This window comes from Gymnodraco acuticeps, unplaced genomic scaffold (genome assembly GCF_902827175.1).
Source record: "Gymnodraco acuticeps unplaced genomic scaffold, fGymAcu1.1, whole genome shotgun sequence".
Lineage (NCBI taxonomy): Eukaryota > Metazoa > Chordata > Actinopteri > Perciformes > Bathydraconidae > Gymnodraco > Gymnodraco acuticeps.
The window spans coordinates 207,903-352,081 of record NW_022990361.1 but is presented as its reverse complement, the minus strand read 5'-3'; the positions used below and the strand labels follow the sequence as shown (position 1 = coordinate 352,081).

The window sequence follows — 144,179 nt, the reverse complement described above, 5'->3', positions numbered from 1 at the left end:
CTGAGCCAGTGGTAGCATGTAGATGTTAAAGAGAAGAGGCCCCAAGATGGAGCCTTGAGGAACCCCACATGTCATATTTGTCAACTCAGATGTGTATTTACCTATAGAAACAAAGTTGTTTCTGTCCTTTAAGTAGGATTCAAACCAATTCAGAACTGTTTCCGAAAGTCCCACCCAGTTCTCCAGTCGGTCTAGTAATATGCTGTGGTCAACAGTGTCAAACGCAGCACTGAGATCTAATAATACTAACACTGAAGTTCTGCCACTGTCTGTGTTTAAGTGGATGTCATTAAAGACCTTTACAAGAGCAGTCTCAGTGCTGTGGTTTGGACGAAAGCCTGACTGGAACACATCAAAACAGTCATTTAAATGCAAGAAATTACTCAACTGTTGAAAAACAACTTTTTCAATGATTTTACCTAGAAATGGGAGGTTTGATATGGGCCTGTAATTGTTCATTACTGAAGCATCTAGATTATTCTTTTTTAAGAGCGGTTTAATGACTGCAGTTTTCAGGGCCTGTGGAAAAATACCTGAGTGAAGAGATTTGTTTACTATATGAAGTAGATCTGAGGCCATGCAAGGCAAAACATCTTTGAAAAATCCTGTTGGAATAATATCAAGGCAGCAGGAGGAGGATTTCAGAAGTTGAATAATGTCCTCTAGGTTTTTATCATTAATCTGATGGAATTGTGTCATGATGTCTGAATTGATGTTAAGTGGAGATAGGGACAACACATTTGCTGTTCCTGATGCAGAGGCACTGACTGCTTGTCTGATTTTCTGAATTTTGTCAGTGAAAAAGGAGGCAAAATCATTGCACGCCCTGGTGGATAGAAATTCAGAGGCTACTGACACTGGGGGGTTAGTTAGTCTGTCGACGGTAGCAAACAAGGCACGTGCGTTGTTTTTGTTTTTGGTTTTTGTTTAAGCGTCCCTAAGCGTCCTCGCTCAGGCTTCGGGCTGCCTCGCTGGCCGTCCGAGGCCGTGGCGCATTTCCATTACAGTTTAGGACCTGGGGTAGCAACGCAGTGTAGGCGGGGCGATCGGCTTCACATTTCGAGTTGTTCCGTCGAGCTCCCGCTGGATTTTATCATCCCCAGTGAGATGTAGGAACGTCGTCACCTCCTCGGTCGACCACGGTGTGCTTTTCTTATTAGACGTAGCCATTTTTGTAGCTCCTCCGTTTACAAAATGCTGTTTATAAAAATGCTGCAAGCTTGCTTCTAAATATATATGCGACGCTAGGGATGAACTCGCGCGCGATCTTGTGACGATTCTCTCTGACCAATCAGCAGTCGAGAGTGTTGACGTCACTAGTTCAGCCCTGGCCCTGGTCTGATAGAACCACGATTTTATGGGGCCGGAAAAAGAGGGAAAAAGTACCCGCTAGCCGGTACTAGGCTATATGGAAAGGCCACCAAAAACTGGCCTGGCCGCTTGAGGACGGTTAAGGACGCTTAAACGGTTAAAACCGCTGCAGTGGAAATGCGCCATAAGTGCCTTACTCTTGAATAAAGCGTAATGAAGTAAATGTGAAGTAATGTTAAGATTGAGGACACTGTAACTTTACAGATTACAGATTGATCGATTCATCACTGTGAATTTATACCTTAACTGGGAATTTTAGCTGGATCTCTCATGATTCTGATTGTATACCTCAATTGGATTTCTTATAATCCTAAATTCTAATTGTGTTTTAATAAGTAATTGCCTTGAAGTAAATCTTTGAGATGTAAGCTGATTTTGAATTTGTGTTTGATGAATGAGATTAACTGAGTGATAAATGATAAAGGTCTTATTTTTGAAACATATATTCTGCTATTATATTTTTGTATTTCATGTGTGTTTTTTTTTTATTGTGCTTTTGACAAAAGAAGTCAAACACTGAAGAGAGATGATTTTTCTATTATGATTGACTGTGTTTAATTATGGTGATTGAAATGTTTTCAATCTTGTTTTACTTTTTGATGTAATTGATGTATGTGAGCCCACACAACTCTGAAGACACTTATTGATTTAAGGGACTGAAATATTCTTAGACTAATGTTAATTCAACCTGATCTCACCAGAATGCGTGACTCCACCACGCAACCTTAACACCGCATTGCGTGGTGGAGTCACGCATTCTGTTACATTTGCGTGTCGGCACCACGCAAAAAACCCCAATGTAAAGTGAATGAGGCTCTTTTGTCGTGGTGCACACACGCATTTCTACAACGTCCCGCAGTGAGCTTGTATTCTATAAAACGTTTTTAAAATCTACTTTATAGCTTGTAGTAACTCACGGGAGGCTTCTTTTATTTGATTTGTATTCATAATAATTTTTATTTTTCGTCAGAATGTATTATGGTGCATTATTTATCAATTTCTGTTCTCAAAAAACAGTGCATTGTGTGTAATACAACTGTGATTTTTATTAAATTACTTAGTTTTTAAGGAAGGCCAGAGCTTCAGCTGTGTCAAATAGATTGTTCCCTTTAGTTTACGTTATTTAAAAGACAATTATATTCCTATTTGATCAATAAAGGGGTATTGTAGGCCAATATTAGTCATTTAAAACATATACAATGATGATAATGATGGTGAAAACCACTCCCCCCACTGGCTACTGACTGTATTTGAAATGCTTTTTGTTTAATAGTAATAATAATCATTTTTATTATAACAACAATAAACCAGAAGAAGATTCCGTAGTTACCCCGGCAACGTTACGTCGCGCTTTACGTTAACGTGACCTAGCCACATTACCCACAATCACCTCACTTTCATTAATTTCATCTGATTTAATCTGACAACGGACAACAGTAAGTATCTAAAATCAAGGGGAGTTTATTTCTTTAAAACACGAAATAATATTGCTTTTATTTATTCCACTGTAGCACAGTCTCTATAGCGTTTCATTCCTGGATATTAGTTTGAGTTTTGTAGTGTGTTTAGCTTTTACAATAGGCCAACTAGCGGCCACGTTCAGCTAGCCTCCGGCCTTCCGGTCAACGTTTTGAGCTGGATAGCATTTATAGTTTATACAGCTAAATTACATTAGCTGTCACCGGCACAGTTGGATAGTGGAGGTGCGTGCTAGAAAAATATGTTTACATTTATGTATTTGCACATGTGTTGTAAAGACAGTGTTCAACACAGTTTTAATAGTGGCTAATGCATCGGCTATGGAGTGGAACAAAAATGTGGAACTGGAGTTTTTCCAGAGGATTTGACTGGCCACCCAATGTCCCACTCTGAATCAGAAATACTTCATTGATCTCCGGGGGAGATTGGGATTGTTACATTGTAGAATTTAAATATATAGTAGAAGATATAAGAAAAACAAGTGCATAATATAACAATATGCACAGTATAAATGCATAATGTATGCCAGAGTATTGCTCAGATGAATTATTATTGCATATAGAGTAATGCACAGATTAATTATTATTGCATAGAGTATTACACAGATGTTACTGTTATTCGAAATAATCCTAATCATGTTTTTCTTTTTTTCTGTTTTACAGCTTCATTACAACACTTAATATCACCAACACACACATATCCACACACACACACACACATATAAAACCAACGGCACTTTTAAGAGCCACTCTTTCTCTCACTGTCTCTCTTTCTATCACTCTCTCACTTTCTCTTTTAATCACTCTCTCACTTTCTCTGTTAATCACTCTCCTGTCTTTCTCTCACTCCTACAAATGGCTGGAGGGTCACAAAAAAAGACCTGCCCAAACTGTAGTGAACAAATTTACTGTGGAAATAAAATCTGTCCACTATGTGAACATCCACAGCCAAAAAATGTGAGACTCAAAAAGAAAATGGACAAATTCCAAAGCCAGCAGAAGCAGTGGTTGTCATCCATGACTAAAAACAGAATCAAGTCCCACGTTATTGATGACGCCGCCCTTCTGGTATGTAGTTTACAGAATTATCTCATTCACCAAAAGTGTGAAAAGTAGTTTTATTACTTTGACAGAGGATTATAAATTAACTGGTATTGCTTCACATCCACATTTTTAATTGTATCATTAATGAGAATATAATTCATGATTAATGATTTTCAAACAGAATGAACTATTATGTGTAGGAAGTTTAGGAAGTGTCTCATAAGTTAAAAATCCCAAATGTATCCAACAAAACATTATGAACAAATCATTGTTTTTATTGTGATGCCAGGATATTAGTGTAGATGATTTATTTTGATGCTACTTCAGGGCAAGCTTGCAGATAAATTCAAATGTAAACAACAGTTTTGTGTATTTATCTAATTAATCTCTCTACCTCTCAACAATTATTTTCCCAGCTGGAAAAGTGACATGCCCTTGGCTTGAAGCCCCTGCTGCTGCTGGCGTATCCCCCTACCAATTTGGTGCCACGGACATCTAAAACAAAGGTTTTGATGCCCATGCATGCCCAGCTTAGCACATCAGCCAAGACATGCCTCGACAATGTGGAGGCCATCTACAAGCTGATGGTTGCAGGTGAGATTGCATTTATTTAATAACCATCTGCACGAGTCACTCATGCATATATTGACTATCTGTTATACAATGTGTGGTGTTGATTTGTCCTGTTTATTTCAAAGCAACAAAGAGTCATTTTAAAAAGCTGGGGTCTCATTTATAACTGTTTTGTATGCACAAAACAGGGCTTGAAAGAGGTGTATGCCACTTCCCATGCAAAAGTTGTAATCTATATTTTGAAAAATGTTTACAGAAGATGATGGTGACAGTCTGTCTATGCAGATGGTGAGGTGGTGAATTGAAGCCAGATTGTACAAATACATGTTATAAGCATCATTATACATATAATAAAGCCTCTCTCATATTTCATTTCAGTTACTATCACACGTTTCTTAAAGATCCTACATTCAAACCATCAGTGTTATTTGTGCATATGCTTGTGAGCCATAACTAATTCCATAAGCATCTTTCAATTGTAAAAGAAGTAAGCCAACTCAAATCTCAAATCAAATCCACTTTGTATTTCATCAGCACTGTCTCGCCATCACATTCCCCATCGGAGCGCAGAGGAGATGGTTGAAACAGTATAGTACTGACACTCATGGTCAGTTGTGGAGCGCACCACAGCTGATGACAACAATCCAAGATAACATGAAATAGCAGTAAACAATAGCAGAACGGATGCAAGTACCAGACTGTGTCTCCAAAGCGTTCTGTGGTGCACAAAGAGCGCGCTGAAGACACTGCTGCCCCCACACACGTCTTCTCAAGTGACCTCACCCAGCACATCTTTCCCACCTACACATTTGGATAGCAAAGTCTAGAAGTAAAGCCAGTGACAGCTCTCGCACAATCTCACATATGAGTCCTAATTATATTGCTGGCCAAAAATTAAATAAATACATTTTGTTCACTTATCAAACTTCCATTTTCCAATGATAACCCAGTGTGGGGGATACCATTGACTTTTGCGATCATTGATTGCTGTAAACATTTAATTACTGTATGATACTCGTAATGCTGCATGGTGGACCACTGGCACTGCTAGGACGCCCTGAATGTAAGAATTAAGAGGGGACAAGTGTTCTGGGACCTCCTCCACCACAATCAGAGTCACAGTCACATAGTCAGAAAAAATTGTATCTTCTTCAAATAAATTGCGCTGAGCAGTGGCTCTGTGGACAACCCTCAGCTTCTCTGGCTCCTCTGCCCTGATGCCAAGCAGATACCTGTGGGTGACATCATACTCAATCAATCTTTTTTTTTACAGTTTAGGTTAGGGTTGCCTTTGTTTGCATGTTTTTTACATTGATAATGTATGTGTGTGTATTCCATGTTCCTGTTTTCGAACATTCAATGTTCAAAGGTGTTATTGTCATATGCACAGCTACAGCGTAGTTGTTGGCAATGACAATCTTAACTCCCAGGCTCCTCCAACAATGCAGCATACAAATAGTACAAGAAGAAATAAAATAGTGCAAGAAGAAACTAGTCCAACAACGTAGGTGCAAAACTTACATGCAGGAATAAGTCAAATATATACATATAAAATAGAATAAGATAAAACAGAAAGTAAAATGAAATACTAATATGGGGAGGCATGAATGAAAAGGTTGTATAAACAGATGTGGATATGTATATAAATATATTATATATGAACAGATAACTAACCAATGCAACATTTATGGTATTATACATAATAAATAAATAAATATGTGGGCTTTTAAACAGATTTGTACAACAAACTCTTTGTAGGTTGGACACGACTCAACCCAGACCAAGAGGAGCACCCTGACACACCAACACCACCCCAAGACCCACCCAACCAACTGCCCGATGGAAGCTACATCTTAAATTTGGTGCCATGTGATCCATCACCCATCACCCATAACCAGCAACCACAGGAAACAGCAGATCCACCACCAAACCAGGCTCCCAGCACCCACCCACCACCAAACCAGGCTCCCAGCACCCACCCACCACCAAACCAGGCTCCCAGCACCCACCCACCATCACACCAGGTTCAAATTATGCTGGAACCATCACACCAAATCCCACCAATGCGGCAGCCACGTAAAAGAACCAAAACAATTAAAAGTATGTTTAGCTTGTATTCTACTCACATTTAGATGCCACATAAGCATCAGTAAGTTAATGTTGCGATTTTTGTAGACGTTCCAAACATTGATTTATTAAAGGCCGGACTCATATTTGCCTTCAAATGTTATGCATGTATGCTATATTTATGTTTCGCACACATGCACATTTTGGAGTTAAAACAAAGACACAACAGAGTAACCTGTGTGTATGTTGTCTGATAAGCTGAAGTCACATTCATTAAAACCTTTCTATACTTTATAATTGAATAGAAAGCTTGCACATCCTTGCTTAATGTAATATAGTGCTACAGAGCCCAAGTACTAGTGTAATGAATATAAGACTAAAACATATCCACTCAGTAGCAAGCAATGTAAGATGTAATCAGTCCATTAGCAGACACAGCAACATCCCGAAGGAATGGCAGAGAAGCTAAGATTTAGAATGAAAGCATGTGTAGACTCTTAAACTTCTGTGATTGCTCAGGAGGAAACACTAAATGTGCTTCTGTCACACAGTGGAAATGTTTGTGCATTCTGAGATGAGCCCAATACAAAACGTACTTTACCTGTTCTGCACATTTGTGCAAATAATGTATTCCATACAATTACAGATTGCTCTCACAACCATCTGGAGGTGTTCCCTGTCCGCACCATAATAAAGACAAGGAACCGAAAGGTAGGATAATGATTACCTGGATGACAGTGTTTGCTGTTGGATAACTTTTCTGAATTTGTATAGCAATGACTTTATCTTACCTTGAAGGAATGCTGTTGTCCAATTCACAATATGAAGCTATTTGTGTAAACATCCTGTAAATCCCTCTAGTCGGTCAGATGTCTTTTTTCATGACTATTTTTTTAAATATATGCAAACTATTTGAACAATACATATATTATAAGTACTTGTGAAAGTACAACGTTCAAATAACATACAGATGTACAATGTCTTTGTCTGCCTACCACAGGGGGGGACGGAGCACCTTTATGACTGGGAGCCCTGCACCATTTGGTATGTTAATTGGCTTTTGTACAATTACATCTATGTGTACATTTGTGGTAATTGTTGGCATGCCATTATCTTAGGTGGCATTTGTTAAAGAAAAATGCAAAAAGTTCTGCTGTCTGTAGCACCAGCTATACACAAGTTATTTTAAATGTGCAAAGTCCACACTAAACGATACATTGAAACTAGGTAGTTTATTTAATTAAAGCTGTGTCAATATTTGATTACACCACAGAGACACCAGGTTCACGTTAGCTACTCTGGCGTTAAGTCCACACTTACTAAAGTATTAGTAAATAATCACCAAACAACAACAGAAATGTAAAGGAACTAGGTCAAAGAATTATGATTAGACATTCATCTACAGATAGTGCAAATTAACAACAGTGATGACAATCAAGTGGTGAAACCGTAAACTACAACAAAGGGAAATATATCGGTACCCTATTATTGGGCAGATAAAATTGTAACGTAACAAACGCATCATGATATAATTTCCCCAAGGGGATCTATAGACTGTTTGTTATCTATCAAATGCTATTTGATCCCTTATCTTAGAATACAATGTGCCTGTTGGAGGAGTTATTATTCACTTGAAATGTTGTGCTGTAAGGCTCTAGGGATGCAATGATTTTACATTTTGATGCTATGATAATAGTCTGAGGAAACATCACCTTTGGGTTTTACAATTATTACACTAAGGATGGATGAATGTGTTATAGGATTTTTCCACAACATTTTGGCATGTTCAGCTACTGTGCCTTTTTACCTTTGTTAACACGATTAACCCGTTTTCCATATTTCCCAATGAGCAACAGTTGCTGTAATGAACCTTAACATACCATAATGTAGTTTTTTAGAGAGTGAGAACAAAAACACTCAGTGTAGCTGAACTGTTAAAAGTGACATTGGTTAATCGCTGCATCCATACAGTGGAATACCAAATACTTCATACAACACTGCACTTGTCTTCAAACGTTTATAAAACAGTATAAAAATGTTACAGTAGCCTAATGAAAATCAATTTAATGTGTATTACTGCTCACTAATTCTTCTTCACCCTCCCTTTATTTTATTTCTTTCTCAGTGGTATGGGCTGGCCTCCATCCTGGCAAGCAGCCTGATTCCCACCCCATGCAAATCCCATTGCCAAACAAAACAATAAATGTTTTGGTGTTTGTATCGAATTAATAAAGTGCAACAGACTTAACATTTGTTTGACTTGAAGGATCCCTGTATGCATTGTTTTATGGCCACTGGCAATTAATTTCACAGGTGAATTGCATATTGATGTAAAATGAAGCTGAGCGCAAATTCTTTCAGGAAGACGGGGTATATATAATATATATATATATATATATATACTGTATATATACATTCACTCCGCAGCTGCATATAATCAGCTCATCACAGGCGTTCTCTTTAACATATTACATTCACCTCATTCTCCAGCAGCCAATCACTGTGCTGCAGCCAAACTTTAAAATGGCAGTCAGCTGTGATTTCAGGTGTTCATGCTTCCGCCCGCCTCCTCCTCATCCACCTCCTTTCATCACATCCAGTGCCAGGAGAGCTAATCCAAAGACCTCATCACACCCCCTCTTCATCCCATCTCCTCATCAAATCCAGATCTTCAGCATCACCACCAGTGACTAGACCCCGGAGGGGTTCCCTATATGCTCACAGCTGCATTTCCCCCTTTCGATATACCATTTCAGGATCGGGGTCTAATCGAGACTTAACATTTAACGTATGGCATGTGTCAATAAATGTTCTTTAAACAAAATGAAGTCTCTCCTGATTGAAATACACAGAAGCAGCCCACAAGCGGTCCTTGGGATGATAGTACATTATTGAAAACATTAATAACAGAATGCTTAATGCACAACATATCAAGAAATAAGTAGCCAATGCTTCAATCCTTTGAGAATACACTGTTTGTAGGCTATTTTAATTTAATAATACATTACATTTATAAAGTGCTTCTGGTCCTCAAAGCGCTTACAAGCAAGTAAAAACAAAAATAACTACAAAAGTAGAAAGTGCTAAGCTAGGTGGAATAAGAGAAAGGGTTAGTTGATTAGGAGTTGAAGGCAAGAGTGAAAAGGTGAGTTTTGAGAGATTGTTTGAATGATGTTGACGGATCTGACGTGGCTGGAGAGGGAGTGGGGGAGGCTGCTGCGAAGGCCCTGTCACCCTAGGTCTGGAGCTTTGTCCTGATGGGCTGCAGTAGGTTAGCTTCAGCTAACATCTGAGGCGACGGGGGGGGCAAGGTTGTTGAGGGCTTTGAAAGTGAAAAGTAATATTTTAAAGTCAATGCGGTGTTTGATGGGGAGCTCTTGATGGGAGGAATTTAGTGTTATTATTCTTTCTCCAGTTAATATGCTGAAGTGCCAGTAGATAACTTCTAAATATCGGTACAGGGGCTTCAAAGGTTTTTTACTCGTTTTTTTGTGGTCTTTTTGGACAGCGGAAGGCTAGATTACCCATGATCCTCAGCCACCGTTGCCGTGGAAACGGAGCCGGACCACTCTCCGCTACCTGCATAACCCTAATTTATTTCAGATACCAAACACACTTTTTCCGAAGATTTGTGTCACAAATATCAAAACAATATATGTGTCGATAACAAAATATATCCATCATAAACTAAACTGGAAACAGCAGTATAATTTGTCTTGTTAACACTTTAAAGTTGACAGTTTTTTTTTAACCCGTACCGCCTAGTGGTTAAAGCACGTTATTGAATTTGTTTGTTGAATTATGTTATATTTCATGAAACATACAAATATTAAGAGTACATACATAGGGGGAAAGTAGAAGGTCAATCATATAAATATAGATTAAAATATCAAGAAGATACTGTTGTGATCTCTACAATAAAACAGTTTAGTGCCGGACGTCCAAAGATATTAATAGGAGGATGTGCAAAACAGACAAACTAAATAGGCTTCTTTTTAACATTAAAGATTACTTTAAGTTAAGGTCTTCTTTTAAATAAGAAAAAAGCTTTGGGGGTATCTACAGACCAATATTAAGTCTGTCAAAGTGCTTAACGTTTAATATATTGCATAGTTTGTTTTGGAACTTGACAATCAACTTTCCTGCAATGTTAACTAAGTTGAAGCACTTATTTGAACTGATATTATACATATGTAGTATACTCTTATAAGATGTATCTAGATAGTATAAGAAATGTGCAGAATATGACAGTTTAATGGTGGAGGTATACACACATATCGATAGATGTCTTGTAATGCACTGTTGAGGAACCTGCGACCAACGTTTTTAATCTCTGACCTTTTTAATCTCCGACCTTGTCAGGTATTGAACATCCAATAAATGAGGAACAGAGAATTATTAAATATAAAACATAGAATTTGTGTGATTATACTAAATGATTTCTAAATAAACACCACTGCATATTTCCAACTGTTACACATGCTGCTGTAACGAAAAAATGGCCCCGCTTGTGATAAATAAAGTATATCTTATCTTAAGATGATCGATGGCTTCTGCCATATTTGCAAAATGTGCCTCTGAACCTTGACAATAGCATGTTTCAGGCTCATCAATGAACAACAGGAGGGGTCACAAACATAAGACCAGCTGTTAAATAAAGATCTTCTGACCTTAGCTGTCATGTGGGTAATGCTGCCCATTATGGACACAAGCAATTTTCACCCATTTATTAATTATATGTTTTAAATGTGAAACACATGTGTTTCGTATCCCCTAAACCTCCAGGGATGTACACAGTTTAATACTGACAACTTCTTATTATGGGAAATACGAAAACGTCTTTTAAAACTACAATTCCCAGTAGAGACGTGCCATAGAACATGCGAAACCTATGTGCGAAACACACAATAGCCAGCACGTGTAGTTCTGGTGACGGGGTGGGGGAGGGGGTCGACCCGTCCGACTCCAGTTTTGGATAGTCTGTCGTGGTTCCATTCCATTTCAAAGTGCTGTTGGACGCTCTGCGCACTGCCACTCCAATATCCAATCACAGAGCTTGAGGACTATCACGGGGTTTGTCAAGCAAAGAAGAGAGAATACTTACTTCCGGGTGTAAAATTCTCTAAAGCAACTACTATGAGCTGCTCCGACCCTCGGTCCTGATGGACTCCAAAAGTCCGACATTATACAATCAAACAAATAAACACAAGAATAATTGTGTGTTATTGTTGAGTAAATAACAGTGTGTGGTTTAGAAAATAATACAAAATTAGAAGTACGAGTTGGGAGTGAGAATGTGTTGGTATTTACCCTGCATTATGCACGTTACTAATAAAGAATTATGTTATTGTATTGTATGTATTTACAATGTATTCACATTGTAAATAGTTCATAATCAATGAATGACAAAATGCAGTGACAAGAAAACAACCATTGTATAGCACTTGTTTGAGTAATAAGAGGCAGTTTAATATAAAGGCAAGGCAATTTATTTTCATACACATCAGCAAGTCAAAGCGCTTTAAATAAACGGAAGTACAAAATATAAACACATTTTCACATTATTATGAACTCAGTCGGGCGAAACAAGTGCATAGTTTCATATTGTTCTCATATATAGTGTTTTAAAATGTCTTTATTTTGTAGGCCTTTATTATGGCGTGCGCCAGCGTGTGGACGTGACACTTCTCTTGTGAAAGAGCTCTCCAGTGCCTCTGTGTTGCTTGGCAGAAACCTTTACAGGTCTTCTTCCTCAGACTCAGGGCTAGTGTAGTCATTGTCATCCGACTCCTCAATGTCCTGCTGTAATTGAAGATCATGGCATTCCAAAGCGGCTACACCGCTGTACGCATGTACAGCCTGTTTGTGTTGGCTTTTGAGGAAGTGCCACCTCCGACTGAGGACACTCTTGAGCCCATGTGCAGCATCCTCTGTCAGGTCACCGAAATCTGTATATATAGGAATAACCACACAGAAAAAGGGCTCAATGTAAACAAACCATGACAATTGCAAATCTCTTTGCATTGTACAATGCTGCATATGTAAAAACACTACAAAGTAGGTAAATCCATCTTAAACTGAAGGATGTTAGTATATATTGGGTGCCAAATGGGATATGTTGATTAATGTTTGATATAGTGCTTGACAATTAGTCAATAGACAGAAAATAATCGATTATGATCTTGATGATGAATAGTTTCAGTAATTTACTATTTCACTTCGGCCTGACACAGTGACAGATGTGTTCTACTTATGTAAGACATGCAATGTGTTGAAGAGTGGATGAAAATATTCAAATGTTAAGATCTCAGACATACTGCTGGTTTTGATGCCCTCCAAAGTCTGTCCTCTCAGTGCTTCCACTTCTTGTACTTCCTTCAGAAGGAACATGATGTGCTGCGACATCTCTTTCACCAGGATGCTCTGCTCCTCCTCCAAACGTCTGACCAGCATTACCTGCTCAAAGACAGACCTCTTCAACCTGAAGGTGTTGCCTTTAGGTTGAGGAAAGGAATGGAGTAGTAGACAAGGAATATTTATTCATAAATTATATTATTACAGAATGATTTTCATTTCTGAGACACAAATCTTTGTAGCGATAGCATTGGTTCTCTATAATGTAAACTAATAACAAATATTATATATTTGCAGGTATCACCATTGCTTTTTCTGCCCCATGATAAACTGTAATATTTTGGTATGGACTAAAAAAACAACAAGCCAAACTAGCAATTACCCTACCATTTGCATGCCTCTCCCATGGTAGGGTGTAGCCCTCTGTCAGACTGCAAGCCAACTCCTCGTCAATCTGTTCTTCCTGCACTCCGGTGTTGTATTGTACAACTTTTTCGCGAAGCTTCTTTTTCAGCTCTCTCATTCTCTTCCTCTTTCTTTGCCTTGCCTGGTTGCTGTCTGCAAAGTGAAACGGAAACAAAACTGTGTCATGGTGCCAGAATGTTTTTGCTGTTTTTGAAGTGTAATTTCAATAACTACGTTTGACAACAAACCATGCTGACGATACAGATCTTGCTTCCTGCGCAAAAGAGTGACGGTGATGTTCTCAATATCCACCCTTAGTCCTTCAGTACACCCTGGGGCGTAAACTCTCTCTAAATAGTTGCAATAAAACAATTGGAGAAGAGATACAATCAGTGATCAACATATAGCCAACTTATATTGTATGTCTAAACTTACAGTAATTAACAGATGTATATATGGAAAACCTGTGGTATGTCTTACCTGTGACCGCCCATTGCCTGACATCATACACCCACTGCTGTATGGTCTCCTGATCAAGGTTGTGCTCCTTTTTGAAGTCGCTGAAGCTGGCAGCTTCCACCTTTGCCCTCTCTGTGATCTTTACAAAAAAAAGAAAATGTCAGAGCAAAAGCGCCATGCAACACCATAATGCAAAGAACACCAGTTTTCAGTACAAGACCTTCAGAAGAACAGTTGAAACATTCCATGACACCATCTGACTTGCAAGAGGAAGTGTGGATAAGGGAGAACATAATGTATATAGCCATGAGGTTACATTGCAGACATCCTTCATATGTAATGTCAGATGAGAAGACAATTGTAATTTGCCCTTACTTTGACATATCTGTGTGCTAAAACTTGATGAAGGTTGTCCCTCTTCCTTCTGTTCCATCCCATGGCCTGTTGAGTAAGCATGTTCACTCTTCCTAAAAAACACAAAAATATATCCACAAACAAAAAAGTAAGTATTCACATCAAAAAGGCAATACTGAGTGAGAAACCTGATAGACATGACTAAACCCAATCGTTAAAAGGTTGTTGAACTGGTAATACACCAATAATGTTTTTACGGAGGGAACTCTCTGTAAAATACTTATCAGGGCTGCCTTATCACAGTGTGTAGTGTTAATACCAACCTGATTTTGTCATGTATTTTGTGACCAGAGCTGCCCTGGAGAGAAAGCTGTTCACCTATAATGAATGTTACAATTAATGTTCGGTCACCATTACATAACAATATTACCTACACATCATAGATCTTGAACTGGATGGTTTAAGAGAAAACTTGTGTACTGACTTCCTACAATGTGCATGCATTTATTGTTGCTGAACATATGAGCTGCCTATCTTTCATTTGAACTCAGACATAAAGGATATGCTTTAAACTAATCAACAGGCTTGTCACTGAGATGACACATACATATTTGTACTGCTTTCTATTAAGACCTCTTGTATCCATACAGTTATAATAATGCCATTAATAACATACCTGCTCTACTTCCTCTCCCACTGTGTTTCCTGCCCCGTCCTGACTTCTGCCACCCATCTCACCTGCAACACAGCGCAAATAGTGTTATATAGCAACGTTTTTGATATCCAATAAGGCATGCCATGCACAACATTAAAAATCCTTTGCATTAAAGATGTTATGTACCTCGCATTTTGCTGTATGGGCTTTAGCATGCATCACGCTAAGAAATGGCCTCATTTCTGTCAACGGCAGAAGCTCTGGTAATCCCTCGGCTATTTTATTAAGGTATGGCCAGTACCTAAGAAGCAGGAGCAGCATTTTGTGATTGAGTGTTACAAAGATAAACTTTTAATTGACATGACAACAATATCAATATCATCTAAAATGACTGCTGAGGCATAGGCCATTTTAAACATTTTTGTGGATGTGCAATATGACAGTGAGGATTACCTGCATGTTACATCCATACAGAAGAAGTCAACATTTGCCTTCTTGGACATCTCTTTTTGGAGAAACATTGGGTACGCGTATATTTCTCCACGGAAGTGGTTCAGTCCTCGTAAGAGAAACCCATGTCTGATTAATCAGAAGAAAATCTAGTTGTTAATAATAAACTGACACAGCAAGGCCTGGCTCAAGCACTCATCTCTGTCATCTAGGTGGCTATAACAACAAATATCACTTGGATGCTACAAAGGATGGATCAATTCCGCTCCACAATCAAAAGTGTTTAATGCTTCCAATTCTTACAAAGACTTAGACTTGGATTGCTATTAAAACTGAAATAATGAGACCAGACTCAAGAACCAAACACATATACACACACAGACACACTTACAAATACATACCTGCAAACTGCCACTTGAATGCCCTCCTCGTCTATCTGGGCACCAGACTTTTTTGACATCTCTCTGCCAGCGGTGAATTTGGCAGTACCACAGACGGCACTGTCATTTCCCTATAAAGTCAGTTTATTACACACACGTTTTGACATATATAAAAAAGAACACCACAGGTGTAACTGCAACTATCATAATAAGAAAAAAAACGTACACTTTTCATGTTGCCTCTGACAAGGTCAACAAATGTTGCGACTTCCTCATCCTTGGCCAGGAACAAGCCCTCATAGATTGGCGGCTCCTCAGTCCTGTCCATGATAAGTTAACATACAAGTCAATAATAAAAATCACAAAGCACTACATTACTATGATTTGTTTTAATGTCTGTTATGGCTACTCAAACCCAACCCCAAGGGCAACTATTTGTATTAGCGGTGTGTTCTTTATCATTTTCAATAATACCTATACATACCCTTTGACTTGGAAAAGCGGTAATGCTTGCGGTTTCCATCACAGCAGACAGCCAACATGTCTGGAGAACATGCTGGACAAACAAAGTGATGGACCTGGCACATATCCTCTTGTTTGTACTGACAGAAGCTAAACTCGAAGAAGCTTCGCTGAAATGTATCAGCACAGATAATACCTGTCTGTATATTGATTTAAAAAAAGTGGATTAGTAATTGTTTTGAAAGCAATGCCAACAATTTATGATATGGTATACAGTAATATGATATTGTTTTTTGTATGTTTCCGTGTGATTCAGGCAGATTTACCCGTCCAGCTTGAACAGATCTGTGCTCCAACATTTTCAGAAATGCCTGCCTGGACATGGCTGGTGCTGTCACCTTCATGTGCTCGAATGAGGTGAACACATCATATTTGTAAAGCGTCTGGCAGCTGGTGCTAGCTGGCCAGTACCGATACAAAAGCAGGTCTTAAACCTCAGGAGTCCATTCTGCAGAGCAGGATGGACAGGATTTCCGAGACAAGCAGACATTGTATCGTCCTGTGAACAAATGGAAAAAGTAAAGGTATTTCGGTAATTAAACTGTGAGTTTGCCTTAAAATATTGGATTTTATACATAGATGTGCATATATGATATATTAGCTATTTGACATGGCATTTGGGTGTTGTCTGAAAATGACCAGGTGATACAAATCTTTGCATTGCACAAAGTGGTAAAACTCTGCCGTACAATACTACTTGTACAAAAAGAAGGGCTTTCAGAACAACATACCGTTGATGGTGACCACAGAAATATGCTTCCAAGGAGTCACTGTGACGTCATCAGAGCATTCACAGATTGACCTTGGAGTAGGAACAGGCAGTTGACATACTGCAATATAGAAAATAAATGAGGAAGGGTGTATTTACAGTTTTTCCTTAATTCTCCAGATTATAAAGATATTCAATAAAATGTTGCATAACTTCCACATATCTTGCAGCCCTAGTCAAAACCAATCATACTTTTTTCAATCAGCTATGTACACTTCCCATTCGTACTTAATTTTGGGAACTACATTATAATGGGACATTGTAATGTAATGTTAACCTTTACATACTTTGTTCACAAAACTGAGGCTGGCCATTTTCATCCACCACCACAGCAGTTGTAGGGGGAATGGGCTCCAGAAATCCATTGAACACAGCCTCTCTGTCATGGAAGATATTCCTCTTGTGGGCCTCCATGTCACAGGTTGCACAGAGGAACTCCATGTCCAGTGGAACACAGTCCAGGCACCTAATAGCCGCTTCTTCTGCACAGCATCTGTGGCACTTCTGAATGGCTATTCTCTCAGCTGAGAGTTTTGCATTAAAAAGCATTGGCCTAGCCGTTTTCATTCTCACATCTGTGAGAAGCTGCCTTTGTGCCCAGGCAGAAACCGTTCCGTCTGTTGCCTCCGGAACCTGTACTGCAGTTAGGGTGTCCCTTAACTCTTAAAGATGAGTTTCTAAAAAATAAAACAGCTGTTAAGCCGCCACCCTAAAACTGGTATGATGGATATTAAGGTAGTATACTGAACCACTTTTGAGTTGGAAAAATATATGCAGACTAATAATAGCAACATGCTATGAATCATCATATGCATCCAAAGCAATATTAGCAAGTGATACTTATACCAAATATGCAGTCACTTGTCATGAAACAGTCAATACTCAATACTTTATTATGATTAACTAGATGAGTATAAAAATGGAAACATTGGGAAAAACTGTAGTGCCAGTCAACTGCTGTTATAATCAATATACTCACCAAGACTACCAAACTCTTGATGTTCTAGCTGAAGGCCTTCCTCATGCACAGGATCGTCTCTTCTGGCTTGTGAAGCTGCAGAGACAGTCATTTTTGCTTAACCCTTCAATCAATCTAAAATGACACCAATTAATTGTAATATGAAAATGCTCTGTAAGGACTGTAGGTAATGAAACTAAGAACTTATTACCACAGCATCACAATGACAATTTACATTTGGCATACTTTTATCCAAATCGAGGTACACATTTAAAAAAATACAACACAGGCAAGGATTATCATCACAGGCTCTTAAAATATCTTGATTTCATTTGGAAATGTTTTAAACATTGCAACAGATTTGTCAAGAGGTATCTTTAAATTACATAATTTCATACTGTGTACACCAAAATAACTTTGTTATGAATTATCTTTATTCTTAGACTTAGAAATCATGATATAGTAAAGAACTAACCTGATGCGGGGCGTTGTGTTTCCCATTGTCTCTCACGTCTGCGTGTGACCACTGGATTAGAAAGAGGTCTCTTCCTGCTTTTTCTTTTCTTTTCCGGAGGGATGGCAGGGGTTTCCGTGGCCATGGCAGTCTATATTTTTTCAGAGGTTGAGATCAACAACAAAGTTGTAATACAACATAAGACAGCAGCACTTATATTTGAGCAATTATTTAACGGTTGCATAAAAAGGACTAACTGTCCCTTTACATTACATCAATAAAAAGCAATAGCAATGATTATATTACAGACTTGGGTATTTGCTTATCATGAAAAGCCTCACCCTGGCCTCAAGGAGATGAGCCTCGCTAATCAATGATGCCATGTGCACCGTGGCCTCATTGGGATCCTCAAAGACCCTCACTTCAGGGTTGAGGGACATGGCATACAAATAATACAAACAATACACAAAATGAAGAGTGAGAGAAAGACAGGAGAGTGATTAACAGAGAAAGTGAGAGAGTGATTAAAAGAGAAAGTGAGAGAGTGATAGAAAGAGAGACAGTGAGAGAAAGAGTGGCTCTTAAAAGTGCCGTTGGTTTTATATGTGTGTGTGTGTGGATATGTGTGTGTTGGTGATATTAAGTGTTGTAATGAAGCTGTAAAACAGAAAAAAAGAAAAACATGATTAGGATTATTTCGAATAACAGTAACATCTGTGTAATACTCTATGCAATAATAATTAATCTGTGCATTACTCTATATGCAATAATAATTCATCTGAGCAATACTCTGGCATACATTATGCATTTATACTGTGCATATTGTTATATTATGCACTTGTTTTTCTTATATCTTCTACTATATATTTAAATTCTACAATGTAACAATCCCAATTTCCCCCGGAGATCAATGAAGTATTTCTGATTCAGAGTGGGACATTGGGTGGCCAGTCAAATCCTCTGGAAAAACTCCAGTTCCACATTTTTGTTCCACTCCATAGCCGATGCATTAGCCACTATTAAAACTGTGTTGAACACTGTCTTTACAACACATGTGCAAATACATAAATGTAAACATATTTTTCTAGCACGCACCTCCACTATCCAACTGTGCCGGTGACAGCTAATGTAATTTAGCTGTATAAACTATAAATGCTATCCAGCTCAAAACGTTGACCGGAAGGCCGGAGGCTAGCTGAACGTGGCCGCTAGTTGGCCTATTGTAAAAGCTAAACACACTACAAAACTCAAACTAATATCCAGGAATGAAACGCTATAGAGACTGTGCTACAGTGGAATAAATAAAAGCAATATTATTTCGTGTTTTAAAGAAATAAACTCCCCTTGATTTTAGATACTTACAGTTGTCCGTTGTCAGATTAAATCGGATGAAATTAATGAAAGTGAGGTGATTGTGGGTAATGTGGCTACGTCACGTTAACGTAAAGCGCGACGTAACGTTGCCGGGGTAACTACGGAATCTTCTTCTGGTTTATTGTTGTTATAATAAAAATGATTATTATTACTATTAAACAAAAAGCATTTCAAATACAGTCAGTATCCAGTGGGGGGAGTGGTTTTCACCATCATTATCATCATTGTATATGTTTTAAATGACTAATATTGGCCTACAATACCCCTTTATTGATCAAATAGGAATATAATTGTCTTTTAAATAACGTAAACTAAAGGGAACAATCTATTTGACACAGCTGAAGCTTTGACCTTCCTTAAAAACTAAGTAATTTAATAAAAATCACAGTTGTATTACACACAATGCACTGTTTTTTGAGAACAGAAATTGATAAATAATGCACCATAATACATTCTGACGAAAAATAAAAATTATTATGAATACAAATCAAATAAAAGAAGCCTCACGTGAGTTACTACAAGCTATAAAGTAGATTTTAAAAACGTTTTATAGAATAAAAGCTCACTGCGGGACGTCGTAGAAATGCGTGTGTGCACCACGACAAAAGAGCCTCATTCACTTTACATTGGGGTTTTTTGCGTGGTGCCGACACGCAAATGTAACAGAATGCGTGACTCCACCACGCAATGCGGTGTTAAGGTTGCGTGGTGGAGTCACGCATTCTGGTGAGATCAGGTTGTGTTAATTGGATATCATAAATTGATAAAAAGAATGGACTGTAAGAGAATATTTTAATCCGATCTGTGTATTTAGAGTTTCTCAGTCTTTCTTGCATGTTCCTGCAAGTAATTTCAGGAAGACACAGCTCAAGAGGTCTTCTGCCTTTCCTGTGGGGGAGGGGTTTTGGCACATGAGAAGTTGCAATACAAACAGGCCTTTGTTCCGATGTCTGGTACTGATTAGTGAAAAGGCGGGAATATAGATCCCTCCTCTTTTAATGTATAGATCTGTGCTGTGGTCCTTTGTCTCCAGAGTTTGCTTGGTGTCTCATAAAGAAGTTGTGAATATACCTTGTGAATTCTCCGGCCGTATTATACTCTCAATAAATGCCAGTGTTTGACTAAGGCGAATCCAGCTTCCATTCCTTTCACGAGCATTGGCTCAGCATTGATAACAGAAGTTTTCTTCACAGTAACAAAGTAGTGTAATATATTACTTTTTTTTTAAAGTAATATGTAATATATTACATTTTTTTAGTACGACCCCATCTCTGGAGTTGGCGTTCTCTACTCTGATTTACATGAAGAACAACAGGAGGCCACGGCTCTCTGTTGAACAGGACTTGCGAGTGGCCCTCTCCTCAGTGCCACCAAGGATTACAAAATTATGCTCGCCCCGACAGGCACATGTATCTCACTAATTTGTAAATTGGCAAAATATTTACAATAGCACATGTTTCAATGCTGATTGCTGAAATGTTACATTTATAATTTGTAGTTCAGAACCATGGACAATGCAGCTTCCTTGCATTGACAGTTCTCTGTGCTGAATTTCTGCTGAGTTTCCTTTGCCTCATTTTTAATGTTGTGACCTGTCTGGTTTAAATGAATGTGTTGCTGCTTTGATGAAGCCTAATTTGATAAAGTTTCAAATTAATTTCTGAAATATTTCGTTAAAGGCCCTGTCACACTGTCCCGAAATTGACACCCGATGGACACACGAATATAGAATTGTGAATTTTGCACGATGATGGCCCCGAACCACACACGAAGGCAACATTTACATTACATTTAAGACATACAACTGCAATGAAAGTACCAAAAACAATTATGTTACAGTACTATGATACTGTACTGATATCTTCAGACTTTGTTCTTTACTTTATCCGTCGTTATATGTAGAAAATATTACGTTTTCTCCGTAATGTTGTTTCCATAACAACAACAACTTCCTGTCAACTGTCCTTCAAAATAATATATTATATCCTTTTTAGTTTCACAGAACACAAATTGGGTTATTTACATAATATATTTACATGATTTTGTTGTGCAATAAAACAACCCGATGGACACACAATAAAGGAAATGTTCAAATTCGGCTGTGATCGTAGCAACATCGGGCCATTCGTGAGGGCATCTTAAGCCATCGTATGACCGCCGGTGGAGTTTCTCAGGCTCTTTGGCATGCCAAAAAATTGCCGAAGGACCTTGCGAAGGTTCATTTTCATGTTGAATTCGTGTGTCAATTGTGCCCTTCGTAAGGCCATCGTGAGGGCATCTTGTTATCATCGGTGCCATCGGGCATTCGCCCCGATCAGAGTGAGGGTGAATGCACCGATGATAACACGAAGATGACACGATTTGACAAGATGCCCTCACGAGTGCCTTACGAAGTTGCCGCTCACTAAGTTGCTGCCGGAGCCTGAGAAACTCCACCGGCGGTCATACGATGGCTTAAGATGCCCTCACGAATGGCCCGATGTTGCTACGATCACAGCCGAATTTGAACATTTCCTTTATCGTGTGTCCATCGGGTGTCAATTTCGGGACAGTGTGACAGGGCCTTAATAAATATTTCATGAGTAACATAGTTGTCTTTGTCACATTTTATTTGGCATTAGTAAATAATTATGCACATTTACAGATATTTTACATGATATGAGTGATAACACGTGTTATAAGGGCTATTTTGCACAATAGGTGTGCCTTGAGATTTTTACTTGTCCTTTGGGAACCACTGACCTACATTGTCCGGGAGGAGATTGGAACGGAGGATGTTTTTCAGCTTGGGGAACACATTGAGGAGATGCAGTTTGGCATCGACAACCATTATTCCAACTTGTTGTCATTGGTTGTGTCTGTGTTTCTGAAAATAAGACTACACCACATTGCCAAACTCACCTCTGTTGACCTGCAGAAAGGGAGCACGAGAAAGAAGCTCTGCAAAACAGTCCTCTTTCAGGGCTTTTAGCTCATTTAAACTTTCATGAGCAACTTTGTGTAAATATGGTTTGGGGCGGGGTGGTGTCATGTTCTTGTGTTTAACTTGAAAATGTACATTTTTTATATAGATATAGATGTAGATTTTCATTTTTTCTGACATAGATATAGATATTCATTTTACTGATATATAACTTCTGTCTATGTATAATGTATTATTGTTTCTTCATTTTTCAACTTATTAAAATAGCTGAGTAGTAGGCCTACACAATCTGCTTCTGCTTCTCTATCATATAGACCAGGGCTGGCCAACCAGTCAGAGGTTAAGAGCCACATTTTTTCTATGTTTCTGCAAAGAGCCACATCAAACACACAGTCACTGATACCGCTTGTTTCAGTTTTTTGTTTTCTGGAGACAAGATTTCAACCACGTCACTGATGTGATCTTTGTGGCATTGGGATATATATTTTTTAAATCCTCTGGAGCAGAGAGAGGAGCTGTGGATTATTGTTATTGATTAATGCATCAGTGTTTCTTAGGGTCAAAAACACTAAACTCACAACTTAAAATGAAAGCGTTTAGTTTATTTAATAAAAGAGCACATGTTCAATGTGAAAAGTGACAGTAGTTATAGATTATTTGGAATTTGGTGCTATATATTTAAAAAAAAAATTATATATATTTTTTAAACACCTTGAATTTCAGGGGGGGGCGCGGGGCTCCGTTGGTGGGGCGCAGCGCCCCTCCAAGACAATGGTAGGGGAAACACTGGATAGTGTTTAATCAACGATAGGTTCCCCCCCCTCAAATTGGTTCACTGCATCGCAGGTATTATTGTGATTGGCTCTTGGGCCACATCAAAATTAGACGCGCTGTCATCCTCTCATACTGACACCTGACACCACACATACACAAGTAGGGAGAGCCGGGACGAAAGTAACACGGGACGAAAGTAACGGAGCGATTTTATCCGAGCCCAAACAACTTTGACCAGCCAAATTACGTCAGAATTATCAGCATTCAATACTTAACAGACCTACTAAATATCAGGTTTAACTGTCAGGAGTAGCTAGTGTTGTCACGATACCAACATTTTGGTTTCGATACCAAGTCAAGAATTGCGATTCCGATTCTTTTTCGATACTTTTCTTAAAAAAAGGGAAACAGTATTAAATGTAATTTATTGTGCTTTATTTCACACCAGAACCAGAACCATAACACAAACTTTTAAACAATGAGAACAATAAATAAAATAAATGACAATAATTTGTATTAAATACAATTAATACATTTCTTACAGACAGGCCTTGTGGTGTCCGTAGGCTTGCCCTCACTGTCAGAGATATAGCTCAAATACTTCCAAATTTCGCTTCTGGCGTCTTTTTTGTCAACAAGCCGAGGCGCAGCGGCAGTTGCACTCCCACTTGCAGCCATGCTTCTCGCTTTCTCACATGCTCTGGCAGCTAGCGCGTGCACGAGAGAGGGGAGGCACTTGAGTGTGCTTGAGAGGGGCGGGACTGCAGGCACGGCTGCAGTGCAGGGAGTGGAAGCAGAGCGCTGAACACACACGGCTCTTATTAAAACGGCGCTTTCTCACCGGAGTACTTTTCCCCTTCATTCTTAAAGTACCGATACTAATGAAACGGAGGAATCGTAACGTTTTTAACGGCAGGGTATCGCGGTACCTTTCAAGTATCGGTACACCGTGCAACACTAGTCAGGAGTCAGTGTCTCTCCCCCAAACTCACACATATACAATTCGATATGAACTGAAGAGCCGCATGAAACTAGGCAAAGAGCCGCATGCGGCTCGAGAGCCGCGGGTTGGCCACCCCTGATATAGACCATTAGTGTTTTTTTATATGTGTGTGTGTGTGTGTATATATAATTATATATCTTGTGTCTTTTGCAAAATACCTATCATACATAACATATAGGCTATCAAATACCAGAATATTCTATTGCTGTTAAGCCTACTATGAATATTAAAATACGCCGAATCATGTGTCCGGTATCACATGCCTACATATATGACGTTTGCAGAAAAACCCCCCCGTGAAAATCAGTTTTGTATTCAGCGAGTTATGATCAAGCGGCAAACTCTGGGGAAGAGCCGGGACGCTAATACGGAAGTGTCTCAAACTGCAGTTCATCTAGTGGCCAGTAGGAGCAGTCTGCAGAAGGGAGCAATTTCCATAGACCCCCATGTTACAATGCCCAACTTTACATGTTTACATCGTGGTTCAAAAAACCATATTCTCTGTATAGTTAGATTCCCCCCTCATGACTACTGTGTGGGGGGTGAATTTTTTCTCAACTCATCTGTTTAATTAATATTAAGCCTTAAAGCTTTTGCATAAATTAGGGCGTGGTCACTTTAATGGACATGTACATGCCTCACTGTCAGCTAACAGCAACTTGTCCACTCTGCTAGGCTACAACCATATAGGCTACAACGTTAGTTAGTTGTAGTTACTGTACTTGACCCTTTAGCTTTAGCCGTGTTTGTGGTGATTGTGCCTTTTAGGGAATATTGTTACAAATACCAGACAATTAAAAGGTTGTGCTGTGCGCTTGAATGTACTAACAGAACTTCCAAGAAGTCTAAAATTATAATATTATACATATTAACCCCGTTCGCAGGTGTTTGTGTGCTTGGTAGCTTAGCTTGCTACTTATTAGCCAGCTAAGGACGTAAACCTTTATACATACATATACATTTTAGTTTATGATTCAGCCTTGGGTAAGACTTTTATAGTCTATGGCTATGACGCCCATAATGCTAAACGGGAGCAAATGTTAATAGGGGACCCAGTTATCCCAGTGGTGGCCGCCGGAGCTAACGGAGTCGCAGGGGGCTATCTCCGGCCGGCGTCCCGGAGCTAGCCCACTGCGGCTCCGTTAGGTCCGGGCGGTGGAGTCCGTCTTTTCTCAACGTGTGAATGACAAGCATTAAGAATAACAAAATATAGCTAATTCTCTTGCAGATTGTCTCATTTGATTATGAATGTAACGTTTATATAGGGGAACTACACTGTTAGCAGTAACTTGGTATGCATTTATTTCATGTTAGCTTAGCTTCTTAGCCTGAGCTAGCTCTGTTTACTTCCAGTTCGGAGGCAGCAGGTCCCGCCTTGGCTCCGCCTCTTTGCCCTTATTTGGAGCAGGCGGCGGCGGGATTAGACTCTGACGTCACAGTCGAGCCGTTAGTGGCCGACTCCGCCTACTAAGGGCTTCTCGGCAACTCTGCAGAATCCTATGGGTGACGTCACGGACACTACGTCCATTTATATATACAGTCTATGGTTATGATTGATTAAATGCGCTGACACTTCATTGCGCCTGCGAGACAGATTACACTGAGTGGAGCGGGTGACCGGTCCAAGATGGCGGCCCCACGGCTCGTCAGCGCCAATAGGCAGCAGCGGTCGATGCGGTGTAGGTACTGTCATCCATGGACTCTTCACGCTAACGAAGGATCACTTCTTCTTCAGGGCAGGGAAGGCTACTACCCGATCCGTCCCCCTGCCCGATCGGTACTGCGCATGTGCGAGATGGTCCGCCATATTGGACAACTCCGGACGGCAACCCAAGATGGACACTTGACACAGTGGCTTTTAGCAAAGCTCAAAAAGAAAACTCTCGAGAGATGAGTTATTGTTATTACAACGTGACTTCACTATTATTTCGATCGGGCAGGGGGACGGATCGGGTAGTGACAGGCATAGATATATATAAACACTAGATGGCTCATGGGAGATTTTCCAGCGTAGCTGACCGGCCGCCATCTTGCTACAGTCAACAGTTACTCTGATTCGCGTTATGGTAGCTGTGGTAAGGTGAGTGATCTGCACAAAAATACTCTTAACTCTCTGAAATCTTGACTGATTTACAAACGGTTTGGTTTATTATAAACATTATTAGCATGGCTATGATACAGGATGCTTGGACAAGTTGAAATTGCAGCTTTTCTTTGTGTATGTGGTTGTATTTATTAGCTGGCTAATAACAAGAGGCTGTGAGTGAGACCTAGTATTACAAAGTTGACCCAGCAACTTTACACCAGTGGGAGAGGCAGAACTGCTCTTTCTTTTCAACATAACTTAAGTTACACATGATTTCTTCCAAGTGGTTTGGCTTGTTAAAAACATCTTGCATTATGATACAGGAATTTGCTGGCTTCGTGTTTACAGAAGTACCTGACTATGCCGGACTTTTGTGCAGCCTACGGATGCTCCAATCGCCGCTGTCTGCAAACAAGAACCTGTGGGATCACCACATATGTTTATGTTTGCTCAGTCTAATAAACCCATAACATGGTTGTGAAAGAATACCAAAGCTGAGGCTGGATGATGATTGATTGTTGGTGTGCCATGTGTCACCGTGTGTCTTATTGGTTTTGTGTTATACTGTATTTTATTGTGTGCAGCTGGTCCTTATCTCCAAGACACATTTAAAACAAATAACCTTGAACCTTGAAGCCCCATCTCTCCCCACCTGCTCCTGCTTCCTACATCCCCTCCACACCACACCAAGTTGTTCTTCTTAATAATAATAATACATTTATGTTGGGGGGCCGCCTTTCATAACACCCAAGGACACCTTATAGGGACATAGGGGCAATATAGGGAACAATTTAAACAGTGGATTTTGTGATATATCAGCCGGGGTGAGACAAGACAAACCACAAATGGACTACAGAAGGACACAAAAGGACACATGGTATACAGTTTATGTTATTCTTGGTCTTTTTTCAATAACATATTTCAAAGGTTCTGGATTTGTTTACAAATCTAGAAACTAAATACAAAACTAGGATAAAAAATAATTGTGATAAATTAGACAGAACTGGCCTGTCTGTGACCACATTTTATGTTGGTTTGGTTCTTCTGATAAAGGTGTGAATATCTAAATAATATACCAACATATGCTATTGTCATTAGTTGTGTCCCTGTTCTTCAAGCTAAGGCATTGCTAAATTAACAACTCTTGGCTTACAGAGTGGTAACATGAGACCGATTTTTATATATAAAATATAAATGTATTTTAATTGTATAATTTATTTATAACTTATTTTAAATATTAACAATATAATAAAATAAATGGAAATATATACACTGGCAAATATTTAATATAAATACCTTGTGTGTGTGTGTATAGCTATTGCTTTATCTGATTAATGTTATTTTCATATGAAAGTCCATGATTATAAGTATGCAGTATCATAACTACATCTTTGATGTTTATAAAAAAGCAAACCGTTTGAAAATTGGTTGAAAATTGAGCAAGCTATGGTTATTTAAATAGTAAACCATAATGTTATGAATGAGAGCACTGCCTGTAGCAAGATGGCGGCCAAGTGGCAACGTCGGTCTCCATTGGCCAGCAGCGCGGGTGAGTCGTCTAGTCTATGGCAAGCCATTTGAGTATTTATTCAATTTCCTTGATATCAGACGGCAGCGGACTACACTAGTTGGCTCTTTGATTTCACTTGTTAGATATATGGTCAAACTAGTTAGGTATGGCAAGCCATTTGAGTATTTATTCAATTTCCTTGATATCAGACGGCAGCGGACTACACTAGTTGGCTCTTTGATTTCACTTGTTAGATATATGGTCAAACTAGTCAGGCACTCTGCTTTACTAGTTGAATAAAACATTTCACTAGTCGCTCTTTTTCAGCCACTAGTGGCACTTTTGTCCGACTAGTTACCACGTATGCCTTACTAGTGACGCCAGGAGCAGCACTAGTAACGCCAAAGTCCCAACGTGTAAGCTTTTTGATGAACTAGTGGCCCTCTGACCGTACTAGTGACCCTAAAAGTCTTACAAGTTAACTAGTGCGCTGCAAAAGCTCTGACATGTTAACTAGTCACACAAAAGAAGCACAACTAGTTAACATGTCAGAGATTTTGCAGCGCACTAGTTAACTAGTCGCACCCAGAATCACTCACTAGTTAACTAGTAAAGGCAAAATGTTCACTAGTTAACTAGTTGACGCCTCTTTTGACCTTACTAGTTAACTAGTGGGGCTCAAAATGTCTACACGTTAACTAGTGAACCCGTTGCCTTTTACTAGTTAACTAGTGAGAGAAGTTTAAATTCCACTAGTGAACTAGTGAGGCTTAAAATGTTCACTCGTAGCACTAGTGGATCCCAAATGTGCACTAGTCACACTAGTTGCACAGAATGCTAATGAGGAGGAGGGGAAAGAACGCATCGAGGTCTCCTATTGGCCCTAAGATATAGAGCGCCACCCAGCCCAAATAGTTTATTTAAAAGCTTAAATACACTGTTTTAAAATATGACCATATTTACAAAAATATAAAACAAAAGTATTTGTGTTATTATGATCATTGTATATCAAATTAGGTAAGAACATTGAAGACTTTCTTAAAATTAGAAAGTTGCCTTAGGACTGCAGGCAGGAATATAGATCCTCTTTAACACATTTTATTAAACTTCTATTTGAAAGGCGCTTGGATTAGATTAGCATTGTGATAACAGAGGGACATTATTGATGGATAGAAAGAGGAAGTAACGCTCTTCGGATCACAGCTTTGAGAGATCGCCGTGACTTCCGTAAATATTAGTCTTGGCAAATATGGAGAGGTTGTTTATCTTCATACGGATCTATCGTTACCCTGATTTTAAGATCTGTCCAGTGTTTCTGCTTTATTCATTTCATGAGGACCGCTGATAAAATGTCTCACGATCACTTCCTCTACTTTTGTGTCTCGAGTGCCGGTGTTCTCACACATAAGCATACGCACACTCGCATCAACAAAAACAAACACACACACACACACACACACACACACACACACACACACACACACACACACACACACACACACACACACACACACACACACACACACACACACACACACACACACACACACACACACACACACACACACACACACACACACACACACACACACACACACACACACACACACACACACACACACACACACACACAAAGCGGAGCGAAGCAGAAACATGTATTTTTCTAGGCAAAACACACACTGACTGACTTCCCACGGACAATATGTTAACAGTAGGCATAAATACCCGACTGATGCACCTCACGTCTTCAAGACGTTGCTAAAAACACCGCAGAAGAACGCCCCCTCAGGCTCTCCCTCAGAGAGCTGAACTGACCAATCAGAATCTGGGTCCCGCCTGCTTCATTTGCATATAAAGGCTCACTAGTGAACGTGTATGGCCTTCACGTTCACTAGTGAGCCATATGAACTGCAACTAGTTAACTAGTGGATGAATATCGGTCTCCTATTGGCTCTTAAGATAGACCTCGCCCATCAATCTTCACAGAAGTTCAAACACAAACATGGGAACCGTAATATGTGATTTTCACAGAGCATGCACCCCTTAAGCCCCGCCCCCGAGCTCCCACTATCGGCTCAGTAGAATGAATGGAGACAGAAAATAAATCGAGATTCGGCTTTTAGTGCATTTTACAACTTTAAGGACTTAATGATTATAATAAGGGCTATCAAATAGTTCATACTGAAATACTGAATGAACTTTACTTTTGAAATGATTTCTCACAAAAACCTTTCTAAATTATAATAAATTATTAAAAAAGTTTTAGTCAATACGTTTTTCTGCCTAAAATAGTTGAAATTGAACGTAAACTATATGAAACACCAGATGCATGTCAATTAACCCATTTTTGCCCGCTATTTAAATTGACTTTGGTTAGTTAATAAAAATATTGATATTATATATATATATATAGCATATAATTGATGCAGTCTTTCTGAACACTTTTTTAAAAAAATACTGCAAATAAAGAATATTTAAAATGTTCTGCACAGATAGTGCCCTAACTTACAGCAGTTGAAAATATTTGTGGCTCTCTAGATAAAGGGCGTTGTATGGTTGCTTGTATTATCCTCAGATAGTGGTTTGTTTAAATAACTAGTGACATTTTAATAAATATTGCAAAAAAGGGCTCCAAAAAAGGCATATATATATATATATATATAACCTGGCCGGCTTAGCCAGTGTGTATTTCTTCAAGCACCACAAGATTCATAGTTTATAAAGTACAATTCTGGGCCATTGATTGTGTCATTTCTCCAAACACATACAGTAAAAATGCCTGTTTTTGAAGCCTTAAAATGGTGCAGGAAAAGGACTTTATATTGGGTTATACTTAAAGACAGAACTATTCAGTTAAGACAAGAGAAAAAAGGAAATACAATTTTTATAATGGGTGATTTAACATTAATGACAGACGTAATTTGAAGTCCCTGGCACTCAGACTCTAGAGGGGTCATGTTGTGATCATGGGGCATCACCCTTACAGCATCAGGACAATATCATATGGAGTCAGACACTGGAAGGGTGCTGGAGGCGTTGACTGGGACTGATGGAAGGATGAGGCTGATGAGACTGAAGAATCTGCGAGGAATGAACTAGCGGCTGAGAAATAATCATATATTAAAAGATAGCAGCTTCATAAGAAGCCAACAAGAGTGACAGAGTGTGTCAGTGTGCTGAAGGATAGACCAGCTAGCCAGACTCTAAAGACTTTCCAAGGTGTACAATTCTGCTGCCGGAGTACTGACTGGAAATATTGCTGATATCATGTCCACCATATCCTCTTAAAGTACTCTGTCCACCAATTTCAGTCTCATGAAGAAAGGTTTTTTAACCCTTATTCAAAATAGCAGAGAAACATGCATTCTTGTTCTCAGGAGGGGACATTGACAGAGGATTACTGGAAAAGTACACAGTAAGTACTTCATAGTACTTGTGGGGGTAGTTTCAGTAGTACTGAGTCCAACAGGATCAATCTCACGAAGAACTAATGGCAACAAAAAAGAATTCCCTCATCAAACTTAGCAGAAGTGGCTTGATGTTGTTCTCAGCAGGGACTTTGACAGAGTATTTCTCAAAAAATACACAGTAAAAGTACTTCCATGTATTGTAAGTAGTAGGCTCACTAATACAAAGTCAAACAGTATCAATTTCATTAAGAACTAATGGTAAAATAAAATTATATTTTTATCATTCATCAAAGACTGCAGAAAACATGCATTACTGTATGTAGCCTGCTATGGAGGGGACTCTGACAGAGGATTACTCACAAAGAACACAGCAAAAGTACTTCATTTTATTTCTGGTAGAAGTCAAACTAGAACCGAGTCCAACAGTGTCAGTTTTCTTAAGAACTTGTGGTAAAACATATTTGTATCACTCGTCAAATATAGCAGGAATGAAGAGCAGCTGATTTGGAGTTGACCGCAGTGCAGAATCACTGTATAGTTTAAATCTCCTAACAATGTTGTTCATTTTAGACAGAGGCTTATTATATTTACAGCCCTTAGTTACATCCATTTTCTGGGCTCAATATGTGTCTTGGCCGTTTTCGTTGTGATCGCTAAATTCACCTTGTTTCCCTTTGTTTATAATATTATCACCGCTTTTGTTTTGAAATCACTTCCGTGAGATTCGCCCCTCGCTCCAATGACCATTAGACCATTTAGTAAGGTAAGAAGCAAAAAGGCCTCTCAAACGCTCTTCCGTTTACGTGTTTAATAAAGAAAAACAATTGGACGGTAGATACACGGATTATCATGGCTCAAGATCCTGTTCTTGTTTAAGATTATTCATACTAATGTGTGTATTTAACATCCATATCACTCTTCAAAACTGAAACAACTCAAACATTTTTTTTAAAGCATTGCAGGCCTAAAGCTCCACGTCAGTGACCTATATTTTAATTTCTTCCATCAAACTTTAAAAATGGCAAACAGCATGTTTTTAAAGATGTAATCTTTTAAGAAACAAAATATCAACTTTGAAGAGAAGGGTTTAAACACACGTTTTTAATGCAAGTAAACTTCAACTTATATATATATATATATGATATACATCATATATATATATATATATATATATATACATACATATATATGCAAGTATTGCTAATGCAATTGTTTTTTAAGTTTTTGTACATAGTCTCAAATGTTGAAATTGATTATGGAGGCATTACAATTTAAGACTGATAAATTAACACTGAAACTACTGTTTTTTTTGCATTAAGTCATACTGGGATGTTTGCTGAAATTGATTGCATGTGGTACAGCCCTACTTAGAAAAAAAATCCACCAGCCGCCACTGCTTATAAGGCTCTTCACTCAGTTTGGACACTGACCAATCAAAATCTGGGTCCCGCCTGCTTCATTTGCATATGGCTGACTAGTTAACGTGTTGGCCATATGAACGTCAACTAGTTAACTAGTGGATACATATTGCAGCTTACATGTTAACTAGTGAAGGCAACATTTTCACTAGTGAACTAGTTGAAGCCTGTTTTGGTCTTCTAAGCTGACTAGTGAGGCTTAAAATGTGCACTAGTTAACTAGTCAGGTCCAAATTGTCCACTAGATGCACTAGTACAATTGTTTTTACCTTACTAGTTAACTAGTTACACACACTTTAGCTCACTAGTTAACTAGTGAAGCCTTAGAGGAGTCACTAGTGAACTAGTGACACAGATGTTTTTCTTACTAGTTAACTAGTGGAGGGCATTTATTCTCACTAGTGAGGTTATATTATAAACATGTTAGTCTTTGACCTGACATGTTACACATTTTTCTTACATGTAAGCCATTTCCTTCAACTAGTTTGGCTTTTTTTGCACTAGTGAGCAACTGCATGCAACTAGTTTGCTATTGATTCAACATGTATGGCTTTTTCCAGAACTAGTGGATATTTTCAGCCCACTAGTTGTGCTTTTATTCTCTCTAGTTCAACACAATGACTTACTAGTTGACGTGTACGTGCAACTAGTTAACTAGTGAATTGTTTAAAAGTCATACATGTTGACTAGTGCATTTGTTGACACATCACTAGTTAACTAGTTGTACGTACACGTCAACTAGTAAGTCATTGTGTTGAACTAGAGAGAACAAAAGCACAACTAGTTGGCTGAAAAATATCCACTAGTTCTGGAAAAAGCCATACATGTTGAATCAATAGCTAACTAGTTGCATATGGCAAGCCATTTGAGTATTTATTCAATTTCCTTGATATCAGACGGCAGCGGACTACACTAGTTGGCTCTTTGATTTCACTCGTTAGATATATGGTCAAACTAGTCAGGCACTCTGCTTTACTAGTTGAATAAAACATTTCACTAGTCGCTCTTTTTCAGCAACTAGTGGCACTTTTGTCCGACTAGTTAACACGTATGCCTTACTAGTGACGCCAGGAGCAGCACTAGTAGCGCCAAAGTCCCAACGTGTAAGCTTTTTGATGAACTAGTGACCCTCTGACTGTACTAGTGACCCTAAAAGTCTTACAAGTTAACTAGTGCACTGCAAAAGCTCTGACATGTTAACTAGTCACACAAAAGAAGCACAACTAGTTAACATGTCAGAGATGTTGCAGCGCACTAGTTAACTAGTCGCACCCAGAATCACTCACTAGTTAACTAGTAAAGGCAAAATGTTCACTAGTTAACTAGTTGACGCCTCTTTTGATCTTACTAGTTAACTAGTGGGGCTAAAAATGTCTACACGTTAACTAGTGAACCCTTTGCCCTTTACTAGTTAACTAGTGAGATGCGTTTAAATTTCACTAGTGAACTAGTGAGGCTTAAAATGTTCACTAGTTAACTAGTGGATCCCAAATGTGCACTAGTCACACTAGTTGCACAGAATGCTAATGAGGAGGAGGGGAAAGAACGCATCGAGGTCTCCTATTGGCCCTAAGATATAGAGCGCCACCCAGCCCAAATAGTTTATTTAAGAGCTTAAATACACTGTTTTAAAATATGACCATATTTACAAAAATATAAAACAAAAGTATGTGTAATTATGATCATTGTATATCAAATTAGGTAAGAACATTGAAGACTTTCTTACAATTAGAAAGTTGCCTTAGGACTGCAGACACGAATATAGATCCTCTTTAACACATTTTATTAAACTGCAATTTGAAAGGTGCTTGGATTAGAATAGCATTGTGATAACAGAGGGACATTATTGATGGATACAACGAGGAAGTAACGCTCTTCGGATCACAGCTTTGAGAGATCGCTGTGACTTCCGTAAATATTAGTCTTGGCAAATATGCAGAGGTTGTTTATCTTCATACGGATCTATCGTTACCCTGATTTTAAGATCTGTCCAGTGTTTCAGCTTTATTCATTTCATGAGCACCGCTGATAAAATGTCCCACGATCACTTCCTCTACTTTTGTGTCTCGAGTGCCGGTGTTCTCACACACAAGCGTGCGCACATTCGCACCAACAAAAACACACACACAAAGCGGAACAAAGCAGAAGCAGAAACATGTATTTTCCTAGGCAAAACACACACTGACTGACTTCCCACGGACAATATGTTAACTGTAGGCATAAATACCCGACTGATGCACCTCACGTCTTCAAGACGTTGCTAAAAACATCGCAGAAGAACGCCCCCTCAGGCTCTCCCTCAGAGAGCTGAACTGACCAATCAGAATCTGGGTCCCGCCTGCTTCATTTGCATATATAGGCTCACTAGTGAACGTGTATGGCCTTCACGTTCACTAGTGAGCCATATGAACTGCAACTAGTTAACTAGTGGATGCATATCGGTCTCCTATTGGCTCTTAAGATAGACCTCGCCCATCAATCTTCACAGAAGTTCAAACACAAACATGGGAACCGTAATATGTGATTTTCACAGAGCATGCTTTTGAAATGATTTCTAACAAAAACCTTTCTAAATTATAGTAAATTATTAAAAAAGTTTTAGTCAATACGTTTTTCTGCCTAAAATAGTTGAAATTGAACGTAAACTATATGAAACACCAGATGCATGGCAATTAACCCATTTTTGCCCGCTATTTAAATTGACTTTGGTTAGTTAATAAAAATATTGATATTATATATATATATATATAGCATATAATTGATGCAGTCTTTCTGAACACTTTTTAACAAAAATACTGCAAATAAAGAATATTTAAAATGTTCTGCACAGATAGTGCCCTAACTTACAGCAGTTGAAAATATTTGTGGCTCTCTAGATAAAGGGCGTTGTATGGTTGCTTGTATTATCCTCAGATAGTGGTTTGTTTAAATAACTAGTGACATTTTAATAAATATTGCAAAAAAGGGCTCCAAAAAAGGCATATATATATATATATATATAACCTGGCCGGCTTAGCCAGTGTGTATTTCTTCAAGCACCACAAGATTCATAGTTTATAAAGTACAATTCTGGGCCATTGATTGTGTCATTTCTTCAAACACATACAGTAAAAATGCCTGTTTTTGAAGCCTTAAAATGGTGCAGGAAAAGGACTTTATATTGGGTTATACTTAAAGACAGAACTATTCAGTTAAGACAAGAGAAAAAAGGAAATAAAATTGTTATAATGGGTGATTTAACATTAATGACAGACGTAATTTGAAGTCCCTGGCACTCAGACTCTAGAGGGGTCATGTTGTGATCATGTGTTCTTGTTTAAGATTATTCATACTAATGTGTGTATTTAACATCCATATCACTCTTCAAAACTGAAACAACTAAAACATTTTTTTTAAAGCATTGCAGGCCTAAAGCTCCACGTCAGTGACCTATATTTTAATTTCTTCCATCAAACTTTAAAAATGGCAAACAGCATGTTTTTAAAGATGTAATCTTTTAAGAAACAAAATATCAACTTTGAACAGAAGGGTTTAAACACACGTTTTTAATGCAAATAAACTTCAACTTATATATATATATATATATATATATATATATATATGATATACATCATATATATATACATACATATATATGCAAGTATTGCTAATGCAATTGTTTTTTAAGTTTTTGTACATAGTCTCAAATGTTTAAATTGTTTATGGAGGCATTACAATTTAAGACTGATAAATTAACACTGAAACTACTGTTTTTTTTGCATTAAGTCATACTGAGATGTTTGCTGAAATTGATTGCATGTGGTACAGCCCTACTTAGAAAAAAAATCCACCAGCCGCCACTGCTTATAAGGCTCTTCACTCAGTTTGGACACTGACCAATCAAAATCTGGGTCCCGCCTGCTTCATTTGCATATGGCTGACTAGTTAACGTGTTGGCCATATGAACGGCAACTAGTTAACTAGTGGATACATATTGCAGCTTACATGTTAACTAGTGAAGGCAAAATGTTCACTAGTTAACTAGTTGAAGCCTGTTTTGGTCTTCTAAGCTGACTAGTGAGGCTCAAAATGTGCACTAGTTAACTAGTGAGGTCCAAATTGTCCACTAGATGCACTAGTACAATTGTTTTTACCTTACTAGTTAACTAGTTACACACACTTTAGCTCACTAGTTAACTAGTGAAGCCTTAGAGGAGTCACTAGTGAACTAGTGACACAGATGTTTTTCTTACTAGTTAACTAGTGGAGGGCATTTATTCTCACTAGTGAGGTTATATTATAAACATGTTAGTCTTTGACCTGACATGTTGCACATTTGTCTTACATGTAAGCCCTTTCCTTCGACTAGTTTGGCTTTTTTTGCACTAGTGAGCAACTGCATGCAACTAGTTAGCTATTAATTCAACATGTATGGCTTTTTCCAGAACTAGTGGATATTTTCAGCCAACTAGTTGTGCTTTTGTTCTCTCTAGTTCAACACAATGACTTACTAGTTGACGTGTACGTACAACTAGTTTACTAGTGATGTGTCAACAAATGCACTAGTCAACATGTATGACTTTTAAACAATTCACTAGTTAACTAGTTGCACGTACACGTCAACTAGTAAGTCATTGTGTTGAACTAGAGAGAACAAAAGCACAACTAGTGGGCTGAAAATATCCACTAGTTCTGGAAAAAGCCATACATGTTGAATCAATAGCTAACTAGTTGCATGCAGTTGCTCACTAGTGCAAAAAAAGCCAAACTAGTCGAAGGAAAGGCCTTACATGTAAGACAAATGTGTAACATGTAAGGTCAAAGACTAACATGTTTATGACAAAACCTGACTAGTGAGAAAAAATACCCTCCACTAGTTAACTAGTAAGAAAAACATCTGTGTCACTAGTTTACTAGTGACTCCTCTAAGGCTTCACTAGTTAACTAGTGAGCTAAAGTGTGTGTAACTAGTTAACTAGTAAGGTAAAAACAATTGTACTAGTGCATCTAGTGGACAATTTGGACCTCACTAGTTAACTAGTGCACATTTTGAGCCTCACTAGTCAGCTTAGAAGACCAAAACAGGCTTCAACTAGTTAACTAGTGAACATTTTGCCTTCACTAGTTAACGTGTAAGCTGCAATATGTATCCACTAGTTAACTAGTTGCCGTTCATATGGCCAACACGTTAACTAGTCAGCCATAGGCAAATGAAGCAGGCGGGACCCAGATTCTGATTGGTCAGTTCAGCTCTGTGAGGGAGAGCCTGAGGGGGCGTTCTTCTGCGATGTTTTTAGCAAGCTCTTGAAGACGTGAGGTGCATCAGTCGGGTATTTAGTGCCTACTGTTAACATATTGTCCATGGGAAGTCAGTCAGTGTGTGTTTTACCTAGAAAAATACATGTTTCTGCTTCTGCTTTGTTCCGCTTTGTGTGTGTGTTTTTTTTGGTGCGAATGTGCGCACGCTTGTGTGTGAGAACACCGGCACTCGAGACACAAAAGTAGAGGAAGTGATCGTGGGACATTTTATCAGCGGTCCTCATGAAATGAATAAAGCAGAAACACTGGACAGATCTTAAAATCAGGGTAACGATAGATCCGTATGAAGATAAACAACCTCTCCATATTTGCCAAGACTAATATTTACGGAAGTCACGGCGATCTCTCAAAGCTGTGATCCGAAGAGCGTTACTTCCTCTTTCTATCCATCAATAATGTCCCTCTGTTATCACAATGCTAATCTAATCCAAGCACCTTTCAAATTGCAGTTTAATAAAATGTGTTAAAGAGGATCTATATTCCTGCCTGCAGTCCTAAGGCAACTTTCTAATTTTAAGAAAGTCTTCAATGTTCTTACCTAATTTGATATACAATGATCATAATTACACAAATACTTTTGTTTTATATTTGTGTAAATATGGTCATATTTTAAAACAGTGTATTTAAGCTCTTAAATAACTATTTGGGCTGGGTGGCGCTCTATATCTTAGGGCCAATAGGAGACCTCGATGCGTTCTTTCCCCTCCTCCTCATTAGCATTCTGTGCCACTAGTGCGACTAGTGCACATTTGGGATCCACTAGTGCTACTAGTGAACATTTTAAGCCTCACTAGTTCACTAGTGGAATTTAAACTTCTCTCACTAGTTAACTAGTAAAAGGCAAAGGGTTCACTAGTTAACGTGTAGACATTTTGAGCCCCACTAGTTAACTAGTAAGGTCAAAAGAGGCGTCAACTAGTTAACTAGTGAACATTTTGCCTTTACTAGTTAACTAGTGAGTGATTCTGGGTGCGACTAGTTAACTAGTGCGCTGCAAAATCTCTGACATGTTAACTAGTTGTGCTTCTTTTGTGTGACTAGTTAACATGTCAGAGCTTTTGCAGCGCACTAGTTAACTTGTAAGACTTTTAGGGTCACTAGTACGGTCAGAGGGCCACTAGTTCATCAAAAAGCTTACACGTTGGGACTTTGGTGCTACTAGTGGTGCTCCTGGCGTCACTAGTAAGGCATACGTGTTAACTAGTCGGACAAAAGTGCCACTAGTTGCTGAAAAAGAGCGACTAGTGAAATGTTTTATTCAACTAGTAAAGCAGAGTGCCTGACTAGTTTGACCATATATCTAACAAGTGAAATCAAAGAGCCAACTAGTGTAGTCCGCTGCCGTCTGATATCAAGGAAATTGAATAAATACTCAAATGGCTTGCCATAGTTGCATGCAGTTGCTCAATAGTGAAAAAAAAGCCAAACTAGTCGAAGGAAAGGGCTTACATGTAAGAAAAATGTGCAACATGTCAGGTCAAAGACTAACATGTTTATAATATAACCTCACTAGTGAGAATAAATGCCCTCCACTAGTTAACTAGTAAGAAAAACATCTGTGTCACTAGTTCACTAGTGACTCCTCTAAGGCTTCACTAGTTAACTAGTGAGATAAAGTGTGTGTAACTAGTTAACTAGTAAGGTAAAAACAATTGTACTAGTGCATCTAGTGGACAATTTGGACCTCACTAGTTAACTAGTGCACATTTTGAGCCTCACTAGTCAGCTTAGAAGACCAAAACAGGCTTCAACTAGTTAACTAGTGAACATTTTGCCTTCACTAGTTAACGTGTATGCTGCAATATGCATCCACTAGTTAACTAGTTGCCGTTCATATGGCCAACACGTTAACTAGTCAGCCATAGGCAAATGAAGCAGGCGGGACCCAGATTCTGATTGGTCAGTTCAGCTCTGTGAGGGAGAGCCTGAGGGGGCGTTCTTCTGCGATGTTTTTAGCAAGGTCTTGAAGACGTGAGGTGCATCAGTCGGGTATTTAGTGCCTACTGTTAACATATTGTCCGTGGGAAGTCAGTCAGTGTGTGTTTTACCTAGAAATATACATGTTTCTGCTTCTGCTTTGTTCCGCTTTGTGTGTGTGTTTTTGTTGGTGCGAATGTGCGCACGCTTGTGTGTGAGAACACCGGCACTCGAGACACAAAAGTAGAGGAAGTGATCGTGGGACATTTTATCAGCGGTCCTCATGAAATGAATAAAGCTGAAACACTGGACAGATCTTAAAATCAGGGTAACGATAGATCCGTATGAAGATAAACAACCTCTCCATATTTGCCAAGACTAATATTTACGGAAGTCACGGCGATCTCTCAAAGCTGTGATCCGAAGAGGGTTACTTCCTCTTTCTATCCATCAATAATGTCCCTCTGTTATCACAATGCTAATCTAATCCAAGCACCTTTCAAATTGCAGCTTAATAAAATGTTTTAAAGAGGATCTATATTCGTGTCTGCAGTCATAAGGCAACTTTTTAATTTTAAGAAAGTCTTCAATGTTCTTACCTAATTTGATATACAATGATCATAATTACACAAATACTTTTGTTTTATATTTTTGTAAATATGGTCATATTTTAAAACACAGTGTATTTAAGCTCTTAAATAAACTATTTGGGCTGGGTGGCGCTCTATAGCTTAGGGCCAATAGGAAACCTCTATGCGTTCTTTCCCCTCCTCCTCATTAGCATTCTGTGCAACTAGTGTGACTAGTGCACATTTGGGATCCACTAGTTAACTAGTGAACATTTTAAGCCTCACTAGTTCACTAGTGAAATTTAAACTTCTCTCACTAGTTAACTAGTAAAAGGCAAAGGGTTCACTAGTTAACGTGTAGACATTTTGAGCCCCACTAGTTAACTAGTAAGGTAAAAAGAGGCGTCAACTAGTTAACTAGTGAACATTTTGCCTTTACTAGTTAACTAGTGAGTGATTCTGGGTGCGACTAGTTAACTAGTGCGCTGCAAAATCTCTGACATGTTAACTAGTTGTGCTTCTTTTGTGTGACTAGTTAACATGTCAGAACTTTTGCAGTGCACTAGTTAACTTGTAAGACTTTTAGGGTCACTAGTACGGTCAGAGGGCCACTAGTTCATCAAAAAGCTTACACGTTGGGACTTTGGCGTTACTAGTGCTGCTCCTGGCGTCACTAGTAAGGCATACGTGTTAACTAGTCGGACAAAAGTGCCACTAGTTGCTGAAAAAGAGCGACTAGTGAAATGTTTTATTCAACTAGTAAAGCAGAGTGCCTGACTAGTTTGACCATATATCTAACAAGGGAAATCAAAGAGCCAACTAGTGTAGTCCGCTGCCGTCTGATATCAAGGAAATTGAATAAATACTCAAATGGCTTGCCATACTAGTCTTTATATATATCTATGGTGACAGGTACCATATCTGCTCGGGGTACCATCATGGATGTATAATTGCCTTACAATATAACGGGGATGACGGATGCGACGGAAATACACCCGAGCAGATATGGTACCCCGAGCAGATATGGTACCGACAGCGGCGTCTACTCTTTATATGTCTATGGAGACCGGTCTCAAGTCAGCACCGCTGCAGACTCGGGTTGCGTTCGGATAGTTTAAATATCAGCTCCTAAGTTCTAACCCTATCTCCTATTCCTTGACCTCTGAGTTAAACGTCACGGGGTTAAGGGATAGTGGATAGGAGAATTCAAAAGGATTTAGGAGAAGAGACTGCGGTGCTTTAGAGAATCCGACTGCACTTTCACTATCCGACGTGTTTATGATGCGCCAGCGAACGTCATTTTGTGCGTCTGCTGCTGTGGGGAAACTATGGAAACTACAGTTTTCTATACAGCGGACTACAACATGGATGTTTAATAAGAACGAGGGACTACTGTAAACTCATCTAGAGACTCTGCACCGTGCTCTGATGCTGTTGTGTTATGCTTTATGAACGTGGACAACAGAGAAACATATTCTTCATGACCAAAGTTGGAATTGAAATAAAAAAGGAAAGTGAAATGTATGCTCGTCACCCTCTCCCTCCGGTCTACATTAATACAAAAAATGATCCCAGTACGTATGATTGTATGAACTATGAAAATATCTTAAAATCAATACAAATGTATTTATTATAAACGTTAGTCTTTAACACCTATCACTGTGTATATCACCATTCAAACATCTTTTAAAAGTTGAACAAACCCCACACAGCTCAGTGAAATGTTTATTTGATCATTTAAGTAAAAACTAACGTTCATATTTCTCTTTTTGATTATAATACTGATGAACGTTCAGAAAAAAGCACTTTGGCAACTTACCACATACGTTTTAAAATGCTTAATAAGCACCGTAACTTTCATGATATCATTTCTCCGTCATAATCGATTGTTTCCGTGAACGGCCGACTGTTGTGTGACCTCAAATGCTGCGGCTGCAAGGCATTGTGGGGCAGCATTTTCTCCTCTCCTTTCGGTTAGGTTCCTAAGCTAAAGGAGGTTATCAAGGAAGTTTGAAACCTCCTTTCCTATCATTCTAGAGAATTCGAACGGCACTTATCATGGCTGCCACTGAGGGACTTCCGGGTCATTTCACTCCGTTAGGAAGGTTCCTAAGCTAAATGGACTATTCGACTGCAGCCTCGCTGTTTGAGGGCTTGATAGCCCACTCCCCCTCCACACCGCTCCACACTCGTTGCTTTGGAACAGCCCAATATGGCGGACCCTCCGCTGAGGGCTGTTTGCTGTTTGCTTCGTGAACGCGCAAACGGAGGGGTAGGGTGTAGGGGTAGGGTGTAGGGGTAGGGTGTAGGGGGCGGTTTGGGAATGGGCCGAAGAGAAGGGATTAGACGCTGCGGCAGACAGGGGCCGTTTCTCAATCGCAAGTAAAACTGCTGCAGAGCAACTATTTCAAGTATACTACGTCATCGAGTGGCGCCGAAGGACTGTTTAAGGCCCATTCCCAAACCGCTCCCTACACCCTACCCCTACACACTACCCCTCCGTTTGCGCGTTCACGCGGAGGGTCCGCCATATTGAGGGCTGTTACAAACCAACGAGTGTGGAGCGGTGTGGAGATGCTGATTTGAAACCGTTGTTACATACAGTTACGGCATTTCCTGTTTCTGCCGGAGAGAGGGGAGTTTGTCCCAAAGCTTGCTGCTGTATTTACTCCCTCCATCTCACAGGAGGGAGCAGGCCCGGCTCCAGGATGAAATGACTGAGGGGGCTGTTAAAAAATCCGAGGGGGCGATTTCTTTTTCACAACAACGAAAAATACTGGCAATGTAATGAATTGACACACCAAGCTTTTTTCCTTCTCACTGCTCTACAATCTCTTTGCTTCTTTATTTTTATTCCGGATTGACCCCTCTCATTCTGTTATTTTCCTCTGATCTTTAATAATAGATAGTACATTATCAGATGGCTGCACTTTGGTTAACAGAATAACATTGATTTCCTCAATTTATAAATTTATAAATTATAAATTATGGTATAATTATACCATAACCTTTTCTCCTCTATCCCTTAATTCTTCTTCCTATACAGATTTACTTACCTCTAGTCAGGTCAGGATTAAAGAAACATTAATCTGGTTGATTTTTTATTTTCAGGATTGAATTTTCAAATCAAGGCCTAAAACCTGGCATTTAATAAGAAAGTGACTGATATATAAACCAAATGTAATATTGGATCAAATACTACACCAAATGGACAGACACAGATCAAAAATAAAGTCCCCTGGTTTGTCTCTAGAGTCTAACTGCCATTAGAAAAATCAAAGTTCCAAAATCTGTCACTAGATGTCGCTCATTGTACTAATACGGTTGATATAATGCACAACATATTATTATTATAGTAAAAGGGCTCGCTTTGGCAAAAACCTGATCCATACAGGCAGCCCTAAATAATAACAAGTAACCATCATGTGTGATGCTATCTGTAGTTGTCTGTCTTATTTTTTGTTGATGTCATATTGTTTTCAAAGTGTTGTGAAAATGAATTTCCACCTAGGGAACAAATCAAATCAATGTTCCAAAATCCGTCACTAGATGTCGCTCATTTTACCAATACGGTTTATATAATACAGATTACCACAACAGTGCTGTGGAAAATATAATAAATCTAATCCAAACTATTTTAATATTCAATCCCACACTTAGCGATGAGAACATAAATTCGTAACTTACCTCGTTTAAAGCACTTTTGTTGTAATACTATGGATTTAGTTGACACTACTGGCCGAGTTTCTTTAGTCCAATATTTCGCGGGCAGGTACATTGAATTAGAAGTAGAAGAAGAAGAAGTAGAGGTAGAAGAAGAAGTTACAAGAACTAAAGAAAGTGCAGACATTTACATTTCTGGGAGTATGGTTGGACGAGAGAGTCACATTGATAAAGTAGATAAATGTAAAAAGGTTTTAAATGTTATGAGGTGCTTGGCAGGCACTAAGTGGGGGGCTGATAAAGCTGCTTTGGAGAACGTATACACAGCCTTAATTAGATCAGCCATAGAATACGGACTAATAGTGTATGGTTCAGCTGCATACTCTTCTCTTCAAAAATTAGATAGAGTCCAGGCACAAGCACTAAGGATATGCTGTGGGGCAGTCAGATCTACACCAGTGTCGGCACTTCAGGTAGAGGTCGGAGAAATACCAATTTCTTTGAGGAGAAAACATTTAATTGTTCATTACTGGGCAAATCTTCAGGGCCATAAAGATACTCACCCTACTAAACAAACTGTACAAACAAGTTGGGAAAGTAACAAAATGTAATAAGAAAGTGTTTGTGTTTCAGAATTATGTAAGGAATTAAAAGTTAAAGTATGGAATATTAGTCCAACGGTGTTGTTATCAGCTGTTCCACCATGGTTGCTACCTCAACCTATAGTAGATGTATCATTATTGAAACGGTTACATTCAATGAAAAATAAAATCAATGTGCAGGCTTACGTGAACACTGTTCTACATGAACAATATGGGCACTTTATAAACATATTTACTGATGGATCCAAAAATCCAGAAAATGGTCTAACTAGTTGTGCATTTTATGTTCCTGAGTTAAAGGTCAAAGTGGGAAAGCGAACGAGTGATCACATCGCAGTATATACAGTAGAGATGATGGCTATCTCACTAGCACTTCAGTGCGCAGAGGAAACACAGCCAATGCGAATGGTCTTTTGCTCTGACTCCAGCGCAGCTTTGGAGAGCATAAACAACTTCTCTTCAGAATGCCGTCAGGATATTTTACATGACATTTTACACATCATGTTTAGGTTAGTTCATTTGGGAATTGTTGTTCAATTTGTGTGGGTTCCAGCGCATGTGGGTATTAGAGGGAATGAGGTAGGGGATCAACTGGCAAAATGTGGTTTGAAAGCAAACTAGATTTATATTATGGTACCCATCAGTAGAGCAGAAGGCAAATCTGTTACAAAAGTTGTTATCAAGCAACAATGGCAACAACTATGGGACAGTAATACCAAAGGAAGACATTTATACCAGATACAAAGGGAAGTAGGAATGGAAAGCACTTGGAGGAGTAATAGAAGAGAACAGAGCATTAACAGCAGGATAACATTGGGTCACTCTGGATTAAATTCAACAATGCATCTGATTGGAAAACATCCAAATGGCAATTGTGATGGTTGCCAACAACCAGAGACAATACATCATGTATTTTTTAGCTGCCCGAATTATAACAGACAAAGACTTATTCTGAAAACTGCACTGGAACAACATAACATCAAGGACATGGATTTCAAGTCAATATACGAAAGTAAATCAAGAAATTAAGTAAACAAGCTGATCTTCAAGTTCCTCAAAAACACTGGTCTGAGGACAAGGATTTAATATGAACATTTAATAAATCAACAGTAGGTGGCGATATATGCTCCAAGTGGAAGCGATTCGCCATTAAAGAAAAAAGAAGAAGTAGTAGAAGAAGAAATACGCTAACGCTACAAACAGGCACAACACTGTTACTCTGTTTTTACTGACATATAACATTTGATTTCACCTTGCTCTATTTTTTTTAACACACGTTCAAAAACGGGAACATTTTCGGGAGTTTCAACCGGGTACCAGCCACCGAAAACGGGGACTCTGCCCGGAAAACGGGGACGTTTTGGTCACCCATCCGACTGTGTTTACAGCTAGCACACACGCTAACATAAAGACTACAAGCTCGCTTGGGGTTGAGGCTTTTTTACACGTTGCTCGACTGCCTGCCCGCATATCTGATCTAAACATAGTAATGTGTGTTGGGGGAAATAATTATTTAAAGTTATTTAATAATTGTGACGTTTATTGTACTTTTTGATGGATGAATGATGCTCAAAGTGAGGGGGCAAAGAATACAACTGAGGGGGCAATGCCCCCTTTTGCCCCCTCGTGGCGTCGGGCCCGGGAGGGAGCCACGTTGAGCTGCGATCGTGTAGCTACAGACGGAGTTCACTCCGTCACGGAGGGGTAGGGTCGAGGGAGTGGTTTGGGATTGGGCCTAAATGCATGTTAAATGCCCAGCATTCTGCGCCACTCTATGACGTAGTATACTTGAAATAGTTGCTCTGAAGCATGTGTACTCGCGATTGAGAAACGGCCCGTGAGATTGAAAAAACATGGATACAAATCAAAGAAAACGGTGGGGGCGAGAAGGCAAGAGGAACAATTGTGAAGTCACTCGCAGGTGAAGCATATAAATGTCGCAAATTGACAGATCTTTTTGGCAGCAGCGGTGCCACAAGCACTATCATCAGCAGCTTAGAACAAGTGCAAGATGATGAAGAGAATGATGATGAGGGCCCAAGTTCAGATATACAGCCAGCCTCCTGCGTTCATGATGAGGGACAGAGAGTCGAGCTGGTGGAAGAACCAGCTCAACTGGCACTTACAAGAGCATGGGCAAGAGCAAGAGGTGGGTGAGAATTATCCCTTGAACTGCATACATGCCTAATAAACAGCTGATTTCTATTAACTAATTACAAATAGTACTGTATGTTTTACAATGTCCCATGTGTTTAAGACATCTGAGGATTGTCCGCCCTCTTTAGGTGAGAATAATCCCTTGAACTGCATAAATAGTAGGCGATTGTAATTTTTTGTTCTGATGCCACTGTCCCCCACCCCCCAATGTGGCCGGTCTGGGTCAGATTCCAGGGCTGAATTTTAGTCCCAGTCCGCCCCTGGGCAGGGGTAAAGTGCTATTTTTTACGAATGGGGGTCGGACCTCACCTCCTCTAGGGGGGTCCGGGGGGATGTTCCCCCGGGAAGATTTTTTTTAAAATATTGAAGTTGAAAGCATCAATCTGGTGCACATTGAGAGCAACATTAAGAGATCTATGGATACATCTCTCAACACCAGATGAAACACAACTGTAAGCAGATGTTCTTTTTCTTTATGGATATTTTACAAATCACTCCCCTTTCAAACTGTATTCTTGTTTTACTGCCATATAGTATTTCATAACTGTTTTTCCTTTATTCTCTTGTTTTTTTTATAACGATAATGATCATATGAATGTGTGCCGCGGAAATAATCTTTTGAATAATTGGTGACAAAACTCTCTCTCTCTCTCTCTCTCACACACTTAAATGCGCTATCGCCACACACACACACACACACAGAGCCGAGCTTGAATGACACAAGCACACGTTTATTTGCATGCAACTCTCTGATTGGTCTGGTGTCATGCCTCTGTTGCATTCACTGAACACGGGAAATTACAGTCCTGCCGTCCTCTCTAGTGTCATGATGAGGTTCACGTAAAGCACGGTTAATGTATTATATTATTGAGCGGCGAGACGCTTCTGGGACGCTTCTGAGCCGTAACGCGGCGCGTCTGGTGGAATAGCACCCATTGACTAGAGTGGCCGCGATCTGTGCGGACGCTGCGGCGCAGCCGTAACGCGGCCGTAACACGCCGCAGACGGACCCGGTGGAATCTAGGGGTCATTTTATTTTAAAAGACAATGAAGGCAGGTTATATTGATTGATTGACATATATGTATTATATTCAAAGGCAAATTAATACTTAGTCCCCTGAATCTGGAATAATGTACAATTCACAGCACAGCCTCACAACCAGTGGCGGCGCCAGAGATTTCCTCTAGGGGGTGCTGTGGGGTAGCTTGACGCTTCATAGGGGGTGCTCAAACATTTAGGGTTTCCCATTAATGCACCGGCGCTACAGTTGAATTTTCTACTGCAACACTCCCCACACGCGCACACACACAGTACACCCGCAACTGTTACAATGAAGGCGTGAAGATTTTTATTTTAAATATTGAAGTTAAATGCATCAATTGGTGCACTTTGAGAGCAACATTAAGCGGTCTCTGCGTTGTGTTTTGTGTTGTTCATGGATGGATGAGACCCGAGCCAGCATACAGTTTTGACGATTTTCTTTTAATCGCTGACAACAGATATAACAAATCAGTATTACATGTTGTATCCCTCACAGTGACTCCTCTCACGTGGAAACATTTACAAAAACAAAAAGGGAAGAGGAAACGTGAGGAACAATATAAAGGGTGGTGGATGTACAAACAAAAATAATCTTCTGAGTATAGTGACTACATTTCAGAAGTTCCGCCCACTGATCTCCGACCTCGTCAGGTATTGAACATAAATAAACGAAGAACACAGAACCAGTGTGATTATACTAATTTAAATGATGTACAAACAAACACCACTGCATATTTCAACTGTTACAGTGGGTAAGGTCCACAAGCCTAACACACTGGCTCTGAACATAGAATTGAACACAAGTAGGCCACATAGAAATAACTATAAACAGTCAGAATGTTTGCCTCAACCATCAATGCATTACATTTATAATAGGCAACAGAGGGGGTGCATCATCATGCACTTACCATTAGACGTCTTCATAACAAAACAATGCGTCTGTTGTTGTGGCTGAGGGCAAATGCATCAATGATTTTGTCGCTGTCCAGGGCCCTTGTTCTCACAGTGTTTATGGCCAACAGTGCCAGGTTACTGGTTTGAGAGTCCCCACTGGTGTTCCTCAGGTAGTTTTTCAAACGACGCAGACAAGAAAAACTGCGCTCACAGCTCACTGAGGTCACGGGAAGTGTCAGAGATATGCATATCAGTTTGTACAAGTCTATAAATGCATCTCTGTATGGCCTCATGAGGGATAAAAACTCCTTGGTGCTGGTGATAGTATGTCCCTGTTCTTCTTTTCTTTGCAGCAGCCGGCGAACTTGGTAAAGCTCTGCAGACAGGTTTTCCTCACTGATTCCATAGTGGCGGGCCATGGGCAGTATCATTTTTTTGTCCAGAAATGATGTGTGTTTGGGGCTCAGGGCGGACACACCTCTCAGTACTTCATTGGTTTCTGTTGAAAAGCGACGTTTCATCTCCATTAACAACCTGTCTATAACAGGATATAACGAGTGTGTTCTCAGGTCATCTGTTTCTAAGCGTGCTCTTTCTAACGGGGCTTCCACTACAAACCCCTCCAGATGTCGAGATGTTTGGGCTCGCCTTCTCTCACGTTGCGTCTGTGGTGCAATTCCTGCCTTCACGCACAGACTTTCTGCTTCATTTCTGATTTCCCTCCACTTGTCCTCGGTCCGCTTTTCAGATATGGCAGTGGTAACAGACTGGGCCAGATCATCTGCCGCTTCAAGATCAAAAGTGGCGGACTGAAGCTGATCCGACATGAACTTGGTTGTTCTGAATACATCTTTGAAAATAATGAGATGTACAACAAATGTCTCGTCCATGATTGCACTGAGAGCTCTCGCCTCTGTCCTCCGGTGTGGATTTGACAGGCCGATGATGCAGGGTAGCCAGTATTGCTGGGAGAGCCAGTATTGCTGGGAGAGTTTTATTGACTGCCCAGATTGCAGTATATTGGCATGCCCAGCGAGTATCACTCAGCTTCTTGAGTTCTACGCACTGTGCTGTTGGCTCGAGTTCCTTTTGTTTTTTCATGAACAGATCGTGCACCACTGACCCAGAGAAAAACTTGTAGAGCATTTGTAGTGTCTCAAAAAACTCTGCTGCAGCGTTGACATTATGCACACAGTCCACCAGCACCAAGTTGAGCCTATGAGCATGGCAATGTATATAAATTGCCTGTGGCACTTCTTTCCTGAACTTTTCCTGCACTCCATTGTTACATCCTGACATTACAGATGCTCCGTCATAGCACTGGCCAACACAACCATTAATGTCTATATTACACTGACTGAGTGTAAGCTTTATGCTGTTTAGTAGTGAGTCTGCGTCTAACCCATCTGCTGGGGTGAAATGCAAGAATTCCTCACGCAACGTCTCTGTCAGTGGCTGTAAATACCGCACGATCACTGAAATCTGTTCCTTCTTACTAATGTCTTTACTTTCATCCACCAAAACAGCAAAGTACTCTGCCTCCCCCACCTCATCACTTATTTCTTTTCGTATCATATCAGCCATTATATTAAATAATTCGTTCTGTATGTCATGGTGAGTGTATTTGGCATTTGATGGATTGCTTGCCAATTTTTTATCCACTGTAACATCAAACATTTTGATGAGGTGCAAAAGCTCGATAAAATTACCCCTATTAGAGGAGGAGTCCCCACCCTCGCTGTGACCTCGCTGTGCGATTCCCTGACAAGCGGTATAGGGAAGGCTTTCAACCACGGCCTGCATGTACTTTCGGTTCTCCATAACCAAAGCTGAATGTCCCTTGTCAATCATGTTTGCTATTTTTGAGCCACTTGTCTGTTTTTGTTTAAACTCACTCCATGTTTCCATAGCAAACTTGTGCGCCGCACTTTCATGATGAGTGTTCAGGAGTCGCTGATTGCTTTTTGCCAGTTGTTGAACCCGTTGCAGATGATGCTGGTTGCACTCCGTGCACTCGTTTTGAAAAGTGCCGACAAGCAAAGCAAAACGCTGCGTCTTTGGACACGCTGTATTCTAAACCATACATGTTGATCCATCCAGCCTTTATAGAAAACATCTCTGCTGATTTCCAAATGGCCGTGTGGGGTATTTTTGAAGAATTGGCCGTCTTGGGCCCTCTTGAGGATTGTTTACTTATGTCCTCCTCCTCCTCCTCCTCCTCCTCCTCCTCCTCCTCCTCCTCCTCTCCTCCTCCTCCTCCTCCTCCTCCTCCTCCTCCTCCTCCTCCTCCTCCTCCTCCTCCTCCTCCTCCTCCTCCTCCTCCTCCTCCTCCTCCGCAGCAGGTGCAGCCGCGGGGCTGGCCTTTCAGCTCCTTCCTCCTCATCTCCATCCTCCCAAACGGCTTTTCTTGGTCCTCCTCCTGGTCGGTGAGCGTGACACCTTCAGCCTCTGCCTCACGATGCCTATTATGTGCAGATTCAGAATCCCTCTCGCTTACACGTGGACGTTTTAGGACTAAAAAACGATCCATTTTCACTTTGCTCAACATCCACGTTAGCTAATAATTTGGCGCTCTAGCTAACAGGAAGTCACTCAAGTGTCACAAAGTAATTTAGCCTATGGGTAGGTCAAAAATCTAATGGGTGCTGGCCATTGGCCTAATCATATCACCTGTGTTGGCTTTATGTTTTTGGTAAAAAAAATGAGTTTGTTTCACATTTGCATTGATGTGATCAATAATTTTTCTAATTTAATAAAAATAATAATAATAATTTTATATAAAAAAAAAAAAAAAAAGAAGATATTTCTTGGGGGTGCTTAGGGGGTGCTTTGGCAATCCTGGGGGGTGCTTCAGCACCCCCTAGCTCCCCCCTGGCGCCGCCCCTGCTCACAACGTCAGGAACTTTTCGTCTACAGATTGCTTTGGTCTGGCTTTACTCTTCACCAGGGGCGTCACCTGGGGTGGGGATGTTTTTTCTTTAGACCCGGACAAATTCTCCCTCAATAATATAATACATAAGCCATACTTTACCTAGAGGATGGCAGGATTGTAATTTCCCGTGTTCAGTGAATGCAACAGAGCCAAGACACCACCAGATCAATCAGAGAGTTGCATGGAAATAAACGTGTTTTATTGGCAGACAGGTACGTACCTCTCCTCTGTGACAATGTTTAAACTTTAAACTGTCAGCCGCGGACTCTGAGTTTCTAAAGACGGACATAAGACATTTTTTTCATAAAAGACGACAATTCTCAAGTGGTGGCTCACACAACAACCCCAGAGCCACCACTTGAGTCAGGTAAACAAGGTATGTAAATGTCAGTAAACTTCCAAGCTATGCGAACATGTAAGCAAAGCATAAATTACAGCTACGTTGATGTTACTTTGAATCACGGGGGTAAGCTAAACCGTTAGCAAGTAGCTATAGCAAGCCAGATATATTAAATAAACACTTTGTCATACAATCTAAATGTTGTGTTTTTTAGCGTTACCTGGTGATTTCAAAGAAAGCTCTCTGAGAAATGTTGACTTACTGTTCGACATGAAGCTAGAAGCTACAGTTGATCCGGAGTCCTGTCAGTTCAAGTGTTTCATAGTTATCTTAGCTAAGCATCAACCTAGCACTGAAATATATGGATGTTATGTGACAGTATTTCTGAGAAAGAGTCAGCTGAAATGGTGGCATAGTTGCCACTGCTTTACGTGTCGACAGCATGTTTGAAACGTATTTGCAGCAGTAAATGTGGCTGTTTGGCCACTGACGTTGCCATAACAACACCTGAATTTAAATGTGCAACCTCTTTTTGTGACAGATTTTTGCATGAAATTATAATTCTTCTGAATGATATTCCTATTGACAGCTAGTTTCTGTGTGAACATTATGAGATGGACAGCCAGCTAACAAGCTTTTTATATACAAAGATTTCAGATCAAAGCTAATCCAGTGCTGATTTAAACATTTTGAAGTTATGGGCTCCTCCTTTTTATCAGGGTTTTAAATCTTGGGCCCTTTGTAACCATAAAAGGTGTCCAAAGACTGACTCTCTGCACTGGTTGTTGAAAGAGCCTCTGATTCACAAAGCCAGGTTGGACGTCAGCAGCAGCGAAACACCCGGCCTGACGGTGGCGCTGTGCCGATCCAATACCCTGTGCCTTCAGCAGCTGGTGGATGCAGTGGGGCCGGAGCAGAGCCATATAATAGAAGAGTTATGACATCTCCGTTCACTCCAATGGACCACTTTTTTACAGCAATGGCGGATCGTGGAGCCTCTCAATCGTTCCCCGGAAGTTAGCGCCAAGGCTAGCAGAGCTGTGGAGTTGCAGCATAATAGACCGTTCGTGACAGACTTTTAAAGGTAAGAAGAAGTTTAAAGATTTATATTGCGGATATTATCAGTACATCTGATTCAAATGAACATGTGTATTAAAGGATGTCAGTGGATTATCCCTAAATTTGTAGATTTAGGGAACGTTTACAGATAACAGATCAAGCTAGGATACCGAAGCAAGTTAGCAACACACGTTGAACAGCCTTTTAATTGTAAATTCCGTTCTCTTAATGTCTATTTGGTCCAACGTTGTTGAATTAGAGAAGAGGGGCTTCTAAACGGGATTGTATGCGGGGGTGGAGGGAGTTAAATATTAGATAAATATAACTTTGGTGCGTGTAAGAGTGAGTGTTTTTAGCAGAGCCATATTGTGTCCTTGTGATTATGTTGATTATTACCTGTGTGTATAATGTTGCAGCTCAGCTAATTTTGGATTGATGGCAAAGGGAGAGGAACTTAAGTGAGAGTGAACACACAAGGTAAGTTTAATACTACTGTTTTATATAAGTAAGCATACTAAACATGTATTATATCACTGTATTATATAAGTAATCTTGTTAGTAACCTACTGTATGGCAGGTGGAGGGGCAGTGATGTTACAGGTGGAGGAGCAAAACTGCAAGACTGCAAACTCACAAGACAGAGAAATCGAAGTTTGTTCTCCAGAGATGAGGTTGATTTCACTCCAATTTTTTCATATTTTCTAAAGATGTGGAAATGGCACAAAAAAAAACTTGAGAGCTGTAACCAAGACAACTGTAACAACATGAGTAGACAGCCACCAAGGTTTTTCAAGTCCCTCTCTTACTCCATTTTGCCAACCCAAACTTCCAGGTACATGACGGGACACCTTGCTTGTTTTTGTTGTTTGCGCTCCTCTGGCAGGTGGAGGGCAGTGATCCCTTCCCTTCTTCCCTCAATCTTTGAGACTAATGTAAGTAGAAGACATGGCACTGTAAATGTTCGAACATTTAAAATATTATACCACTTAAAAATAAGAAATATTACTTTTGTTACTAAGAGTTCATACTTATTATACCTGTGTCACCTTTCACACTATCGCTGTGATCATGAGCTATGGGCTTTGTAGATACAGGTCCCGGGGTGAATCGTGGTGCAGGGGCCCTTCTCTTTTTGACCACAGGGCGATGCACGAAGATGGTGGGTATAGCCTCTGCTCTCAGCCTAGTCTTGCCCTTTTTAGTCTTGACAAACTGGTCTGCATCAAAATGTGCCTGCGGAGTGACTTGAGGTTACTTCACACACAGAACAACTCAGTTTTGTCTGCCCACATACATATTCCATAGTGGTTGAATACACAGTATTAGGAAACACTTTATACTTACTGGACATGTTATACTCATTACATACTGTATATACAATATGACCAAGAATGTGAGACAACTTTATAGAAATTCATATCACATATGTTACTGATGCCATTTGTCATACTTTGTTAAACTCACAAATAATAAAGTTCCATAACTTCAGTTGGGAACAAAGACCACACCTTATCTCCCCAAGGCAATTTCCCATCCAATAGGTGTGCTATATAGGTGTGTATAACCCTTTCTCCTGTCTGTTTATCCCTCTTTCAGCACAATAACCAGAGGGGGATTCAATGGAGCCTGAATACCTGCACTGAGACCCTCACCCTGCACCCTGAGTCTCAACTCTCAGTGTTTTTCAAGCCTTTCCCTGTATTAAACAAAACATTAAGCTTTCCCAATGGTGTGGTTTTCGTTTTGTGAAAAAGTGCAAATGCAGTGTTTGTATATAAATCACATATTTTTTTTGCTGTTGGTCGTGAAATTGCTCCTGCTTCCTCCGCTCTGTGTCAGTGGGGAAGCTGTACATTCGTACTCCTTTCTCTGAGCGATTGGAGCATCCCCAGGCAGCACAGCAAACCATGGTGGCGACTAGGAGGCAGCACAGCAAACCAGGACAACAAGGAGGAAAAGGCACAGACAAACTGCATGATATGCTATTCAATGTTTATTGAATTCCATGTATTTGCAATGGATGTTCCTAAAACAACACATGTATCATCATCATCATCATGCTGCTGCTGCTAGTCCTTTGATAGTCACCTGTCGGTCTCCTGTCCTTTCTGAAAGCCATAAAGATTACATTAGTCATTTAGATAACTTGTGTCCTCAATTACCATGGGATTACTGAAACTACCATGAATTTAAGAAAATGGTAGACATTAATCTAATCTGAATTTTAAAGCATTACTTTAGATCCCCTCCCTCTAAATATATCAATAAACATTAGAAAGTGATGCTCCTGACTACCATACAAGTTTAAGAAGATAATATTGGTTTTAAAGAATTCAAAGCTGAAGAAACACACTCCTCAATGTCAGTCTTGGTACTTTATTGACAAAGATGACGACACCCTGAAATAGAGCAATGCCGCAGGATAAGCTGATAAAGTATAACATGAACAATACACATATATTCACATACATATATTAAAGACACACTAAACGGTAGTGGAAACAGTCTTACATGTGTGAGTGGATGAACGTCTCAACCCGAGGCGGAGTGAATGAATAACATGTGGGCTAACATGGCCGCTATGCAGTACCGGGTCAAAGCACGGCATATCCGGGCAGCGACAGCAGTGACGCTGCCCTCTAGTGGCCGGCGATACACTCTTCATCCCCCCCCAGACCGGAAAACGATGGGCCGGAATAGGTTAACGGTCTAAATCCAGCTGCCGGACTCGGGCTTGTACCGTGCAGGCGGCCTTCTCACGCGGCCTGGCCGCAGTAGGCTGGGTTTAGCATCGGCGGCGACTGCGGCACCGGAGCGCCCAGGACGGCACCCGTAGGAACGGTGAGGTCAGAGGATGCTTCCGCCAGCAAGGTGCCGGTGGGGGAGCGCCCCTATCCGAGTCGCGGGGTCTCAACCAGCCGGCCGCTGAGCGATCCCTTGGGGCGTCGCCCAGACCGGGTGGACAGATGGGGCCTGATGGTCCAGGGCAGCGGGCGGGCGGCAAGGGCGCAGCCGGCTGTTCACGGGCGCAGGGTGTGGCCGGCGTATAGACCCGGAGGAAGCGCCGGTTGCGCAGTGTCAGACGTCCCGAAACCGTCAACCCTGATCCGATACTGGTCGTGGCCTGGCGACTCCACCACGATCCCCTGACCTGTCCCATTTGTTGGGGCTCGGGCCTTGCTGGTTCTGGAGGAATACTCTTTCGCCGAGTGCCAATGGGCGGAGCGGTCTTGAGTGAGTCCCCAGGGACTCGGTGGTACGGGACATACGGGTCCGAAGGGCGTCCTCCTTCGCCGCCCATGCCTCGCGCCATAGCAGGCGGATGTGCGGGTTCGAGAACTTCACGAGGCGGTTCACAAAGGAGAGCGAGCCACGAAGGGGGCGGCCGAAGATGATTGCAGTCGGTAAGAGGTTGCAGTTGGGGTCAGGTGTGTTTCGCAACTGCAGCATAGCACGCAGGAAGCGGTCCTGATCAAGGCCGCCCGACGGGCCGGTGTTGGACATCAGGAGGCGCTTAGCGGTCTTAACCGCAACTTCTGCCCTCCCATTCGACTGCGGGAAGCTGACGGACAACACCCGGTGTTTGACGTGCCATAAGCGGAGGAAGTCCTTAGTGTGGCTCGCCTTGAATTCTGGACCACCGTCGCTCGAGAGCTCCTCCGGTACGCCGAAGGTGGCGAAGAACGAACGGAGGTGTTGAACCAGGGCCGGTTGAGCCCGCCAGGGCAGTACCTGCCGTAGAGCTCAGGACCTCTACCCAGCCCGAGAGGCTGTCCCCGACAACTAGGTAGTGGCGGCCCCCATAGTCGAAGAAGTCAGCGAACACCGCTTCGAATGGCGTGGACGGGGGTGAGGACGGCAGGGGGGGTGTAGCCGCCTGTGACGGAGCATTGCGGTTGCAGTCTGCACATCCGTCCCTGGTGGCCTGAATGTCCCCGGACATCCCAGGCCAGTAAACTATGGCTCGGGCATGCTGCCCCATCGCTGAGGTTCCCTGGTGAGCGGCATGGAGATGCTGAAGGACTCTCCCACGGAGGGATGGGGGGACCACAACGCGGTCCCGATAAAGCAGGACGCTGTCCTGTGCGTAGATGGACTCACAGACCGATGACAGACTCGCCAGGGCAGGGTCATTCACATCAATCCCACCCTCCTGCTCGATGGGTTGGAGGAGGTGGCCGAGGCATCCGTCAGCCGCTGTCTCCCGTGCGAGGAGGGGCCAAGAGACGGCTCCGAGCTCCCGTGCGTCGTCGCGGATGGAGGCCATGAGTGCTGACTCCACGGCGTCAGGCCCGCTCGGCAGCCCCAATGAGAGGCCGTTTGCTGAGCCCGAGGGGGAAGGATGCCTCGACGTGGCATCAGCGGCATAGTTGCTCTTGCCGGGTAGATGCACAATGTCAAAGCGCCATGGGAGGGTGCGCTGCTTGAGTTTGAACAGGCCAAAGATCTTCACCAACGGCTTATGGTCGGTGACCACGACGAGGTTGTCGGACCCCTGCGTGAAGTACCGCGTCTGTTCCAGACCCCAGGCCACAGCTAGGGCCTCTCCCTCGACGGCCGCATAGCGCTGCTCCGCAGGGGACAGGAAACGCGAGCCCGCGAGGGTGATCCTCCATCCACCTGGGCAGCAGTCCGGTATGCCCGAGGTACAGTGACAGTGTTGCTGGAGCAGGAAGTAGCCTACGCCACGCATGGACCAGTCGGGGCGGAGGCAGGTACGCTTCTGCATGTCGTAGATCTCCACGCCCTCACGGATGGCCTCCATTATGGCTTGCTTAGACGCCTGGAAGGCCTCCTCCAGAACGGGGGACCATAGGAACACACAGCGTGGGCTGAGGAACGGCTTAAATGGGGCCATCGTGTCACGCAACTGGGCATAGTTGGCCACCTGGTTGACAAGGCCGAACCAACTCCTGATGTCTATCGTGGAGCCAGGGGTGGGGAAGTCACGGATGGCGTTCAAGTATTTCGGGAGCGGTTCGATGGTAGATTCCGACACCCTGAAGCCAGCGAAATCGACGCACCTCTCCGCGAACTGGAACTTGTCTGAGTTCAACACGATACCCGACCGGCCGACACACGTCAGGAAGTCGATGGTCCTCCACCAGTGCTGCTCCAGGTCGGTGTCATAGTGGATGGTGTCATCCACGCAACGTTCCTTGCGTTCATAGTCCGAGAGGACGGCATCAAACCGACGGTTGTAGCCATCCCCTGATGACAGGAAGCCCTGTGGTGCCCTGGTGTAGCACCAACGGCCGAAGGGTGTGATGAAGGTAGTGAGGTGGCGATCCGACTCACGCAGGGGGACACTGTGGTAGCCGTTCCAGGCGTCTGTGACGGTCTTCCAGGTGCCCTTCGGGACGCGGCGTGCAAGGTGGAACGGGGACTCAGTGGCGAAGGTGTCACGTTGGCAGAACTTGTTAAGGTGGAGAGGTCCACGGTCCTACGTGGGGAACCGTTGTGCTTCCGAGTGACTACCATACGATGGCACCACGTCACAGGCTCGCCGTATGGCACACGTTCAATGACCCCAAGGGCTTCGTCCCGCAGTAGGTCATCGTGGACCCTCCGTTGCCAGTGTAAAGGCACTGTAGCCGCGGTGTGACATGCCCTAGGCGTAGCTGCGGGGTCCACGTGCATCTCGATAGGTGGCCCCTCCATGCATGGTAGTGCTCGATGGGGGCAAGTATTGAACGTAGACGAGGCATATCTCCCGAGTAGCCAATCTTTCATCCTGATGTTGTTCTCTGGCTTACAGGGGAACGGCAGTGCTACGGGGCGCGCCGGGGGGACCGTGGGCTGAGGACATGTGCACTGGGCGTCCCGGGGGTCACCTGGCCCCACGCAGCCGCCGTTGGCTGACCTCGTCGCATTGACGGACAGGGGCAGGCCTGGCGTGTCAGCCGTGTCAGGGCTACGCCTGTCCGGGCAAGAGGCCGAGGTTGAGCAATGACTCGTAGGAGAGGTACATGGCCCGGACCGAGCTGCTCACGTATACCATGGAACGGCAGGATGTGACACGCCCCCCGCTGCAGGTTGTCGAGAGCCTAGCGAAGAACGCTCCCTCGATGGATATAGGGGAGCGGTTGGCGGCTGACAGGCTGAGGCTGACGGGTCGCAGGTCGTCCCGCGAGAAACCGCAGGCCAGGTACTCCTCCAGCGACCAAAGGTCCGACTGCGCGCCAGTGTCCGCGACGGCAGATATTCGAGCTCCGTCGGCCGTGCCCCGGTTGCCGGTGCCATCCCTCAGCCCGACTGGCATGTCCATCGAGACGGTGATTAATGCTCGGGGGTGGTCTCTCAGCCTGGCCCGTCTCCATTCGCCCTTGGAGAAGATGTGGTGCTCGAGTCTGATAGGTGCTTGCCTGTTGACACATCCGTTGCGACGTATGGGCGCGGTGCCGGCGATGGCTCCCTGTGACGTTGGCCAGGGCGGGCCCCGGCTTGCACCGACGAGACCTGGGAGACCGGCTCCGACCCCATGGCGGCCTGTTGACTGTCGGACGATGACTGTTGACGCCTCTGTCGTCGGCGGGCCCTGTAGCAGCCGATGCACACCTGGTGAGGCTTAGGATTCCACCCGCGAGGCCCCTCCGTGAAGACGTTGAAGACGCTCTTACATTCCGGGCACGAGGCAGGTCTAGCCCCGTCCGCAGGGCTCGGGGCGGGGCTCGTCTGTGGAGTCGTCTTCAGGCGCTGGAATGACGACATGGCTGATAGGGAGGACGACGGGAGGGCGTTACGGGCCATCTCTCTGTTCTCGACGAGTGCGATTACGACATTAACTGGCTTAATCAGGACGTCAGGTGTCCCCAGCGTCTCGCGGCGTATGTCCGAGTCATAGATGCCATTGATCAGAACATCACGGATGATGTGGTCGGTATAGTCCACGTCCTTACCACACTCGCATACCGCGTTATATGCGCATGTCTCTGCTTTACCCCGCACTCTGGCAGCAAATGCACGGAATGTCTCATCGCGTTCCTGGCGGAACTGAAGTAGCTCGGTGCGCAGGACACATGTAGCGACTGGGATGACAGCTAGGGAACGCATGACGGTGATTAGGTCTGGCAAAGGTCCGGAAGCGGCGTCGGGGGCGGCTTTCAACAGGTTGTCTCCAAGTACAGACCCAGCGCACTGAAACAGCTGGAAGGGGGCCTGGTCCGGAATACGTCCCAACGGCGGATAAACACGTTCCATTCCTCTATCGATACGCCTACATCCACTTTGGGCCGATCGAGTCTCGGGCCGTGAGGGGCTGGGGCCTGGGCTGGCGCGGCCATGACAGGCGCTGCGTGCTGGTGGCTAAATCCATGAATCGTCAGTATAGCAGTGACGAGTGCTTCGGATAAGTCTTGGGATTCGAACTCGCAGCCGGGGACAGGGCATCCAACAACGACCATGGTGTCGTCATGAAGAAACACACTCCCCAATGTCAGTCTTGGTACTTTATTGACAAAGATGACGACACCCTGAAATAGAGCAATGCCGCAGGATAAGCTGATAAAGTATAACATGAACAATACACATATATTCACATACATATATTAAAGACACACTAAACGGTAGTGGAAACAGTCTTACATGTGTGAGTGGACGAACGTCTCAACCCGAGGCGGAGTGAATGAATGACTTGTGGGCTAACATGGCCGCTATGCAGTACCGGGTCAAAGCACGGCATATCCGGGCAGCGACAGCAGTGACGCTGCCCTCTAGTGGCCGGCGATACACTCTTCAAAAGCTATAAATAAACAGCAACAGGCTCTTTAACCAAGGCACTGTTAGCCTAACATGTAAACTAGTTGTTCACACTAATCCTAATATTATCACTTAATATTAGCAAATTCTATTTTATTTTTTAAAACATATTGATGTAAATACATACACATATCGATTTGTTGTATAAATATTGCAAATCAAAACCTTTATTCACTAATAATTACCAAAAATCGTAGTTCTATCTCCTGTTATCAATGCATTCACATTGCCCGCCATGAACTTCCGGGGAACGATCCTCTTCTACATGAACCACGTGACGATAACCGTTTTTGGACTTCCGTTGTCGTAACTCTTCTATTATATGGCTCTGGGCCGGAGCTGAGCGATGCCCGGGCCTTGGGCTCTCTGCTGGGTCTGCACTCTGTCCGGGTGGCCGAGAGGATCCTACAACTCTGGAGCCAGATCCTCTCCCCTGATGAAAAAAGACTGTTAAGGAGCTACGGACAGGTGAGGAGTTTGGTTGTCTCTCTGGCTTTAGGATTAATTGGTCTAAATCTGCCCTCTTACCCCTTAATGAGTCAGCTAAAATGCTTCAATTTCCACCCAATGTCCCAGTTGTCCAGCACTTTAAATATCTTGGGATAGAAATGTTCCCATCGTTAAATCGTATTGTAACATATAATTACTCAGAAACATGGAACAGGATTAAGATGGATTTGGAAAGATGGACTAGCCTTCCGAACAGTCTTCGGGCCCGAATATCTATAGTCAAAATGAACATTTTACCCAGGATTAATTTTGTCAGCTCAATGATCCCCCTCTCACCCCCGGTTGACTATTGGAAAAAAATCCACTCTTTTATTTCGCGCTTTATCTGGAATTCAAAGCGCCCACGACTGAAATTATCCACTATACAGAGGAGGAGGGAAGGTGGTGGTCTGGCGGTGCCTAATTTTAAATTGTATTTTTGGTCATTTGTGCTTCGTCCGTTACTGGTGTGGCTTAACCCTAATGCTTCCGTTTCTTGGCGTAATATATAGGAACATATCGTACAACCTTGGAACCTGCAGGATATCCTTTTTGCCAATTTAACAAATAGGCAATGTCAACTACGCTTTGGCCCTATAGTTTCACATCTCATCAAGATATGTCGCACAGCTGAATCACAATGTAAGATTTCCTGCAAGTGGCACACACTTTCTCCTATATATAATAATAAAGGTCTGCTAATTGGTGGGAGACCTGTCTCATCCTCTCATTGGAGCAACAGCCGTATTCACCACTTGAGTGACATTTATGATAACAGGGGCTTGTGCTCCTTTCAAGAAATTAAGAGTGCATTCAATCTGCCAGGTAGCTTGTTTTTCTTCTATTTGCAGCTCAGATCTGCTCTCAAGGCACATGGTGTCCCATGGCAACAACCTATACCCGTTCATCCTCTTTATAAGTTGTTTACTGTACAAGGGAAAAACAGGGGTATGGTGTCTACACTGTATAATTTCTTTCTGGAGGCTTCCTACGATAACCTACAGCTGGACAGAGTATGGAGATGTGACTGCCCAGTTTTAGACCCTGATTTCAGTTGGGAGGGTGTTTGGTCAAGCATAAAAGAAGCTTCTCGGAATCCCGATCACCAACAGATTCACTTTAACTATGTCCACAGAACATATCTTACCCCACGTAAACTTCACTGTATGAAAATGATAGACGATCCCTCATGTAGTTTATGCACTATGAAGTCCCCTGGCACGTTTATGCACATGATGTGGGACTGTCCCCCAGTCGCTCTATTCTGGACTAAAGTGGCTTCTGGCATGTCACGTGTGCTCTCAGTGACAGTGCCGGTGACTGCACCCGCTCTACTATTGAATGATCTGTCAAAGCTCAATATCACCAAGCTTAAGATGCGCATCTTACTAGCTGGTCTAACAGCTGCAAAAAAGATGGTTGCGGTTCGATGGAAGCCTCCTAATTCCCTCACCTTCAGACACTGGGTCCTTGCATCCCTGGATGTTGTTTATCTAGAGTTGTCAACTGCCCGAATAAATAGGACAAATGACACTAATATAAACAATTGGCGCTCTGCAGTCGATTCCTTCAAAGATCTTTTAGAATGATTTCTCCCTTTCCATAATCCACAGCCTTTTCAATTGCGACCTTTGCGTTTCCCTGTGTGTGTGTGTGTGTGTGTGTGTGTGTGTGTGTGTTTATATGTCTGGGAGGGAGGGTAGGGTTTATTTTATTTTTGTTGTCTTGTGTGTTCTGAATTCTGCATTTTGTATATTTTGTAAGTAATTATTTTTATCTAATTTTGTTTCTCTTGTGTACTTTCAGTTATTTCATTTAAGGAAAAAAAAATAAAAATGTTGTGCTTGTAGTTGTACATGTCGTGTATTAACATCAATAAAAATTTGATCACAAAAAAAAAAAAAGGAGCTACGGACAGGGAAGAGCCAAGCCGGACCCAGCAGACCCTTTCCCGGAGATCTACCCGAGCCCAGGGCTCGGAGAACTGACCGCCCCCCTGCTCAAGGTCGCAAACCAAGGACAAATGACTATCCACAAAGCTGACAAGAAAACAATTTGTAACATTGTAAAGGCAACAAACAAAAATGCACTGAAGGACAGGGCCTCCACTGTGTGGACCACCAGACTGGGTGCAGGAAGCGGACCAGGACCACAGTGGAGGATTTTATACAAACCTTCCATTAAAAAACGTACTGCCGACCTCCAGTGGAGAATTTTACACGGAGCCATCGCCTGTAATTCTTTTATCTCCATTATTAATCCTGCTGTTTTTAACAAGTGTCCATTTTGTGGTTTTTGAGAGACTGTTTTCCATGTTTTTACAGAGTGCAAGAGACTCACAGGTTTCTTCTCTCTTTTAACATTGGTTTTTAGTCTTTTTAGTATAGCTTTTACCGAGAGTGTTTTTATCATGGGGGCTCCATATAAAAAGACAAATAAAGAAAAGTGGCAGCTCCTGAATTACATCTCTGGCGAAGCAAAAATGGCCATTTATTTAAGTAAAAAAAACAGAGTAGAAAATAGGAAAGGAGAAGAATCAAAAGCAATCTGGCTGTGCAACATCAGAGCCAGACTCTGACTGGAGCATCGTTTTTATAAGTATGTGATTCGTTTTTGTTATTGCACAATGAAGCACTTTATTTGAAGAATGTATAATTCTTCTTCTTCTTCTTCTTCTTCTTCTTCTTCTTCTTCTTCTTCTTCTTCTTCTTCTTCTTCTTCTTCTTCTTCTTCTTCTTCTTCTTCTTCTTCTTCTTCTTCTTCTTCTTCTTCTTCTTCTTCTTCTTCTTCTTCTTCTTCTTCTTCTTCTTCTTCTTCTTCTTCTTCTTCTTCTTCTTCTTCTTCTTCAATTTAGCCTACAGAGGGATGACATGCAGTATGACCAGTGGCGTTTCTATATGTACAAAAGTGGTGGGGCACAAAAAACTCAGATGTCTATATATAAGCTTTTGCAGTGAGGTTCATGGCTGGTGAGGCACTGGCACTGACTCTTCAGGTTTACAAATATTATATTTTGACCTAAATCAAAATATATTATTATTTTCAAAAGCTTTTTTAGTCTGATGCTTCAATTAATTTTAAACAGACAGTTCAACAGAAGGATACCCAAAAAATGTAATTTTATCATTTAAATATTGAATTGTTCTCTCTTAGTAAGATCCCATTTTCAATAAAATTGCGGTCCATTTGCCTATCCTTCTGGACAAAAATCTCTATTACTTTTTTGTAAAAGTCCTCCTTATCTTCTTGTAGTTTCAAAAGTCTATCATAAATCTAAATGATGGATTTATGATTCGAAAATTATAAAAGTATGGTAGACATGTGGATATTATCCGGCTGAACAAAACGTGCATTTATCTAACAGGTACGTTTTCCCACAGATCTTATTTTGAGCTATTTTCTAAAATCCTATGGAGAAATCTCATTGCTTTTTTGTGGAGGGAACATGGATGTATAATAAGAAGGAGGGAAGCCATGCGCAGCTTACTTCCTGGTTTTAGGACGTGTCTCTCTCCTCCTCTTCACACACTACACTTTTCGCGGCACACGTACTTACAGCCAATCAGCTTTGAATTATGTGAGATGACGTATGGTGGGGATGGCTCTATGGTCATTATTTTTTGCCACACACATTAAATAGGAAAATACTCTGAGCATGCGCAGTGTAGTTTTTACAGTCACCGTTCACTAACGGCCCGCTTCTGCCCATTCACTTTGAATGGGGTGACGTCACTTTTAGCCGAACTGCATTTTGGGAAGCGACGTGGAGCGTTGCTGGTGTAGCTGGCGTCAAAAGTTGAGCAATGTTCAACTTTTGACGCCTCGACGGAGGCGTCAGCCAATGAAATCCCGTTTATTCAAATCTGCCAGTACAATCGCTAGCCAATCAAACCGTGTGTATGCTGGGAGAGACTACGCAGGTCATTTCCTCATATTCAAAAAAATTGAGGGAAAATTCATTGTAGCGGTAGTGAATCACCCGGTGCTGTATGATCAGTCTCTGTTCATCTACCGGGATACAAACCGGAGGAGCGAGGCATGGAGGGAGGTGGCAGAGACAGTGGGTGAAACTGGTAGGTTTTCGCCTGTTTGGGGATTTTATATCCAGTTTACTTCGTTTTAACATTGCTATTGCTTTGTATGTCGGGGGCGGGAGATTCATGTGATTGGTTGTTGGTCGTGTTGCTCGCAAACAATCCCCAAGCTTCAGATACGCCCACCTCCAAGCGTCAACGCACGCTGCTGTGTGGACGCTCCATTAGACAGTGAGAGGGAGCGGCATGATCGGGTTTTGTCCCACATGGCTCTAAACAGCTCAATATGCACACACTGTAAACACTAATTAGAAGAACACATACTAAAACAGCAATGTACAGACGAATCCGATGATTAAACATGATCTTAAAATATATTTAATATATTTTTTAATTTATTTTTTGCATTTTGTTGTAATCATTATTTTAATACTTTCTGCTGACACTAGGTGGGGCTGTGCCTGGATGTATTGGTGAAAAAAAGGAAGATGAAAATCAGTGTGAGTTTGGTGAATAGAAAAGATGCCTTCATCATTTGTATGACAAAAAATAAAACAATGTTTAGTTGCAATGTATTATTAGCTAAATCTCTTAAAATTGTTGAATGAACATAAACTCAAATTAAGCGGAGAATGAACTATAATGAACACATTTATTGGCAAGAATTGTGTTTCAGTTTAATCAAAGGGGAACAACTTTGTAGATGGCATGAGGCAGTTGTCAAGGGTCTTTGAATGCAGCACGGTTGATTGACTGATGGCCGAGGCCCCTCCCCCCTCTCCTGAGCTCAGCAGCCTGTAGTCGAGAAACAGTCAGGTGCCGCGGAAACCTCAGCGCTAACACCCTCCGCCGCCCGTCAGGTAAAAACTCTCTTTATTACACCAAACAAAGTACATTTACTGTAAATGTAAGGTATTATGGATACAATTTGTTTCTCTTTGTTGTACAAATGTGCCTCGTGCTCTCATCCTAATTGAGTTGTACCATTTAGCATCCTACCTACATGTTTAATAGTAAACCCCCATAGACAGACCAACCGTCCTCTTGACTTTAGACAAACTGCACATTTCAACTCAGGCTACTGTCAGTTCTTTACACGCTTTACCCTGTTTGCTGGATTTTAGTATGCTTGTCTGTATATCTATCATTGTATGTATATCATCACACCTTGGTTCCCTAAATCATTTAATTTTATAATAATATTGAAACAAATGTTTAACGTTTTAGTAGCTTAAAGAGTCTTAAGCAGCATTATAGCTTTAGGAAACAAAACAACTATTTTAGAGCAGGACTAAATTAGAGTTAAATATATGTGCCAAATGGACCTATACAAATGTTCTTGTCTTATAAAGTTGAAGAATTCAGCGAACATATATATTGTGAATTATCAGCTGATTATAATTTTTTTAATAAAAGTTGTATATTATCAGAATATAATCTCATAAATGTGAAAATGATTTTCTGAAACAGTGTCTTTAATTATTTTCATAATTTCAATGTCAATGTTTGGACGTGTTGCTGCATTTCAAATCATATTTATATCATCAAATTGTAAGGCAGAGTTCATTGGCCTTTCAATTCTAGGATATAATAGGCCCAGTTGTTGTCCTGTCAGGGATCAGCCACTAATCTGTTCCCACAAACAGACAGAAGGGGTGAGCACAGGTGGAAGGAGGGAGGGCAGGACGATAGGCTGGGAAGATTTACTAACCACTGCTTTTCACCTCTCTAATCTCCTGGCTTCTTGAATCGTGTGTAACTGATAGGGACAAATAGGCTTTACCCAGGCAGGGACTGACCTGAGTCTTGGAAATGCAATTGTTTATGTAAGCTAAACAGGTGGGGGGGTTAGGAAACTGGGAATGGTGAGGGAGAAAGGCTTAGGACCCCCTCCCCTAATGACTTACTTAATGTTTATCAGGTATGTTTGACCATATCAAAGAAGGTGATTGCAAAACATGTGTGTTTTCTGATTAGCTCCCCCTTTGAACAGCACACAACCTGCAATATCAGGTGATGAATAATACGGCTGGAGATGCTGATGAAATTATGAATCAAATTCGGTTTGATTAATTTAGAAACATGTAAAAGGTTTATATACAGTATATACTTAACTCAGTATGTAGTAAAACACATAATGCCAAGATGCATACATTCACAGAATACGATTTCTTTAGGGCTTAACTTTAGCTTAGCACATTCATGTGGGGACAGACAATGCATCATGAAGTCTCCCTGTTTCTTTATTAAATGTGTAAATCATTCTTGTCATCTGCTTCAGGAGTCTACGGCAACGTCAGAGCCAGAATGAGGCGGAAGGAGATCATCTGCAGCTGGAAGAAAAGCACCAGTAATATCAGAGATGTGTTCGACTTTAAGGGGAAAATGGGATCGTAAGTACACCCTTTTACGTGTGTGAAAATGGCAGTTGCTAACAAGTGACTAGATGGGATACAGAGGTTATTAGCAACGTAAAGTGTAAAACCCAGGGAAAATCGTTCACTCGTGACCAGTGTTGGGACTAACGCGTTACAAAGTAACGCGTTACTGTAACGCTGTTATTTTTGGCAGTAACTAGTACTCTAACGCATTACTTTTTAAATTCAGTAACTCAGTTACCGTTACTACATGGTGCGTTACTCCGTTACTGCGTTAGTTTTTTTATATAGTCAACAGCCAGGCGAACAGAGATGAGAACTGTACTTAAGTACAGTACTTGAGTAAATGTACTTAGATACTTCCTGTGTCACATGCGGAGACGCGCAGTGGGCGTGTTTGTGTTGTTTACTAACAAGACTATCATGGCGGCGGCGGAGCTCAAGTCTAGTTTCTCCACCTGGAGATATTCTCACTATTTCACTTTTGTCGAGCACAAAGAAAAGAACGTTTTAGTTAAATGTAAGTTGTGTCCTGGCGGGTCAAAGAGCCTATCTACTGCCCAAACCAGTAATTCAAATCTCTTAAAACATCTGCAAAAACAACATGCTGGGACGAAGCTAGTAACTAAGACCGGCACAGACCCAGACTCATCCAACGCCACTCCACCTCCACCTAAGCAACAGCGGCTGGATTTTAACCAAGGGACTGCTAGCCAGGGAAAAGTCGATAAAGCCATTGCACAGTATGTTGTAGAACACATGCAGGCTATTGCTACAGTCAGTGGAGTTATCATGGAGCTAGTTAGCATGATACCATGTCCGGGCGGCACACGGCATATGGGACGGAAAACTTTTTCCAACTACCTGGAGAAAGAATATACAAAATTGGAAAGCCAGCTAATATCGATGTAATCCAGATTGCATCAAGTTGATCAACAGATTGTATTATTCTCCAATGCAATAACAGTACTGAAATGAAGGCTATAAGGGCATTAATGGGAGACATTTTTTTAAGTAGCTAAAACGTTTTCACAGTAACGGATTACTTTTTGGTGTAAGTAATCAGTAAAGTAACTGAATTACTTTTGAAATGAAGTAACTAGTAATGGTAACTAGTTACTGGTTTTCAGTAACTAGCACAACACTGCTCGTGACTCATGACTCCAAAGACACTTTGCAGTCATGCGGCCATGGTTTTGTCCAGGGCTTCTCAAACTCCGGACCAAGGTCCGGATCCGGACCGAAATGCAAATCAATACGGACCGAACTCTGTGGCCCATTATAAATACAAAAAATAAATAATTATAAAAATAAAAATTCTGATGTAAATTAAAGTGGACCTATATTCTATATTGGAAACATATATTGTAGGGCCACACCTATACAAAACATGTCTGTGAAGTTCTTTTTTCAAAATACCAAACAGATCACCCATTGTAGCCATGCCTCATACTGCTCAAACCCCTCTTTTGCAGCCCTGTTAGAGAAATGTGGATTTTGTGTCCTAAGCTTGAAAAAAAAAAAGAGGAGGCGGAGCTAATGCCTGATCAGAATTCTACCGGAGATAAAGTTAAATTCTGCTGTGATAAAATGCCATCCTGTTCTTATCCACATCAAGGATTATTTATGAAACAGTATGGATCTCAAATGCTTTTTCTCTTGCGGGTTTATCACAAGGTGAGTTCCTTTTTTTATTTCCTGCTTTTTAAACACATGTGCTCTCCAGTACAGGTTAGCTCTGAGTGTTAGCGAGGCTTGCTAATGTAAACAAAGACGAGATTACGTCCAAAACACGTCAGGCATTGTTTCTGATAGCAACTTTCTGTGGGTCCGCCGCCTATTTGACGTCAGATCGGCAGCAAATCTGTATCCGCTCGTTGTTCCCCCGTTTTTAAAAGATTTGGGTACGGAGGAAAAGAGAGAGGCTTTTATTTTCTGACGCTGGGTGAGTTCCCCGACGCACCGGGGACACATAAAAGACATCACAAAGTGCATTTTGCATGATAGGTCCCCTTTAATATATATTTTCTTGTGTCTGACGCATTGTGAGAATGAACGTGCATATATATTTACTTGTGTGCGCGAGCGTGACACGCATTGCAGACCGCAAGTTAACTGCAAGTTTACCTTGACTTTCTAATGCTTCTAATGCCATTTTTGCTGACGTTCAAGACATTGGCTACAGACAAACAGTGCCATTTCTCCCACTAGTTCAAGCCATCATACTGTATGTATGTATTGAATGTGTGTGTGTATACAGGGGCGCCGTTTACGGACAGGCAAGTGCTTGGACCAGAAGGGGGCCCCCAAATAAAGTAGATTAATCCAATCCAATCCAACTTTATTTATATAGCACTTTAAAACCTCCAGACCAAAGTGCTGTACAGATAGATACATAACATATAAAATCACACAGCTCAGCTCACAAAACATAAAATTAATTAATTAATTTAAAATAAAAGATACAAACACAAAACAAACCAGAATAAACGTAACAATTTGAAAATTTAAAATAAATGTTAAAAAAAAACATAAAAAAACATTAAGAAGGTCCACAGCAACGACAACAATGAAACACCCTTTAATTTACTGCAACGACATGTCGGGAAACCCCCTCAAGGGGGCCCCATGCGCGCCAAAACTGCTTCTTAATTTCAGTTTCGTTGCTCCGCTCCGACTTTACTGGCATTTATCCGCCTTGTATACAATTCACAAGTGGACCTTTAATAAAACAGTTTGAGTACCCCTGGTTTAGTCCATATACAGTTAGCTTTTTCTTCTGTTATAACATTTATGCTTCAATTCAAAGATCATGAATCATAAAAATGGGTTCATTTTTGTGGATTATCTTGCTGAACAAAACACATAAGAATAATTATATTGGTTGTTTGTTTAGGCAATCAGGGAGATGCTGCCAACAGGTTGTAGTGTATTGGAATTCAACTTTAACCTGTTAAACCCCAAGGTCCCCGTCGGCGGGGACCCTGTTTTTTTTTTTCACGACACTGTGTCTCAGGGGATCTTAATATTTAAGAACCTATTAATGTGTTATACCAGATTAACGGGAATAATCTCAGCTAACTGACGATACACACAATTTTTACCAAAACAAAACACAAGTCTCATAAGAAGCATCTAAATGACCCCTTAGCAAAAAATGCTAACGGACATTGGCACAGAACTCAAGATAAAAGTACCCTTATTACTTATCGTAGCTGCACATACAAGATATCCGATTAAAGCTGTGGTTCCACAGATTATTTAGGTATATAGTATCATCACTGAGTGATCCGGACTCGCGACAGGGGAAGCAAATACAGTCATCACAACACGTACCTTTACGTAGCTTCTAGGGAGATCGTCTCACCGTAGCTGTCAATCGGATCAAAAGACGTGTTCAATGGCATTAAAACGAGAAAAAACGCGGCTGAATCGGTTAATCCATAGGTTTTTAACGTCTCTGTATACAAAAATGATTTAATTTATAATCCATAATTCAACTTTTATGTAAAAATCCGAGAGCAAAAGTGAGTTGCTAATGGTAGCCACCAGAGTGGCTGCTGCTTCCGGTCTAGGCTATGCGGCAGTCTCACACACACACATTACCAAATAAGGACTATGTGGGAGTTCCCCTCGATTCCATTAGCTCTGACGGTCAGAAAGAGAAATCCAGCAAGGGGGGCCAGAGATATGGAAAATCCACCCAAATGGCCCCAGAAGAGGTTTTTTTTTTGCTAAATCTGTCTAAAAAGTTCAAATATCACTTGTTTTGCATCAATCTTGATACAGGGTACTTATTATATGTTGTACTTTGGATTCATAAAGCTTTTAGTCTACTAACCCATCATCCAAGGTTAGTTTTCCAGTCATGAGAATCATCAGCCAGTGAAGAAAACATTGTGTAATGTCTTCTGACACGGCACAGATAGAAAGGGGCAAAACAATTATGCTATTTAGTTGCATCATAGCAAAGGTAGAATCTAATATGCTTGTGGTTGACCCAGCGTTTCCGCCAGGGGGGCGTCATTTGCCCTTATTCAGCTCGGGACGCCCTGAACTCGAGCTGAGGGCATCCAAAAATATTAATAATTCGAGAGAAGATCGAGAGTTTTTATCGCTTGAAATTACGAAAAGGAAAAAGGACAAGGACATCCCTCTGTTGGAAGGGCAAAGGAGTCTGGTGGGATTATTTTCGGAGTATTGAAGATTGTTTCCCCGACATCGAAGGTGCCTGCTACAGCACAACACGGAACGTGCACGATTTGGACGCGATGAGCGGTGCTAGTGGAGCATGCGCGTGAGCTGCGAGCACCAGAGCCTCGCAGCGGAGAAACTGAGGCTCCGTGGTAAACTGTGGTAACATGAAGAGCCGTTTGGGAGCCGAAAGAGCCAAATGATCCGGCTCACTAACGTAAAAAGACAGTATCTATAAGGGACGGTTCAAGTAAAAATTCAAGCCCCCCCCCCCTCTCAGCCCTGGTCTGGTGGAAACACTGGGTTGACCCATACTACTTGAACTTGAGACTGGCTTCATATCACCAGTCAGTAAGAATGCTATTAACACCTGCTGTCCTGCAAAGCTACTTAAAACCCTGTGTGTGTGTGTGTGTGTGTGTGTGTGTGTGTGTGTGTGTCCTAGTTCCTGAGCAATGACGTAAGAACAGTGGGAACATCCTAGCACCACTTCATTATAGGATTAAAAGCCTGACTCATTTAATTGCTGGATGAGTGCACCATATGAAGGGAGGTGTGTGAACAGGTATACCTAGGTGTGTGTTTGTAATCAATTAATGGCGTACTTACACTACTTAGCAAAGAGGCATTCCGTTTTCAATCAAAGGGGCACTGTGCAATGCCTGGCCACATGCTCCAGATAAATAAGGGCAGCATTTTACTTTACGTTGAGAAGCTAACTACTAACTAACAGCACGGCAAGAATACACAAAAGTCGACAAAACTGAATCATAGCTGAAAGGCGGTCAAAATAACACTGCTGTCTTGTAACCTTCACTGGTGGCACTGCCTATAGTTTGCCACCTGTGTGTGTTAGCCGACTGTGTTCCCGCCTCCCCGCCACTAGAACACCAGAGAAACCTTCAGTTATAACTCTCACAGGCTCCGCCCTCTACTGGACTCTATGGGTACTACCCTCTATGCAAGCATTCACCTACTGAGATTTCTATAGACGTAGCCGGCCCCGGGGCGGGCCTACCTGAATGCACGCGCATCTCACCGTATAAAAGGAGGCCTCGCGTCCTGACTATCATCCCTTTCTCTTCAGCGAGCGGGCAACATCTGAAGCAGAGATAAGACGTTTGAAAGAAGAAGAAAGAGTTATCATACCTCCAGGGAGTCGCCACTGCTAGAGACCCGGGCCTGTCCTTCGTGCCCTGGCTGAAATAGCGGACGCCGATCCCTACCACCTTTGAGTGTTTGGGGGACCAGGATATGGCCGAGGCGGTGCCATTCACGTTCGCCATTACTTCCGGGTCCGGCGTCCATGGAAGTCCACCGCCCAGGGCTGTACTCTCCCTGGATAGAGATGCCCCCGCCTCACCAGGTCAGAGCGATTATTGGGCCGTAAGGCCGAATAAGTAGCTTGGTCCACGGGCCTTGCCCCAGGCCCGGTTCCCCCGGGGACCGGTGCTCGGTGGCTTCACATGATATAGGGTCGACCCTACTTCATCACAGGCCGCCACCGCTGCCCGCCGTGTGATGTCCCTGGGATATCACGCCGCGCGTGGCACTTTCCAAAGAGGATCGTGTTGATCTCCTGGGAGCCCCCATGTTTACGGAAGGGCTCTTTGGATCGATCTCCTTGCTCACGGGATAAGGAGTAATCGCAGTGTGGCTGCTTCTTGCCCATCCCCAGCGGAAGAAACACTGTCCTACACTCCCCACCCCAGTAAAGGGAGCCAGCAGGTGGGCGTGTGCACGTGAGTGGAATAAACCGAGTGCTGTCAAAGCACTGTGCGGGTTCAAGAGACGCTATTGCCGGCGTGCTGTTGTCAGAGAACACACCTAGCCTGGTATAATAGCTCTGATTAATGCATTTCACCATTGAATGGGAAATACAGCGTTAACACGTGGGCACGCGGCCCTCGTGAGAGTGGCCGCGGTGCGTTCAAGGACCTCCGCAGGAGAACGGTGGTTTACGTTTGTAAACTCTAGTTCTAGAGTGATGTGTGTGTGTGTGGGAAAAATGCATTCAGTAAAAACGATTGCATTTATCCCAGAGTAAGAGTCTCTCTCTCCACAATTCCACTTTTCCCCATAATGTCCGTTTCAAAGAGACGGCATTGTGACGGCTCAGTAGAGAGAAGAGTCACTGCAGCGCGCGCTCCTCCTCCACAGGCTTTCCTGCAGACGAGGGAGCGCAGCGCGACGGTGAGACGAAGGGAGAGGTGCCGGCACGGAGATCCCGTGCCCGCGGCGCCCTCCACCTCCTCGGCCCACCCCGTGGAACCGGCGTGCCGGCACTCACGGGGACGGGCTGCCCGTCTTTACGGATCTGGCTGGCGGGGGGAGAAGATCTCTCCGCCCGGGACGAGAGGGCGAATCCCGCCTCCTCCCTCCCTGTATAATGCACAGATCACTACGTTTTCTAATAAGAATGAGGTTGATCTGTATCCAAATCTAAGTGTCTTTTGTTTCCACAAATGCTACACTTACACACAATGTTAACCATACAAATTCCCCATTCGCTGCCCCAGCTGTAGCTCCTGTAAAGGAGGTGGCTAGTGGGCATGCGCAGATGAGAGGGATGAACCGCAGGGAGTGCTATCTAAAGGAGAGCGCAATGCGGGTACAGGGACATTATGGCCGGCGTATTGCTGTCAGAGAACACACTACGCCTAGAGCAAAGACTCCAATTAATGCAGTTTACCGTAGTGGTAAAGGCTGCATTATGGCGGAGCCCGCACTCACACAAGAGCGCGTGGCGGTGCGTTCAGGGAACTTAGTAAAAGACAATACGCCGATAAAGACTCTGATTGATGCTGTTTACTGTAGTGGTGAGAACAGCGTTATGGTGGAGCGCGCGCTCACACAAGAGCGTGCGGCGGTGCGTTCAGGGTCCTCAGTAAATAATCGGCCCCTTTCTGTGTCGACCCTCCATGGGCAAATCTTCCCTTCGCGGGGAGTTTTGCGGCGGAACGAGTCACCAGAAAGTATCACAGCTTCATAGCTGCGGCCCTACAGCTGAGGGCTTGTCCATTAACACAATGTTATGGGGAATGAAAACTCATCTGCCAACAAGATGGAGGGACAGGACGCTGAAACGGGGCTATTCACTCCAGTTTTGCAGCGTCCCACTGTACCACATGTCTGTACACTGTATCACATGGACCACTGTCTTGTGGGTGTCCCACTGGACACAAGAGGTAAATCTGTCCTCCCGGGAGGAGAGAGGTTTCCTCTCAGCAGAGATTCAGGCTCTGGTGCAGAAACAGGCTGTGTCTGTTGTGCACCCTCAGCACAGAGAAGAGGGTCTTTATTCCATGTGCTTCTTGGTTCTCAGGAAGACAGGGGAATTCAGACCTATTCTAGATCTCCGCGGCCTGAATCGCCACATTTCCTGCAGGAAATTCCGCATGTTAACTATGAAACAGTTACTAGGGCTTGTGCAGCCAGGCGATTGGTTCACCACCATCGACCTGAAAGAAGCGTACTTTTATGTAGAAATTGCTCCAGAGCACAGAAAGTGTCTGCGTGTTGCCTTCCAGGGGATAGCCTACGAGTACAACAGGCTGCCGTTCGGCTATTCCCTATCCCCATGCATAATTCAGCAAATGTGTAGCCACAGCGCTTAAACCGTTGCACTCCCACGGCATGAGAGTTTTCTTTTACTAGACGACCTCATAGTCATGGCTGGGTCCCGGGAACAGGCAATGTTTTGCACAGCACAATTGATCACACACCTAACCAAATTAGGCTTTGCGATCAATTGAAAAAAAGAGGCAGGCGCGCTACGCGTCACCCTGTCAGAGAGCAGAAGTGCGTCCCTTCTCCGGGCGGTTCACAGGCTGCGACAGTGACAGCTTTAACTGTCATGCAGACTTTGAGTCTCATGACGGCTGCTCACATTGTGGTCCCGCTGGGGTTACTGCATATGTGCCGCCTGCAGAGGTGGTTCTCCAGCCTGCGTTTGAATCCCAAGAGGCACAAACGGCGGCTGGTGACCATCCCCCCCTCAGTGGTGGGCAACCTCCGGTTTTGGGGGTCCCAGGATCACCTCCAGAGGGGGTCTCCACTGGGACGGATGACCTCCTACATCACAGTGTTCACAGACGCATCCAGAACAGGATGGGGAGAGACCTGCCTGAAGAGGGCTATAGGTGGGTGCTGGGCTCTAACAGAGTCTCGACACAGCAACCTCCTAGAGCTACGGGCGGTAGTGTTAGTCCTCCAGCATTTCATGCCCCTAATTCAAGGGAGACATGTAATGGTCAGGAGCGACAACAGCACCACAGTGGCTTATCCGCTCCGCCGCCTTGTTGAGGCTGTGGTTATGGGCTTCAGAGGTGGTGTTCTCTCTGAGAGCCCTCCATTACCCGGGACTGGAGCACAGGGGGACCAACCTCAGGTCGAGGGGCGGCCCCCTGCCAGGTGAATGGACGCTTCCCCCTGGAGGTGGTGAAGCAGATCTGCCGGCGCAACAACCACTGTGCCCTGTGGTTCTCCATGGCCCTGAGCAACTACCCTCCCTTGGGGGTGGACGCGTTTGCACACGAGCCATGGCCAAGGAAGCTGCTATACGCCTTTCCACCGCTGCGTCTTATTCTCCCTCTCTTGGGGAGGGTGAGCCGAGAACGTCTGTCAGTCATTCTAGTGGCTCTGGACCGCGTCAGGGCGCTGTGGTACTCAGAAGTGACACAGATAAAGGTGGGCCAGCCCTGGGCGGTTCCCCAGTTCTGGGGGGCGATGTCTCAAGAGGCAGGTGCAATCGGGGCGTTACCCACTCTCGGCCAACCTCTCCAGGCCTGGCTCCTGAGAGGGACAGGCTGAGACAGGGTGGATTATCTGACAGTGTTATTCAGTCTATCCAGGCAGCTAGAGCTGGATCCACCACAGCCTGTTACAGGCCAAAGTGGCTGGGATTCCAGCGATGGTGTGAGGAGCAGAGAATAGAGCCCCTATCTTGTGAGCTAGGCTCTGTTTTGTCCTTCTTACAGTTACTGGTGGACAAAGGGCTGGCGCATTTCAGAGTGAAGGTGTATGCAGCAGCCATCTCGTCCTGTCATGAGGGATTTGGTGGCAGGTCAGCCTTTAGTCAACCACTGATGTCGCGGTTTTTACAGGGGGTTAGGAGACTGCGCCCTGTAGTGCACGTCTCCACCCCGCAGTGGGACCTTCCCCTAGTGCTCGAGGCTCTGGACTCGGGACCATTTGAGCCTCTGGAGCTCTCCTCTCTGAAAGCATTGTCGTGGAAAATAGCTTTGCTTCTTGCCTTAACGTCAGCCAAAAGAGTGTCCGAGTTAACTGCTCTGTCGGTGCACCCGAGTTGTTTACTAATTCGGGGTGACCAGCGCGGCGCGACACTCAGATGAACCCCTTCTTTGTGCCTAAAAACCTAAGGAGTGCGTTCTGGTTGAGGGCTATTCAGTTGGGGGGTTTTAGTCTCCCCCCCATGGTGGGGCCAGGGAGGCTAAACTGCACCTCCTCTGTCCGGTGCGTGCGCTAGCTTGTTATGTGGAGCGCACAGCTGCCCTTAGACGCACTGAACAGCTGTTCGTGTGCTTCGGGGGCGGTGTGATCGGGAAAGCTCTGTCCAAGAAACGCCCGGCAGGCTGGCTCTGTGAGTGCATTGCACATGCCTACGGACAGGCGGGGAGAGCCTGCCCCACGGGGATTCGTGCACACTCCACACGGGCTGTGGCTGTGTCAACAGCCTTATTCAACGGTGTGAGTGTGGAGGATATATGCACGGCGGCGTCTTGGTCGACACCAGGCCCCTTCATAAGGTTTTATCTCTTGGACATGTCTGGCTCTTTCTCCTCGTCTGTGCTTGCTGGGGCAACACAGGATTTGTAGTGGGGGGGGGGCTGTGGGTCAGTTGGTATCTGACCCCCTCCCCGGACGTAATGTGCCTTCGCCTTACCCGGGCCCTCTGAGGGTCCCCCCCTCGGGGGGATATAACGTTGGGTTACGTATTGTAACCCTTGTTATATTAGCACAGGCGGAACCCTCTACTCAGGGCACTGTCTGTCCATATCGCTCGCTGAAGAGAGGTGTAGGATGATAGTATAATCAGCAGCGAACTGCTTCCACACCTGTATTTCGGTGTATTCACGGCATTCATTTGGTTATTCTACAGTATTGTTGTTTTATAGTTATTTGTTAATGTAACCCAATTTGTGTTCTTTAAAATTGAAAAGGATGTTGCATTGTGTTTGTTACTTTCGTTGCAGTTGTATATGTCTTAAGTGTAATTTGGCTTGGCTTCCTATTTATGGACATGCTTTTATTTTGAAGGAGAGTTAGCGCAGTTGACTGGAAGTTGTTGTTGCATTGGAAACAACATGACGGAGATTAACGGAGAAAAGTGATAGAGTGGCGAAGTCCCTCCCCTTCCGGGGGAGCTCCATGGGACCTTATTTCGGAAAAATTATGCATTGAAGTCAATGGAGAGAGAAAGATTATCTTTCGATCCGGTTTTAATTGTGCCACGAATTACACATATGATGTTTGTCAATTCAAAAGATAATTTTGCAAGTAAAAAAAATAAAAATGTGTCGTAAAACTGTGAAGTAACACATTCTTGGTACACCCTGATAATAAGGAGTTACAATAATCCAGCCTTGAAGTAACAAATGCATGGACTAGTTTCTCTGCATCGTTTTGAGGCAAGATATGCCTGATTTTTGCAATGTTACGTAGATGGATGTAGGTGGTCCTTGAAATAGATTTTATGTGGGCGTTAAAGGATAAATCCTGATCAAATATAACACCAAGATTCCTTACAGTCTCACTGGAGGCCAAATTAAGGCCATCCATAGTTAGTATATCTTTAGATAATTTGTTTCGTAGATTCTTCGGGCCAAGTACAATAACTTTGTTTAAAACTCACGTTTTGGTCGTGTTTAACATCAAAAAGTTTAAGGTCATCCACGTTTTTAAGTCCTTGAGGCAGTCTTGAATTTTATTTAGATGATTCATTTCATCAGGCCTGATTGATAAATATAGTTGAGTATCATCCGCATAACAATGAAAATGTACAGAATGATTCCTTATAATATTGCCTAACGGAAGCATATATAATGTGAACAAAATAGGTCCGAGCACTGAGCCCTGTGGCACTCCATGGCTAACTTTGGTTTGCGTGGAAGATTCATCGTTGACACGTACAAACTGAGAGCGTTCAGATAGATAGGACCTAAACCAGCCTAAAGCAGTTTCCTGTATGCCAACTAAGTCCTCTAGTCTTTGCAATAAGATATCATGTTCGATAGTATCAAATGCAGCACTGAGATTGAGCAAAACAAGAATAGAGACAAGTCCCTTGTCTGAGGCTATTAGAATATCATTTGTGACTTTATCCAGAGCTGTCTCTGTGCTATGATGTGTTCTAAAGCCAGACTGAAAATCTTCAAATAAATCATTGTTTTTTAAGTAATCACACAACTGTTTTGCGACCGCTTTCTCAAGAATTTTTGAGAGCAACGGAAGATTAGAAATAGGTCTATAGTTGGCTAAAATCTCTGGATCGAGGTTGTGCTTTTTAAGAAGCGGTTTTATCACTGCTACTTTGAATGATTGTGGAACATAGTCTGATAATAAAGACATATTCATAATATTTAATAAAGAAGTGCTAATTAATGGAAAAACTTCCTTCAACAGCTTAGTTGGAATCGGGTCTAACATACACAGGGCCACCCCTCCCTACAGGCCAATCACGCAGGCTGCATGGGGCCCCGCCTTGCGCAGGGGGCCCCGCCCAGAGGGCCTCAGCTGCTGTGCTCAGTTCTCCGCTCAGTTCTCCGCGCACCCCCCGCGAGAGTGAGAGGTGACAAGGGGAGCACGTCTGTAACCCGACACCGTTGCAATGAATCGACATCTGACCAATCACGGCTTTGATACGGCCACTAGTGCAGGTGAAGAGATGTCGGTGAAAAGACAGTTTCAGTCCGGCGCAAGCAAGAGGGAAAAAAAACAAAACATGAAGAAACTAGAGCATCACTCGAAGGTGGGTTATTGTATGAGTCAAATGTACAACTTGCGAATGTTGTATAAGTCAAATAGCCAATTGCCATATTAAAACATCAGCTGCAATTCACGACATGAAGAAGGCAGTCTCTGCATAGCATACAGGCTAATGGAGATGCAGTTATTTCCAGCATTCTTTATTTACCATTCATTCAAGTATGTGATGCCTTTTATCTGCTGATGTACAGGAGGAAGAGTGATACACTGTCTGTCTGATGCTTACATAACAGTTAAAGTTTACAGCCTAAAAAACATGGAGCATTTTTCCCCCTTTTATTCATTTTTATGTGAATTTGCACATTTCATGGTGATGCTCAGCCTCTCCCCTTAACTCCTAACAGTCATCATCATGTCAACCACAACACAGAGAAATACTGTAGGCCTGATAGGAATGTGTGTGAAGTTGTTGATACATTAATGACAGAGGGAACTACATTTGAATACAGATTTAAGAAATATCAGTTTTTGAGCATGTCATAAGCATGTTTTGTCTTGAATATATTACAACTATATTATAATAAAATAATATAGTATTTATATTATTGAATTGATTATGATTATTATTATTAGTAGAAGTAGTTTATTTGCATTAATTATATTTTAATCTTTTTGAGGCTAGTATTTGGCAGGAAATGCAGACGTATTCATCTGTAAACGCATACTGAACGACATACATGCACATTTACCATTTACCTCACTGTATAAAAAAGTAACTGTTGATAATAATAATAATAAACAGGAATGATATTTGCAAAGTAGCCTACTTTGTTACCAAAACATTTTTTTTCACTCCTGTCGGTTGGGGGGGGGGGCCCTCATCTCACAATGTCGCTTGGGGCCCCAAGTTGGCCAGGGGCGGCCCTGAACATACACGTTGATGGTTTAGAAGAGAGAATCATTGAATTTAATTGTTCAAGGTTTATGGCTGAAAAGCATTCTAGTTTACTATCTAGTGTAATATTAGAACTTACGTTTCCGGGAGCTGTTGATAACACTATACTGGTCAAAGGCAAGAGGTCATTAATTTTGTTTCTAAGAGTAACAATTTTATCGTTAAAAAAGCACATAAAATCATTACTACTGAGTGCTATGGGAATAGAAGGCTCAATCGAGCTATGGCTCTCTGTCAGCCTGGCTACAGTGCTGAAAAGAAATCTTGCATTATTCTTATTCTCATCTATTAATGAAGAGTAGTAGGCTGCTCTCGCTTTACGCAGTGCTTTCTTAAATTCATTGAGAGTAATATGCCAAATTAAACGAGATTCTTCAACGTCATATCCTTTCAAGTTGTCTCGACTTTTGCTTTATTTTGCGGGTTTCGGCATTATGCCATGGAGCTAATCTATGTTGTTTTATTTTCTTCTTTTTCAAAGGAGCAACAGAGTCTAATTTTATTTGCAGCGCATCTGTAGCACTATCAACAACATGATCAATTTGGGGTGGTGTACATTTTGTATAAGTTTCCTCCCTTACATGCAGACATGCTATCGAGTTAAGTATTGGTGGAATCTCTTCCTTAAATTTGGCTATAGCACTAACAGATAGGTTTCTGCTGCAGGAGCTTTTGACTAATGCTTTGTAGTCTAGTAGCAGTACTTCAAAAGTTACTAAGAAATGGTGGGATAAAGCAGGATTATGCGGTACGACTAATAGTTGCTCAATTTCAATACCATAAGTCAGAACAAGGTCGAGAGTGTGATTATAGCAGTGGGTTGGTTTATTTACACTCTGACAAAAACCAACAGAATCTAATATAGAGTTAAATGCAACAGTAAGGCTATTTTTATCATCGTCAACATGAATATTAAAGTCACCTACGATAATTACTTTATCTGTTTTAAGAACCAAAGTTGATAAAAACTCAGAGAATTCTGATAAGAATTCTGAATAAGGACCTGGTGCACGGTACAATGTAACAAATAAGATTGGCTGCAAAGTTTTCCAGTTTGGATGCGTAAGACTAAAAACGAGACTTTCAAAGGAGGTATAATTTAATTTTGGTTTAGTATTGATAAGTAAACTTGAGTCAAAGATTGCTGCAACTCCACCTCCTCGGCCCGTGCCTCGGGCAATATGAGTATTGATATGGCTGGGTGGAGTGGCCTCATTTATGCTGACATATTCTTCATGTCTCAACCATGTTTCAGTGAGACAGCATATATCAATATTATAATCGGATATTAAATAATTTACCAATATTGCTTTAGATGCTAGATATCTTATGTTTAAGAGACCACATTTAATCTTCCTGTTTTGTTGCACTGGAGTAGTTGTTACATTTACTTTTATTAGGTTATTATGTATGACACCTCTATTAGGTTTTACCTTAAATTGTCCTTGGGCAGACACACACATCGTTAATATTGGGATTCCTATGGATGACTGCCTAGGAGAGAGCGCAGAGAAGCGTGTAAGACTGCGACTCCGCCTCCTGGTCTCAACTCCAGTTTGTCATGGATTAAGTCCTCAAAGCCCTGAAATGTTTGATTGATTGATTGAAAAGTTTATTAACAGCTTGTATTTTGGGTACAGTACAGTACAGCTCAAAACATACAATTGTTAAGGGGATGCAGACCAGAGAAAGACTTTCGTCCTGTTTACATCAGGGTCCCCCATTTCCAATTAATCATATCATTTAAGACATATAAGACATATTTGACATACAGATGGCTTATTTACAATTTACATACAGGTGGTATTTTACATACAGATTGCTTATTTACAATTTTCATTTTAGATTTCGTTCTAATACATCCTAACCGGACATTTAAGACATACCAAGTCTACAGATATACAGTTAGTAACAGAGTCTAAAATGCGAGTATATACATAGATGGGGGGGGAAGCTGTCCATTGAACGACAGGTTGAGATTTGTACCATTACCGGGGCCAGTTTTGCAATGCTCTCCCCCGAAGGTGCTCTTTAAGAGAGGTTTTGAAGGTAAGTATAGTTTTACTTTCCTTTACAGTTGTGGGAAGAGCGTTCCACCTTGATGTGGCATAATTGCGAAACGTGTATTCCCCCTTTTTTGTGCCAAATCTGGGTTTCATATGATTTGTGGAGCTCCCTCTGGTGTTATGATCATGGTATTCCTTGACCTTTGGGAAGAATTTTGACATGTACATGGGTACCATAGAGGTGTAGTGGATCTTGTAGACCAGGCCCATTGCAAGTAGCTGTACTCTGTCGTCTACTCTAAGCCATCCTAGGTTGTCAAAGTGGGCAGAGGTGAGGTGGGTTCTAGATGAAAGGTCAAGCAGTAGTCTGACCAGTTTATTTTGCGATGTTTGAAGTTTTATTTTTAGCGCCTTGGAGGTGCTATGGTACCATGACGTGCAAGCATAGTCATAGTACCCTTGAATGAGTGCTCCTGCCAGAGTCTTCAGGGTGTTTTTGTTTACCAGAGAGGAGATCCGGTATAGGAATCTAGTTCTTTGATTGACTTTTTTTATTACATTGGATGCCATTTTGTCACAGGAGAGGTTTGCCTCAAGAATAGATCCTAGGTATGTCATTTCCTTCTTACTTGTGAGAATTATGTCGCCCACTGCAACTGAGAAGTCGTCGGATTTGCTGAGATTATGTTTCGAACCGAAGAGAATGGACTCTGTTTTACCCAGGTGTAATGATAATTTATTATCGGCGAGCCAGGTGCAGATTCTGCCGAGCTCGGAGCTGAGGGTCTTTTCAACCTGCAACCTGTTCCTGCCAGAGACCAGCAGGGCTGAGTCGTCCGCGAACAGGAACAAGTTGCAGTCACATGCTGATGTCATGTCATTTACATAAATTAGGAACAGTAACGGACCTAATATGCTTCCTTGTGGAACACCACAGCTCACTGGGAGGGGGGGGGACAGAGTACCATTTACCTCCACCATCTGTTCTCTCCCCTCCAGGTAGGATTGCATCCAGCTCACCGATAGTTTATCAAAACCAATTGCTTTTAGCTTGTCAATCAGAATGGGGTGATTGACAGTGTCGAAAGTCTTTTGTAGGTCCAGCATCACCATGCCGCAGTACTTGCCCTCGTCTACCTCTTGTTTGATGTGGTCGCTCAAATAAAGAAGGCATGTGTCAGTGGAGTGGGATGTTCTAAAGCCAGATTGAAATTCATAGATTAGTTTATTTTCCGCGAGGTACTTTTCGACCTGTTCATACACTATTTTTTCCATGACTTTCGAGATGGAGGTAAGTATAGAAACAGGGCGGTAGTTGCCTGGGTCCAATTTGCTGCCCTTTTTGTGCAGGGGGGTTACTCTTGCAATTTTGAAGTCTTTGGGTACTTTTCCCTGTTTTATGGAGAGATTAATTATGTGAGCTATGACTGGTGAGATGGCGGTTGCTGTGTCTCTGAGGAATTTGGAGGGGATATTGTCGTGGCCAGTGGCCTTGTTAGGTTGGAGGGCGCTCAGTTTAATGAGTAAATAGCCGAAATTAGATTTGCACCTTCCAAAGTAGGATGAATGCCGTCTCTCTTAATCAGACCAGGTTTTCCCCAGAAGGCTGTCTAATTATTTACAAAGCCCACATTGTTTACTGGGCACCACCAAGACAACCAGCGCTAAAATTATGACATGCGGCTATACATGTCATCATTGATCAGATTGGGGAGGGGACCAGAGAAGATTACGGTGTCCGACATTGTTTTAGCATAACTACACACCGACTCCACATTAAGTTTGGTGCATTCTGATTGGCGTAAACGAACATCATTACCACCGACGTGAATAACAATCCTATTTACGTTTATTTTTAGCCAGCAGTTTAAGATGCGCCTCAACGTCGCCCGCTCTGGCCCCCGGAATGCATGTGACTGTGGAGGCTTCGGTCTCTAAATTCACGTGTTTCATAATAGAGCTACCAATAACCAGAGTTGGCTTCTCAGCGGGTGTCTCGCTGAGTGGGGAATATCTGTTAGATACGTGAACGGGTTGGTGGGGACCTGCGGGGTTCGCGTTATGCCCCTTCTGAACAGTCACCCAGTCTCCCTGCTGCTCGGGAGTTGCCGAGGGACGCCTAAGAGGAGCTACCTTTTGCCGGTCCGCACCGGCTAACATGGGCTTTACTGTAGCTGAGTTACTTTCTAAGCGGAGCCGGGCTTCTATGGCTATGATTCCCGCCTCCAACCTAACAACTATACTACATTTAACACATGTATCGGTACCAGTAAAGGAGGTAGGGAAGTAACCAAACCCGAGGGTGGGGAAAGAGCCATGGCTAGCTATCAAGCTAAAGTAGCTACCGTTAGCAAACCCGAAAAGAGTGTAGGCAACTGTGGAGTTACAGTCGCTAAGAGAAGGAGAGTTGTGAGTGCTTAACCTGTAGTAACGTGTGATTACAACGTCAGGCAGTTGCCGTGATCAAGAGTTTTAAAACGATCGATTAAGTTAAGATAATAAGCTATCAGCAACAGAACAGGCACACAGGATAACCGGAGGTGACAACAACAACAACCGGAAGTTACAACATGCTTACCGCGTGGTCCGTGTAGAAACACTTGTTGTGGATTCTTTCAAATGATTTTTTAAGATTGACAAACATCATATGCGTAATTCATGACACAATTCAAATGGGATCGAAAGATACGTTTTCTCTCTCCATTGACTTCAATACATAATTTTTCCGAAATAAGGTCCAATGGACCGGAAGTAGATGGGCGTGACTTCGCCACTCTATATCTACATATAAAGACGGAGAAAGTAAACGATAACGTTTATGGTTAAGTGTTAGCACCCCCTGAAGAGGCACAAGCTCTTACGTTGATATTGGAGATTTCAATAAATTCAATTTGAAAAAAAAATGGGGGGAAAACAAACAAAATGAATATCCGAATAACAAAATTGAAACCCGAATAGTACTCCAACGAATGGATATTCGGGTACAGCCCTACACAACAGATGCTTGACTTTTATTTATAGCCAATCACAGCACAGTAGGGCAGATCCGGCTGCAGTCAGGTTGCATTGTGAAAATCATTGGAGAGCAGAATAAAAAAATCATAAAGTTAAAGGAGGTGGAACGGTTTGGTGTGTGAGTGAAAGCTACCGTCTGATTGGTTGGTTAGTGGAAAGATTTGACTTGTGAGGTGGTACCTAGATGGGGGGGGACAGATCCCGATGGTAGCATAGAACTTGGTGAACTTTTTTCAAATCTGGTTAAATCTATTATTTATTTATTCTTTAGGATCACAAAGTGACCCATGTCATGCCTGGGGCAACTCTTTTCTCAATATCTCGCAGACCTGGTGTCCACAGAAGAGATCCATAGTTATTTTAAGGACTATAAAAGTACGCTCATGCTTATGGTTTATTGAGAAGTATTTGGGGATATCATCCTGGAAACAGTTACAGTGGGTCAAAAAAGTATTTAGTCAGCCACCAATTGTGCAAGTTCTCCCACTTAAAAAGATGAGAGATGCCTGTAATTTTCATCCTAGGTATACCTCAACTATGAGAGAGAAAATGAGAAAAAAAAAATCCAGAAAATCACATTGTCTGATTTTTAAAGAATTTATTTGCAAATTATGGTGGAAAATAAGTATTTGATCAATAACAAAAGTTCATCTCAATACTTTGTTATATACCCTTTGTTGGCAATGACAGAGGTCAAACGTTTTCTGTAAGTCTTCACAAGGTTTGCACACACAGTTGCTGGTATTTTGGCCCATTCCTCCATGCAGATCTCCTCTAGAGCAGTGATGTTTTGGGGCTGTCGCTGGGCAACACGGACTTTCAACTCCCTCCAAAGATTTTCTATTGGGTTGAGATCTGGAGACTGGCTAGGCCACTCCAGGACCTTGAAATGCTTCTTACGAAGCCACTCCTTTGTTGCCCGGGCGGTGTGTTTGGGATCATTGTCATGCTGAAAGACCCAGCCACGTTTCATCTTCAATGCCCTTGCTGATGGAAGGAGGTTGTCACTCAAAATCTCACGATACATGGCCCCATTCATTCTTTCCTTTACACGGATCAGTCGTCCTGGTCCCTTTGCAGAAAAACAGCCCCAAAGCATGATGTTTCCACCCCCATGTTTCACAGTAGGTATGGTGTCCTTTGGATGCAACTCAGCATTCTTTCTCCTCCAAACACGTCTAGTTGAGTTTTTACCAAAAAGTTCTATTTTGGTTTCATCTGACCATATGACATTCTCCCAATCCTCTTCTGGATCATCTAAATGCTCTCTAGCAAACTTCAGACGGGCCTGGACATGTACTGGCTTAAGCAGGGGGGACACGTCTGGCACTGCAGGATTTGAGTCCCTGGCGGCGTAGTGTGTTACTGATGGTAGCCTTTGTTACTTTGGTCCCAGCTCTCTGCAGGTCATTGACTAGGTCCCCCCGTGTGGTTCTGGGATTTTTGCTCACCGTTCTTGTGATCATTTTGACCCCACGGGGTGAGATCTTGCGTGGAGCCCCAGATCGAGGGAGATTATCAGTGGTCTTGTATGTCTTCCATTTTCTAATAATTCCTCCCACAGTTGATTTCTTCACACCAAGCTGCTTACCTATTGCAGATTCAGTCTTCCCAGCCTGGTGCAGGTCTACAATTTTGTTTCTGGTGTCCTTTGACAGCTCTTTGGTCTTGGCCATAGTGGAGTTTGGAGTGTGACTGTTTGAGGTTGTGGACAGGTGTCTTTTATACTGATAACGAGTTCAAACAAGTGCCATTAATACAGTTAACAAGTGGAGGACAGAGGAGGCTCTTAAAGAAGAAGTTACAGGTCTGTGAGAGCCAGAAATCTTGTTTGTTTGTAGGTGACCAAATACTTATTTTACCGAGGAATTTACCAATTAATTCATTAAAAATCCTACAATGTGATTTCCTGGATTCTTTCCCCCCATTCTGTCTCTCATAGTTGAAGTGTACCTAGGATGAAAATTACAGGCCTCTCATCTTTTTAAGTGGGAGAACTTGCACAATTGGTGGCTGACTAAATACTTTTTTGCCCCACTGTATATCTGTCACGATCACAGGTACAGATCAGAACCCAATAGCACGACACAGATACAACCAGTGTTTAGCAATGTTCAGTTTAATCAGGTCAGGGACATGCAGGGTAAAAACCAGGAAATCCAGCAGTAAGGCAAACAAATCCGAAAAGGGGCAGGCAGAACAGGGCTCATAACCAGGTGATCCGTCCGACAGGCAACCAAATCCAAACAGGGGGCAGGCAGGAACTCAAGGTCCGAATGCAGGCAGGCAGGGGTCAAAACTAGTGATGGCAGTTTGACACTGAAGCTTCGAACGGAGCTTCAACCCTGGACTTCCTATTCCATAGAAGCAGTGATTCGAAGCTTACTTCAAATCACGTGACATATGATGTCAGAAGCAGCAACTGCTTCAAATCACGTGACATGTGACGTCCGAACCAGCAACTGCTTAATTTCCTGAATGAATCAACTCACTGGTTCGCCGTCCAATCAGGTGATTCAATGCACTGCCTCGTCTCGATTCTGACGAATTTGAGCGCTTCAACACTTTATGACCGCTCTAAACAATGCGCAATGTGTGGGTTGTTGTCGTAGTTTGCGTTGTTGCTGTTGAGTTGTTGTTGGTATTGCATTTGAATTGTAGTATCATTATAGAGCAAGCCAGGAAGAAAGATATGTCGTTCTGGCTCGGGAAACACTTCGAAATGTGGAGAAGTTGTGAACAAAGACAATTATGAGTAATATAAAAACAGTTCAATAGTTTAAGGAATAGATAGCCCAGTGGATAGAGCCGGCGGCCCGAACGTGGTGATGTCCTCCGCGCAGCTGGTTCAAAGCCCGGAATAGATTAACTTTTAATCATTGCTTTTCAACTTTAATACTTTAATAACTGATAAAAGGCCCTCTCCTCCCAAAAAAATGTCCAGCACTCTCTAGTCTCTTCTCAATAACCCAATACACACAATTATCAATCTTTAATTGCAAATAGAACATGATATTCAGTCTTAGTGTGTGTGTGCATCGAATATTTTTCCAGGCAAAGATACGTTAAACCCACTGCAGCCTTCCACTTCGCCAGGAGAGGTCGCTGTAACTGAAGCTTCGAGAAATTAACCTATTTCCGACACAATTGTCCAAGTGGTTCGACGCTTCATTCAAAGCTTCATTTTGCCATCACTAGTCAAAAACCGGGCAGGACAATAATCTAGGCTAGAGAATAATAAACACTGGAGCGCTTGGCAGAAAAGACAAGACAATCTGCCAAAGGACAAGTGATAGTGAGGTGGTATAAATACTGTGGAGTAATGAGGGAATAAGTAACAGGTGAGGGGAAGGGCTGGGGAGACCAGGTGAGAGAAGTGAGCTGATTGCAAGAGCCTGGAGGAAGGCGGGATCTGAAATGACAGGAGAGTTAAGATGAGCCAAACCAAACAAACAACAATATATGTGTCTAACTTGTGACAATATCTGTGTCTTAAAGTAAAGTAATTTCAAACCACAAAAACTAGTGCTTTGAACTTGAATGATAATGAAGAAATTACGACAAATAGTTTTGTCCCTAATAGTTGAATATGGTTGACCATTTCTATGGATTGTTTTCACATTAACACACACTTCACTCTGTGTATTCTGTCCTTCCTGTTTTTGTGCAGGGGGTCCTTTTCCGAGGTTTTTATGGTGAGAGAGAAGAGAACAGGAAAAATGTACGCCCTGAAATGCCTGAAGAAGAAACACCTCGCTCATAGCAACCTCGAAAATGAAATCAATGTACTGAGAAGGTAAAACACACACACACACACACACACACACACACACACACACTCACACTCATGCCTAATTCTCTTTCTTACTCTTTCAGGATACAGCACGAGAATGTGGTAGGACTGGAGGATTTCTATGAGAGCCGGACACACTATTACCTGGTCATGCAACTGTAAGAGAACTCCTAACTGTCACAAACTATTACTTTGGTAAAACTAAATATTGACAATGGGTCTAATTGAGGGTAAAGCAAATCTGCCAATAACAACAACATAGGGTTAGTGTGCTTCTTTTATGTATGGAGGCTTATAGTGTCTTTCCCCCCTTAAATTAATTTCACTCTAAAGTCAGAAAGGGATTCTAAATGTTGTGGTGCATGATTTTGTACACATTTTCCCTCTTGGTATATTGTGGTGTGTGCGATCTACATATACACAAAGTTCTGAAGTGTGTGTGTGTGTGCAGGGGTTGTCAGGTGGGGGAGCTTGTTTGATCGCATTTTAGATAAGGGGGTTACACCGAGAAGGACGCTAGCATGGTGATAAAGCAGTGCTGCAGGCTGTCAGCTACCTGCACGAAAACAGCATCGTACACAGGGACCTTAAGGTGATACACAAATAATACATCTGTACGTTTACAGCATTTTCTCTCTTTCCCTTTCTTTAACTTCCTTTTGATCTTTCTTTGTCCCTCTGTCTGTGGTCAGCCTGAGAACCTGCTGTACTATAACACAGACGAGAATGCGAAGATCATGGTGAGTGACTTTGGTCTGTCGAAGACGTTGGAGCACGGCGTGATGTCCACAGCCTGTGGTACGCCGGGATATGTTGGTGAGTCTTTTAAAAGCCACCTTGTTATTTATACCTGATATACAATTGTACATTTAAATAATACTACAACAAATTATGTTTTTATCTGGCAATATAATACAAGTGGTATTATTCAAGTTATTTAGTGACACAAATAAAACAAATCAATTAGATAGAATCGGAGGGATGAAACCCTCTTTAATGGTCACACATGCAGAGCACACACAGTTACATGTGTTCTCTGCTTTTAACCCATCCTAGTACCAGGAGTCTAGTACTAGGAGCAGTCGGCAGCTATTGTACAGCGCCTGGGGAGCAATGGGAGTGGGAGGGAAGGGGGATGTCCGGTGCCTTGCTCACGGGCATCCCGGCAGGGCCAAGGAGGTGAATTGGGAGTAGCAGTAGTACTCTCCAAGTAGCAGTCCACATTCCATATTTAGGTCTGTTCTGGGACTTGAACCGGCGACCCTACGGCTCACAGTCCAAGCCCCTACTGACTGAGCCACTGCCGGATATGTCTCTGCCTTTGACCCATCCTAGTGTTAGGAGCAGTGGGCTGCCATTATGTACGGCGCCCAGGTAGGGAACGGTGCCTTGCTCAGGGACACCTCGGTAGCACTTGGTCTTTCCCGGGACTTGAACTGGTGACCTTCCAGTTGCCAAGCCAAGACTTTGCCACACCGCCCTTTATTAAATTAAGAGCAATCATTAAAGTTGCATCATATAGATTGCATGCTATTAAAATGTACAAGTGCAGACCATACATCTGCTTCCTCAGCAAGGCAGTCAGAACCTCAGCAACTCTTACCAGTTCCTCCTGGAGGGTCCCAGTCCGAGGAGATACAGTATGCTTCGAGGTTCAAGGTTTTTTATTTTGTCATACGAACATAGCTACAGTGTAGTTATGACCAGGGCTGTATCCAGGATTTCCTAAATACCGAGGTCCAAACATGCTAGGGGGGTCCGGGGGTATACTCCCCCGAGATTTCCGGGATTTTCATGATCTAGTTAGGTGCTTTTTAAGTCCTGTGGGGGGTCACAAATTGGATAATATATCGATAACCATGTCAGTGGGCTGCAGCATACATTATTTTTAATCAGTTGATTGTTACTATTAATGATCTGGACATGCAGAAGAGGCTAAAATGATCACAACACATTGTCAACATTCATTTTCCATGTCTCTCTCCTTTCCATAACCTGCAGCCTCTCTTCCATCTTCTTTAGTCTCTCTGTCTTCTTCCTGTTCATTACTCTCTCTGTCCTCTACTCTCTCTCTTTGTTCAACCTCTCCCTCGTTGTTCACTTTTGCTCCTCCTCCTCACTTGTCGCTCCTGCCAGTGAATTAAAAGCAATTCAGCAATTTAGTTCATTTCACTTGTTTGTTTGCATTATTTATTTAAATCTGTTTTGTTTGATTCTCAAAAGAGAACAAAGATGTAAGAAAATTGTGTTTCATACAATTGTATGTTATTATGACATCATAACTGCAATAGATGTATGTTTTAAAATTATGCCTATTGTAAATGAAGACTATTGTTATAGATAAATAGATAAATAGATAGATATATAGATAAATAGACGGGGTTATTAAGCCTACATTCTTTGTGTGACTGTACCTGCAGTTCCTCCCTGACTTCCATCACTTTCTCTCTCTCTCTCTCTCTCTCTCTCTCTCTCTCTCTCTCTCTCTCTCTCTCTCTCTCTCTCTCCTCTCTCTCTCTCTCTCTCTCTCTCTCTCTCTCTCTCTCTCTCTCTCTCTCTCCTCTCCTCTCTCTCTCTCTCTCTCTCTCTCTCTCCTTCCTTTCTCTTCCTTACCAACACTGAGCTTCGACTGACGTAGTCTTTTCATTATATCTGAGTCAGTGTAAAAAGAAAACAATACAATGTTATATCTTCAATGTTTTACTCAAATTGAAATGAAAGAAAAACATTACAACGTTTGTTAAAAGGTAATCCTTCTGACATTGGATGAATGTAATTAACGTTAGCTCTCCAGCTAGTTTATTCACGCAATTTAAACCAAAGTATAGCCTATATCTGCAATATAAGTTAGTGTGCATGTTGTCGGGTGTCCACTGACTAACGTAGAGCGTTCACACAGGATCTGCTGCTCATATGATGTCCTGATGAGCAGAAACACAAGCAGCCCGCTGGACTCAGATCTCTAGATACCTCATCACTCCTCCGCTGCTCCGGTTCAAGTCCGGGCTGCGGAGGTTTGTTGATATGTCGTCTTCTTCTGTTTGCTTTAATCGAGGCTACGTAGTTATGCAGCGCCCCCATGGTCAGTAAATGGAAGTACTACAAAGAACCCTGTTTAGTGCAATTATTTCACAAGTTTTGTTATATACAGCTCGGAAAATATTACCGAGGTCCGGACCTCGGTGACCTCAATGGTGGATACGGCCCTGGTTATGACAATGACAATCTTAGGTCACAGGCTCCTCCAACAGTGCAACACAATTAAACAGATAAACAGAAATATAGTCAAAGTAAATAGTAAATAGAAAAATAGTTTAAAAAAGTGAAATAGTGCAATAAAAGTCTATGTGCTTCAAGTTTGAAGCACATTATGTGCCCATAAAACCTCCAGAGGAAGGCCCCCAGCAGGCATTCTGATCAGCTGTCTGAACCACATTCTGCCAGGGATATGGTTGAGGCTTTCCCCCAAGTTTTTAAATTACGCTTCCTCTAGAGGAAGTTCCAATTTTTTTATGGAGTATAAAGTACTGTAGCGTGTCAATTTCCATGGTCAGGCCCAGCCACGAGACTCTTTACCGGCGAGATTTCATCCTAGGTGGTCCTCTGTTGTGACTGGGTCTGAACATCGCAGTCTGGAGCTATCACCTCTGACATTGCAGCTCCTAGGTTTACTCACTCTGAACCATGATAAAGGTGGTGATTCTTGGAGGAGCAAACAGTCAAATCAGATTTCATTAAAAAAAATGTAGGGTTGAAGGGTGCATGTGCTTACAATTGTATACGTTGGAATGTTTGATACATGTTCAAATGTGTGAAATGCTTAATGTATTAGCAGTTATGAAGTACACATTGTTATTTGAAAAATAGAAGGAAAACAATAAAATTAGAGACATCCATGGTAAAAGTATCTATTTTGAATGTCTTCTTGCTCTGTTGGCTGAATTACTTTTGTGGTTCTACAGCCCCTGAGGTTTTGGCCCAGAGACCCTACAGCAAAACAGTGGACTGCTGGTCCATTGGAGTTATCACCTACATCCTGTGAGCACATTTCTGTTCTCTATCAAAACATAACACGTGGAAACAACCAATACAACATTTAGATAATAACCTAAAGGTCAGGAGCCTGAGATTTTACAGTAAATTCATTGATTTTGTTAAGAAATCATATTCTTCTCATAAGTTTGATACCACAGTCATGGCATATCTACATTTGTAAAATATCTTTGATGAGGATAATTAATTGGGATTAGCTGAGTTAGCTTGCTGTGTCTGAGTTGCAGGCTCTGCGGCTACCCTCCATTCTTTGAAGACAACGAGACGCGTCTGTTTTCAAAGATCATGAGGGCTGAGTACGCTTTTCATTCGCCTTTCTGGGACGATATCTCTGAGTCAGGTATGAAAACAGCAGCAAATATGAAAATCTCAGTCTTCACAAACAGCTTTGACATCTGATATCCCTGTCCTTTCTCTTCTGGTAATTGTACTGATTTGTATTCAATATTTGGACACTTTTCAAAATGACCGTGGCTTAGTCTTGGTCTATAATGTATATTATTTTAATAATAAAACCAAGTAACATTGTGAAATCAATATAAAAAAGTAAAAGGGTTAGATAGAGCATCAGCATTTATTTACACCTGAATCCGAAGCTCCCCTTGTTTCTTCAGAGCTTTTTCATCAGTTTTAGCTCAGTGTTTGTCTGGCCGTCCTGCAGCTTTACTGTTTGGATTATTTTCGGGTTTATATTGTGTAGACTTGGCAAGCAGCTGTTTTCAGTGAAAAAAGCTCTAAAACAACAAACTGACTAACTGGTGAACCAGATAGTTCCCTAAATAATTGTGCATATTGGACATACATCATCAGTTGGCCAAATGAATGATAACGTAGCTCCATAACATCCTGATGTATAAATAAGCAACTGAAGCTAATAAGGACCATGACCTGAAATGTGGCCATTTTTTTACATGCTAACTTTGAGTTATGAACTGTGTTCATTCTCATCAAGTTAATGTTGTTCTTTAAAAGCAGTTTGAGGATTCATTTGTCTATTCTTGAATAACAATCTTCTGTTACATGATTGGCTGATTGCTGATCTGCGATTGCTGATTACATGATTTTGGTTTCTTGGTAGGTTACCAAGAAACCAAAGTGCATCACAGCATGCACTGGGGCAAAAGATTCATTGACATAAGTCTAATGATATGTCAATGAATCTATAAGCATGCATGCTTTTCTGTTTACACTCAAATATCTTGGTCATGATCCAGCTGACATTTAATAGGTCTCTTTTGAGTGTGCGCTCAATAACTTGTTGCTCTACAATAATTATAGTTATCCATCTAAGAAGAACAAGGGAACTGGGCCACATTGCCCTGATGATAACACATGATAATATGTCCATGTTTTGTTCACAACTTGCTGGCTGCCCCCAAGTGAACAAGATTAATCCGTTTTTATTCAAAACACTTTACTTGGACTTAATCTACTAAATCACTCGACTGCCAAGGTCCTGACACACCAAGCCGATTTCGGCCGTCGATAGATGTCTGGCCGTCGATGAGCGTCCTGTCGCCCTACTCAGATTGGTGTGTCCCGCACATTACATTACATTACATACATGGATGTATAATAAGAACTGGATACAGCGTGGGAGGCGGGGCCTCGTTCATTCCTATGAGAGTTGCTAATTGGCGCATGAAGACAAAATGGCCCAACTTTTGAGAGAGAGAAACGTCACGAAAGTATTCATATAATCATATAATCTGTTCTTATTGTGCATCCATGGGTAAAGGTAAAACTCATGTAGTACTGGACACGTCACATGAACGTGCCGGGCACAAATGTTCATACTGGGTAGTTTATTTAGTTTTAAAAAAAAGTATCCAACGATTTACAGACGTCTCTTTCCCGATGTTAGTCAATGGGAAAAGTATTTCCGAGCCCAGCGACTGATACGAAAAGTGTAGTACCGCCGTTTGGCCACAACGAATATTTTCCTCAGAGTCCGGCGCACGACGGGACCTAATAAAAAAATAAAAACCTGAGTAAAAATGCAAAAAGAAAATGTAATACATGTTTGAAAAGTGAACATGAAGATGAAGAGGAGGTGTTAAAGGCAAATAGATATTTTAAAACCAATGCATTACAGGATCTACTTTCCCTGCTGTTTTATTTCCTGTTATGTAGCTTAAGCATTAGCACAGTGACTGTTACATACCTCCACTCCACAGGAAGACCAACACATGAAAATGTCCAGAAACACTGGGACAGTGCAACATAATTAGTGAATTAATGAACTTGGATAAGTCAAATTAAACACCATGTTATGTGTTTATACAATGGTATAATGAATCAAAAGGAGTTCTGTTATCGAATCTTAATATGCTGTGTTGAACAGAACGGAACAAACATGTATACCAGTTATTCAAGGCTCAATGTTCCTCAAACATCCAAGCATTAGTCTTTCCTGTGGATGGGTTTACTGTATTTCAGCGCAGCTTATTTTTCACATGACATACTTTCTCGGTTTTTTCCTTTATCTGGTTTAAGGGTCTCTTTTTTGTTATCTTTACGTCTGAGTCCTGCGCTCAGATTGTTGCCGTGTTTCGCTGGGGCCTAACAGTATAAAATGTGTGTAACATTGAAAAGGATTCACACATTATTAAATTGAAGGTGACCAAATGGGTATATTTCTATGCTAACAGCAGGAGTACTTTTTCTATATATCGTCAACTAACAGATGACCATTCCATGTCTCAACAGCCAAAGACTTCATCAGGAATATGATGCATAAAAACCCCACAAGACGCTTCCTCACCGAGCAGGCACTCAGACACCCATGGTGAGTCCTCTCTGTCTGACTGACACACACACACACACGCACGCACGCACGCGCCCACGCACGCACACACAGTTGATCTAATTTCATTGACTTGATTGCAGGATTGCTGAAAACACAGCTAAAGACGTGGACATTTCTCAGTCTGTGTGTGAGCAGATGGAGAGAAAGCTTTACCAAATCCAAATGGAAGGTGAGTCACACTTCTATTTATAAATAAAGCTTACGATGTCATCTTTAGCTTAAAGGTCCCATGTCTTGGCCATCTCTACTGATCATATTTCCATTGTTGAGGTCTACTAGAATAGATTTATATTGTTCAATGTTTCAAACTCACATTGGTTTCTCACAGCATCTCTGTATAGTCTGTGTATTCACTCTCTGTCCTAAACGCTTGTTGGAGCTCCTGCCTGTCCGGGCTGTCCTGACTTCCAGACACTGTCATGGCATACGTAGCAGCGGTGGTAATCTCTCGCTTGTATTTCACGTTTCCACATCAAGGCCTTCCACGCAGTCTCAGTGGTTCAGCAACATGAAGAAACTGCAGTCGGTTCCTTTCCGAGCCCCTCCCCCGACATCCCTGCAGCCCTGAAGGCCTGGACCCGAACGGGAACCTGGTCCCGGGGGCCAGCAAGTCCGTCCTGCCAGCAGTGCTGAGTGAGTTCCCAGAGAGAGCAAAGACTCTTCCTCTCAAGAGACTGACGGCTGCTTTCAGGCCCTCCAAGAGGTTGGGAAGCTGTTCCAGAGCCAGACAAAAATGTTGATATTGTAAGTAACTGTATTTGTGTACAGAGGTCTAGGTTTGAACAGATGACATATCGTCTATGATTATCTATAAATCTTTCCAAATGATGGTGTGTGGCAGTGTGGACCAAAGTTGTCCTCAGAGGAAGAAACCGCGTTCCCCAATCAGTCATCTGGAGTGTGTTCTGTCAATGTGATTGGCTGCCTAACCAAGATGAATCCCATGCAGGTAAAGAGTCATCACTCTTGTTCAGAATATAGATGTTAGTTAAATGACTCTTTAAAACCAACTTGTTCATATACTAACTCATTTTCAAAAATGTGTGTTTTTTTTTGTTAGAATTGAAGGCACTCATTTCGTGGTATGAAGATGTTGACACTCAGCTTTTTCCTCTCTGCTGGCGGTTTACACACATGGAGTATCTGCACTATAAAAAAACACTTTCACAAGCAAGGCCTGTTTATAATGAGAAGGAACAGAAACAACAGGAATTCATCATTTAGAATTCATACAATTTGTTGTTATGCTGATTGGATTTATTTTTCTGTATATAACTCTAAATATGTCACTAAATAAATACCATCAAAATGTATTTGTTTGAAAAGATTCATGTGAGATATGCAAACGTATTACGGGTTCTATATTGACTGACGTGGCTGCTATGAAATGTAACCGCGTATTTTTATAAACTGAAGCTTCAGAGTCATGTTGTTTGTGTGCTCTGTATCTTTTCTAATATTCCTAATGTATATTCACCATTGGACTTACAGAATTTATGAGTTAAACTTTTAAACATGCAAAGGAGATTTTAGGGAAAGTATTGTTATCTTCAATTCATGCTGGAGTTATAATTCTGATTTCCATTTTTACAAAAAGATGGTTTATTTTATTTATGAGAATGAAACTTGATTTCAGTGATATGTAAATGATCTGCTGTGTTGTTAAACAACTGAACTCATCAAGTGCCACACTCTGGAGGAAAATATCTATCACCACTAGTGATGTCATGGAGTATTCTAAATGAACACATGTAGTGACATTCTATAGGTATTAGTACTTGTATCTAGTACCATGCTGACATGTCCCATGAAGCTCCACGCAATGCATCAAAGTCATAAAAACCTTTATTTAAATACTACAGATTCTGCACAACAACAGATGCAATACAAAGAAATAAATAAGTTAACATTCACCCTTTTTCCGTTTTGTATTATTCAAATACAATAATTGTGGTGCAATGTTCACAGTGGAGTATTGCTGCTGACAAATCAATCCTATTTGTGTTTATAAATCCTATTTGTGTTTATAAATCCTATTTGTGTTTATAAATCCTATTTGGGTTTATAAATCCTATTTGGGTTTGCTCTTTGCTCTCATACAAACAGAAGCTGTGTTTTCTTTTCAAATAAAGTGCTAAATGATGAAAATGAAACTGATGGACTCAATATCACAATGTGTTTGACCAAATATTGAAATGCACCTACATAATGTCATAATACTGGTACTTTTAAAAGTATTTACACACATTCTGAGTTAAATAAATGGAACCCTCACTGTGTTACATTGACACTGTTACTTACAATGGTCTTTAATGTTCAATAGAGTTATTTTGGGATAAAGAGTACTCAGCTATGTGTCTTCCTGAACCCTCTTTCTGCCCCCTCCTTCTATCACATTCAACTCCAGATAATGACGTCCTACATTTCCCACAATTCATTGAACTGCCAGAGAAGAGGTATAGTGTTATAGACAGGAGTTATAGCAATGTTCAAAAGGAAAGAAGTGACAGCTTTCTTTCTGACAGTAGAAGCAGTGTGTGTGGGGGGGGGGGGGGGGGGGGGGGGGGCCTCTCAGCCATGGCAGATGGCAGATTTCAGACGAAGCTTTTCCAAAAGATCTTTAAGCTTGACATCCAGCCCTTCAAGCTTTGAGGACTTCTGTAGGATCTCGTCCTGCAGCAACCTGAGGGACTCGGCTTTACCTGAACAAAAGAAAGTAGAGGAAGTTACTGAGGGTGTGATCAAACACTGCAGGAACAACTTAAGTCAGTCAAAGTCAAAATACTACTGTCTCCCTTGGTATTATGTCATTGTCTGTGCCTTGCTTTGTAAAAAATGTCTGGTGTCTGTATATGTGACAATGGTTTTGTCGTCACCTGTTCTCTAATAATTAATTCTGAATAATAAAAGTGTAATTCTAGTTTCAAAAGTAACTCGTTATGAAAAGTGGATCTTTTCACAGTATCATATAATTATGGTTATTATATTATCCTGTTTTTAAACATGTACTGTACTTTGTCAATGTGCACCAAGTCTAGATAAATGAAATACTGCGTAGATTAGTAGTACAGCACCATATCATATTATGTTTTTTCATTTGTCCAAAGTAACCAGTAACTATGAGTGTTCAAATGAATTTAGTGGATCTTTACAGTATAGGACATTTGGTTCTAAAAGTTTGTGTGCAGTGGAAGTATAAAGTAGCATCAAATGGAAAAACAAAAAAAAGTACAAATATGTTTATTTCTGGCAATATCCAGAAGGCCAAAAGTGAGACTTAGGGACAAACTGCATGTAGATCAGTCATTACTTATAACCTCTTAGAATCAGAGGGGAGAGTTCGGGGGTATTTATCAAGCATCTCACATTCACCCGGTGAAATGACATTCAGCTTAATGGGGAAACGTTTCAAATCCTCCCTCAGCAGACAGGAAGACTTATTTATAAAGTGTTCTTATTTGAGAGTGACTAACATTACTAAAAGGTTAATGAAATTAAAAGTTGAACCACTCACTTGGTGGTTTGGTGTGCTGCATTACCAGAGGTGAAAGAAGTACTGAGATTTACTTGAGTAAACGTAGAAATACTATGGTCCTAAAATACTCCGTTACAAGTAGATGTGCGAAATGTTACTTAGGTAGAAGCACAGAAACAATATGTACCGGTACTTACAGTATCAAAAGTAAAAGTCCTTTCACAATATTCTATTTTTGATATCATATGTAATATCCTGTTTTTATCACTAACAAATACATATCAGGGCATTTTAATGTTGTAGTTTGTCAATGTGAAGCCAATTTAAGATATGTAAAATTAAAATACTGGTTTGAATGTTTGTATATTGGTAGTACAGTACTGCATCATATCATATAAGCAAATCACATGTTTTAATATGTTAAAAGTAAATAGTTACTATTAGTGTTAAATACATGTAGTGGAGTGAAAGTACAATCTTTGCTTCCAAAATGTAGTGGGGTAGAATAATAAAGTGTCATTAAATAGAAATGCTCAAGTAAAGTACAAGTATGTAACCTAATACAGTTATGTGAAATGTGTTGACATTAAACATTTAATTGAAGTTTTTTCAGTGTACTTTAGCATGGTACTTGAGTAAATGTACTTGTTATTTTCCAGCACTCTACAGTACCTTCCAGAGCCTCGGTCATGGTGTCGGTGGTGTTGGCCAGATCTCCAGCGTCCTGCTTTAACTTGGCCAGCCTGTCCCCCAGGGGCCCCGCCCCCCCCTCCGGGCCCTTGGCCGCAGCCTTGTCCTTCAGCTGCTGCAGCTTCTCCTCCAAAAGCACCAGGTCCTACAAACACACACACAGAAACACACACATATTTGAATTCTCCAACAATACGCAGCAACATTAACAGCGTTCCTAAATGTTTCAACACCGGGAAAATCTTAATGACGTACTCTGACAGCAGACATTTGCAAATGAAAAAAACCTGTTTCAGCTCATTTCAGGATTTATAGTACTCATTGGTGGAAAGTGACTTTGTACCTTTACTCATGTACTGTACATATATGAGGTACTTATATTTAAATTGAGTATTTCCTTTTCCTGCTACTTCATACTTCTACTCCACTACAATTTGGAAAATAAACATTCTACTTTTTACTCCGCTACATTTATTTGACAATATTAGTTAGGCTACTTTGCAGGTACAACATCTTATTACAAAAATGTAATGTAATGTAAAATATCAGCTGTAAATTGTATTGTAAAGTTAATAGATCATTCATTGGAATCCGGTGATAACATATATATTATTGTTTCTACAGTGGTATTGTTACTTTGACCGCCGCTGACGTTGATACGAATGCAAGTGGTGTGACCAAGTATTTGAGACACTTGAGTTTAGTAAAATGAAGAACACCAACAGCTATAACCTCAACCCCAGATGGTTCTACGTCCTCTTTGTTAACTTAAAGGTTTATTTAAAAACAGGCAGAGCAGGTCCCCCACCTCTTCAGCAGCATCTGCCTCATCTTGAGCCTTTTCTGCGTCTTCCTGTGCATCCTCAGCCAGCTGGCCTCCGTTCTTCAGCAGCTCTTTAAGCTCGTCCAGCTGAGGCTGCATCGGCTTTATCAGTTTTGACACATCATCCAGAGTCTTCTCCGCCGGGATCAGCTGCTCTTTGGTCTGCATGAAGAGAACCACCAAAGCTCAGTCATTCTTTCTTTGGAATGAATGTGCCCAACGTCAGCTACGTTTGATGTGTCCTACCTTGTTAAGGTTGTCGCTCAGGTTCTCTATGAGATCCATGCTGTTCTGCAGTTTGACATCCAGGTCAGCGAGGGAGCCCTCCTCCGAGACGATGCCTCCTAGCAAATTATCCACACCGTCCTTTACTCCTAGTGCCGTATCCCTGTAGTCAGAGAGAGAACTTTGACATCAACCTGACATAAATCATCACAAAAAGACACAGCAGAGCATCCTCGGGAGGAGAGGAAGGAGGGCCCTGTATTTCTACATTTGGATTTAAATTGTATTCCTAATAAAAACTATAGGAGCAACTTTTGATGCCCTAAATGTTAATTATCTCAGTCTTAGTAACAGGATAATAAGATCTGTGCGTGCCATTTTGGAATTTGGATTTGTTATCCTAAACTCAACGTAACTAGAACAGATGTGATGCTAGAAAAAAAGGACAATCTTACAATATTTGACTTGAAAATACTATATCTATTGTTAGAGAATATTTATTCGTTATTCCTAAGTGTCAAAGAATAATTCTTCCTTACTCCTAAGATATTTAACCTTATTGCCTGTTGACGTTAATAACAAATCCTGTTCGTGACGCCAGCTTTAAGGAATGTGCTCCAGCACTTAGTGTCAAGTTTTATGGCCTGATAGGGAGTTTTACGACTGTGGGAACACTGGCTTCGAGGCCATTAAGGGTCAGACGCAAATGATTCAGGGTGCCCAGCTGTTTAGTCTCTCCCCAATATGCTCATTAACTCTCTGTAAACTAGTTAAAAGGTCTATCGAGAGAGAGGCTGGGCAGAATTGACATGGCAACCCACCGTGCAGTCAGAACCTTTTGCTGCTGTGACTTGTGATGTGAATTCTCCGGCCGTATCCTTGTAATAAACTACCAGTGTTTGACATCAAAGCTCCAACTCTCCTCGTGTCTCTCTGAGTCCTGACTCTCCATTGCTGCAGAAGTTTCCCTTACAGATATAATGTATCGTACAAAATGATTGTGGTTTAAAAAACGTCAACATATTGATTCATGTTTTCAACCTGTTTAATGATATATATTCTGTGATGTAACACTAGATGTCCTTGATAGTAATTGCATTATTCATTTAGGCTCAAATCTGTAGTTTTTCCACCTTGGCTTTTTTATACGTATATTTTATTAAACAGACTGAAGCGTCAGCAGTGTGCTCCTGAAGGTTGAAGCCCACCTGGCGTCCTTGGCTTCCTGCAGCAGTTTCCTGGCTGTCTCCAGCTGTGGCTCCGCCTCCTTCAGCACGGCCGTGCTGTCAGGCAGGTTGGCGGCCAGGTCCTTCAGCTCCTTGAGCTTCCTCTTCAGAGCCTCCAGGTTGAGAGGTAATTTGGCTTTCAGGATCCAGTCGCTCACCTCCTGGATGTGGGTCAGGTTGGAGGAAGGGTCTGCACAGAGAACAACAGAAACAACTTGCCAATTAGTACTGGAACCAGGAGAGCCTGAACCTCAGACAGTTACAGCGGCGGTCCAGCTCTATATTGGAGCTAAGTGTAGAAATAAGCAGCAGCCTTCGTACCAATGAAGAAGTTGTAGCAGTGTGTCAGTCGGGTGCTATGGAAGCAATGCTTATTTATTTATTATATTTTTGGAATGCTCACGTTTGTACAAGTGGTTGTTAAATGCTTTTCGATGTGACGGAGCAGGATGTACTTTTTTAGAGATTTGTCTGTCTGTGTTGTGTAAAAACGTGTAAAATCCCTTGTCTTTTATCTGCATCTCCCAATGGGAACAAAGGAATAACCTGCACCTGGAACCTTCCTTCCATATATCAGGGGAGGGGGTCAGATGTATGTGGTGGGGCACCAGCCGCCCCTCGCTATATTCTGCACCACAATATTGTTTACCTGATAGGAAATCCTTGAGATCTTTCACAACGTCACGTGTCTCCTTCAAGTCGTCTTCTAGATCTTCTCTGGCCTGCTTCATCTTATTGGACAGCTTCTCTGCAGTCAGTCTCACCTGATTGGTGTTTTCCTGTGCATCCTGGAGCTGTAAGGGATTGATGTTGTGTTATACAATGCCTATAGAATCTGAAAATATTGCTTGTAAAACCGGAGCAGAGGTGTTGGAGTGTGTGTGAACCTTCTCTGCAGCGTCGGTGATCTTCCCAGAGAGCCGGTCCAGTCGCTCCTTCACATCCTTCACATCAGCGTCGGCCCTCTTGCTGAGCGGCAGGGCGCCCACACACTTTTCGCCCTTTTTACAAGGTGGGGTTCCCTCCGGAGGACACAAGTCTTCACCCTCACACTTCAGAGGGGTGCAGGGCTCTGAGCGGACACTGCCACATACCTGAGAATATAGGAGCCATGGTCTCATTGTAGGAAAAAGCCATCAAACAGCAGGTGTTGATACAATTCTCAATTAATGCAAAAGTAATCAACCAGTATCTTCAAAGCTGTAGTTTTGATAATGCTCAGTGATGGATAGTAACAAAGTATAATTACTATTAGTATTAAGTGGTACTTAAGTACAATTCTGAGTTACTTGTACTTTACCTGAGTATTTTCAGTGTATGCTACTTTTTACTTCCACTACATTTTACAAGCCAATATTATACTTTTTGCTTCACCACATTTATTTGACAGCTTTTGTTTCTAGTTACTTTTTAGGTTTAGATTATTAGCTAATAAGAAATCTTATTAAATAAACTGATATATATTTCTTGTTAAAGATATCCAACAGCATATACAGTTATTTAAATTAGCTCTACATCATATACCAGTTGTTATAGAAATAAATCAATAATCATAATAGTAACCCAGAAACTCAATATATATAAGATTCTAAAATGGGCTATCATGCAAAGTAGTACTTTTACTTTTGGTACTGGCATATTTTGCTGCCGATACTTTTGTACTTTTTGAATGTAGTATTGCTCAAATCTGAGTACTTCTTCCAACACTGATCGTGCCACAAAGCACACTATCTGTCTCCCTGCCTGAGGCTGGCAGTCACCTGTCTGGCAGCAGGAGTGAGGTCCGGTCGGGAGGCTATGTCTCCGGTGTTGGCGGGCTGTATTTGGTCGCGAATGTCATTCGTCTCTTTTCTGAGATCAGCTGATTCCTTTACTGGGGTTTTGCTGTCATCCACTTTCTTAGCTGCATCGGTAGACTCGTTGTAGGCGTTCTTGATGGTAGAAAAAGCTCCTAATGGGACAGTTAAACAAAACACAAGTCAATTCTACGATGTCCCCATATAAGAACGTATTTTTGAGAGAAATGGTGGAAATGGTGCATTTTGATTAGAGCCACATAAGAGAAATTCTATTTTACCCTCCTGTTTTGTTCTAACTTTGGTGTTAACATAAAAACCTACAAAATGTTATTTAACACCCTTTTAATCTGTAAAGAATGTCTCAGACCAATGGTACATGAATAACTGCAGTAAATATACAAAGAATAGAATAATGTATTCCAAAATTAAAATGTTATCAAATTGTACTATCTGAAGAACATAATCTGGGGTTACCCATTCATTTCCGATGGCGCTCATTTTTAACCGGGAACATAGTTGACTAAACCATCATAATGTAATGAAAGTGGTGATCAGCTATTTCAAATGTTACTGTGGAGGATATCATCCGGCCTCAAGGCAATCCAATGACAAACACAATATTTATGATTGACTAAATGATGAAATCAGTCAGATTTGACCCGGACACAACAGGAGGGTTAAATCATGCACACAAATAACTGCACACAATGATCTGTCACTAGGTGTAGTGTGCAGCGTGACGGTGTGTCCTTGTTTCTCACCGGAATTGTTTTGAGTGACGGAGTTGTCCTTTGCATCTTTCTTGGCTTTGTACTGCAGAGTGAGACTGTCCAGCAGAGCCTGCAGTTTGTCCAGCTCTGAGCCCAGACCAGGAGTTCTTTCCTTGGGTGACAGCTCATTGTTGACCTTGTCCACCTGGTCCCTGCAAGACAAAATTAGGCACCAGTTAGAGAAAAAACCCAGAAGTTAGCGGGTTCCCATGTGTCCTTGGTGGAGCCTTACCTGAGCTTGTCCAGTTTGGACAGAGCTTCATCGATCTGTGTGGTGGTATTGAGTGGAAGAAAGATGGATCCCCGGATCAGGTTCAGGCTGTTCTCCAGGACCCGGATGCGAGGTCCAAAGTTTCCAAGATCACCAGAACCTCCAGGACGGGTAGGGATGCTGGGGGAGAGTCTCCCCAGGGCTGAGCTCAGGTTCTGTCTCTGGGCGTCCAGCGTGAAGAAGCAGGAGGGACATGTGGTGCAGCCCGGGAAGGAGTCGCAGTGTCCCCGACTGCAGGAGTCGCAGCGGGGCCCCGTGACGCCCGGCCGGCACAGACACACTCCGGTCTGCTTATCACAAACTTCTGGAAGTGTTCCTTCAGCATCACACCGACACGCTGCGGAGGAAGAGACCATTACAAGACGATAATAAACACTAAGGGGACCCTCAGGGGCCCACACAGTTTAATAAAGTTGTATATAATAATATAAAACTCTAATACCTCAGTCATTAACACGAGAGGCACAATACTACAACTGAAAATGATCTACACATTACACTTTGGTTGAACAGTTTATATATAATAAATATAAATACACATTTTAATTATTATATTTTTTGATATACATTTTTATAATTTCATAACAAGACAGATATCACTACACACTGACCACACTTGTTCATGTTGTTATAATGCATTTTCCACGTAAATGTCCAAATATATTTTTACATGAATCGCTAGACACAATGATTACAGATATAGTAGCCTTGAAGAGGCCTGCTTCAATTGGAATGAAGCCCCCCTGTACACCCCACTACAGCAGCCTTGGTTCATGTCTTGAAATAAGCATTAAGAATGGACCTGGGACTGTAATCTGGTACAAAAACATAACTGAGACCAGATTAGCCTGTGCTAAACACGGGATCTGTGAGTGAACAATATCTTGTTATTATTTATTTCAATTAAGTACTGTCAGTCCTGCACAACCCTTCGAATGTATTTCACATTTCTATACAAAGCTACCTCTTTTAATATCTGCACAGCTTTCCAATTTTTGTAACAATGCACATAATTAATGTATTTTGTCTATTTGTTACCCTTTGTTTTTGGTTTATCAATATTTCATGTAAATACTTCTCTATATTTTTATGTTATAATAGTTTCTTTATTAAAGGAATGGTATGCTCATGACACTCATTTAATTTTTTTTATCATCCGATAAAACAGACCAGTCTCTGCCAGTCTCTCTTTTTTTTTTTTTAATCCGATGACATTATCAGTGATTTTAAACTGATTAATTACCGAAATAACATCAACACTGTGGGCGGCGCCATTTTACCGGACGTGACGTAAACCATGCGTTTGGTTTCGAGGACACGTTGATGTTCATGTTATTTACTGTAGTTACTCTCTTCAAATATGCCTCATTGTATCGCGAAACATTGCCACAATTCAGATAGGAACAATCCACGGAATGCTCGGTTCCATCTGTTGCCAAAAGGTAAGCGTAGGAAGTACGTTCGGAGGCAGTGGCTAGCGAAATGTGGCCGGCCCGAACCGAAAGATCCACAGGCATGTATGCAGCGAACATTTCAAGTTTCCGGACGACTACTCTGAGAGTATGATAAAACATAACATGGGATTTATTGAACAACCATTACTTAATGGAGATGCAGTACCATCGGTCTTTCTGGTGTCATCACCGACCAGGACACCAGTTCGGCCAGTTGAGAAATCGCCCTCTGCAAGTGTGAAGCGACGGAGGACCAGAAGTAGTGCTCGGAGTAAGAATAAGGTATGTTATGGCGCATTTCCATTGCAGCGGGTAGCCCCGTTTAAACGTCCTTTATCGTCCAGGCCAGGCCAGTTTTTGGTGGCCTTTCCATATAGCGTAGTACCGGCTAGTGGGTATTTTCCCCCAGTTTTTCCGGCCCCATAAAATCGTGGTTCTAGGGCCAGGGACAACGAGGCTGAGTATGCTAAACTAGAGAGGGAATCGCTAGCAAGGGTAGTACTACATGCATACATATCTAGTAATCAAAATCATTGTATCTACTAAGTAGTACTAAGTAGGCTCGAACCTGTATGGCTGAATTCCCCCTTCCAATCTCTTCATATTGCTCAAAACTTCTTCCTCGGCTGACGAGTCCGAACTCAAATACTCCAAGTTTTCGTGTGTTTACAAAGTGAACGCATGGATGACGTCACGACCATCACGTGACTACTGAAAATGGGCAAAATGGCAGCGGCCTGACGGAATATACAGGTTTTGATAAAAAAGAGCTATAAAATCATTATTTACCGGGGAATATCGCTGATTTCTTCAGGGTATGGTTTAAACATAATGTTTCACTAAATACTGAAGTTTTGATTAATTATCTAATGAGTGGAGCATTCCTTTAAATATTTTTTTTTTTGGGTTGTTTTTCTTACAATGTATCTTCTTTAACTGTGTTTATGTATGCACCATATACACCTAGGCAAATCCCTGGTATGTGTAAACTTACTTGACAGTAAACCTGATTCTGATTCTGAACCTTTCTTAAATGTGAATCCAACATGTACTGAATATACTCAATTAAACAAGATACACTTGTACCATGCACCGAGACAGAAAACTAATCTCCAATGGAGTAATGACATTCCATGACTCCAACAAATGGTTTATGAACCACAAAAGGAGTAATCAGGGGCGCACCTTGCGAACAGGCAAGGCAGGCGACTGCTTGGTGGCCCCAGACCAGAAGCGGGCCCCCAAAGAAGGTATATTAAGAAGGTCCACAGCAACGACAACATGAAACACCCTTTAATTCACTGAAACGACATGTCGGGAATCCCCCTCAAGGCGGCCCCATGCATAGCGTGCCGTAAAATGCTGCTTATTATCTTAAGTTTCGTTGCCTTAAGTTTAGTTGTCGCCTGTGCGTGGTGATGAAAAGCTGGTTCGAGGGGCCCCCAGTGAATGTTTGCCTAGGGCCCCCACATACTCTAGGATCGCCACTGGGAGTAATGAGAGAGAGCTCACGCTTGCAGCCGATGAGAGCGTCTCCGTACGTGTTGTCGGGGCACTCGGTGCATCCTCGGCCTCCAAAGCCCGGTCTGCACTGACACTGACCGGTCACCTGGAGAGGAGGAAACAGAGCTGATTTTCAGTGTAGTCACATTGTCAGTTGATATTCACTGATGCACTAAAAAAACAGAGACGTTGACTTAACTAAATGAATTATGTCAACAAATCATACACAATTGTTTTAGGTTAGTTAAAACAATTAGAAAGCAATAATATTAAGTTTAAATAAAAAAAGAATAGGTTTACTATTGCTTTCAACTAACCTAGTACAATTATGTAGAACCTGTTGACGTAATACATTTAATTAGAGTCAATGTTTCGTGAAACAATCATTTGGGAACGATTAAGGGATTAGGGGAAACTTATTGAATTTCATTTGTACTGGTATTTTAGTCAAATGTTCTATTACTCTTTGGGGTCAAAGGTGGTACCTGGTCACATGTGTCGCTGTAGGACCTGGTGGGGTCACAGTTGCAGGGGGTGCAGCGTCCTGACAGAGAGGGTTTCCAGTAACCTTTAGAACACACTTCACAGGTCAGGCCGTGGAAGTGAGGACGACACGGACACTGGCCGGTGATCGGGTCACACACCTCTGTCAGAGAGCCGTCCACAGAGCAGGAACACTCTGCACAGAAGGAGCAGTTAGGAAGATCCCCGGACACACACTTCAGACTGAGTGATCCACTGCAGTAACAGTGATAGTATAATGAAGGTTTCAAATGGAAGCTAAAGAAGAGAGAAACATCTGATATCTGGGGATTATGTGTTTAAGGATTCTCAAATTCAGGAGCATGCACTGAGACCCTTCCTCTGATCAGGCTAAGCTAGTATTGCTGAAACAAAGTGTGATATACAGTATATTATTATTATTATTATTATGTTACACTCACTGGAGCAGCCCAGAGGGTTGGAGGTGCTCAGTCCGTAGTAGCCTCTCCTACAGCGGTCACATCGGGGCCCTTCAACATTCACCTTACACTGACACAGACCTGTGCTGTCGTCACACCGGCCCCCGTTCACCGTCCCCTCAGCACTGCACACACAGCCTGCAGCAACAACACAAGGATGTTATACAAGAGAATATTTTGCACATTTTGCATTCTCAATTCAAACATTCATGCCATAGTAAGATTTGTTTTGTGTTGTATAACATAACGTTCAGAGTGCTTTCCATCCCACTGATGATCCACTCACGTAGGCAGGCATCAGGGCGGTCCATGTGGCTGTGGGGGTTGGGCTGGTAGCCTGGGGCACACTGGTCACACTTTGGCCCTGTGGTGTGGTGCAGACATCCCTCACACACACCTCCACTCTTCCACCCGCTGGCCTCGTACACCGCCTGGTTGAAACGGCAGCGCTGAGCGTGGTTGTTACATTCACAGCCTGAGGAGAAAAGAACAGTAATAATTAGTTAACTGTTGATATTTGATCCCCAGCCACTGCAGGCAACATGTCCAATAAACTAAACCCCACATCAGAAAAGGCTTCAGTGTGTGAGTGAAGGCTCGTCTCATGAGCAGGAGCACTTTGTGTGGCAGGCAGCCTCTGCCTTTGTATGAATGTTTTAATGCTGACTTGTACAAATCAGATTTCCTGTTTTCAGCCTCCACCGTGACAGAGCTGGACACCAGTGAATGCCAATATCAACCTACAAGGTTAGCAGTGATAAATACAGGAAATGACCTCACCCAAACTGCAGAGGTGGAAGAAGTACTCAGATCTTGTACTCAAGTAAAAGTAAGTAGAAATACCACAGTGCAGGAATACTCTGTTACAATGGAATGGCTGCCCTTTGTAGAGATTGAGATTTAAGAAAAATGTGCAGTCTTCTCTTCATTTTTCTCCAGAGCTGTATGTGTGTTATAATGATTGATCAAAGTGTTCTCAAAGCTGGTGAAGGTGCAGCTAGTTTGAATGACTTTGTATACTGCAGGGTAGCTGGTGGATTTACTCCAGGTGGAACTAAAGTCTGATTCAACACTTGATTACATTTCACATCATTCATCCACATCTGTGAAGTAACTAAAGGGATTAAATACATGTAGTGGAGTGAAAGTACACCATGTACCTCTGAACTGTAGAGGAGTAGAAGTACAAAGTAGCAACAAAGTACAAGTACCTCAAAATTGTACATAAGAAGTGTACTTGAGTAAATGTACTTAGTTACTTTACACCACTGCAAGACTGTAGCCTTATGTAAAGTAACTTCTTCCACTAACTGCTCACTACTTGATTTAATCGCCTGCTTGTTTAGAGGAGGTGAAGCAGGAGCAGGTCTCACGTTGGCAGGCGTGTGTGTCCCCCTCCTCTGCAGGGCTCCAGGGACGGTCGTTGTAGAGGTCATCACAGCGCTCACAGTTCACACCTGCTGTGTGATGCTGGCAGTCACACTGAGGATTCACCTGCAGAGAAACACAGAGAAAGGATCACTGCAGCAAATCAAATAATAATAAACAAATACGGTTCTGAGACATTTGGGGTCGAAGCTGGGTTTAGCATAGTTCACTGAACAATCTGAAACGTTGACTTTAACTAAATGTATCATGTCAACAGATTTCACATAACTATTAGGTTAGTTGAAAGCAATAATATTAAGGTTAAGTAAAAACATTAAGTGCAACTTATTATTTTTGCACTCAACTAACCTAATACAGTTATGTGAAATCTGACATAATACATTCAATTAAAGTCAACGTTTCACTTTTTGTGAAATAAACCAAAAGCAGGAATAAGCTGTAAGAAAAACATTTGCCTACCAGCAACTCCATAAACCCCCCCTTCCTCAAACCCCCCCACACACCTGTATGCCGCTGGCCTGCGGGCTGCTGTAGGCCTCTGGCAGGCACCGGTTGGCGTGTCCGTGGCACATGCATCTGCCCACCACCTTCATCTCCTTCAGGGCGTAGAACCTGCTGAGCGCTCTGCCTGGCACCCGGGGGACATCGCCCAGCTCTGTGAGCCTCACCCTCAGCCCCGTCACCCCCGACACATCTGAGGGGGAGAGAGCAGGTCAGCAGCGTACCCTGTGACCCAGTGAACTCATTCATGACAGACAATTGAGAGACTCACCTTCAATCTTTTGGCTTTTGGAAGCTGGAACATAGGCATACTGACGCAAAGGACTGTATTGGATCTGGAAAAGAGACATTTAAATGTCATTTTAATTTATATAACATCATTGTTTTCCTTCAGTGTGATTTGCTCTTATTTCACAACACAATGTTTTTTTCTTTCTTTGTGAATGCATTCCTGCCCAGGCTTTAACAGGTTGGAACTGCGTGTATACTTGTCTAAACATCACATTTATCATGAGTTAACGCTAAATCAATTACACATTTTTTCCAAAATTACACAAAACTGCAGGAATTAAATCTAGTTTGTAAAGGTGTTTATTTTTAATAATACAGTTAATTTAACCCTTCAAATCACACACAAATCACAAAGTGTTTATTGCCTTAAAACCTACCTAGATATTTTCTAAAGAGAGCAAAACACCTTACACTGAATTTGGCCAAATTGTTTGCCCACAAGCAGCACAAAAAGAAGACACTGAAACAAGGTCTTCTTATGCTGAGGACATCACAGTTCTTCAATTTAATAACAATACACATTTAAACAATGTTAGATCTTATTTTAAAATCTGACAGAAACGAAACATTTAGAGAAATGAGCCTTGAAAAAGGTAAAGCCTTACGGTGTGATCTTGGTATGGGCTTGCTCCAGTAGGGGGCAGTGTGTAGCAGTATGTGTGTTCCAGAGTCAGAGGAGTTGCTGTGGGGATGCCAGGAAAAGATTTTGCACAGTCTGTAGCCAGGTACAGGGCGGGCTGCCACCCCTTGCCGTCATCCAGAGTCCTCTCTATAACTAAGGCATTGGGACGAGGACTCTGCGGAGAAATACAAGTGCTCTGTGATGCAAAGATACAATACCATCCTAAAGAAGATTTAAACATCCATCAAACAACAGAAGTGAGTGTGTTTCTTTGTGTTGGTGTGATCCAGCATACCTTAAAGCTGAGCTGCAGGTTGTCCAGCTGGAACAGATTGCCCAGGTCCAACTGGAGGGTCACCGGGGTCACCTCTACAGGAAACACAGCAGCACACATGTTCACAGAGAAATACTTTAATACTCAAATACATGTTTCAGATAGATTTCATGACGTTTGGTTTCCAACAGCCAAGGACAGCACTATTTTTCTTTCTTTATCTCTTTCTTTCTTTCTGTGCCCACCTTTCTTGGACTGCCACCATCTCTGCGGTCCGGCGGTGGACAGGACGTCCCGGACCGTGTGGGCCAGCCGAGCGTTTGGGTTGGTGGAGTCACATGGACAACACTTCATCCTCCTCTAAGAATCACAAAACAAACAAACATCAGTATCAACGCGCTTTCCCACAGAACTGCATTGTAATATGTGTGTATGTCCAGTGTCATTAGGGGCAGGCACAGCCCCACCTAGTGTCAGCAGAAAGTAATGCAAATAATAATTCCCAAAATATGCAAAAAATATATGTTAAAATATATTCTAAGATCATGTTTAGTCATCTGATTCGTCTGTACATTGCTGTTTTAGTCTGCGTTCTTCTAATTAGTGCCGTGTTTCTCAAAGTGGGGGGCGCGGGTGCAAGACAGTGGGGCAAGAGACCAGGAGGAAAGATTGTTATGACAACAAAAATAAAGAAATACAAAAATAAATTCATAATTTGAACAATTATTGATTCGGAAATAATATGCTACAGTACAAGTACGTCTGGAGCACGGTCCATTTGTGACACCTGTGGAACGTGACTAGTGAACGTGAAATTAATTATAAAATACAAATCACAAAACCCCGATACAATTTGAAAATGATTTCTAGCAACACAACACCGGTTTCCACAAAGCTAACTGAGGAAAGGTCTTTCTAAGATGAGTATTACCGTGACACTTCATGTGTTTGTATTTGATGAGTCAATATGATTCAAGCTTGAAAGCATAAAATAAACATTGTCGTTATAAGCAGGAAATAAGCATTGAATTATAATCAGTATTCTTTTTCTTATAAAAAAAACAGTGCATCTTTTTTTAATGACATGAGAGGATTAAACTCTTACAAAGTTGGCTGTGTTCATGTCATGTTGACCACCACCTCTCCTCAGTTAGCTCAGAGGCTTATAAACTTGCCATGTGTGGGTTAAAAGTGATTTCATGTGGAGGCTTTTTCCCAAGGTTTGTGGCTTTTGGCACTGAGGCCCGTCACCAAACAGTGTGTGCAAGCTCACTGTTTGCATTTAGATATTGCCAACTGCTGTTGCACCAACTGTACATGTTATTATGGTAGAAACACATTCAAAATACTTTTTAAGTAATAGTCCCACATTAAGAATATTACTAAAACAAAAGTGTGTTAGAAACACATTGGAAAGGATAAGTGTATGTGGGACATGATACCTGTAATATACAAAGTGTGTGAGAGTTTGATGTTTTCCTATCATTTAGCTGTTTTGAAACGCAACCCCATTTATTTGAATTCATCAAGATTTTTCTCTCATTCTGGATTCCTTTCATAACGTGGAGGCAAAACAATAGTTCACTTCAAGAATTCAAAATACGAATTGGTAATATCATAATCATATCGGGTGTTAAGTATTATTATATGTTACTAAATGTGCTGCTCGGAGCAACGTGATGACGCAGAGCGAACAAGATGGGACTGGCCCTCCGAGCTGGAAGTGAGGGCTTTACTATTGTGGCTCTTTGCTGGTAGTTATGAGTGTGTGTGTGTGTCAGCGCTGAGGTACAGCTGAGTGTTGTGGCCCCTCCCTGACTGGACGAGGTGCGGCTCAGGTATTACAAAAAGGGAAAGCATTGATCAGTCAGAGAGAGTCTCCCCACCCAACTCAGCTATCCATGCCCTGAGGCGCTGCAAACACACACTGTGAGGGACGAGGGTTACACAACATCACACACGTCCTGATGCTCTGTCTTGAGGAGGGTTTGTCTGAGGTTAAGGTTACCTTAGTAACTAGACGGAAACTGATCTGATAGTTGGAGGACATTTTCTACATAACAACACAATAACGCTAACATGTGCTAATTAACTGTAACTCAAGTACTGTCTTTATTATAACGTGCAGGAACTTTACTTACACTATACAGAAGGTAGGAGTTCAACAACATTACAGAGAAACTATCTTGAAGGTGGGATCACACACACACACACACACACACACACACACACACACACACACACACACACACACACACACACACACACACACACACACACACACACACACACACACACACACACACTCTACAAGTACCTAAGGTACATTGTACTGCAGTTTGGAACCTCTGGGCTTCTGTCCAGCTCCTGACCTGTGCTGCCTTCTCACTCTGTGTTGCATCATTCTTTTAATTATTATTTATTTGACTATTATTGAACTAAAATACTGCCCTCAAAAAAAATGTTGTAGAACACATCTTTAAAAACAATCTCTGTCTGGGGGAATTCTGACAGCACAGCAGACAAACAATACCACATTTAAACTTCAACAAGATTAGATGTTGTAACTAAACGTTGAAACTATTCATCAAAGTTCCAGTGCAGTTTCACCACAAACAAAATGTCAGAGTGATACATCATGAAAGATGATCTGTTGGGTTTTATCTCACGTTCTCTCCCCTTTTGGTGCAAAACATTTTCTGTATGACTCTTGCTCACTTTTTGACCTCTGTCCTCTCTTATTACAAGATGTAAATCCAGTAAGAGGGTGTTTGTGCTGAGCCAGCAGATGCACTGATTTTTCAGACGCTGGTCAAAGAGAACAGTTGCAACATGATGCCCTGGCATTGAAATTAGACTGTTTCACAAATGGGCTGTGGACAGTGGCCAAACCCCCGCAGCCTCCCCCCTGTCTGTCTGGTCACCCTGACCCCTGACCCCCCACGCACAGAGCCATGCGAGGCCCGGCTGAGACGTGACTGGGTGGTTTCACTGATATCAGCTTTTGAGGGAGATGTGCCTTTTTTATGTTTTCTCCACATATTTGACCCAACAGCTCTTCTAAGCAGCCCCCCTCTGCATAGCAGTCTCCCTCGATCAGGAGCGTTTACTGAGGTTTGATTACAGGGGATTTTAGAGGGTTTGTATAAAATTGTAACACAAACCAGAGACACTTGTGTCATCACATCTTTGATGGTTCACACAGGACTGTCCTACCTGTTCGTATGGGGTGCAGTACACCTCGGAGCCCGTCAGGCCGCAGGTGGAGGAGGCATGGAGCTGGTGAGACCGGCCCAGCAGGAGGTCATTGCTGGGGGGGTAACAAGCCCCTTGAGAGCAGTCAGTCTGGGCCTGTGATACTGCAGCTATGGCTGTCAGGAGGGGGCAGCACAACAAGAAATGAAACGTTACAATGGGTTTTATAACTATATGAACAATGTAAGTCCTCACAAACAGGAATCTCACACTTCACAGCAAATACTGACATTAATCATGCAGGGCCGATCCTAGAAGGAGGGTCTACACAGGAAGTCAAACTAACTTTCCCCTGCACTCTGCGCAGTAATGTTTGGAATGTTAAAGATTGTTTGTGTTAAACTAAAACACACCACAAATCCTCTAAAATGTTGTGTTATCTGGATTAAATAAATTATCTTTCATTTATTAATATATTTACTTTTTTCTACTCAGCAGATGGGAAAGTATAAATATTTAAAAAACGTAAAACTCCATGACATTGGTAATTAAAAGGCATGTAATCCCTTACAGTAAGTGTTTTGATATAATATGAATGTCTCTTTACAACAGTAGAATGTAATGCCTTTTACTACAATGACCTCAATCACATGATACTTTATCAAACCAACCTAACCTGATTATATTGTTGATATTCTGCCTAATCCAACCTTTAAAATGAATTCCCTAATCTATCTATATACTCACCCCTAATGAAGCACAATGTCTGCAGTAGGCTACTCAAAACGGATGCTTTCTCAAAGGGTAGACACAGCCAATGTCACTCATTGTGTCTGAATTGTATATAAATGTTATTTGTACATTTGTACTAACACGGTTACGAATATAATTTATTTTGTTAAATTTGAAGAAAAAGGTGTTTTAAGTATTTCCCCTAAAGTAGGGTGAAATCATTCGAAGAGAGTATGCAGGATTTCATTCCAACCAATCACTGCAGCACAGATCAGGTTAGTTTCAACTCTCTGCTAGAAAATGCAGAGACGCATAATCAGCTGCTGTAGTGTTGGGCTGGAAAACCTGGTGAAAGGTGCAGGACATACTTGAAACAGAAAGAGAGCACAAAAGCAAAAGGAAAAAGAACACATTCTTACCAGCTAAAAGTAAAAGTAGTCTCATGTTTTGTTCGTCCTATGAAAAAGTCTGTTGAGAAAACAAAACAAATATCAGCAGGCGGGAACGATCGAATAGAATCAAAGCCAGTCGTCTGTATTTCCTGAAGTGGGACTCACCTGCAGTGTGTGTGCTATCAGCTCTGTTATCTGCTCTATATAACTGTGTTGCTGCCAAGCTGCTGCGTTATAAACACGGTCTCACCTGGGCGCTATGACACATTGTGTGTAAGAGTCACACCCTTCCCCTCCACTCCCTTCACTCCATGAATCAACACACACACACACACACACATACACACAGACAGACAGACAGACAGGAAGGCAGACACAGTCAACACGAGGAAACCACAAACTTAAAAAGACTCATCCAGGTGTAATACAACACAATCCTGACCTCAAATATAAAACTTAAACGGAGCTCCAAACATTCCATCTACTCATTGAACCAGTTAGAAAAACATCAAATGTTCGTAGATGTGTTTCTTGTTACGGTGCAGGCTAAAACATGTCTTTACAAAATCTAGTATTTACTCTCCCAGATAACTCTTTTTCATGCAGCACCATCATCATGTTAGCATTTGAACATGTTAATGTTAGCATAGCTCTAAGCACAGCCTGACAGCGCGTGAGCAAGGCTGTAAACCAATGTAATAACTAGTATGTCATTTGTATTTGTGACACATTCTAATTCCAAACTGAATGCTATATGCAATTAAAACAAACTCTGATTGTATTAGAATCATACAGCTGCTATACACTTTAAGAATACATTTTAAAGCACAGAAGCCTTAGTGAGTGAAAAGACACTTTTATATGAACTACATTTAGATATCCACAATAATGTTTTCAATAGTCAGAAAGACATTTCAGAAATCCACAAAGTCATCATTTGACAGGACCAACTCCATCACTTTTTATCATCCATGTTTGGCTTTCAATATCGATAGCCATAAGGCCATTTTTGATATTCGCAGTAAAAGTATTACTTTTAAAAACTCACTTAAAAAAAAATACAATCAAATGTTCACGATTAATAATTAGATTTTCAGTTGTCAAAGGTGGACCCGCTCTTTGTTTGCTCAGATTCTTCCCCACAGTGGCTGGCAGAACACATTGAACCTTAACATTCCTTAAACGCCGGGGACTATCATGTCTCAACATATCAGAACCATGATGCCTTAGTTTGAATCTGTAATAGCTATTTATTTATCATGAAATGTATGTTACACTTAAACACTGTTTTGTGTTTTTTCCATTCATAAAAGCAGATTTCTGGGAGGGGGGGGGGGGGTACCCTGTCAGATACATGCCTGTGGGCGGTCTTACCCAGCCTGTGTGCTAACTCTGAGTGTGCAGTGCTGCTGATCATCACCTCTGTGTAAGAAATAGTAGCCTGAGGGCAGCTGAACACACGTCATGTTTTTCTCCATTCTCCTCAGACACACTGACTAAGTCCAAGCAGGGTGTGTCTACTGACTCAACTAACACACACACACACACACACACACACACACACACACACACACACACACACACACACACACACACACACACACACACACACACACACACACACACACACACACACACACACACACACACACACACACACACACACACACACACACAACTTCAGGCATGTACGGTCACGACTTCAATTACACAGGAGATCAGATATAACTGTCTTTTATTCTTCTTGGTAACATCCTGCTGTTTCCTCTCTGTCAACCCGATCCCTTGGTTACAGTGAAATTGAGCCATGACTGCCTTTTTAAAGAATCACAAGGTGACCGATAAACATCACTGCAGAGCAGATACCTGGGAAGCACCTGGGAAACAGTGGGGAAAAGAAACTAGAACAAAACAAGTTACATTCACATAATACACTTCTGTGTGCCTGAACACGTTTCTGCACTGTTACTTTGGATTATGTGTTCTTCATGTCTACGGAATGTTTTGTACAGGGATCTATTGCTTTTAGCGTGGTGTTATTACAACGTACATGTGAGAGGATCATTGCACTCCTCAACAACTTTTTGTAAAGAACATAATGTTTTTGGAACTTAAAGACAGGGTTGAACTAGCCACAAAGCATGTTATACTATTACAGCAAATACTTTCCATACAGTTGAATCTTCGTTTTTACCGACATACATCTGAACATTAATGACAGAGCAAACCAATGGCGATTGATTCATGTCCATGTAGCAAACAAAGACAAACAACAATGGGCCTAGAATAGACCCCTGTGGGACATCAGTAGAATATTGATTACATCTGAATGAGGTTTCTTATTTGTCTCCTCACACTCAGTCATGATTTATAATGATGTCACTTATTTACTCTTGTTCTCCATTTTATTATTATTCCCATACTTTATGTGTAGTATTTCACTTGTCCATGCTGAATGGTGATTTATGACACTAGTTTCATTGGCAGATTGGCCATTCATCAAAGGACAAAGACACAGACAAGAAAACAAAACAGCTACAAATGGCAAGATAGAGTGCCACAGTGACGCGTCCTAAAACCCGGAAGTATGCTGCGCATGGGTTGCTTCGACAAAAAAGCAATGCATTATCTCCATAGGATTTTGAAAAATAGCTCGAAATAAGGTCTGTGGTTGACACACAACCACAAATCTAATCATAAATCTATCGATTAGATTTATGATTAGAAAATGATAAAAGTGGGGTAGACATGTGGATATTATCCGGCTGAACCAAACGTGATCCGTCTCTTAAGTGTGTGTCAGCCACAGACCTTATTTCCAGCTATTTTCCAAAATCCTATGGAGAATGCATTGGTTTTTTGTCGAAGGAACCCATGCGCAGCTTACTTCCGGGTTTTAGGACGCATCACTGTGGCACTCTATTGTAAACCAAAGATTCAAGTGAGGGCCAGGAGCACCAACGTTTGAATAATGGGCTCTACAATCATTTGACATACGAACAGCTGTGACCAATATTGATGATTATGATGGTTCCTTCTCATTTAGGGGTGCCAGTTAGGCAGCACGCACAGAATCACCTCTGAAATGTGAAATGTCCATGCAGCCATTCATCACTTATTTAACTAAATCTTATTTAGCCAATCTGCAGTGAAATTATATACATTCTATCAGGGCTACGAATTGAAGCAAATTTAACAGCACACTACACTAGAAAGCTAGCTCTTGAAAAAGAGTAAACGTTTAGGTATGGAAAAATAAATGTTTCATTGTGTATGCCAGTTTTCTCTTTAAATATTTGAATAACAATAAAACAATAATCAGAAATCAATACCATCCCCATATTCAAGTTGATATAATCATGTAATCTCTGCTTCTCTATGTGTCGTCACACGTCTGCACTCCCAGTGCTGCTCCATGTGAGTCAGCACTATGTGGCCCAATTCTAAACCGCCCCCTACACCCTACCCCTACACACTACCCCTCCGTTTGCGCGTTCGCGCGGAGGGTCCGCCACATTAAGTGCTGTTCCAAACCAACGAGTTTTGGGAGTGGGTTATCAAGCCCTCCAACAGCGAGTCTGCATCGGTCCTGACTTCACCTGCTGCCCTACCTGACCGACTCAACGCTGTGTGTGTCCGCCAAGAAACAAGCTGTGTACAAATAGTTACGTGGAAACATTCACTGATAAACTGCACAACAAGAGCTATTTAATATGCCTAACTGGCACCCCTAAATGAGAAGGAACCATTATAATGCATAATGCAGACACATGCATTTCCTAACATTCGGTCTATATGCTGTAAAATGTATTATCTCTTCAATTTACACACGGCATCTATTGCACGTCTGTCCGTCCTGGGAGAGGGATCCCTCCTCTGTTGCTCTCCCTGAGGTTTCTCCCATGTTCCCTTTAAACTGTGGGTTTTCTCTGGAAGTTTTTCCTTGTACGATGTGAGGGTCTAAGGACAGAGGGTCTAAGGACAGAGGGTCTAAGGACAGAGGGTGTCGTTTTTCTCATACTGATATTCTGAACAATCTGTGCTGTTGTATTTGCTGTAAAGTGTCTCTACTGCTATTTTTATTATATGTACAGCACTTTGGCTCCACCAAAAATCGTTTATAAATGTGCTATATAAATAAAACTTGACTTGATTTGATTTGAATATCTTCATACAGATGTTAACAACCTTATGGTTACTTCCTATTTGTTTGAACATAGGATAATGTACTCATGTCTAGTCTAGAAAACGGTAAAAGTTGTGTATATTTACACAGACTTTTGCAAAAACGAAGCCGTTTATAAACATCAGATTTTAAAACAAAATATGTTTACAAAAAAGATATGCCATACAAGATTTTTAGGGTTTTATTTTTGTTAATTTTAATCCAAGAGATGCTGATTTGAAACCGTTGTTACGAAAAATGATGGCATTTCCTGTTTCAGCTGGAGAGAGGGGAGTTCGTCCCAAAGCTTGCCGCTGTTTTTACACCCTCCATCTGACAGGAGGGAGCCTCTTTAAGCTGAGAGTGTGACTACAGACGGAGTTCACTCCGTCACGGAGGGGGAGTGGGTAGGGTGTGGTTTGGAATTGGGCCTGTGTGTGCTCCTCTCTTTGGTTCCACTCCGTGTGTGCTCCTCTCTTTGGTTCCACTCTGTGTGTGCTCCTCTCTTTGGTTCCACTCTGTGTGTGCTCCTCTCTTTGGTTCCACTCTGTGTGTGCTCCTCTCTTTGGTTCCACTCTGTTGGTGTGCTCCTCTCTTTGGTTCCACTCTGTGTGTGCTCTTCTCTTTGGTTCCACTCTGTGTGTGCTCCTCTCTTTGGTCCCACTCTGTGTGTGCTCCTCTCTTTGGTTCCACTCTGTGTGTGCTCCTCTCTTTGGTTCCACTCTGTGTGTGCTCTTCTCTTTGGTTCCACTCTGTGTGTGCTCCTCTCTTTGGTTCCACTCTGTGTGTGCTCCTCTCTTTGGTTCCACTCTGTGTGTGCTCCTCTCTTTGGTTCCACTCTGTGTGTGCTCCTCTCTTTGGTTCCACTCTGTGTGTGCTCCTCTCTTTGGTTCCACTCTGTGTGTGCTCCTCTCTTTGGTTCCACTATGTGTGTGCTCCTCTCTTTGGTTCCACTCTGTGTGTGCTCCTCTCTTTGGTTCCACTCTGTCCACAGGTCACAGCAGCTGAAATGCTGCAGAGGACTCGATTCACACAACCTTTCCCCTGATTTGGAGACTGTTGATGTGGAAGATTCACACGGACTCCCATCAGCTGGATGGAAAGCCCTGACCACCTGTATGGTTTCAGCCTATAGCTACTAGCAGTGCACACCAACCTAACAACACCTGAGGAACATCACGTTCATTGTTGTTACCTTTACTTTTTTTGGTCTTTTGATGTATTCATGGCTTTTGACTTATTCACGCAAACATCTAACTAGAATCAATAAATGTACTATGTACACACTTCACAGTATATTTAAAGGGGACCCCTATTAGCTGTTACACTGCCAAACGGTTTCAGTTTTAGATGTCGCATCAGTTTTCGGGGGGGAAATAATGACGTTAGTTGGACTAGGAACTTTAAAGGTTCACTATTATGCCCTTTTTTAGGTTCATATTAATATCCTGTGCCTCTACTGTGACATGTTTACATGCTTTAAAGTTGAAAAAGGTCTTTATTTTTCTCTTACTGTCTGTCATATTCGGTATGAAAAGGAACAATGTAACAACATTGTTCTTATTTGTCTAAAGTCTTCAAATCTGTTACAGACATACTAACCCAGCAAGTATCAGTATAACATTGTTGTCAAGTGGTCGAGTTGTGGTTGTTTTTCCCTTGCTTGTAATTTTCAACATATACCATGTTGGTATGATACTGTACATGGTATGGTACAGTACTTTACATTCGGCATGGTACCGGTTTGTCCTCATTATCTTCACAAGGTAAACGGATACAATATTCACACACTGTTCATTCTTTGAATGAAACTCATAACACAGCAGTCACTCCATTGTAAACCCTACTATAATGGAATATTACTCATAGCACCAGTGACAGTGACGACTGCAATAAGCCAACGCAGACCTGGGTCAAAGTTTCTCAAATCCTTTTTATTTCCATTGACAGTCCACCATGAATATTCAGCAGCTGTGTGACACTGTGCGGGTGGGGGGAGTGGGGCTATAAATGAGGACAGTGTCCAGGGAAGATGTGTTCTGCCACAAACTGGAGCTCAGTAGGGTCAACGAGTAACTAGAACAAACACCAGACTAAATCACAGTAAGTTTTTATTATTTAGTATTCAGTACTAGTGTGTGTGCTGTGTGTGAAATGCATAAATGGAAAAAAACGTCACTGTGTTTGCAAAAGTCATCAATTGCCTACATTGTGTTGAATTTCTATTTTCAACTTAATTAACTGTAGATGACATTTACATATATTTCATATCATGTGTACTGTATATACATGAAAGAGTATACACTGTCCAACCGCTGGAAAGACAATCGCATTTAAAAAATCTCATCAGTTGTGAATGATGTGGAATTAAAAGGATTATGAAAGACATTGTTTATCTGAAAACAGCTGATAACCTCTAAAATCATTTTTTTTCCAGGTCTGCATTACGCTCAGCCCACCCTTGTGCCTCACCGTTGTAAATGGGAAGCATGCAGGAGTTGATCCCCTTCGTCAGAGAGATTCTGTCTCAGAGACCCAGTCGGGGTCTGCTGAAGGTCTACCTGCTGGGTTCAGTGTTGGCAGTGCTGGGGACAGTCATTGGCCTGCTGGAGACCGTGTGTCAGCCCTTTTCCTCTGGTGAGACCATGGACGCCGAGATGGTACTCATGTTGGCCCGGGAGCAGAGAACAATGGAGGCTGAGAGGCAATGCAGTATGGGGGGGCAAGAGGAGGAGGATGAGGAGCTGGTGCATGAAAACGGGGCTGCGACCCAAAGTATGAACCTGGTCCGGTCCCACAGACTGAGCCAGCGCAGCATGGCCAACCGGCTGCACGCCTCCTGAAGCAGGGGGTTGGCCCCAAGGACTTGAGATATTCATTAGGAAACTGCTGCTGAGAGGTGCAACACGTCAGAAACTTTGTATGCACTTCTGTCTGAACTGCCTTCCATTATGTGCTGCTTATTATTGATGCCTTCAAGTGCAGTGGGAAATGTGTTTAGTTTTGTTTTACCTTTATGGATTGAAAACACATGAGAGACCCCCCAATGAGAGCCTTCATGGATCAGTCGAGACCTTTTGATAGGGCAACCTATATCAATCAGTGAAGTCCACAAAAAAACAACAAGAAAACTAATCTGTTAGAACATGAACAACTGTAAGTCATAGACAGTAGTGTAGAGTTGTAGAAGAAAAACAGACATATTCTACATATTCCTCTCTGGAGTATTCTTTGTGGTCTGCAGGTAGATATAAAGTAGTCACGGTTACAAGATATGAAAACCCAAAATGAGCCCTTAAATAAATAAAAAACACTCACTATGTGTGTCACATAACTCTATGCTTCTGTTGCTCCTGGACAGCAACAGACAAACTAAACTGCTCTCTACAGGGTCCATCTATTCTCATATATAGTAGTACATAAATACTATTGACCTTTGAGGTTGAAATGGGACTATGAAAGCATGTGAAGGCTTCATGGTGTTGAAAGGCTTCCTGCCTGTGGTGAGCTGCTGTAGCGCCACCTGCTGGCTGGTGGATGTAAGTGATCTGCAATGAGAGGAATGTTTCTTGAAATGTTATGCGATGTGTAAATACTGTAAATAAATATACAATTGTTTTCATACCAATATGTGGTTATGTAGAAAAACATAATAAAAAAATGTTTGCACTTGCTGACAGATCTTCACAGAGCACGACCTAATTCTCTAGCATCACTTTGGTATTGACCCAAACACATTGCAAAGTTGAATAATCCAATGATACAGTGTTATGTTAGTGCAGGTAACATTATCCACAGCAGGTTAGAACCCATTCAAACTTCTCTCCCTTCATGTCTCTTTTCAGCAGGCAACCTGTGCATCAAAATATATCAGATTCTTCAGATTGTTAGAGAACTAACATTAATCTTTAATAGGTACCCATTAAGGTTTCAGGCATATAAACACATAAAACCATAAGTCACTTCACACACATTGTAACGCTGACACTTTCAAGGCGTTATTGTTCAATTAATTAGTTTTACTCACATTTGTAATCACTGATCTGGCTTCTAATGATGGCTTAATGTTGTGAGGCTGGTGTGGTTCATCAGACATTCAATACCATTGTGTCTACACTCATTTAACAAGGACACTCTGCCTTTACAAGAGTCAAAGCAAATTAAAACAAAACAGGCAACTCAAATTAAATTATAAGGACACTTGGATTGTCTTTCTTTCTGTTGTGTTATAATGTGAAATAATTTGATGATTAAAAACGGTCTCTCAGCATATTCTACACAGATGACCCATACGTCTCTTGGTTGGCTGTTGCATGGGTATTGTAATCTTTTATATTCCATTGACTACAAAGTTTGCCACAAGATGGCAAAATTGAGATAAAATATATTTTAGCTAAATTATACTGTTCACTTAATTCTTCCATGCCATTGACTGTAATGCTAACTCTTTACCACCAGAGGGCACAGCATTGTTACTTTCTGTAATGCTTAGCATCATGCCCTCTATCAACCTGGACATGTCTGTTAGATATGTTATTTGAATAGTGTCAAATCATACACTCTTAAATATAAAATGTTGTATAAGAGCTCATCAATTAATTTAAGGGCCAATAGCATAAATTATTTGGAGAATGTTTAAGCATTTCACATCTGCTTTGCAAAGCAAGACGTGTATGAAACAGGGATGTCCAGTGGGCAGTTGCGGCTCCAGAGAATTTTTGTTGGGTAATCTATGGTAGGGCTAACCCATACAGTGGTGGGGCTCAAATCAGTATTTGCAATGTAATTACATACACGCTCCCCTTGACAGTGAAACGCCTCGCGTGAGGTTTAGATTATTTCCCTGTCTCAATCCAAATTGAACTGTATGAAATAAAAAGGCACATTTGTCTAGTAAATAAAAAGGGTGACCTGGAGCCAATCCTGCAATTTCCCCACAGGTGAAAGAGTTGACATGCTGAAAACCCAACCTCTGCAGCGGGGTCTGGGGAGATTCTCCCCAAGGAGATTTTTGTAAATACTAACATCAAATACATCATAAATAAATAAATCTATTACTACACGACATATTTAAAAAAATGAATGCCATTTTAGTTTTGTGTTACTTTGTTCTGAAAGCTGAACCTGCTGCTCCTCACAGAGAGAAGAGGGAAGAGGCTGTGTGAATTACTTTACATAGTGGATAAGGGTGGATAGCCCCCATTGTTCTGTGTGTCAAAATGAAAGACAGCCCACACACCTATCAATCATCAAACCGTGGGGTCTTATTTCATTACGTGCTGATAGAAATCAACACGTAATGTTGTATCCATGGATGTATAAAGAGTAGTTCTACCGCAAAATTATTCTCCGTCGGGACTTCCTGCACAGGGGCGCCGTAAGGGGGTGAAAAGTTAGGACGATTCTAAGGGCCCGTGATTTTAGAACATTAAGGAAAAAATGTTTAAGTAACCAATGTGATATCTTTTCATGGGGCCCAAAATCCCTGGAGGCGTCCCTGTTCCTGCAACAACACCACACCGTTATCGTGATTCTGATTGGCCAGAAGACATTAGCAATAATGTTTTATTGAGAAGACGATCACTACGTGACAAAAGTTTTGAAAACCGTTTCTAGTCTTCGGCATTTCCAGACAAGTGGCTACTGAAATCAATCTTACTAACTGCTGTCTGTGCAATTTACTCGGCGTGACTTCTTTTTGCTTACTTTAACATCATTTTTCATGGTGGGGCTAAGGTGGGGCTAAACCATTTATTGGCATGGCTGTAGCCTACCCCAGCCATACACTGGAGCCGCCACTGCCAGTGGGAAAGCTGGGAGAAAAATTCCAAGGCAACGCCTACCAAAAATGTGTGGGTGGGGGCAGGCCCGGCCCTGGCCTGTTAAGTGGCCTGCTGGCCTGAGATTTTTATTTTTGTTATGTCTTGTGAAGGCAACGCTGGCATAATATGATGTGGCCTGCTGACATGGCCTCAATAAGACTAAAATAATACGTGTTTAATTCAGCCCAGATGCGGTGAGTGCAGGCCAAATCCATGAATGCGGCAGGTGTCCAAAATAAAGTTGCACCGGTATGAGGCGCAGTGAGAACCACGCACCTGTCAGACTAGCGATTGGGTACATTTACATTTCAGGAGAATAATGAAGATGTGATTGGTTGTTCCACTCTCCGTTTCTCATGAGACCAGCGCGCTGCCCTTTGAATTAGTGTGGACTGGACCGACTGAACTGACGCCGGCAAGCTTAATAATTGTAGAAGGATGGACCCCCATCCTGCGAAAAAAAGGAGGAAAGGTGGTGCAGAGAGGGAAAGGGAGAAAAAGAAAAAAGTATACGAGGAGGAGGCAGCGAAATGTATAATAGTGAATAGTTATAGTGAATAACTTGAGATGGTTATGTTGTCTGTGCAACAAAGGGGAGACAATAAGTATGTTATTAGGCCATGCAAATACAGGGTCAACTAGGTGATAAAATATGTGTTGTATAATTAACTATAGTACTGGATCTCCCTCAAAAGCACCAACATTGGCATAGGCCTACTGTAGCAGGACAGGGGAAAAAGTAAACACACTCCTACAGATTCCCTGAGAAAAAGGGGAGTGGCTAATCAAGCCACCCCCGAGAGAAGCTGGAGGAAACCAATCAAGGAAATGATTGGCACCTGTGTGCTGTTAAAAGGAGGACAGCATCAAATCAAATAGCACAGATTGTTCAGAATATCAGTATGAGAAAAAAAAACGACACCCTCTGTCCTTAGACCCTCACATCGTACAAGGAAAAACTTCCGGAGAAAAACCCACAGTTTAAAGAGGAACATGGGAGAAACCTCAGGGAGAGCAACAGAGGAGGGATCCCTCTCCCAGGACGGACAGACGTGCAATAGATGCCGTGTGTAAATCCAAGAGATAATACATTTTACAGCATATAGACCGAATGTTAGGAAATGCATGTGTCTGTAATAAGAAGATGAATCCACGAGGATGTCAGCTACAATCCTGTGGAAGCCTTCAGGGAGGCAGCATGACGAGACCCAAGGCAGGACCGCAGAGACAGGTTCAGCCACGACCCGAAGTCCACGACTTAATCCAGAACTCAGGATAGAGGATCCAGGACACAGGACCACAGCAAGAAGATCAGCCTCGACTCCGGATCCCGGCGTAGATATAGATACAAAACAAGAAAAAATGTGGCTGGGTTAATCGGAACATGAGAGTACACAGACACAGACAGACAGACGGAAGAACAAGCACTCCCTTAGGATAGGTTGAGGGCAAAGGGTAGCAAGTAAGAGAGTAAGAAACATAGGTGGAGAGGCACACTCAGGGAACAAGGTCCCCACTGGAGCCTTAGTTGGAAATTGATGAGAGATAGTGAGGTATGCTGTGTCTACGAATCGTAACACTCCCCGGCCTGTCTAAGCCACTCTGCAAACCGTTTCCCTCTAATAAAACCTCGAGAGGTTAGAGAGGGAAAAGGTCTTGGGTAAAAGTTATTCTTAATAAGAGAAGCCTAGAAGGCCAGAGAGAAAAAGTGAGTTTTAAGTGTTGATTTAAAAAACCCCCGCTGCTGCGAATGCTCGGTACCCTCGGGTTTTGAGCCTGGTCTTAGGCACTATCAGCAGCAGCTGGTCAGCCGACCTTAAGGCTCTGCCTGGGGTGTAGCGATGGAGGAGTTCGGCTATATAGGCAGGAGCCAGCCCATTTAGGGCTTTGAAAACAAATAAAAGGAGTTTAAAATCTATTCTGAACCGAACTGGAAGCCAGTGCAATCAGGCCAGAATTGGGGTGATGTGGTCACACTTTTTATGGCCAGTTAGAAGACGTGCAGCTGCGTTCTGCACTAGCTGCAGGCGTCTAATTGATTGAAAGTTGAAAGTGAAAATAATTACATTGTGCTTGTTCTTCATGCATATTTGCTTGGTTGGTTTTGCATATGCTCTGCAAGGTTTATCCATCTGTCATATTGCCTTTGACTGTTTAAGTGTTTTATTTATTGAGGAACTATGTGAATGTATTTGTACACATTTCATTCAGAGATAACCACCCACATACATCATTATGGCTGATCTACCACCTGCTTCAGGGTTGCCCTCAGTTTCACATGACATAGAAGCCCCTGATGTGCAAACCCCAACATTTACTTATGGTGCAGGTAGTGCATTTAGTGCACACTTGCAGACTTGTTTTCTAACTCCAGCTCAGCCTCTAATAGAGACACCTGACAGCCATAGTCACCCATGGCCCATATCTAATCCTCATCTAGACCCTGTCAATCAATCTCTTGCGTGAGAAACTGAAGATATGCATCACTCATCGAAAACAGGAGAGGGTGCCCTAAGTCTATCATCTTCCTCACCATATTCACTATCTCAGTCTCAGCATGGGCTTCCAGCATATATCCCTACTCCTGCCCGAGGTTTGAATCAGATTGCATAAAAACACCAGCAAGATTGGGATATGCTACATAAAGAAATGGGTGAACAAAGTCGGTCAATAACAGAACTCACACTGAGTTTGAGGGGAGTACAGGATTCCACGAAAGAGCATTTCAAGAGTCTTGCAGATCAAATAAGTGCAAATCATCGTCAACTCATCACAAATACTACATCTCATAAAGAACGTATGGGAAGATAAATGGATAACATCATGAAAGGACTCAAAATGGTTGTGGAAGAGGAACTGAACAAATCTGAAACGTCGCAGCTATCACAGATGCGCTTCATGATGGAACAATTACAAGGGGAAATTCAACAGGAGCTTAACTGTTGTCTTACTGATACTCAAAAATCAATAACCATGGAAGTAAATCACAATGAGATCATCAAGTTGGCTTCCAATCTGAGAAAAGGGGAGGTGGAAAGTAAAGAACAAATACAACACCTTGAACAAAAAACCTCTGGTCTTCAAGGAAAGCTGGACTCTCTGAAGGAAGCAAGTCCATTTCTTATTCTTCCAGCTCTAACACTACTTGTCTATTGGATAAATCATCCACACCTGCAACTGCAACGGCAACTGTTATCAAAGGTGATCATATCAGGTTAACTTTTCCAACATTTGGAGGGCCTGATGATGATCCCGACCCCCTCAACTACTTGTCAAAATGCCATGACTTTCTTGCCTTACATCCCTTATCGAGCACGGATATTCTTGCAACCTTCCGAACTGTACTTCTTGGTACTGCTCGTGATTGGTGGGAAATCGCTAGAAATAAAGTAACCTCCTGGAGTCCGTTTGAGACCGTTTTCCTTGCAGCTTTCCTCTTAGAAGATTATGAGGACGAGCTAGCTGAACGTGTAAGAACAAGAAGTCAAAAGGAGAAGGAACCCATCAGAGATTTTGCTTTCTCTTATAGAGCTCTTTGTAAAAAATGGAATCCCTCTCTCACAGAGGCCAGCATTGTGAAAATGATTCTGAAAAACATCAAACCATTTCTTGCCAGTCAGCTCAGAGGTCGAGTTGAAAATGTTGAAGATTTAGTCCGTCTTGGTCATCAACTAGAAAAGGACCATGAACAGCAGCAAGAATATAACAAGCAAATGAGTGTTAGGACTGTTAACCCTTTTCCTAAACCTAACCCCTCTAGTCAACCTGTGGATAAACCCCACCACTTTGTTGTGTGCTGGAGATGTCAAGGCAGAGATGGGGACTCGAGTTTGTGACTCGGACTCGAGTCGCACTTAAGTCGCACACACAGAGACTTCAGACTTGACTTGGACTCCTGCTCAAAAGACTTCGGACTCGACTTGGACTCGTGTTTTGGGACTCGTGAACAATCATTGTGTTTTCTATTTTTGGCGTATTAAAGGTGGGGTAGGTAAGTTTGAGAAACCGGCTCGAGATCGCTAGAATTTGAAAATACACAACCGGAGAAAATCTGCCACTTCCTCACAGAACCCCTCCTCCAACACACACGAACGCGCACATGACCAATGAGGGCACGAGATAAGTTTGTGCCCCGATGGGAGGCTGACAGGCAGGTAGGCCATCCAGTTACTTTAGCCGGGCCGGCTATCGGGATGTTAAGAGCATTCCATGGAATATAACAAAAAGTGTATCTCGAGCCGGTTTCTCAAACTTACCTACCCCACCTTTAACATTAACATTAACATCATGGTAACACCATGGCGACCGGCGGCACACCTGCAGCTGTACCGCTTGTAATTAGGTTCAACTATAAAAACTTCGAACAAAACGCCGGCGGCACCAACAAAAGGAGCGCACACTGCAAAGTGTTAGAAATTAAAATCAATGTTTTGATGGCATAATGTACCTTAAATGTACCTTTAGTTTAAATGCTGTTTTATACTGAAAAACCAGACGTTCTTGTGCACAACCAGTTAGACTTTTATTCTGAAAAACCTTCACCTCCGGTTAGCATGAGGCTAATATACCATTTCCTATAGAGGTGAATTTAGCAGCGATATGATATGATGTTGCACACCGAAACCTACTGATTTCAACACTACAACTATAGAAGTCGAGATATTATTATTGTTGGATATTAAATGAAGGTACAGTTTATTTGAGTACGTTATCGTTTACAGATGTGAGTAGCATGTCACAACATTCGGAACGACCGGAAATCAAATTGCTGTGAAGGATTTCCTGTATTTTTTTTGGAGTATTGATTACAGCGTTTAGAATGTGTTAAATGAAAAGTCATGAAAGAGTTAAGGAGGAGAAAAGGCGTATTTAGATATATATTGAATGTACAATGTCTGTATCATGTGATATGCGTAACAACGGACATTAAATACACGGAGAGCCGGCCCCCAGGGAGGAGCCAGGAGAGGCTATATAAACAACGAAACCTGAGGGGTTCGGCCTCTTTTCTCTGCTAACAAGGGCCAGATGCACAGCTGTATTTCTGTTGGAAAATATCCTGTTTGTGACTTTACCACGCCTTTTTTATTAATTAAAGTACCAATTTGAAAACATCTCAGAGACTCCATTTAGTCTCCTTTTTAAGCTTCTCTTTCCTGGACGCGAGAATAACCATCACAGTTAACAATTGGAATGACCCCGACGTGATTCTCGTTGCACCGGGAGAGACTATACACGCGGCTGTTCTCCGGAGCCGCTGGCAAACCCGTTCGACACACAGAGAGCTCAAACTACGGTAAAGAAGAAGCCTGTTACGTCAAAATTCTTCAATAGTTTATGCAGAACAATCTTAGGACTGTGTGTTGGACGGCTGCTTCCGGTTCCTGAAAATAGCTGGGAAATTAATGTTAAAACAACCAAATTTATAACAATAACAATCATAACACGTGGCGTTGCATTTTCACAAGCAGGGTGAGTTCAAATTACTTATTTTTCTTATATTTAACCCTGCATGCTATTTGTTTGTCTGTTATTACATGTCGGCGAGGCTAATCATTTCAATTGTTTCTTGTTACGTCTCAATTTAAACGTGAATGGTTTTAGGCCATTAATCAGTGAGGGACTGGTTGAGACAAGAACAAAGTGGAGTGAGTGTTTGTGTTAAGGACAGTGTGAGGCTGTTTTTACTTTTTACAAGTTCTTTGTGTGATGATGGCAATCATTTCAAGTGTTTCTTGTTACGTCCTAATTTAAACGTGAATGGTTCTAGGCCATTAATCAGTGGAGACTGGTTGAGACAAGAACACAGTTGAGTGAGTGTTTTAATTACAGCAAGGGGCTTTCTTATTAAAAAAGTCCTTTTTGAGGAAAAGGCCTGAAAAGTTTGAAGCTTTCAGTGGTTGTTTTTTCTGTTTTCTAACAGACATTGCGCGTGGATTACGACAAGGAGTGCGACATTCGTGCGTTAGATAGACGATATTCTGCTGATTGTGTTTTCTTGACGCCTTACTTTGTCCCATGATAGCGTGTTTAAACAGAGGAGATAACCATACTGGCTCTTAAAGTCAAAACATTACTTACACAGGTTGAAGGCTGAGACGTAAGGGTATGAGGCCCATTTATAATTGTAAATTACATAGAAATGTTATTTTAAACTGCAGTGTTGTTTTGTGTTGCGAATTAAAAGATCACCCTCATTATTTCAACTCCGCTCTGAGAGCCACGAGGTGTTTTCAAATCCCTTTGTTCTTCAGGTCAAAGGTTGGAAAATCAGTTGCCATCTTGTCTTGTCCTCGTGTTTACAATGAGCAATGGCAGTCGCCATTTCGTGAAATGCTAATTTGAAAGTACTCAGTCCTACTCACATGAGCCTAGGCACTCCATCTTGAGAAGGACAAATCACATTTCTTGGCAGAGTTGGAACTATAAAATAGACAGGTTATCTTACCGTGGGAAGTTTGATATTTGTAGGAGTCTGTATTTGAGATATTCTTGTTTGCAAGTGTGTATTGGCGGTTTATTTGAGATATTCTTGTTTGCAAATGTGTTTTGGCGGTTATGTGCTGTGTTGTTTAACCATATTCTAATTTTCTTCTCATTTTTAAGGAAATAAGCTTCTTCTTGTTAAAAAGAGGTCAGTTTTGCAACAGCTATCCCTAGTGGATTGAGCTGGAAATTACAACAGCGCACTCTGCTGGTAATACAGAATTATTACAAAGATACTATAACATTTTGAAGCTTGATTTTGAGTATTATGAATGAACACATGCGCAAATCGCCAGGACAGAATTACAAAGTGGTTTCTAATTAAAAGATGAGAAACTTTCAAACTAGGCTGTAGAATATTCAAACACCAATTGATTAAAGCTAACACAAATTATGACATTTACATAATTTCATACACTTTGGTATGCACTGTACACAGTAGATTTAGATTTTCACCAGATTTCTAATTTTCATATTTTAAAGTCAAAACCATACACTGTACAATTTTTTATTTTATCATTTCAGATTTTAAAATGTGCATAATTTGTATCTTTTAATTAACTTTATTATTTAAAAAAAAAAAAAAAAAAAATCAATAAAATGAGGGGGGAAAAAACTTAAAAAGCCCAGATTTAAAGTTAGGTTCGGATGACATAGGATATTACTGATCAGGAACGACGGTGCTAGTCAGAAGATTGGTGCTTAATCTTTGATAACTTAATAATATTCATTCGAATAGGAAGAGAGCATGTCACCAAAACAAACTAAGCTGGGACTAGACGCAGAGCCAGGCTCAACTGCAGATATCAAGGAAAGGGTAATAATCTGATCAGATGCTTTAACCTTTCCAATTAAAAGAACTATATGGAGTGAAGATGAAGAAAGATTTATAAGAGTTACAAGTCTGATACTCCATCTGGAATATGCCAGCCTATTGGCACACAGCATAAATGTGGTCCGAGTAGCAGACCTGCCAGTGAGGGAAGACATAGCAGAAAAAACAAGACACCGTAGCTTGTAGGAACAAGACAAGGAGAAGGGAGGGGAAACTTCCAGAGAAGGCAGGTCAGACACCTCCAACAATTCAAGCTCAGGAAGTGCCAGAGATTCAGGTGCAGAGTCAACAAAGAGGGGGAGGAGGTTTCCGAGGAAGACAAAGTGGCAGAGAAGGAGGGCGTTTCCAAGGAGGTAATCGATCAACAGGACAATGTTTCCAAGGTGAAGGATGCTCCATATGTGGTCAGCTGACACATTGGTCCAGAGAGTGTCCGCAGAACATTGCACCAAACAACGGCCCTCCATGCAGTTACCCCGGGTAGGTTTCCATGATGACAACGGAGGCAGGGGGTCTCAGGGATGTCAAAGACGAACAGCATTGCCAAACATGAACCAAATGCCACTGACACCCTGGTATCAACCACAACAATGAGGAAGCTCAGAGGGCCAGACCACCAGGTGATGCATCTTCAGCACAAGGGTATTTTGAAATCCAGCTACATTGAGCCATATCTGTCACCACAGGAGGGAGAAGTTGAATGTTATTTAAAGAGATAGTGTGTAGCATATTGCATTTACACATAAAGCATCCACAGATTAGTAGAAGATTAAAACATAGTAGAACATTTAGCAGACTATTTTTGTAATTATGAGAAGGATAGAGAGTAAGAGTGATGTTGTTCCCCCACACAGAAAACTATTGTGTTCACACAGCTAGTGAGGTCAAGACGATGGGGTTTCCACCCAAAAATATGAAGACGGAAACCTAGTACTCGCCCAAGACGGAGGATCCATACCAAATCCTCCTGTTTACACCGACTGCAGTTCAAGGGGCGGCGATACACCTGACGTGGAGATGTTGAGACCTAAAAACAGAAACTCGCTTCTGCTGTGGTGAAGTCTGGCTACAAAGGGAGGTGTCCGATAGGGTCGCTTGTCTCAAACCAGTGAAGAAGTCAACAAGAACCCAGCAGAACTAGAGAGTGACTGTTAGCGGGAGAACAGTGACAGAGCGACAGAGACTGGCACAACATTTTCCAGTATATAGATAGACCCCGTCAGAAGACCGGGGCTGTGGTTAAAGGGGAACTTCATTTATTGTTAGTGGAAGTGTAGTTTTTTAGTCAAACAATTATGTGATTTATGGAGTCAGATTACATTTTTTCTCATAAACACAATTTTATAATCGGTCTGAAGTATCTGTTTTAAGGCAATGAGCTGCAGATTAAATAACCTAACACTGATTGAGAGCTTGGATGAAGAAGTTGTAGGGTTTTTACAACAGTTTCAAGAATCAGTTTTTATTTATTTATTCTTGAGTAATTTTACTGATTTATAATGTAGTGCGTAAGGCACTATCTCACTTTGAGTGAGGGGCACCAGCCCTTCATGCATGTCACCCTCTGTGAGAATGGTTCGTATGTTTCCCTCTAGTTTAGAGAAATATTATTTTATTATATCTTTGTACAGCATTATCAAACAATCCTCTAATCCTAGAATTATTGAGACGCATTAGCGACACCAGGGGTATTGTTTTTCGCAGCAACAATGATGCATAATACCAGGACAAAAGCCATTATTGCAACAAGTAAACCATTTTTTGTGCTAATGGCAGATTTTAGTGAATATGTTTTTATACCATCAGAAAGCCATACATCATACGATATTTTGTACGCCTTATGGGTACACGGAGAAGTTATATTTATTTAATGCAACGTTATGGGTTTTACATGTCCTGTTCCGAATAGGGTAATCATTGCAATATTAATTGAGCATGTTATGCTCAAAGGAGGGAGTGTCATGATTATACAGATATGTTGATTTCAGTGACGTTGTAGTTAATAAATAATAACATGTAGTTAATAATAGGTCTCATAACGACAAAAGGTATGCCAAAGCTTGGGCCTCCTCCAAGGAGGGAGTGGTCCAGTTTTAGATATTAGACGAATAAAAGTAATGAATATGTCAGAACTCTGAGTAATATTATCCAAGTTTTGTCTACACAGGCTAAGAAAGCTACAGAGATACCAGACGAGACACCAGAAGAGACTCCTGTTTGGCCAGGTGATTGGGTGAGGGTGAAAGTTCACAAAAGACAGTGAGCTGATCCCCGGTGGACGGAACAGTGAGAAGTTGTAACGAACTTCACACGCGCTCCGGTTTAAAGGTAAAGAAAAAGGAGCAAATTGACACCACCTCACACATTGTCACCCTTCACTGGCAACTTCCAGAACATTATTGGGAGTTAGGACTGATTTGGCAGAGCTGGAAGAAAACAATAAATAGAAATAAGATAAAGATAGAAACAGCTCAAAAGACGAATTGTCTATAGATTTTTATAGATAGTACACTAAAGTGAAAACCTATTTTTGTTTTACATCTGAAAAAGAGTCCAATTTTTGAATACGTTATTATAGTACTCATTATTTAAATTCTGTAACTGACACCAACGGAGAAAATAGAGATGATGTCAAGAACAAAGCCAAAGCTATTGTGGGGTCCCCTAGGGATAAGAGTCAGAATAGCATTGTTGATTGTGCTCATTACACTTGGCACCTTTCTGGTTGGATGGGGAGTACAATATCAAGTAAGACATGGATCCATTAGTCCACTCATAGAGAATGCCCACATCAGTAACAAAACTCCAGCTGTGTTTCAGAGAGTTTCACTTATCCCTAGAGCCAAAAGATCAGCTGAGCAACAAGAGGAGGAGTTAGAAATACTCGGTCCCAAAGGTGAGGCGATTACAATCAAGATGATTCACCCCCATATATGCAGTTCTTGTATCAAATGATGAGATGGGTTTAAGTGATTGGGATATGTAGGTGATGGGAATTTACAGATTAGGGGAATCTAAAAATACACTGGATCCATGTTTTAGTCTGTGCCAGAAACACCCCTGTTAAGTTTATGGACAACCGACCGGTGACCTGAGCACAATTATTGAAAATGATTACAGTAGAAACAGGCTACTAACCCACAAGTACAGCTTTGTACGTACAAACTCTATGAACAAAATTCCACAGCAGATTGTGGCGACATTGCAGATATGTTCAGTCACAAAAGTTACTTATGTTCTAAATAACAGTGAGATTTAAAGTAATGGAGAAAATATGGGGACGTTATTTTATAGTGTGTGCAATATGTGGTGCTTGAAACATGTAGGTATTTTTAATTTATAGAAGAAAATGGTTTCCTGAAAGAGTTATTTGGAGTAGCCATGTTACAGTGGGTGGAAACAATGTTTAGGGATATGGCACAACCATTAGTAGACATTAATTGGGTTTAGATGACATTTAACATCTAAGACAGATAGTAAGATTAGGAAAATAGAGTGGAAAGGATTGGATATATTTTACCTCAGTGTGTTAGAATTAGCTATAGGTAATGCGTCCCGAGATCTCTCTCTCTCTCTCTCTGCCTGTCAGAATGCTACAACCCCATCTTCAGACAAATGACCGCACCACAGGAGACTCCTCCTCCTCCATCGAACAGACGGGAGAACCCGAGCTGAACCAACAACGACCTGAGGCATCCAGAACCATCTCCACCTGAGGCATCCAGAACCAAACCAGCATGCTGACAAAGAGGCAAACTCTCATCGGTCCCTCAAACAGGACATGAAGTTCCAAACTGACAGATTTGGCACAATAGCAGAGTGTGGGACATGAGAGCAGAATACACCACTCCATGCAACCGCGTAGAGACTGAAAAGGAGGAGATGAAATGCAAAGCAGTTGGGCCACTGGAAAGAGTTACAGCGGGAAGATAAGACAGGACGGAGGAGAAGACAGAACCAGAGGAGTTGGCATGGGCCAGCAGAACGTGAGAGGGTCGTGACTTGACGACCAGAGGGGGAGAGAAGGAACACAGGAGTGAGTGAGTTTACACATAAACACACTTATTAGAAAATAATCCTAAAAACACACTGAGGGTAGAACATATTATTCAATCTTTTCATAATATAAACAAATTATTCTTATAGAGATTCTTATTCATGTGAGAATTTGGGGAAGATTTAATTTGTTACAATATAGATAGCAGGCAAATCTTTATTTGAATGGAAAATGTTAAAGGTAGAGCTAGTACCAAGCCAAAGAAAGTATTCCAATCTAGAGTATTGATTTCACCATTGTAGCATGGATATTACCATAGGAGAACTGTTAAGGTGGAAACAACATTTGTTTGTCGTCCAAGATGTAGAGTTTTAAAAAGACACTAGGCAAAGAGCGATTGAAGATTTTAATTTTGAAAAAACTAGTATAATTGGGAGTAATACATGCGGGGCCTTGGATCACTCATTTTAATGGTGCATATTTTCGACAACAAATATCGTTCAGGGAGAAGGGGTTGCTCAACCCATCCTGCAGATGTTTTAAATCTTACTTACAGCTTCAGAGGGAGCGCACGGCACCAGAGTATGAGTTTTAAAAGACTAGTGCCACCACCTCCTAATGCTCATCCATTTAATCAGTGATGACCTGACATTTAGAGATGTTATTTAAAAGGAGAAACATATCTGCCATGAGTGAAAATTCCTGAATTGAACTACAAACCATTAATGAAATGACTTCTGTTTTTGAAGTCCTTGTTAGAGCACCCAAGGTTCCACACACTGTTAAAGGGGGTTAGCATAGTTATTTAAATAGACCAGAAATGAAAATAAATTGCCACTGGCTAACGTTAAACGTAGAAAAATACATAGTTACATACATAAATACATCTGTCGGTTTATAGGCAGATTACAGGTTTATTGTTGACCACGTAACGTTAATGTTACAGGTTTATCAGGTTACCATTACACTGGGTTTGAGTGAGAGGATAGAGGAATATGTTTATTTATAGTAGACTTAAAAGATGTCACGATCTGTCTTTATGGTGTCTTGTCTTGTTTCATGTTTTATGTTGAAAGGTCTTCACTTCCTGTCTTGCCTGTTTCTGTCTGCGTTGTGTCTTGTTTAAATCTGTCTGTGGTTCCCGGTCGTTAGTTTCCCTGGTGTGTCTAATTTACCCGATTGTGTTCACCTGGTGTCCCTGTGTTTTCTCCTCCCTCCTCACCTGTATCTTGTTTCTGTGATTAGTCTTGTGTGTATTTAAGTTCTGTTTTTTCTGTCTGTCTTTGTCGGTTCGTCTTGTGTCATGACTAGTTCGTCGGTGAGTGTTCTGTTTTGTCTTTGTTTAGCACCTAGCCTTGAAATAAAGGAATTCTCACTTTAATCTGCATTTGGGTCCTACCTGCTTCACACACCGTGACAAAAGATGTCATTAGAGACCCAGTGTAATTAAACAATACGGTTGCAGAGGTCAAATGTTTAACATTTTTGTCCACTGGCCAAATGGCTAGCCTAGTGAATGTTGAAATGTTACCAGCCACTCAATAGATTGCCATTGTTATTTTTACAGTACCAGCCACTTGCATGATTTACCAGCATTTGGCTGGTAAATGGTGTTAATGGTAGATATCTCTTTTGGAACAGGTCATGTTTTAATATCACCAGTTCAGTATGTTTCAGATAATATTGCAGCAATAGTTTTTTAGTTGCAAATGGCACAGTACTTTTAACACAGTTTCCCTGCGGGGGATTAATAAAGTATTTGTGATACTGATTTCTGATTCTGAAGTGTTTTGCTTATAAGTTGTTTGCATTTAGCTAAATTGTGATGTTTTTCCTCATATTGCATTGCAATAGCCTGTTTAAAGTGATCATATAACAAACAACTAATCAGTACTGATACTGTATGCTAATAGATATAGGAGTGATAATAATACAGTAAATGCTTTGAATTTCTTAGATATAGCTGTGCAGTATTCTTAACAGACTGGATAGCAGCAGACAATAGAAGGCTTATTACAACCAGAAGAAACATAAGACTTTTATTTTTTAGAGACTTGAGACTTGACTTGGACTCGTGACCAAAGACTTGAGACTTGATCAAGTCTCACCCCACAAAGACTTGAGACTTGACTTGGACTCGTGACCAAAGACTTGAGACTTGACTTGGACTTGCGTCATGACTAGTTCGTTGGTGAGTTTTCTTGTTTTGTCTTTGTTTAGCACCTAGCCTTGAAATAAAGGAATTCTCACTTTAATCTGCATTTGGGTCCTACTTCACACACCGTGACAGTACGAACCGACCCAACAAATGGACCCAGCAGATGATCCATGGGAGGTTGAATTACAGCATTTCTATCTGGCTTGCTGCTTCGATTGGTGGAAGGGAGCGTCCAGTGTTCGGCAGAAGAGGGCCGCTCTATAGAGGCGCTCCGGTTGGCAGCAGAGAAACCAAGTTTTGTTGAGTTCTTACCTGACTGGATTTTGGACTTCCTTCAAGCATGTGATTCCCGGCCTGCTAGCCCCAGGCATGCTAGCTCCCTGTCTCCCAATTCCCAACCTGGCACCATACGCCTTGGTGGGTTCCGCCTGAAGTCAACCCGTGCTTCTGCCCCAGTTCCTGCTCCTGTCCAGGAGTCGTATTCCGGAACTCGTCTGGCTTATGGAGGTCCACGGAGTATTCAGGAGGCTGCTAAGAGGAGTCGTCGCAAGGCCAGGCTAGCAGCTCGAGCCCCAGCAGCCATGGTTCCGACTCCAGTGCCGGACCCAGCAGTCATGCCTCCGTGCTCCAGTACCGGCCGTCGCAGCTTTGCGTCCATACTGGATTACTTGGCTTACACAGCCAGGGTACAGGCTTCCGCGCCGGACCCAGCAGCCATGATTCTGGCTTCAATTCCGGCCCCAGCAGCCATGGCTCCGGAAGCCATGGGCTCGACTCCAGTTTCGGCTACAGGGCTGGCTCCCCAGCCGACGCCAGCTCCCCGAGTCTTGTCGGTGTACCGGCCGACTCCAGCACCTCGTCTCCTGCTGGCTCCCCAGCCGACGCCAGCTCCCCGAGTCTTGTCGGCGTACCGGCCGACTCCAGCACCTCATCTCCTGCTGGCTCCCCAGACGACGCCAGCTCCCGTGTCCTGTCGGCGTACCGACCGACTCATGTCCCCTCTCCAGTTCCTACCCGAGTCCCCTCTCCAGTTCCTACCCGAGTCCCCTCTCGAGTTCCCTCTCGGGTCCCCTCTCGAGTTCCCTCTCGGGTCCCCTCTCGGGTCCCCTCTCGGGTCCCCTCTCGGGTCCCCTCTCGGGTCCCCTCTCGGGTCCCCTCTCGGGTCCCCTCTCGGGTCCCCTCTCGGGTCCCCTCTCGAGTCCCTTCGCGAGTCACCTCTCAAGTTCCTACCAGAGTCCCCTCTCGAGTCCCCTCTCGAGTCCCCTCTCGAGTTCCCTCTCGAGTCCCCTCTCGAGTTCCCTCTCGAGTCCCCTCTCCAGTTCCCTCTCGAGTTCCCTCTCCAGTTCCCTCCTCTAGTCCCTCCTTTAGTCCCTGCTCTAGTCCCCTCTCTAGTCCCTCCTCGAGTCCCCTCTCTAGTTCCCCTCGCGAGTCCCCTCTCTAGTTCCCTTCTCTAGTCCCTCCTCTAGTCCCCTCTCTAGTTCCCCTCTTTAGTTCCCCTCTCGAGTCTCCTCTCGAGTTTCCCCTTGGTTCCCCTCTCGAGTCTCGTCTCCCCTCCTCTAGTCCCTCCTCTAGTCCCCTCTCTAGTTCCCCTCTCTAGTTCCCCTCTCGAGTCTCCTCTCGAGTCCCCTCTCGAGTTCCCACTTGGTTCCCCTCTCGAGTCCCCTCTCGAGTCACGTCTCGAGTTCCCCCTTGGTTCCCCTCTCGAGTCCCCTCTCGAGTCACGTCTCAAGTCCCTACCCAATGTCCTGGTCCGTTGGAGGTTCCGCTGGGGGTCCTGCCAACTCCATGTCCTGTCCCGTTGGAGGCCCCGTCGACTACTCCTCTGCCGAGGGTCCTACCAATCATATGGCTGTCCCGTTGGAGGTCCCGCCGTCTACTCTCCTGCCGGGGGTCCTGCCAGCTCTTTGTCCTGTCTCGTTGGAGGTCCCGCCGACTACTCTCCTGCCGGGGGTCCTGCCAACCCTTTGTCCTGTCTCGTTGGAGGTCCCGCCGTCTACTCTCCTGCCGGGGGTCCTGCCAACCCTTTGTCCTGTGCCGTTGGAGGCCTCGCCGACTACTCTCCTGCCGGGGGTCCTGCCAACCCTTTGTCCTGTCCCCTTGGAGGTCCCGCCATCTACTCTCCTGCCGGGGGTCCTGCCAGCTCCTTGTCCTGTCTCGTTGGAGGTCCCGCCGACTACTCTCCTGCCGGAGGTCCTGCCAACCCTTTGTCCTGTGCCGTTGGAGGCCCCGCCGACTACTCTCCTGCCGGGGGTCCTGCCAACCCTTTGTCCTGTCTCGTTGGAGGTCCCGCCGTCTACTCTCCTGCCGGGGTTCCTGCCAGCTCCTTGTCCTGTCTCGTTGGAGGTCCCACCGACTACTCTCCTGCCGGGGGTCCTGCCAACCCTTTGTCCTGTGCTGTTGGAGGCCCCGCCGACTACTCTCCTGCCGGGGGTCCTGCCAACCCTTTGTCCTGTCTCGTTGGAGGTCCCGCCGTCTACTCTCCTGCCGGGGGTCCTGCCAGCTCCTTGTCCTGTCTCGTTGGAGGTCCCGCCGACTACTCTCCTGCCGGGGGTCCTGCCAACCCTTTGCCGTTGGAGGCCCTCTGCCTTGCCCCCGGGCCGTCCGCCCGAGATCCCTTCCTGGTCCTCTGCTGTGCCTCTGGGCGGTCAGCTCAGTCCCGTCCTCCTGACCCCCTCCACCCACTCTGGTGGCCTAGTGATACGATACAGGTAGACGGAAAGTCCTGCGTAACGTAAATAGAGCAGTTTGGCGCGGATCTGCAGGTAGTTTATTCCTGAGGGGCGTGGAGACGGTGCAGTTTGTTCGGTGCGAGGTTTGATTCCTGCACGACAAAACCTGGAAACACGATATTTTAGATCGGGTCGCCGTTTAAAACTGGGGTTAAATAACAGACCAAGGCTGAAAGGTAAAAGCCAGAGGTCTGTTATATGTTAAATCGAGGGAGAGCGTTTCCCTTTGTCTGTAAACTTCTGCTGCTGCCATCTAGTGGTTGAAAGGGGGTATCACACCCTTGACATTTTTCATTACATTGCTGGCCGGTATTGAAGACGGGAAGCACGTTAATAGTAACAACGACAATAGCCCAGTATATTAATCAAAGTTAAAAAAGGAACATGTTGGCACCTTCTTACACATTGTGTAGCCGTACTGCCACCTTTCCAGAAACGGCACGGCAGTTAGAACTGATTTTGGAAAACTGGTACAAAACAATAAGGAATTGAATTTTTTTTACAACGACAGCACCAGGAGATGAGTAAACTCAAGAATCTGTAGTGTAAATACATTGTGAAAAACACATTTTACACTCGAACTGTTTGCACATCATAGACGAGGAATTTAGACAATATAAATAAATGTTCAGAAAGTAGACATAGGCCTACACTTGATTCAAATTTCATTACTGTGATCTGATTGGTGTGCTCTGCAG

General features: G+C 42.1%; 5 protein-coding genes and 2 long non-coding RNA genes across 13 annotated transcripts; 4 read left to right on the top strand and 3 right to left on the bottom strand.

Moving 5' to 3' along the window:
* The first annotated feature begins 3,317 nt into the window (after nt 1–3,317).
* Nucleotides 3,318–9,357, top strand: LOC117551361 (RNA-binding protein 33-like). 2 transcript variants are annotated; one of them, XM_034224221.1, is made up of 6 exons: nt 3,318–3,917; nt 4,310–4,487; nt 6,225–6,566; nt 7,180–7,244; nt 7,534–7,577; nt 8,659–9,357. In XM_034224221.1, the coding sequence occupies exons 2-6, from the start codon at nt 4,406–4,408 to the stop codon at nt 8,693–8,695; spliced, it is 570 nt and encodes a 189-aa protein (XP_034080112.1). In that variant the 5' UTR covers nt 3,318–3,917; nt 4,310–4,405; the 3' UTR covers nt 8,696–9,357. The 2 variants fall into 2 exon arrangements, with proteins under 2 accessions (XP_034080112.1, XP_034080111.1); XM_034224220.1 differs by having other exon boundaries at nt 7,504–7,577.
* Nucleotides 9,358–11,966: 2,609 nt separating this feature from the next.
* Nucleotides 11,967–16,515, bottom strand: LOC117551360. Of its 5 annotated transcripts, none has more exons than XM_034224215.1 (14): nt 16,379–16,515; nt 16,075–16,252; nt 15,817–15,910; nt 15,612–15,721; nt 15,214–15,339; nt 14,947–15,061; nt 14,782–14,843; nt 14,429–14,483; nt 14,127–14,218; nt 13,773–13,890; nt 13,541–13,642; nt 13,275–13,445; nt 12,851–13,027; nt 11,967–12,481 (listed from the first exon to the last, which is right to left on the bottom strand). In XM_034224215.1, the coding sequence occupies exons 6-14, from the start codon at nt 14,951–14,953 to the stop codon at nt 12,270–12,272; spliced, it is 996 nt and encodes a 331-aa protein (XP_034080106.1). In that variant the 5' UTR covers nt 14,954–15,061; nt 15,214–15,339; nt 15,612–15,721; nt 15,817–15,910; nt 16,075–16,252; nt 16,379–16,515; the 3' UTR covers nt 11,967–12,269. The 5 variants fall into 5 exon arrangements, with proteins under 5 accessions (XP_034080106.1, XP_034080107.1, XP_034080109.1 ...); XM_034224216.1 differs by having other exon boundaries at nt 16,075–16,248; nt 16,379–16,490; XM_034224218.1 differs by having other exon boundaries at nt 14,947–15,339.
* Nucleotides 16,516–16,550: 35 nt separating this feature from the next.
* LOC117551364 lies at nt 16,551–19,997 on the bottom strand. Of its 2 annotated transcripts, XR_004569781.1 has the most exons (6): nt 18,635–19,997; nt 18,315–18,444; nt 17,861–17,935; nt 17,169–17,558; nt 16,844–16,942; nt 16,551–16,611 (listed from the first exon to the last, which is right to left on the bottom strand). It is a non-coding gene; the product is annotated as an uncharacterized LOC117551364 (long non-coding RNA). The 2 variants fall into 2 exon arrangements; XR_004569780.1 differs by lacking the exon at nt 16,551–16,611 and having other exon boundaries at nt 16,811–16,942.
* Nucleotides 19,998–65,542: 45,545 nt separating this feature from the next.
* Nucleotides 65,543–97,328, top strand: LOC117551346 (calcium/calmodulin-dependent protein kinase type 1G-like). The gene is given in 16 exon segments (XM_034224189.1): nt 65,543–65,584; nt 65,995–66,045; nt 66,249–66,405; nt 67,827–67,938; nt 89,711–89,836; nt 89,917–89,991; nt 90,295–90,329; nt 90,332–90,367; nt 90,370–90,425; nt 90,526–90,649; nt 93,796–93,871; nt 94,114–94,226; nt 96,596–96,674; nt 96,776–96,839; nt 96,841–96,864; nt 97,173–97,328. Coding segments are annotated over 13 exon segments (1,050 nt in total). The 5' UTR covers nt 65,543–65,584; nt 65,995–66,045; nt 66,249–66,405; nt 67,827–67,852.
* Nucleotides 97,329–99,254: 1,926 nt separating this feature from the next.
* Nucleotides 99,255–117,603, bottom strand: si:ch1073-15f12.3 (laminin subunit beta-3). Its single transcript, XM_034224188.1, has 23 exons — nt 117,455–117,603; nt 117,317–117,365; nt 116,187–116,341; nt 113,216–113,330; nt 112,992–113,065; nt 112,680–112,871; nt 112,055–112,118; nt 111,786–111,976; nt 111,267–111,387; nt 110,180–110,368; nt 109,876–110,031; nt 109,417–109,610; nt 108,941–109,037; nt 105,936–106,311; nt 105,695–105,855; nt 104,895–105,085; nt 104,022–104,228; nt 103,784–103,928; nt 103,117–103,324; nt 101,930–102,071; nt 101,669–101,845; nt 100,843–101,005; nt 99,255–99,397 (listed from the first exon to the last, which is right to left on the bottom strand). Exons 2-23 carry the CDS (start codon nt 117,339–117,341, stop codon nt 99,267–99,269), a joined length of 3,474 nt encoding a protein of 1,157 aa, XP_034080079.1. The 5' UTR covers nt 117,342–117,365; nt 117,455–117,603; the 3' UTR covers nt 99,255–99,266.
* On the top strand, nt 107,652–113,530 carry LOC117551345. The gene is made up of 3 exons (XR_004569774.1): nt 107,652–107,710; nt 110,589–110,722; nt 111,240–113,530. It is a non-coding gene; the product is annotated as an uncharacterized LOC117551345 (long non-coding RNA).
* Nucleotides 117,604–123,499: 5,896 nt separating the features above from the next.
* Nucleotides 123,500–125,078, top strand: LOC117551363 (G0/G1 switch protein 2-like). Its single transcript, XM_034224222.1, has 2 exons — nt 123,500–123,557; nt 123,892–125,078. Exon 2 carries the CDS (start codon nt 123,935–123,937, stop codon nt 124,295–124,297), a length of 363 nt encoding a protein of 120 aa, XP_034080113.1. The 5' UTR covers nt 123,500–123,557; nt 123,892–123,934; the 3' UTR covers nt 124,298–125,078.
* The last annotated feature ends 19,101 nt before the right edge of the window (nt 125,079–144,179 follow it).

What these genes read in the sequence shown, in the direction of transcription:
- LOC117551361 (XM_034224220.1), top strand. Translation starts at nt 4,406, where the DNA reads ATGCCCATGCATGCCCAGCTTAGCACATCAGCCAAGACATGCCTCGAC. An exon ending in CTACAAGCTGATGGTTGCAG is followed by an intron (nt 4,488 to 6,224) that starts GTGAGATTGCAT and finishes AACTCTTTGTAG; the next exon opens with GTTGGACACGACTCAACCCA. An exon ending in TGGGAGCCCTGCACCATTTG is followed by an intron (nt 7,578 to 8,658) that starts GTATGTTAATTG and finishes TTTCTTTCTCAG; the next exon opens with TGGTATGGGCTGGCCTCCAT.
- LOC117551360 (XM_034224218.1), bottom strand. An exon ending in TGGGAGAGGAAGTAGAGCAG is followed by an intron (nt 14,484 to 14,781) that starts GTATGTTATTAA and finishes CATTCATTATAG; the next exon opens with GTGAACAGCTTTCTCTCCAG. An exon ending in TAGCACACAGATATGTCAAA is followed by an intron (nt 13,891 to 14,126) that starts GTAAGGGCAAAT and finishes TTTTTTGTAAAG; the next exon opens with ATCACAGAGAGGGCAAAGGT.
- si:ch1073-15f12.3 (XM_034224188.1), bottom strand. Translation starts at nt 117,341, where the DNA reads ATGAGACTACTTTTACTTTTAGCTG. An exon ending in ATGGTGGCAGTCCAAGAAAG is followed by an intron (nt 113,066 to 113,215) that starts GTGGGCACAGAA and finishes TGTTTCCTGTAG; the next exon opens with AGGTGACCCCGGTGACCCTC. An exon ending in TCACTCCTGCTGCCAGACAG is followed by an intron (nt 104,229 to 104,894) that starts GTGACTGCCAGC and finishes CTATATTCTCAG; the next exon opens with GTATGTGGCAGTGTCCGCTC.
- LOC117551363 (XM_034224222.1), top strand. Translation starts at nt 123,935, where the DNA reads ATGGGAAGCATGCAGGAGTTGATCCCCTTCGTCAGAGAGATTCTGTCT.